This window comes from Clavelina lepadiformis, chromosome 6, assembly GCF_947623445.1.
Source record: "Clavelina lepadiformis chromosome 6, kaClaLepa1.1, whole genome shotgun sequence".
In the NCBI taxonomy this organism is placed as follows: domain Eukaryota; kingdom Metazoa; phylum Chordata; class Ascidiacea; order Aplousobranchia; family Clavelinidae; genus Clavelina; species Clavelina lepadiformis.
The window spans coordinates 5,622,923-5,726,065 of NC_135245.1; the positions used below are offsets into that span (position 1 = coordinate 5,622,923).

At 35.0% G+C, this 103,143-nt stretch overlaps 17 protein-coding genes across 23 annotated transcripts; 10 read left to right on the plus strand and 7 right to left on the minus strand.

Annotated features, from left to right (window-relative positions):
* Positions 1-682: 682 nt before the first annotated feature.
* Positions 683-10,153, minus strand: LOC143462229 (uncharacterized). Of its 2 annotated transcripts, XM_076960301.1 has the most exons (9): positions 9,972-10,153; positions 6,962-7,312; positions 3,312-3,702; positions 3,039-3,214; positions 2,685-2,801; positions 2,049-2,160; positions 1,826-1,933; positions 1,452-1,670; positions 683-1,241 (listed from the first exon to the last, which is right to left on the minus strand). In XM_076960301.1, exons 1-8 carry the CDS (start codon positions 10,068-10,070, stop codon positions 1,456-1,458), a joined length of 1,569 nt encoding a protein of 522 aa, XP_076816416.1. In that variant the 5' UTR covers positions 10,071-10,153; the 3' UTR covers positions 683-1,241; positions 1,452-1,455. The 2 variants fall into 2 exon arrangements, with proteins under 2 accessions (XP_076816416.1, XP_076816415.1); XM_076960300.1 differs by having other exon boundaries at positions 683-1,670.
* A 3,220-nt stretch (positions 10,154-13,373) lies between these two features.
* On the plus strand, positions 13,374-15,064 carry LOC143462487 (uncharacterized). Its single transcript, XM_076960679.1, has one exon. It carries the CDS (start codon positions 13,674-13,676, stop codon positions 14,232-14,234), a length of 561 nt encoding a protein of 186 aa, XP_076816794.1. The 5' UTR covers positions 13,374-13,673; the 3' UTR covers positions 14,235-15,064.
* A 5-nt stretch (positions 15,065-15,069) lies between these two features.
* On the plus strand, positions 15,070-22,099 carry LOC143462486 (acyl-CoA dehydrogenase family member 11-like). 2 transcript variants are annotated; one of them, XR_013118171.1, is made up of 13 exons: positions 15,070-15,212; positions 15,367-15,494; positions 15,565-15,797; positions 15,911-16,063; positions 17,128-17,207; positions 17,434-17,560; positions 17,873-18,050; positions 18,478-18,665; positions 18,828-18,981; positions 19,163-19,333; positions 19,409-19,466; positions 20,062-20,204; positions 21,465-22,099. XR_013118171.1 is itself a non-coding variant. In XM_076960678.1 (13 exons), the coding sequence occupies exons 1-13, from the start codon at positions 15,113-15,115 to the stop codon at positions 21,574-21,576; spliced, it is 1,899 nt and encodes a 632-aa protein (XP_076816793.1). In that variant the 5' UTR covers positions 15,070-15,112; the 3' UTR covers positions 21,577-22,099. The 2 variants fall into 2 exon arrangements, 1 of the variants encoding a protein (XP_076816793.1); XM_076960678.1 differs by having other exon boundaries at positions 19,409-19,540.
* Positions 22,057-22,986, minus strand: LOC143462488 (uncharacterized). The gene is made up of 3 exons (XM_076960680.1): positions 22,659-22,986; positions 22,281-22,425; positions 22,057-22,196 (listed from the first exon to the last, which is right to left on the minus strand). Exons 1-3 carry the CDS (start codon positions 22,680-22,682, stop codon positions 22,057-22,059), a joined length of 309 nt encoding a protein of 102 aa, XP_076816795.1. The 5' UTR covers positions 22,683-22,986.
* A 937-nt stretch (positions 22,987-23,923) lies between these two features.
* On the minus strand, positions 23,924-40,333 carry LOC143462144 (uncharacterized). Its single transcript, XM_076960188.1, has 19 exons — positions 40,132-40,333; positions 38,527-38,676; positions 38,140-38,376; positions 37,650-37,838; positions 37,219-37,397; positions 34,497-34,613; positions 34,164-34,263; positions 33,924-34,076; positions 28,052-28,210; positions 27,861-27,939; positions 27,429-27,584; positions 26,952-27,063; positions 26,540-26,755; positions 26,163-26,411; positions 25,977-26,066; positions 25,787-25,896; positions 25,241-25,508; positions 24,977-25,065; positions 23,924-24,850 (listed from the first exon to the last, which is right to left on the minus strand). The coding sequence occupies exons 1-19, from the start codon at positions 40,232-40,234 to the stop codon at positions 24,697-24,699; spliced, it is 2,910 nt and encodes a 969-aa protein (XP_076816303.1). The 5' UTR covers positions 40,235-40,333; the 3' UTR covers positions 23,924-24,696.
* LOC143462145 (choline transporter-like protein 1) lies at positions 29,418-33,350 on the plus strand. The gene is made up of 2 exons (XM_076960189.1): positions 29,418-30,014; positions 31,051-33,350. Exons 1-2 carry the CDS (start codon positions 29,469-29,471, stop codon positions 33,298-33,300), a joined length of 2,796 nt encoding a protein of 931 aa, XP_076816304.1. The 5' UTR covers positions 29,418-29,468; the 3' UTR covers positions 33,301-33,350.
* Positions 40,334-42,475: 2,142 nt separating the features above from the next.
* LOC143461967 (small ribosomal subunit protein mS29-like) lies at positions 42,476-46,507 on the plus strand. The gene has a single exon (XM_076959934.1). The coding sequence runs from the start codon at positions 44,642-44,644 to the stop codon at positions 45,926-45,928; it is 1,287 nt and encodes a 428-aa protein (XP_076816049.1). The 5' UTR covers positions 42,476-44,641; the 3' UTR covers positions 45,929-46,507.
* Positions 45,981-49,829, plus strand: LOC143461969 (zinc finger FYVE domain-containing protein 21-like). The gene is made up of 7 exons (XM_076959936.1): positions 45,981-46,677; positions 46,811-46,861; positions 47,682-47,850; positions 48,368-48,443; positions 48,572-48,684; positions 48,930-49,057; positions 49,206-49,829. The coding sequence occupies exons 1-7, from the start codon at positions 46,558-46,560 to the stop codon at positions 49,239-49,241; spliced, it is 693 nt and encodes a 230-aa protein (XP_076816051.1). The 5' UTR covers positions 45,981-46,557; the 3' UTR covers positions 49,242-49,829.
* LOC143461968 (uncharacterized) lies at positions 49,587-52,447 on the minus strand. The gene is made up of 4 exons (XM_076959935.1): positions 52,100-52,447; positions 51,823-51,945; positions 50,373-50,489; positions 49,587-50,295 (listed from the first exon to the last, which is right to left on the minus strand). The coding sequence occupies exons 1-4, from the start codon at positions 52,312-52,314 to the stop codon at positions 49,587-49,589; spliced, it is 1,164 nt and encodes a 387-aa protein (XP_076816050.1). The 5' UTR covers positions 52,315-52,447.
* A 501-nt stretch (positions 52,448-52,948) lies between these two features.
* Positions 52,949-65,055, plus strand: LOC143462225 (coiled-coil domain-containing protein 85C-like). 2 transcript variants are annotated; one of them, XM_076960292.1, is made up of 7 exons: positions 52,949-54,432; positions 55,536-56,028; positions 59,299-59,384; positions 59,471-59,638; positions 62,487-62,573; positions 62,694-62,810; positions 63,627-65,055. In XM_076960292.1, exons 1-7 carry the CDS (start codon positions 54,208-54,210, stop codon positions 63,717-63,719), a joined length of 1,269 nt encoding a protein of 422 aa, XP_076816407.1. In that variant the 5' UTR covers positions 52,949-54,207; the 3' UTR covers positions 63,720-65,055. The 2 variants fall into 2 exon arrangements, with proteins under 2 accessions (XP_076816407.1, XP_076816408.1); XM_076960293.1 differs by having other exon boundaries at positions 62,694-62,792.
* Positions 65,056-66,236: 1,181 nt separating this feature from the next.
* LOC143463174 (galactose mutarotase-like) lies at positions 66,237-71,037 on the minus strand. Of its 2 annotated transcripts, none has more exons than XM_076961576.1 (8): positions 69,731-71,037; positions 69,427-69,581; positions 69,265-69,308; positions 68,883-69,045; positions 67,858-67,945; positions 67,168-67,309; positions 66,774-66,945; positions 66,237-66,627 (listed from the first exon to the last, which is right to left on the minus strand). In XM_076961576.1, the coding sequence occupies exons 1-8, from the start codon at positions 69,921-69,923 to the stop codon at positions 66,535-66,537; spliced, it is 1,050 nt and encodes a 349-aa protein (XP_076817691.1). In that variant the 5' UTR covers positions 69,924-71,037; the 3' UTR covers positions 66,237-66,534. The 2 variants fall into 2 exon arrangements, with proteins under 2 accessions (XP_076817691.1, XP_076817692.1); XM_076961577.1 differs by having other exon boundaries at positions 66,237-66,615; positions 69,731-69,974.
* A 312-nt stretch (positions 71,038-71,349) lies between these two features.
* LOC143462619 (condensin-2 complex subunit G2-like) lies at positions 71,350-81,307 on the plus strand. Of its 2 annotated transcripts, XM_076960844.1 has the most exons (27): positions 71,350-71,696; positions 72,015-72,128; positions 72,423-72,549; positions 72,770-72,937; positions 73,110-73,225; positions 73,354-73,452; positions 73,574-73,740; positions 74,453-74,603; positions 74,690-74,858; positions 74,946-75,085; positions 75,324-75,476; positions 75,704-75,826; positions 76,118-76,217; positions 76,354-76,439; positions 76,509-76,629; positions 76,719-76,896; positions 77,181-77,352; positions 77,519-77,746; positions 78,437-78,560; positions 78,716-78,846; positions 78,995-79,193; positions 79,267-79,397; positions 79,665-79,751; positions 79,820-79,965; positions 80,088-80,293; positions 80,374-80,423; positions 80,562-81,307. In XM_076960844.1, exons 1-27 carry the CDS (start codon positions 71,529-71,531, stop codon positions 80,616-80,618), a joined length of 3,711 nt encoding a protein of 1,236 aa, XP_076816959.1. In that variant the 5' UTR covers positions 71,350-71,528; the 3' UTR covers positions 80,619-81,307. The 2 variants fall into 2 exon arrangements, with proteins under 2 accessions (XP_076816959.1, XP_076816960.1); XM_076960845.1 differs by lacking the exons at positions 75,324-75,476; positions 75,704-75,826.
* LOC143462620 (kelch-like protein 30) lies at positions 80,885-83,977 on the minus strand. Its single transcript, XM_076960846.1, has 9 exons — positions 83,667-83,977; positions 83,279-83,398; positions 83,105-83,206; positions 82,822-82,950; positions 82,156-82,702; positions 81,986-82,091; positions 81,788-81,919; positions 81,443-81,659; positions 80,885-81,140 (listed from the first exon to the last, which is right to left on the minus strand). Exons 1-9 carry the CDS (start codon positions 83,889-83,891, stop codon positions 80,895-80,897), a joined length of 1,824 nt encoding a protein of 607 aa, XP_076816961.1. The 5' UTR covers positions 83,892-83,977; the 3' UTR covers positions 80,885-80,894.
* Positions 83,978-84,868: 891 nt separating this feature from the next.
* Positions 84,869-88,592, plus strand: LOC143462336 (ZP domain-containing protein-like). Its single transcript, XM_076960464.1, has 10 exons — positions 84,869-85,121; positions 85,376-85,496; positions 85,588-85,750; positions 85,826-85,992; positions 86,194-86,374; positions 86,506-86,576; positions 86,647-86,824; positions 86,965-87,075; positions 87,154-87,259; positions 87,412-88,592. The coding sequence occupies exons 1-10, from the start codon at positions 85,064-85,066 to the stop codon at positions 87,639-87,641; spliced, it is 1,386 nt and encodes a 461-aa protein (XP_076816579.1). The 5' UTR covers positions 84,869-85,063; the 3' UTR covers positions 87,642-88,592.
* Positions 88,593-91,687: 3,095 nt separating this feature from the next.
* LOC143463084 (methionyl-tRNA formyltransferase, mitochondrial-like) lies at positions 91,688-93,512 on the plus strand. Its single transcript, XM_076961454.1, has 4 exons — positions 91,688-91,846; positions 92,058-92,379; positions 92,561-92,836; positions 92,934-93,512. Exons 2-4 carry the CDS (start codon positions 92,188-92,190, stop codon positions 93,510-93,512), a joined length of 1,047 nt encoding a protein of 348 aa, XP_076817569.1. The 5' UTR covers positions 91,688-91,846; positions 92,058-92,187.
* Positions 93,342-95,795, minus strand: LOC143463083 (dynein regulatory complex subunit 5-like). The gene is made up of 5 exons (XM_076961453.1): positions 95,512-95,795; positions 94,650-95,367; positions 94,434-94,556; positions 94,082-94,259; positions 93,342-93,965 (listed from the first exon to the last, which is right to left on the minus strand). The coding sequence occupies exons 1-5, from the start codon at positions 95,684-95,686 to the stop codon at positions 93,801-93,803; spliced, it is 1,359 nt and encodes a 452-aa protein (XP_076817568.1). The 5' UTR covers positions 95,687-95,795; the 3' UTR covers positions 93,342-93,800.
* A 3,319-nt stretch (positions 95,796-99,114) lies between these two features.
* LOC143463304 (uncharacterized) lies at positions 99,115-102,233 on the plus strand. Of its 2 annotated transcripts, XM_076961764.1 has the most exons (6): positions 99,115-99,249; positions 100,021-100,216; positions 100,810-100,881; positions 100,960-101,134; positions 101,290-101,382; positions 101,625-102,233. In XM_076961764.1, the coding sequence occupies exons 1-5, from the start codon at positions 99,235-99,237 to the stop codon at positions 101,342-101,344; spliced, it is 513 nt and encodes a 170-aa protein (XP_076817879.1). In that variant the 5' UTR covers positions 99,115-99,234; the 3' UTR covers positions 101,345-101,382; positions 101,625-102,233. The 2 variants fall into 2 exon arrangements, with proteins under 2 accessions (XP_076817879.1, XP_076817878.1); XM_076961763.1 differs by having other exon boundaries at positions 101,290-102,233.
* The last annotated feature ends 910 nt before the right edge of the window (positions 102,234-103,143 follow it).

Sequence of the window (103,143 nt, forward strand, 5' to 3'; positions counted from 1 at the left end):
GTATACGCGGTGTGACCCCTGAAGTTCGTTACGCGACCCTTTGCGGGGTCGCGACCCCCAGTTTGGGAAGCCCTGGTGTAGATGACTTTGGTGTTAGATATAACCAAATAAGGGCATTACAGCGACTGTGGAAACGCCTGTTGTCAGCTTAACTCACGTTACGGGCGTTGATTCGTTGAAACTACATGATAATAACTTTTAAAAACATACATCTCAATCATATATCCTATATTTCAGTGATACAACTTGCATGTCGAAATTAGCTAAACTCTAGTAATTGGAACTATATCGTCGCTCTAGATGGAATTTTGTTTTACGGAAACTAGACCGATCAAAATGTTTCACGCCGAGGCACAAACAAGAGATTAAAAAAGAAAGGATTGATCGATGATAGCCTACTCCTTGTTTCATGACGATGTAGTCAGTTATCACATTCTATAATCGGCTGTGATAGCATTTTCTTATAGCCGGTATACTTTTTGGATAAACTTAAGTTTATTCGGTGTTTAGTTTGTGTTCCTCATCTTAACAGTTGTTTAAATGTAACGTGAGGAATGTAACCGCAGCTTAAACTGCAGTAATTTGAGCTACAGAATTATCAAGGTTTCAAAGAATATAATGTTTAAGCGTCTAAAGTTTAGATGCTCACTCCGACTTTTTATAAAGAACATGAAGGCACACGTCCAATCGCTATGCTTGTTTATTAAAGTCTAAATTACAAGACTATTTATAAAATGTTTTCAATGATCAAAATACGATTGCTAACTGAAGAACATGTTCACAGAGAAAAATTGAAAAGCAGTTATCTACATACACACAAACCCCGTCACCAGAAACAGCGTTGAGAAGAACATTAAACTCACAAATTTTGTTCACTTGATTAATGGTGAAAATAAAAATTTTAGTAACTCGTTTTCTGAAACTTTCTTGAAGTGAAAACGAACACCAAACAATAAACCTCGGTTACAAGTACAATTTTTGTAACCGGTTCACGGGAATCGGCTAAGTTCTACCACTGCGCTTATATTTTGATATAAACTAACCAGTTCAAAATGCGATAGCAAAAATTCACCAACACACATTCAAGTTTTTGATGCTGTGCAGTGCACCGACAAAAATAAACATTCATGCATACGTAATGGATGTAAAGTAGTCCTGGTTAGTGGGGTTTAGAGTGGATCTATCTCTCAAGGTGAGCATTCAACTGATGAGCAGACCGACTGCTTTATAATTAAAACTGGCTGTAATAGTTTCCAAAATAAGATATTAAAATGTAAAGTGATAAAATCCATGTTTTAGTAATAACCATAAATGTTACAATATATAAAAAATCCGTCAAAAATTCATCTTAAACAAAAAGATATGAAAGTAATATGAACTTCGACATTAATTGTGAAGAGATGATTCTAACCACCAATTGCTTTCTGGTTCAAAAAAATGATTGAACTTGCCCAGTTAGTTCGGCTTTCTTTTATCAGAATGTTTGCCATATCGGGAATGACCGTCCATTTTAAACTGATTTCCTTTCTGCTGACCATATCTTCTGCTTTCTCTGGATTCCTGCCCCTTGCCTTCCTGCTTTCTTGGCACTGATTCGGACAATTTAGTTCGACTGGTTTGGTCATCATCATCTTTGAAGTCGGCTGGGACTTCAAAAGGCAACTTTTGCCCTATAAAAATGTGTATTTTCATGAAAACTACCGGTATATGAACTTTTAACGCATTAAGTAGAAAAACGCTACTGAATGTGAAGTAAAGTTAAATTTCAGTTTTACTGTCAACTTATACAACCAAACGTTGAATTCTCTGAGTGCAAAATACTCACATGGAAAAACGTTCATAACCATATCAAAAAATTTTGGATGAATTCTTCCTTTTTTATCACCTTCACATAAAATGACCTTGTTGCTGGATATGAAGAATTTTAAACCGGCTGTAAAACAGTGTTTAATTTAAATAATAATAAATTTATTAAAAAGCAGTTTTCTATGAAATGGAAACACCGCTTCTTTGTTGGAACAATGACAAGCATTTTTTTAAAAACAAACCTTTCATGGCTTTTTCCATGTCCAGTTTAATCACGATTTCACAACTGTTGCGCATTCCACTGATCACTTCATTTTGTCCAGGCAAACCAATTGAAAAATGAATATGGTTTCTCTAAAATAAATGAACCAATTGAAATTATCAATTTTATTTCGTGTGGTATGAGGAAGTGGTGCTCAGCGTGGGCAGAAATTATATAGCCTACTTCATCAGCTGGCTCAAAAGGTTGTGCATTTGAGATAAATATTAATCCCGTTTTCTAATTGTTATGAAATGTTCATTCTAAGCAGTAAGCATGAGTGGCTGTGTCGGCACTACAATGTTGTGCACAATGCACATCTCTAGATGTTGCTACTTTGTTGAACTAACGTAATAAAGTCAAACTGCATTATCATCAATATTTTTTTTATTGCATTATTGTTTGAAAACTATGTTCCATATATTTTGTTCAGCTGTTTTCAGTCTAACTCATAAGATTAAACTAAACATTTTTGATGGTTTTAAACATAGATGAAAAAGGACATTTAACCCTCAATAATATGATAAGACAAGAAAAGTTACACATGGCCAAAATAAAATCCATAAGCATAAAATTGAGCACTGGCTATGACATACACACCACTTTGAATAAAACAAACCTTCATTCGATTTAAGCCTGTTGTTTTTATTTTCTCCCAGGCTTCAAAATACGTTCCATGGTAAACATCTGTATATTGCTTGGGATTGGTGATTGGTTGTAAATCAAGATTTTGTACCTGTACATCAAAATTTTATTTTTACAAAGTAACAATCAAGCAAAGGCTTGTCTACTAAACTTTGCGACAAACTTCTAAGTTAACGTGTGTATGATAAGTATAACGTGCTATAATGAATCTTAAAATTTAACACTTTACAAAAAAATCATTCATTAATACAGCTAAATTGTTACAACTTTCATCAATATATATCAAAAACGTAGCAATGGAATTTATATCATAATTATTTTTTCTCACCTTCACAGTATGTCCTTGAGTGGCTTTAATTTTCCATTCTCCATTGATTTCTTTTAACTCAAACCGTTTTTTATCATTTGAATCTACAATATTCCTGACTTCTTCAAATGACCTTTTACCACATTGCTCAATAAATTTCCTATCTTCCAAAATTTGTCTTACACTGATATACCCCTCTAAAATTTAAAAGTATTATTTTTCCAATCACTGTTTGCAACTTTTCATTGGTTTTAGGTTTCTTTTAGGTTTTCAAGATATCAAGTGTAAAATTACCTTCATCAAGTCGAAGAAACTTGTACTTTCCATGTCGCAAGACTCTAACCAACTCCTTGGAAAACTCCATATCACCTGGGTACCAGTCATCATAAGGTTCAAGATCGTCACGGTAATCATGTGAACGGTTATACCCATCATGAGATCCTTCCAAGTTTCTGTTATACTCGTAGTTTCCTTTATTCATATGGGGATGTTGTTGGCCTTGGTTTTGGTGATAATGCCCACCATGGTGCTGAAAATCTCTTCCACGATTTCTGTTTTGCTGATCATGCTGACCTCTCCAAGACCCCTGCACCCGATTGTGTTGCTGCTGTGATGAATAGAACTGATGAGACGTTCCTGCATACCCGTCATGATTAGCTCCAACATGCTGCTTGGATGGTGGGCCCTTAAAACAACATCAGTTTTTCTAGGACCATATCACATTACGAAAAGCTAAAAATGTTTAATTGCAATAAGGCATTAGTAGCCTATATAATACATCTCTGATAATAATTAATAGACACTGTCATGTATAAGTACTTAAGTCAATATGATTACTCTGGGGTTATTTTCCAAGCACCAATAAGACTTTATTAAATACTTGGAATGGGCAATTTTAATTGACCTTGATCCTTTACCTACTAGAGTACTTGTTAAAAAAACTTTCTATGAATGATTTGTTCAGTATGATTTTTGTTTCTAAAAGTGAAAAATTCTATGGTGTCATACGTATGACATTATTGATTTCATAATCACAAAATTTTCATGTTTTTGACAGTTTTTAGCTCAATAAATATTGAAAAATAGGCAGTTTATCACAACTACAGCAGTAAACAGGGATGCAATAAAAATTCATAATAATTTAAAATAAATAAGAATTTTTAATTTAATTTTGGCAATTGCTGGGGATGAGCTGATTCCACCACTGATACAAACCCAAATATATTTGCCGAATATCGCTTGAGTGAAAGATTCGGGCAAAAACAAATACAACGTTACCTTTATTTTCTCATAATTAGTGACAACAATAATCTATTTCAATGGTTTAGTTAAGTTGGTAAAATCTCTTTACAATGATGATATTTACCAAATTACATTAGATTTTAATTGCCACTTCTTCAAATCTTTTGTAAAAAGATTTTTCGTATTAATGCATCATATTAATTCATAATTGCATCATATTATAAGCTTAATTGGACAACATTTTTGTAAACTTTTATCATCAGGTACTGATATGAAAAGATTCAGGATTCATAGTGTTTTAAGGTGTTTTGGAGACTAAAACAGTCACTTAAATTTTTCCGACGATCTCTCAAATCTTATTCTTCCGCATTTACAGCAGAAATTTAGCAGTTAGTCTTTAAAAATAGCGGTGTCTTAAAATTTCTCAGCCGTCACCAAAATTACACCTTGAATTGACCAAAATTAACCTAACAGATTTTTGTTTTCACAAAAACCTAAATAATTTTTCTGAAGGCACATCCCTGGGAATTGTGGAAACATGGATGTATAAACAGTGCTGTACTGCATAGGCCATGGCAAGTTTTGTGTTGTTGGTAATAAATAGGATCTATGTAGGATAATGAGGAATGTGAAAATAAAGAAAAGTGTGATCTTTTGCTGGTAATCCAGTAGTTAGTGACAACAGACTACACAACCCCAGGCAGCCGGCACCAAAACTTACAGGATTACCATATTCATAAGTGATCAAATGGGCTAGCCTAGAAAAAATATTTGTTAGTCAGCCAGTGAAACAGTAAAATCTGGACTAAGAAGATCTCCGTGATCATCATTCAAAGCTTCAATCAACCAAGATCATTCATTTTCACTATTATCCTCATCTGAACTTGAGATACCTTAGTTTTGGTAAGCAGCTGCTAAAGTTCTTCTTGCAGTTTTAAGGCGGAATTAACCAAAGTAACCTATTCCTTTTGCAACCATATTTCTTGGCAAGTTCATGTTACCAAAAGTAGAAGTTATCCTTAAACATAGTTAGACAAAATAACAATAACCTGTATTCTTCACTTTTTCAATTTTCATCCTGTCTCTGCTTCGTTAATAATAATCCACTAGACCATACGTGTCAAACTCCCGGCCCGCCGGCCACATCCGGCCCACTTTACAATAAAACTTGGTCCACAATGTTATTTTATACATTGAACTATTTTGGGCCCGCGAGATCATTGTACAGTATAACTTACTTTTTCCAAGCAAGGAACAAGATTATAACAAATCGCACAATACAGCAGCACAGCAGTTGCCCCACCATACGACAGAATAAATAGATTTATTCTAACACTTGTAATCTGGGCTGCTTTTTTCTTTATTGTTTGTTAATTGTTTAAATGCTTTTGCAAGGAGATGAATGAAACATAATGATGTAAGAGAAGAATATAATCAAAAATAGACCAGTCAAAAATCGTTAAAAACATCAAAAATTTGGTGTTGTTTCGCTGCCTGTTCCAAGTCATGTTTTGTGTCACGAAACGTTCAATCAAGTATTATCCTTTCGGCCCGCGGCGTTAAATTAGTTTTGAGTTTTGGCTCCTGGTGCGATTGAGTTTGACACCCCTGCACTAGACCCTAATCAACATCACTAAGTGTGCAACATGATAAAACACAAATTTGTATAACAATCGTTTTCTGGTTTGAAACAAAACAGCTAAACCAAAGCTGGCAAACAAATATAATTAAGTTAATTTTCAAGGAAAAAGAAGTTGGGGATAAACCTTGAATTAGTTTCACAAAAACTACAAAACTACATATGTTCAGAATAAAGACTGAATGTAGATACTTTACATGAAAACAAGACAACTCATTATTTGCATAATAGCAGAAAATCACTTTTCTGTCAGACGCAGTCTACTGAGCCCACGTCATCTCAAAATATCTCATCGTATGCACCGTTATCCTTTGTACTCATTGAATCACTGTTATCATATCTCATCCGTAATCACTACGTACAACTGTTAAGAAAGATCACAACTTAAAACTGCATCATAAGTAAAATTGCACACCTAGGTTAGCATGACACACAAACCTAAAACTAAAAAAAGTTTGAAATATAGGCCTAGTAACCACCAACCCACCAGCGCATAGCACCCGATACAACAGCACCCGCCCAATGCTTTAAAGAATAAAAATACTAGAGATATCTGGCAAAATAAAATTATTCAGATTCCATACAGGTGCGAACATAAAGTATTTTGCCATAAATAAATTACTTTAATTTGTTTGCAAAATAAAATATTCTTAATATGTTGATTCATTTGAGTTGCTGCATAACAAGTTGTGTTCTTTATGAAAGCAAAGTTGATCAACTCTTGAAAACATGAGCTTGTTGGGTAAATGACTTTCAATAGAGGATGTTTTGACCCTCCTAATTCTTCTACCCCTTACTTAAACTGGACACCACTCTCACCAAACTTGACATTACAGGTAAATCTGCACTCAAGTTTACAAATTCATAATTTATGTTTGCCCGAATCTTTCAATAAGTTTGTTATCTGGCGAAGCTATTCAACTTTGAGTTCGGCTTCCATAAGCAAGATGCTAGTACTTTGAGATAGAAACTGTAGTAGGCTATTGCATAGTGCATAATGCCAAAATATGTTTAAAATATTGACACATAGTATAATTTACATATCTGATAATGCTTTCCTTACTGAATGAGTTGCATCTTTATCACTAGCAGCATCCATAGCTTCAGGGGCGTTACCAGCAACTTCAGTGCTTTCCTTAGCAAGATCACTCTCCAAATTTCTTTTATTTTCAGATGATACAACTTCAATTTTTGCCACATTATTGTCAATTTTGGCATCATCCACAGCCTTATTTGTTGGAACTTGTGGTTCAACCGGACGACTTTCCGGCTTTCGATCGCTTATTTTAAGGTCTTGCAGAGGTGGGGGCCCATTTATATTTTCTGCTGCTGGAGATAGCTCTTTTTGATCGGAACTTGCCGATACTTTTTCAGCTGGTGGGTTGGCAATTACATCATTTGCCTGAGCTTTAGCCTTGACACAAAGTAAAGGAATCAGAATAACTTTAAAAACTGGTTAGATTATTTAAAATCAAGTTTGGTTGGATATCAAACTTGATACCTAGTAGTGCAAAGTGAATTAATATTGGGCCAACAGATACAAACAAAATTTTGATATGAGATAGGCAGCAAAATCATCAACCTCGACGAGTACCGGTATGTACAACTAGGGCAAAAACTCACCAGTGATATATGCAATATTAAAAAAGGTAAAATAAAACACATCTATATAGTATGATATGATAATTATAATCTTTATCCTCGAACAGAGCAGAGTCTTTGCATGACTTAAACCTGATGATGATTCCTCATTGTTTGAGCCCCAGTTACTGAGCAAGCTAGCTTTTGTGCAAGTTCCAATTGTCACACATTTTTCATTTTTTTGGAGTTTTTGTATGGTACTGCCCAAATTTATAACTGTCCACTAGGTCCACTGCACTGGAGAAAGTGTTGTTAACGCCTTGCTTAAAGGCATAACAACAGTATAGCAACACTGGGTATCGAACACGGAGCACGCAACACATTTATTGTGAGGCCAACGCTTTAACTACTCGGCTACCAAGGTGAAAAATATAAATTTTAACAGATAATTTCAATGATATTTTTGAAAAAAGGCATCGTTTGTGTTGTTGTTATGATAACAATAACTTGTCCATTCTTCCCACAAAAGTAGTTGTTATGAAATCCAAAAGAATTTAACAGTGCAACTTGGATATATGCCTTTGTTTTAGGCTTGTGAGAAATGTACTGATTCATGCAGATAGTAACATGTAAAGAATGACAGTGAGTAGTGTCTACTTGCAAAAACATAATAATAGATCAAATTTTTCAAATTTATTTAGTGTGACATCCGTTAAAAAATATGATGAAAGTTTTAGTAAAAACACACTTAGTGACATACACATGATTCACGTCCAATGTTGGGCTTCTTTGTGCATTGTTTTATCAATTTATGCAATAATACAGCATTGTTTAAGCAAAACATTGCCTACAGTAATTTCTAACTTCATTTTTACTAGTATTACTTGCTTATATTACAAGGTGGAGAGAGATGAGCTTGCTTGATATTAAATACCACGATTGGCTCAGACCACTGCAGTTAAGAACAAATTCTATTTTCATTGCTTAAACTGTAGTTTCAAATCATCAACAAACCACCTTTATCAATGTATGCTTCAAGGTAAATGAGAACAATATTGCAAACAAAGAGCTGCCTTTTTTGAAAAGTACAGTTTAAAACGCCAGGAAAATGTATGCATAATGGAAAATTGCAACTGTTGTATGAAGATAAAGATATAACCTAATGAAAGAAAAATATCAAAAGCAATCAACAAAGTGCAATGGGAAATTACAACTCACTGTATGAAGTTTAGAGATCAAAAGAGCATAAGTAATGCAGACATGCCCTGAAAATATGTTAATTGAAAATCTTTAAAAGGCAAAAGACAAACCGATCTCAAACGTCTGTTTTTTAAGGGATGAGGTAGTTTGAAATTTTGGCCTTGTGATCTGTTGCCAATTTTTTGTCATAGTATGAATAGTTATGGGACAATAAAAATTACTATCGATTCTGATACTAATAAAATTACAATATAATTCTGATGCAAATTCAGACTCTTGAAATTTAAGATTCATACAACATTCTGTTTAAGCATAAGTATGACGCATTCATCTTGCATTTCATTTTTATCCAAAAATATTTCCAGTCTGTGACTAAGAAACTTGTGTTCAACTGCAAAGTTGTGTATGTATGAATTTGCATTTGACTGAGGCAATAAAACAAGATCGTTGCCTAATATTTGTGCATTTTAGTACGAATAAATGATATCAAAATTTTTCAGACACAAAAAGTAATTTCAGTATTTTATCATAGGAACAGAGTTGTTCATTGGTTTATTGAAATTCTTTGACTTTATACTAGTTACGAAATATATAATATGTGCATCTATAAACCGCAGATGAGCTATAAACTGTTCCAAATGAGTGCTGTTTAGGAATGTTAGAAAGTGTGGTTAACGAGTCTAGTACCTTGAACAAACAGACTTTGAAGAAAGTGCAGATCTGTTTTTTGTTATGTCCTAAAATTAATATATAAAAATATGTCTTAGGCAAAAGCTATGTTAATACTTTGGTGCTGAAATTGTTGATATTTTAATCGGCACTTAAGTTAATATGATAACTTTTGTAACAAATGTTAATGTTTTTCCACAAACAAAATCTGATTGCTGAGAGATTATTTAGCACCACAAGTGTGTGTCGGCTCTTTATAGTGGAAAAGTTTAGTTGAATTTAGAATGGCACTTATTTCATTATTTTCATATAAATATAGTTAATGCTGAGGACTTGTCATCTAAAATCATTCTTACAGTATTATTTTTAACAGCTGCAAAATGAACAATAAAAATGGTTTTTGTCTCAGACAAGCTGCTGAACATAGATTCTAAATGCAATATTGTGTATGCCAATTATTTTTACAAAATTTGCATATCTTTCAAGAATTGTGTATATATATATCGCAAAATTATAATTACTGGTATAGAAAGATTTATCACATTAGTAATTATTTCAATTACAGTACAATGAATAAAGTCTATGTTAACCTTGCTAATCACAATAACTATATTATAATGTACCTCTTCCTCTCTTTTTCGCCTTTTTCTATCCCGCTTCTTTTGATTTTTGCTACTTTTGCCTACTGTTATATCCGTTAAACCAGGTATGTGTGACATCATAAAGATATAAACAGTTATGAACACAGATTTATGATGTACGATAACACCTTTTAACTCTTTACTCTGTAACGATAAGCACAGTATACTAAATGAGCTACAATACATAAATTAAAGCAAAGCTTGAAATAAAAGAGTTAGTCAAATACCGTAGTGGATAGTGTGGCACCTACACGTGCGAGATTCATCAACGTGCATGCCAAAAATTTTTTCTTTAAATGGAGTTATATTAAACAAACAAATAAAAGCTGGTTGTTTAAACACTCATTTATAATAAATAAACAACAAAGTAAGGCTTCAGTGCACGCCAGACTGCTAGGCTTGGCGTTTTTTCAACGAGATCTCAGAGGCGCAGGACAAGCAAAATCGAGGTGACAGGATGCAGGACAACCATATGAGAAAGTTCGCTGTTTTTGGATGAGCAATCCCCAGTGCAACAAGATGAAACAATAGCTTTTATAGACGAAATTAATTTTTATAACCACGGACTTAACAAACTTTATAATCTGGCAGGATGGTTAAAATCTGTGAAATAAGTGTACTGGGTACATTTTGCAGTCTGATAGGAAAAATGCAGAGCTTCTGGGCATCGTTTTCTGCAATTGCATCTTTACACCCACAATTTCTCATCAAAAAGGGGCGTACGTTCCACTGCTATAACATGTACGCTCTGCCATGCTACAGTATTGTTTGATTTTCTCAATTAACTGCGCAGATCGGAAGTTACGATGTTAACCGTTGTTATTATAACATAATAAAACACTTGCTCATGAACACTTAACAAGCAGGAGAAAAGTGGCAAAGCCCATTGGCTTAAAACATGCAAGATAGCAAAAAATAAAATCGAGCTCTAAAATGGTAGGTTAGCAGGGCGACCAAACCCACAAAATAGTTTTTAAGCTTAACAAATTTATACCAAATACTAAAAACAAATAGACAAGTAGAGTATTGGGAAATGTAGAAGATATGTTTTTATTAAAAACACCGATATGATAAGAGTTGAAATAAAATGAAGTAACTTGGTTTGATTGCAGTGATAATCAACAATTTAAGTGCACATGATTATAGGCTAGGCCTACTGTTTCACAAAAAATGCGCTAAGGCTATTACCATGGTTTTTTTTAACTTAAGATATATGTTATAAGATAATGACTTAAACCTAAACTAAATATAACTTCTATTCTTATCAAATCGACTTTGAAATAAATCTTAACTAGTTTTAATCCACTTTTTGCAAAGTGATACCCATATTTACCATTCTCGTAATCTAATCGCCTATCTTTAACAACGGGCTGCGAGACCTATTCACAGTGAAATAGACAATTTGAAACATTTATCGTTTAAAATATGCTTCCGGAAGTCAGGTTTCAAATTACAGTACTATAGTGTGCTGACTCCCAAACTTAAGTCATCATTTATCAGAAAGGTCCAAATTTCTACCTTAAGCTTTTTTCCAGATCTAAGCTAGTTAGAAACCTTTCTTGCGCTGTTGGGGAATACCCTATATCGGTTCAGCGATTTCACACGTCAGGCGTGGGAAGAGTTATTGAAAAAACCAAAGAAATTGAAAGAAAAATATTTTTGAATTTGAGGCTAGTTTGTTTTCGAGAACGCAAATTTTCGAACACATTATCTAAATGATCATCATTAAAAGTTAAAATACTGCATCAATTAAATATATCATTTAAAGGTTGTTTGAAGCACAGAATATAAAAACTTCTTCTGTTGTTTTTTAGCTTATTTAGCCTAACCTACTATTGTTTAATTTTCGCCATTGGGCATCAACTGTAGAGCAAAAAGTGCGGTCCTAACTTTGTTATAACGTAATATGTGAGAAATATGCTCGAAAACAATACAAAATCATAAAAATGCGGCAATTGTTTTGGGATTTAAAACATGCATGGTGTTAACCAACGATGTAAAAAGTACGATTATCGTTCTTAAAATCGTTGATGTTAACTATACCCAGATTCCAGAGATGTCAATACCAAAGATTACCAAGAATCTAAGAGTACCGTTAGCAACATACTGTAGTTACTTTATTGTAATATAAAAACTACAAAACAATTTTCTAATTCCCTCTAATTTTAAAACATAATAGGCAAATATAACTTTCAATAAATCAATCGCTCTCTTAACAACTTGCTCTCTTAAGACAGGCATTTTTAATTTTTTATTGGAAACACCTTTTGCCTTACGGGCGCTATGATTCTGCCAGAATTATGGTTGTGTTTACAGGCCTAGATTTATAAACTTATAATAAACCCTATTCGAGTTACGGATGCCATATTTCTTGGGTGACAAGATTTTTATGATCGCCTATAGAATCAAAAGAAAAAGAATCAAAGTGAGTCAACATTTTCCATTCTTAAATATAAGCGAACAAAAAAGATAGTAACTCGGAAAAAGGGTCTATTAAAAAAGATTAGTAGAGAGACTGTGCAGTAATAAATAAAATAGAGACTGTGCAGTAATAAATTAACTATAAAAGTTGATAAACAAATACTAATTAAAGTATTTCAAAAACAGTCAAGTAAATCCCAGTACTGGAAAATTAGTACACCATTAGCGTACTTCGAGGTATCACAAAAATGGTACTTACCAAGTATGTTAGTGATTACAAACTTAAGCTACAAATTACAAACTTCAAGTCCAACTCCACTGACACTTTTTGTAGCTAACCCATATTGGAAAGTGTGACACCTTACGCTTGCATGCACGAGATTCTTTAACGTGCACAACAAACTTGGACATTTTACATACAAGACATCGCTGCGATCTATCGGTCATGCGGAAAATCAGCCAGTAGGATGTTTAAACAGAAATATAACTTATATTTCGACTAAAGTGGCATCATTAGTTTCCGGGTAAAATCAATATCTTGGTTTAATAGTTAAAGGTGAAATGGGCAAACCAAATAAAAATGAATATTAAACAGGGGTAAAAAATAAACTAATTTTATGGAATAGTCACAAAGTAATCACTGAAATTAAAAATATTCTATAAAGTCACCGTGAACTCGACTGTCACTGAGAAGAGTTAGTGGGAAAGTAAAAAGTGTGATATAAACAGAGCATCTGTAAAGGAAAAGCTGTAACCAAACAAATAATCGTTATTTTATCATAGGTAGTGTGATGGCCTGTATATATTTATGTCTGCTTCCATGTGATAGACCGAGGTAGATTATGCAATGAAAGAATTACGTCTCTGTCGTTTCTGTAAAAGTATTACCGGTACCTGGTAACATTGAGCTATATCCGTTTTTCTGGGAATAAAGCTGGTGTGGTTTTTCATGCAGTGCATTTATAGGGCAGCTTTCAAATTTAAATGTATGCACAACTTTTGTATTCTTTACCCCTTGTATTAAAAATTATGCTGACTAAGATTTTAACCCTTGAACTGAAGTACAGTGCACATTGGAAATGTGTAGAAGTTTATCTTGAACAGGGTTAACTCAACATGAGCACCAGACTGGGTTGAGAAGAATGCAATCTTACAAATACTGTTGATAAAGACTTTGTAAATTTTTTTATTTGTGCTGAGTAGGAAGTAAGCTATTACCACTGTTTGTAAGCTCTGCTGTACGCGACACTCAAAAGTGAGGAGATGAGCACCAACAGAAATATCATTGCTCAAGCTAATGATGATCGAACCACAACTACTAGTCAAATGGATCAAACGCCACATCGTGTATTATGTTCCCCAGATGGTGATATGAGCTATACCACGTCTACCCAGTCAAACGATCACACACGTGAAGTACATCAATCTTATGAACAATTTGGTGAACCAATTCCAAACAGAGCTGGTGCTTTTTATGGCTCACAGGATTTTGTTGACACTTCACGACCTAGTGGTCCATACGTTGAAGATTTGAGTGAAGGTAGACCTCTTGATGACTTGCATATTAGCAAAATAAGTTCACAGGCCACAAAGGCACTTAACAGAGATCTGATGGCTGCAATTGGTCTAACGGAAGAACATAGACGGCATGTTGCACGTTATGTAGAAAGAAGGCGTGCGTGTGTTGAAATATTAAACATTTGGCGCCTCCAGGGTGGCAATTCAACTGTTCGTGATGTAAAAAATCTTTTAATTCGAGCTGGAGATAACCAACCAAATAAATACAGTGAAATGATAAACGATATTGTTAATTCTCCTCCTTAAAAAATACTCTAGTAATTCTAGTTTACTTTCTTTCATTGAACTCTATTTCTTGCAAATTTGTGCAGTTGGTCCAAGTTTGATTTTAAAGCAGGATTGAGAGAAGAACATATCAGCATATTAAACATATTAAACATATTCTATTGATGCATGTATGCTGTTTGTTTTAACATTAGTTGTCCAGTTTTTATCAGTGCTTAATTTGAAATCAGTCAGTTATAAATTTTTGTCATGATAAAATTTGCTTACCGGTGCATTAAATTATGTTTAAATATTGATGATTACTTTGTAATTCTGTAATTTCATCATTTTATACATACTTCATAAATTAGGAAACCCTAAACACACACGTGGAACCCATAGTATTTAAAGGATTGTGAATTGTAAAAACAAAAAGTGTATATTGAGCATTTTGGAAGGAAATTTAAATATTGAAAAATTTTCATTAAATTTTGTTTTTAAAAGTTTTCTTTTGTTTTATTAATATCTTAGTTGTTTTAACTGTTACGCTTGCTTGCAATCCCTATCATGACCAATAACTGACCACTTTTAAGTAAAGAAAGTAAAACATAAGGTGAAACAGACTAAGAAATTTAATTGCGGTATAAGATAAACAACTCAGAAATGCTTTAAGATAGTATATCTGCATGTGAAATAATTTTTTTTGTGTTTATATTTTACAGTTAAATTGTGAACCATATACATTTGAATATGATGTACTGAACAATATTTCTGTGCAGTTACATACCTTGTTATATGTAGTGCACTGATAGTGAGTTCCAGCAGTATCTGCAAGTGTTGAACTGTGTAAATATATTTTTCACTCTTTTAAGGTAGCAATAAATTGTTTTGTGGAAATTATCATGTGATATTGTCAAATCATGTATAGGCTGTTTCTTAAAAAACCTCAAGTGTCATCGCAGTTACAACGTCTAAGATTTTCTGCAACAGTTCAAGACCAAGCTTCCGAGGCTTATTCAGGTTTTCCTTCTGTTTTGAAATCATATTTCACTTGAAATGTCAAAATAATTCTGATTTCTGTATTTGCAAGCATTTGATGTCTTGCTCTTTAAAAAAAAAAGGGAGATTATTCTTTTTCCACTGATAATCGTGCATCTATCAATCAACTTTGCAGAGAACAGTAACAGTCATTATCAGCATGCACATACTGGTGATTTTGCCCAAGAAAAGCCTATTCTTTTTAATCCGTATACAAATGATGGAATGCTAAAAAGCTATCTACAACGCAATATACCCCAAGAGGTGAATATTTTTCTTTGAACAAACTTACACAAACGCCATTGAATCTCTTAACATTTATGACATCTTTTAGTATTTTCAAGCCATAGATGAGGATTTACATCGGTTTGGGGATGCAATTGTTTCTGAAATTGATGCACTTGGCGATCAGTGTGAATTGCTTCCGCCAACATTAACACATTATGATGCATGGGGCAAACGCATTGATAAGGTGAACACATGTGCAGCCTGGAATACTATGAAAAGAATTGCTGCAAAAGAAGGTTTAATAGCTCATGGATATAAAAGAAAATATGGACAATGGAGGTAAGCCTTAACACAAAGAAGCTTTAAGATAATTCTGAAGTTCCAGTAATGATTTTCACAGCTTATACGCCCTGATACACTTACCCGAAGTTCATATCATTTTTATCTTACAGCCGAATGTATCAGATGGCGAAATTATATCTCTTTGGTCCATCTTCTGGTTTATATTCTTGCCCTCTTGCAATGGCTGATGGTGCAGCTAAAGTTTTGGAAAGTGCTCTTAAAGATACCAGTTTTGAAAACCAGTTTTTACGAAATCCTTTTGAGTTAGTAAAATAAATCTAATAGTAAGAAATATATATAGCAATATATATATCTATTATCTAATCTATATGTAGTTTTAAAAAACAGTTTTTACGAAATTCCTTTTATTTGGTAAAATAAATTTAATTGTAAAATATATATATATATATATGTATATAAATATCTAATAGATATTTTTTAATATGAACAAATCGAAATTTAGTTTCTAAATACAAAATATAGAATAGCTTGGTTGATGTCAGGCCGACTTATCCTCTGGCATCATTTAGGAATTCTAGTCGGTCTGTATGAAAACCTACATTATTACAATATTGTAAAAATGTGTGTAAGTAAGTGTTAAACTTAATGTGAAAAACAGATTTAGAAAACTCATAAAAAAAGCATTTAAATTTACAACAACGAATGCAAGCTGACCATTTTTTTCACCAACTTTTATTTATCAGTATTGATTTGAGGCAAATATTAGGCTATCTGGCATTTGTTAGTACATGTTTAGAAGTTTTAATTGACAACAAAGATATAAAAATCCACATGACTTTTTAAACTTGAATGTGTGCATTCAAAAACTTCTTACAACTTTAAAGGCTTTCCTGGCGCCACTTAGTGACTGAAAATTGTCAAACTTTCATGCTATCTTAAGAGAAGTTGTTGGACTATCAGAGAAACAACTTTTAACAATCTTCAAGTCATCGTAATAGGCAATATGAGGCCTTAAATATGACAAAAACATCCCAAAATTGATATTTATGAATAATTTTAACGATCCATAAAAATCTTATAAGTCACAATTACGAATTTAAAGTTTAATATTTTGAAACTGCAAAAACTTCTGAGATATAGCTGGTCAAACATGAAGCAGATATATGGTATACCCCTCCCTAATAGCCACTATGTCTTGTTCAGAGACAGATGTCTCAAAAACCACAAAATGACCTCAGAATATTGCAAAAATGACCTCTTTTTCACATTTTTAAGAATTTGCTAAAATATTGTCAAAATATGGCGTGTGACCAAATTTTCTTGGTTTAAATGGCATGAAACCTTACATAAATTTTCATTTTTGTAGGAGGTTAGTAAGCATGGATCCAGATGTATTCTGGACTTCTGGTCAGTGGATGACTGAAAAGGGAGGTGGTTCTGATGTAGGTGTGTAGGTGAATGTTTTAGTTGTTCTAAATTTTAGCTTTGAACTGATTCAACACTGATGCTTTCAAGTTCTACTGGCCTGCTTCCAGTGTGGATATAGTTATTTGAATTGTTGTTTTTGCTTGTTGGTATCATTGATACATTTGTTATGTTTTGTACCAATCAATAACAGTAGCTATCTTATATATGTAATAATTTTTTTAACTATGTCATATTTTTATTATAGCAAGTGCAACAGACACTTTAGCTTATGAACAGACTGATGGTACATACAAACTATACGGATACAAATGGTTCACATCCGCAACTGATGCAGACATGACTTTAACTTTGGCAAGAATCACTGACCAAAGGTATTGGAATTTTTTTTTGTTGGTATTGTTAATAATTTTGGGGTAACTGTGTTAAATGTAATTGCTTATGTTCATGTTATTTGTAGGTTGCATTCAAAATGTGTTCAATTTTTGGAGTAGTATTAACTTTCCTCTCATAAGTTTTTGATTTTATTTCCTTGTTGACCTTTTTCTTTTGATAAAATTAATGTGGGTGCTTATTTCCTGTCTATTTTAAATGAATCATACAATGAACTTGAACTTCAACTGCCATGTTTTTGTTATGGCTGAATTACCTTTAATCTGCCATATTTATTGTATAATTTTTTACAGTGGAAACTTTATCCCAGGGTCCAAAGGCTTGTCATTGTTTTATCTGGAAACCCACAGTTTGGATCCAGAGGGAAAGTCAAGTCTCAACCAAATTCAAATAACCAGACTTAAAGATAAGCTGGGCACAAGGCAGTTGCCAACCGGGGAGTTAATACTGGATGGCACTGTTGCAAGGCTGGTAAGTTTTTACAGGTAGAGTAGATAATTGTTGTGAGTAGTAGAAACAGATCAGGTCCAAATGAGCATCTCTTCATTACTCTGAATGTGTGTCGTCAGCGTAATTTTTTTTAGTCATTTCTAAACAATTGTCAGAAAGTTATGCAAGCAGAACCATTTTTAAATAAACTTTTGACGTCATCATTTAGTTTTGCTTGAAGGTCAAACATGGTACATTGAAACAAATCAAATTTTACGTGCAGTGGTGGATGCTAATTAACCAAATTTTGATTATATTAAAATTTGGAATAACTCAAAATAATTTCCGGTCTCTGCAAAATGCCTTTACAGTTATATGAATTTCAACGTTTTAAATTAATCAGTGTGATTCAATGAGACCTTAAGGCTTCAGATTAACGACATACCAATGTGTTTTGATTGCTGTGCAGGTAGGGGCTCCATCATCTGGGGTGCGGTCCATCTCTGGGATGCTGACATTGACTAGAATTCACAACTCACTCATGTCTGTTGGAGGAATGAGACACTTGCTTTTACTATCAAAGGATTATTTGAATAAAAGGAAAGTCTTTGGTTCCTTACTTCAAGACAACTCTTTACATATGCAAACTATGGCGCGGTAAGCCACATATTGAATGCAAAATAGTTTACTGGTACAAATTGATTGGACAAATAATAAACTAGCAACATCTATGAAACATAAAACTATATCCTATAGACTTAAGTCTGGTCTGTTAAGAAATTTATTTATCTATGACGTTCTTGCAAATTTTTCATGCAGTATGGAACTGGAGTGTAGGGCCGGATTTTTATTCGCATTTGAGGTCATAAGGTTACTAGGGTTGGATGAATCGAAGGAAGGCGGACCAACTGAAGATGAAAAGAACCTTTTAAGACTATTAACACCTGTGTGCAAGCTCTACACTGCTAAACAGGTTAAGTTGTTTATCTTGTATAGGAAAATTTCATGCCATTTATTCACAGAAGTCAACTGATGCTTCTTTCTAATATCGTAAATTTTCTACTTATGACAATCAGCCACAATTGATATTCCGCTAGTTTATTTTTTTGGTTCATTACTGTATTTGTACACTGTTTGTTCTAAAATTTGTTCAGGCCGTCAGTGTGTCATCTGAAGGCTTAGAAAGCTTTGGCGGTGCTGGTTATCTAGAAGACACAGGTTTACCACGTCATTTACGGGATGCGCAGGTCCTTAGTATATGGGAAGGAACTACCAATGTTTTATCGATGGATACATTACGTGCAATTGCAAAATCAAGGGGACAGGTATAATTTATTGATTATTATCATTTCAGAAATGGCCCATGAGTGTTAGTAAAAGGAAACTGCAAATATTTTTAGGTTCTCAATTCCTACTTCATAAGTATAAATGACAGACTTTCAAAAGTTAGTGATAAAGGTAAGAAAGGTTTAAGAAGCTCAGTAGCAAAGGTTCATATTGCAGCAGGAGATCTTCGTGCATTTATAAGTCAGGTAATTTTTATGATGTGCATTTGGTATATACTAGGGATTTGCCGCGAGGAATATTCGTGCGAATCCGAATGTCATAAAGGTTGACACGAACGAATCCCGAATCTATTCGTATTAGAACCAAACAATAAAATTTCCTCCAAAAGTTGTGTCAAGTCTTGCTTCTAAAATGACGTAACCGATAAACGAAATAGTGTTTAAAAAACGATTGAAAAAGCAAAATCGTTAGGAAAACGACCTTCATTGTAAGTACTGCCGACTCTAGTTTAGCATTGTCGGGAAACTAGATCATCATGTTTTACAAAAGTCAGTAAATTTATAAGTAATATTGTATTCGGGTTCGCCATTGTTGGTATTCGTGTTTGCCCGAATCTTCCATAAAGGCGATATTCGGCGAATCTATTCGGGTTTGGGTTCGTATCGGCTCATCCCTAGTATATACTGTATTATTGAGCTTGACTATGTAGTTAATCAATCTTCCATAAGCTGCACTTAAACTTCCATGTGATTTCTTTCCTACACAGTCTTCCACAATGGGATCTGATACGATGTTTTTGGCTGCACGTGACTTTTCATATAGCCTGGCAAGAATATACATGGCAATGTTGTTGTTGGAACATGCTGCTTGGCATGGTGCTACTGAAGCAGACGTTCACGCTGCTACACTGTAAGTTTTAAGGCTTTGGTATAAAATAAAATGGTACAATAGATTAGAAAGCTCGAATAAAGGCATCTACTTTTTAATGTTGCTATTGGAGCTGGATAATGAGTACTATATAAGTATAGGGTTCAGAATTTCATACAAACAAAACGAAATTGTAGAAAAAATTTCCAAAATATATTCTTGTACTACATTTGCAGCAAAATCATACATTGGGAAGACTATACACCAGGGGTGGGCAACCTTTTTGAACCCGAGAGCCACTTTGGTTGTTAAATTTTTACTGACGAGCCAAGTCATAAGAAATTATGACGTCATAAATAGTTTATGTCGTTTAATTGTTCCATATCTGCATTCCTCAATCGAAAAATATCATTAAATTTGGATAATTAACAACTTGTCATCAATGCTGGCCTAAATAAGGAAAAGAAAAAGAGAGAAACGTTCATAAACGGTACTCTTGGTAGCCTTTACAATTTTTTTGAAATTTTACGATTCGACTAGAAGAGCCACAAAAAACATGCCGGCGAGCCGCAGTTTGCCCACGTCTGCTATACACCATAACGCAGAACTATGCAACATAATGACATGTGGAAATATTATATGTCATCTGCATATACTTCAATATTTAGGCAATATTTTGCAAAAAAAATCTTCGAGCTAAATTTTTTATGAACTGTGAAAAATGCGTATATGCACTCCCAAAATTTTGTGATATTTGCTAAACACTTTTGACACTTACATATAAATTTTGTTTCTGCAATTGTTTTAAGTCACTCGTGGCATTGTTGATAACATTCCCTACAAGATAGCGCAAGGGATGAAGATGTCAAACATCATATTTATTTAACGGGAATATGAAATTCTGAAAACTTATGGGTTGTAAAATTCTTCTTAGGAATTTTACAATATGTGTAATTGGGTATGCTGTATATACATAATTGTTTGTTTACCCCTCGAAAATTTTATAACCCATCAATTTGGCCTTTTTGCATTGAACTTTTCACCACTCCAGTAAACCATGGGTTCTTAAACATTTTGAAGATACTGATTCCCGTAAGTTTTATGCATGCATTGTAATTGCGGAACCCTTTGTTAAAATTCATAATCATACACATATTAATCACACAATTATTCTAATCTCTGCTACATCTCTATACCTAGGTTATAGGTCCTGTGTGGATGTGACATAGGGAGTATTTAAATACGCGACAAACCAATACCTGCTTACCTATCTCGATATTTATCAGTTCTGGTTTATTTCAGATGGTGTGCTCAAGACTTGTGTCCAGTTACAAGTGGCCTTCGATCTGGTTTCTATTCAGAAAATTCTAGTCTATTAGACAGAGCTCTGGTTTTTGATTCTTTCAAGAAGTGACATGTTGTTTTAATGTAATTTGTCATGTTGAAATGGCAATGCTATGTTTTCAGTACTTGGTTATTTATTTTTTGTTATTGCGATTGACTTGATTAGCGAATTGAATTTTCAGCTTTCGATCAAATGTATTTTTGTACACTACATACAGTATGTTCCCAGTTGCCTAAAAATTTAAATGGCACATTTTTCCTCCACCAATTCTTAATAACGTACAACACTGCACTGAAAAACAAAGATCCAGTGATAAACAGTTCTCTGTGCATTCTGACCATCATAGGATGGTTTGCATAGTGATCAACAAACAAATTTCCTTTGATATTTTCGTGGGGAAATGCAGTTTCTGGAATATCTTTATTTAAGAACTGACAGAGGGGATCCCAGCCATCGTTTATGTTGCAGATCAGGAGCTGCTCCCTTGGTGCATTCTAAAATTTTACAAAATGGGAAGAACTTTGTTACCTGTGGATTTTCTCTGTATGGTTATGACAGGCAAGTCAGGTAATAAAGTTTTACCATTATGACATCAGAATTGTGCTGCCTATACTTGGTCCGTGTGATGGTTTCAATAAGACGTAAATTTCCCCAAGTGGAAGATACATATGCTCCATGTATAACTTCAGCTAATCAGTAAATAGGATACTAATGGGCCAAACTTCACACTTAGGTGCATTAAAAGGAAAAAAGTAGGACCACAAACTACTTACTAAATCTTCTGAGAAAGTAAAAATATGACCTCCCAGTTGGGGTAAATGTCTGCATGCATTTTAGAAAAATGTTTCCATTAACCATAGCAGTCTGATTGATCCAACTTTTATACCAGGAGTCTTCATCTCTCACTGTTAAAATTACCTATCAATAACTGAACTTATCAGTGTATGAATGTGCAAGGCAAATCAGTGAACGCATTTCCGCAAAATTTATTCACGATTGTCTTGGTTTTTACTGCTTGGGCATATCAGTTTTCTTTTATCATGCAAGTCTACAAGACAATCGTAAAGCTTTGCGTATGGATCATGTCAAGTAGGCCTATATGTAGTATTATGGTTAACATATTTATACAGTTATCATTTTCTAAGATTTACCTTTGCATCTGGAAATTCATCCATTATGTTTTTCCAAAAAACATAGCATGGAGCATCGACGACTGCATCAATATTTTTATACACTCTTTCAAAATCAACAGAGCTTCCACCTGCTGTTAGTAGCCTTTTCCATTCCTCTCCGTGGTACTAGAAATTTCAAAGTAATCATAGACATTGTACCCAAGGCATCTCAAAGCTACAGCAATAGATTTTGTCCCTGTCCTAGGGTATCCTCATTCCTGCTACTATCACCTGCATGATCGCTTTCCAATATTTAGCTTTCTTGGGCAAACAAAGCGCTTCAATTTGGATCGTAAATAACTTTCAAGCCAGGTTAGGCTATAACTTTACGTGCATGAATTTTTCAGCGATAACTCTGCGCTGTTACATTGCAGATTTTTTGTTGTGTTTGGATTGTTTTGAATGGTACGTCTCTCACCGCTTCGTTTCGCACAAGCGAAAGCTACACTTAATCTGCGCGAAGGTTAATTATTATTACATTAATTACAACAATTTCTGTGGAAGTTAGCGCCGTGTCGCACATGAAATGCGGCACAGCATCTAATATTTTCATTTTAATGTGCGCCTTTGTGCTGTTTGGCGTCGCACAATTGTTGAAATCTTGGTTGGAGGTTGGTGAGGGCGCATCTCATGTCGTATTCCATCTTCAGTTATACATATAAGCAGCCATATTGATGTGCGATACGACTGCGTGGAACGCACCTCAGAGAATTTCGGGCGCACGTGTGGTCTCAGCGTTATTACACACTTTGAATTTTGAGTATGTTATACTTACTTAGGAGGCCTTTCACGTATCGTATAGATATAGAAATATCCACTTTCAGTGTCCTAGCCAGTACCCAGTTGCGACCCAGGGGTTAAGAACCACTGCTCTAGGCCCTAGGGTGTAACCTAATTGGAAAAATAGAAAAAATGGCTCGCGTATGGATTTGCATATGATTGTAGGCTACGGCAGGCCTCAATATTTCGGTTCATCCTGATATATAAAATATTTGGCCTTACAGCCACTAAATGACTTACGTGGTGGTATAGCAAGAATTTTCCCATATGCAATATTGATGTGTTCGGTTTTAATTCTGTTTACATCTTGACAAATGACGTAACGTTTTCACTGTAAGCCTATTCGTAAGAAGGCCAGGTATTACGTAAATTGTAACAAATTTTAGGCATACTGCCACTCGCGTTATGAAGAAGGAAATGGGTTTGATTATCCAGTAAGTTACACAATTAAAGGTAATAGAGTATTTTCAAAAAAATCGACATCGTTTATTGATTGGACGAACGTCGGTAAATGCAAGGCAAGTGTGCGAACATAGGCTATAAGCCAAACTCACATAAAGTGCAAATAAAGGATTATTATTATTAGCTCAAAACTATAGCCTATAGCCCTATACCTTCAACAAGAATATATCGAGTAAATCACATAATACTGCTAATACTAATGTGGCACATTCTGTTCATGGTTACGTAAACGCTAGAATAATCAGAATCTAAAAGTTAAATGTGATAAAATAAATGACGTACACAATAAGTGAAAATTATAATAGAAAATTGAATCCGTACAAACAATGAACGAAAAAGCACTTTCAACGTGCATGTAAGTTGGCGATACAAAAGTTAAACCGCACGATTCCTTGAAAAAATGCAGCAATATATATCATTCACAAGTTTCCACGACTGGCTATGGCTGTGTTTATAACTCGTTGAAAATACACATTCCGATTAAAGCTGCAAACTCAAAGCACAGGAATAATAACAAACTCCAACTTAATTTCGAAACCTAGTAAAGTGAGACCGTAAAGAAAGCTGACGAAGACAATTCATAACTATCACAAAGACTACCTTATAACGGCACAAAACCTCTTTGACTGATACCATATTCAAATAATCTACATATGCAGCCTGAATGTGTAGTGTACACGGTGGGATCCATAAAAATGCGTAATTTGCAGAATTTGGATGTTTACTGCGCAAAGAACCATAAAATTGGCAAATGAAAGTACGGTAATGCAAGACTTCACAAAACTGAAGTTCTGGAAGAACTGGCGTGTCCCTCATGAGATACGGATCTACCGTATGTCGGTCGTTGTGAATAGGAACGTCCTACAACGGTGCTGGAATTCGTAAAACGACGTGTATTGCTGGCACTGCTATACGACCGTTGACAAGTTCTGCATAAAGATACGAGGAAACAGTTGTTATACTAAAACTGGAATTTTACAAAAATGTGAAACAAATGCTATGTTTCTGAGTGTGTTTTTCATTGCTTTTTTGTGTCAGGCTAAATCGATATTCACCGTTCAGGCTGTGCAACTTCCGCAACGGAATTACTTCTGCTGAACAGCAAAGGTACTCGACTGCGTTTTCTCTGGCTAAAAGACGAACCCTGGAAACACAACCAGTTCAGAAAGTCTGTAGCAAATGCTTAGATGTAAGCATTCCATGGAACAACGCTAAGAAATTGATGATTAGAGCCATGTAATAAGAGTAGCCTATGTATTAGAAAGTTCAAAAGTCTATAAACAAGCTTACTCGAATAAGTATAATAACACGACGCATACCAAGCTTCCCGCTGAGCGTCTTCTCCTGGCTGCCAACTCGTATGCACCTCGAACTTCTGCGTTCCAGACGCAATAAAACAAGAATATGCAGATGCCTTGAATCCCAACAAATATCACCTGCAGGTAGGCGCCCATGGTTCCAACAGCAATACCAACATTTGGTAAGACCTCGCCAGTTTGATTTTCATTGTAGAAGCTATATAATATTCCTACCACTGCAGGAACTCCCAGTATTGGCAAGAGTATAAGAGCCCCTCGAGAAGCTCGCCTGGTTTAAAAAGTTTGTTTAAGAATTTTACTTGAAGGTATGGAAATGATGAATTTTATATTTACAGTAGAAGAATTAGTTGTAACGGTAACAGTCAGATCAAGTAAGTTAATGTAATGGTATAATAAATTGAGTATAATTATATAATTGAATAATTTTATTTAGTATAGCATATTTTTACATCAAGTAGCAACATTTACTGTTTTAACAACACCATATATTTTGGGTTAATTTTTCCCCCTGGGAAAGAACAATATCCAACAAAAATTTCTACTTACTTGAGTGATTCGTTAACACGGGTCGACTTGTCCGCTGATGCAAGTCTTGATGACGTACATGATGACTTAAAAATGACGTACATGACTTTGATCAAGATCAGCAAATTAATCTAAACAAAGTTGAAATTACATTATAATGATAACGAATTTCATGCGAGAGTTTGGCTTTAAAACGTAATTCTGCACCTACCCCAATAATACCAAGAACTGGGCCAACGTAAGTCCATATAACGCTACTGTCATATCGCAGAAAGCAAGATGAAGGGCTGGCGTATGCGTCCTTCATAAAGATAAGGGTTATAGTAACATGCACAAATACTTTTGCAGTGCTTTATATTAAAAGCGAATTCTGTATATAAACGACTTTATTTTTTACCTCAGTGGCATTTTCTGGTCCAAATGGAAAAGAATATCTGGTCAGTACGAAAGTTGTCGTTACGATAGAAAAAGGCACAAACCATCCAACAATCGGAGCGTAAGTTGGAAGAAATTCGGCCCATTTTCTTTCAAACACCATCACTATCTTGTAGAATAAATACAAGCCTTCAACCAGAGCCCAGAAAAATACACTCAGAAAGAAAAAATGCGTCACAACGGCGAATGCGATGCATGAAACTGAAGCGACCTGAAAGTATTGAAATGTATTGTAATTCCATAAAACACAAATGCAAATAAAAAGCACAATGTCTAGTGAACTAAGCTATACAAGCATTAAGCGTCATGAGAATTTGTAACACAGTCACAATAACGAACCTCAGCGTCAGGTGAAGTGAAAATGGAACTAGTCAAAAGCGAAATATAACCTCCCAAAAGAGCGATTATCAAGTGAAAATGAAGCAGCATGCGATCCTTCAGCAAAGTTCTTCGGTAATGTATAAACACCAAGACAGTGACACAGAGACAAGCGATTGATACAGAGCCAAGGATCATGGATATTATTTCAAGGGCTTTGTCGTGTTCTGGTGGTAACTGCCATATAAATATTCATTCTTGTTTTATCTGGCATTCTCGCTACACTTTTAAAGTTAACTGCAAGCATTAAAAGAAAACCGGCTTCCATTGTGTTATTAAAGCAAAAAAGATGCGTTTTGGTTAAGTTAGAGCACATAGAAGGAAATGTGCTATATGTGCTGGTAGTACTGTAAAGCTACTGAATATTTCCAACCTCAGTTCCTGAAGTTTTCATTAGCACAGCAAAATGGGTGGTGTGGTTGCAGCTGCAAGATGTTCCATTATCAGAGTTAAACGTTTGGCATCCAAATTCATCCCACAATTCTCTACATTCATTAAAGGTAATTCATGAAATAATTGTTAGGGAAGCGTGAAATAGTATTTGGAGTAATTTTGCTAACATAATTGCAGCAAACGTTTCGTTTTTCTTTTGAAACTCTCTTGAAGACAGAAACGTAACACAAAGGGTACAAATATTGCGTATTACTAAAACCATATTAATCCAAATAATATATTGATGAATATCAATACAGCACTAATATAGGCTACTCTTAGTATTACATTAATTACATACTTATTAATAAGTTATGTTAATCTTAATATTACTAATACAAGTGGCTTCAGAGTTATATACTGTACTTATGTTCCCCGACAACTTGAAAAAATTCAAATCAAAAATTTTAACACTTACTCGCTTATATTGGATACAAGGTAAGCGCAGTATTTGGTGACGTCATTACTGACGTTACTGGCTGTGGAGTGCAGAGTGAAGTTTACTGGAACAGAGAGAGACACAGGACGACCTTCAATGAACTTCCTCGCATTCACTGACACGTAATTACTTATCCTGTCAGTGGAATATTACGTCAGTTCACTGTGATTGTTATTTCACACATTAGTTGTTTTTTCCGTATTACAACGCCAAACAAAATGCCTTAAACAAAATGTTTTAATCACATTTAAAAAGCTGAATAATTTTATTCACGTTCATGTTCACTGTGCGTTTAAATGAAGCTAACCAAACGTAAAATATATTTATTTCGGAAATCGGCCATTAAATAGTCTTTTAAAAGCTGTAAAAATTTGCAGCGATAATTATTAATAACAATATTGCATAGGCTACCTTCGTGGTAAAACACCATATTCCGGGGTTGGGTATTTATAAAACACAGACAATACTGCGACGCTGTCGGCGTTCGAATCTGAAAGAAATATTTTCTTTGTTAAATGAATCAATCAAAATTATATAGTTAATGCCACGGTTTTTTTTAGCAGAAATCATTTAATGTAAAAATTCCTGCCAACATCACCAACTTGTTTTTTGATGTGGAAAGCCAATGACAGAAACTTGATCATTATTGAAGAAGGCTGATGAAGTTATATGAGTTTTATCAAAGACGCTTTCTATGTTTTTGGAGTTGGTGACCACTAACTGCAAGTCGACGTTGCTATTCACTTCTTCAATAAGTACGTCTGCAAATAATTTCAGTATGCATTTTAATACGGATATTTTGAACTTCTAATACCGATAACACTTCCAATATTAGCAAAAAGAATTGCTCGAAATCAGTGTTATGAGTGAGAAATAATATATGTTAAAATTAGACTACACAAAAATTTGAGGTGTTATCTACATTAAATGAATGGTTGCCACTATTTCACTGGAGAAAATCGTGTGTTCGAAGTTGTTTTTCACAGTTTCTTGCTAACCTACCTTAAATGTTATAACATAGTAACCTAAATCTACCTTCTAGTCTAAATCTAATTCCAATAAAACCTTGTATAGCTAAAATCAACTTTTTGCATACTCATTCTCCTAACCTAACCACCTATCTTTAACAACAGGTTGGGTGACCTACTGTACATGTGGTGAAATAGTCACTTCATAAATGAATTTGTTCAAATGTGCTTTTAACAGCAAAACTGACACCATCCTAATGACCGAAGAAAGAATATATCCACACAATACATTTATAACATGCATTGCTATTTGATAGGTTAAATTCGTCGCCAATATGATTTCATGCTATAGGTTTCGTTCTATTCCTTCAACAGTTACTCTAACGTTGACAAATATTTAAATAACTTCTACGTTCATCAATGCACCGTTTATTTTCTGGTGGATGCACAACAAACATTACGATGTACTTTTGTGATATCACCTCAAACCCTTGCAATGTGTTACATATTCTTCAAAAATATTTAATAGTTTTCATTTATGCGTTTGCTGGTAATGTACATTTTTGTTTCTCAGTTGATTAAAATAATTAATTGTTTTTCATTCTACTCTGCAATAGGCCTATATGTTGAAAGTTGCTACACAATTATTACCGATTATGATATCACAGAAAGCAATAAATTGTGTTGCTCAAAAAAACCAAATTAAAAAGCACACATAAAACACTAACAATAACATAACATAAATGACCATTGACAGTTCAAGAAAAATTGGCAGGTTTGTAGCAAAAGCATACAATAATTCCAAATAAATTTTTTCCTGCCAACGCAGTTTTCGTGTAACGGATTTTATCTTCTGCCAGTTACTTTCCACTCAGAGTTTTTCCATGACAAAATTGAGTCAAACATATGATCTGATGTAATAATTGTTTGCTTTTTACGTAACAATTCTTAATGATAGCTAAACAAATTCTTACACTTTGTACTTACTTTACATACTGCTTTGAGAATGGTGCAGTTTATTTAAGAGTCGAAAAACGTAACTCCTTCCATTATGGGTTGTGGTTCCAGTTCGGTTTCCACAACCGAAGTTGAAGCTATGCCTGATGAAGACACTCCAACAACTCCTGTTCGCGCGAAGAAAGTGCGGGATGTGTTTTTCCTGCTTTTATTCTTGGCCGCCTTGGGCGGTATGGGATATCTAGCTCGCTACAGCATGGATAATGGCGATCCTGGACGTTATATTAAAGGAATAGATTCATGGGGAAACGTTTGCGGACGAAACAACACGAAAACGATTCCTGGAGCTGAATACTCTGGAATGGATCACACCAACAACACGTTTGAATTTCACACGGCGCTGAGTGACCTCAAACTTGCCTTGAATCCCCTGACCTATTTGACCATGGATAGCCCACCTGCCGTTATTTGTGTCAGCGAATGTCCAACAACCATGATGACTTGCAAGCAGCTACTGACCAGCAATGGTTACAACCTGAATGACACGCTTGTTGACAGGCGTGTTTGCACGATGCCATATGGCTTCATTCTGCCTCACTCATCCCTAATTAATCGCTGTATTCCATCTCTAATCGCCAAGGTATGCTAGTGTTTAATAAAGTGTTCATATTTTGTTGCTATATAGACACGTTTATAAGCAAAACAGGCCCTTGACTAGTGTTGCACTTAACACATTTACGTAATTTAAGCCTACGCTACTAAATTTTGCTGCTACAGCGCTTTTTTTTCTGATAGTACCATGGTGCCAGTGTTGTTTTTTGGCAAAGCGGTACAAGTGGGTAATATGCGGTATGAACTAAGAGCGTAAATTTTACATTGTTCATGGACGATAGTTACTGGAACTTTACAAGAAAAAATTTTCCATTCCAATGCAGCAACTTTCCACTTAAACTCTTACCGCATCTTTGTTTTACTGTATACATGTTATATAAAGGATAGTTACTATAACTGATATTAATCAGACTTATTTTCTGACAAGCATTTCACCCAAACTAAATTGTGTATCTTCCACGATGTAACGTGTGATTTACCTTTGCTTGAAGTAAACGACAATTCTCGTAAGTTTTTTTGCAATATGATATAAGTTATCACTTATCAGTGTTATTATCACTTTAAAGATATCACCGCCATAAAATCCACAATCCATTTATGGTAGGGAAATTCATTGTGAAAACTAACAAGAACCTGTAGGTTACTTATAAGTGTGACTGCGTCGTAACATTTATCACCATAAAATGACCAAATGTAATCACAGTTGATTGAATAATTATTATTATAATTATCAAAGTCTATTCGATCGAGCAATGTGTTTTTATGAAAGGATGGTCATCATGTCGCATCGCCAACGTTATTTCTGCTTTTACCCAGTTTCGAAAACCGGCAATCTCGCGCAAGGCCGAGCGCACATTTTGTGTGCATTTCAATTGCATTTACATCATGAGAGCAGACAGGTTAAGAAGCCAGTAAGCGATATTTTGTGTAGATACAATACAGCACTCCCAAGATGTTGGTTACGTGGCTAATAGGCAAAGTGCAACATTACTTTTGACTAAGGTTATATAATAATATATAGCTTTCTTGATTCCGTTATCCTAAAAGCTAAATGATATTTTTAGATTGGCGGCGCAATTGGAGACGCTGCTGCCCAAGCTTCAACAGGGAGTCAACTCAATTCATCTCAACTCATCAACTCAACTCAACAGCTCAACTTAACTCAACAACTCAATTCAACAACTGGTTCTGACGCATCAGCAGACACTGGAACGGCAAGTGCTCTTTCTGCTTTGGCAACATCGATTGCTAAGATGGTCATCGAATCGGTGGTGAATCGATGGAAAGACACAATTTACTTGATCTTGATTGCGCTCGCCATATCTTTTCTGATGATCCTTTTCCTCCAGCTGTTTACACGTGTGGTACTGATCGCTATCGTTGTTACTGCTGGTGTAGGGTCTGTTGCTCTTACTGGCTTTCTCTGGTACAACTACGCTGAGGCCAAGGGTCTCATTGATATTGCTAAGGTTGAAGCTGCCATTGATTCTGTTGTGTCAGTTACTGATGTTGTTGCTGAACAACTTAATGTGACCGTTGTCAATTCGGGAAACATTTTGGATTCATTGAGCTTTTCTACAGTGCAAGAGTCTTCTTACCTGTTGCCCTGTGCTGTGATAGTAACCGTTGTTACGATCATATTGCTTCTTATTTTAATTTGGTCTCGTAAGAGCCTCTCCCTCGTGGTCAAGTTATTTGATGAAGCAAGCTTAGCCGTTTTTAACATGCCGTTAATGCTACTTCAACCTTTTGTGACTCTTATAGTGATGATCGCAATCATCGGTTATTTTGTCTTTTGCACTATCTTCATCGTTACAGTGAAGGTTCCTCAAGTCGATGATGATGGGTTGGTGACATTTGTTGAGATGGAGTCTTTGCCTATACTCCACCTTTTTATCCCTCATCTAATTGGATGTCTGTGGATGTTGGCATTTGTTTCTGCGTGCCAAGAAATGATATTGGCTGGTTCTGTTTGTAACTGGTTTTTTAGCCGCGGCTCAGGAGACAAACAAAAGACGTGTAACTGCAAGATTTGCCCAACGGCTAAACCTATCCTTCACCTTATTCTTTATAATCTGGGAACAGTTGCGATCGGATCACTGATAGTTGCAATCGTGCAAACTATACGCATCATCTTGGGCTATATACAGAGCAAATTGAAAGGGCAAGAGAACAAGTTCGCCCGTTACATATTGAAAGCGCTTTCCTGCTGCATGGCTTGCTTTGAGAAGATATTAAAGTACATTAACCGAAATGCCTACATCTGTGCTGCCATGTATGGAGAAGGATTTTGTGCAAGCGGAAAGCGCGCCTTCAACCTTTTGCTAAATAATATTCGACATATGATGGTAATAAACTGCATGGGTGGATTTTGCATTCTGATGGGAAGAATTGCTGTTACAATCCTCACTGGATTTGCGGGTATTGCTTATTTTAAGGTTTTGTTTGGCACTGAAGTATCCTCTACAGAATATGTTATTCCATCAGCCTTGGCCTGTTTAGCATCATATGTTATTGCATCTTGCTTCTTTAATGTCTACGGTATGGCGGTTGACACAATATTCCTTTGTTTCTGTGATGACCAACAACGCAACAATGGAGATGACCGCCCATACTACAGTAGCAAGAAACTACAAAAGTACATGACTAAGGGTTATACAGGCCGAAAGAAGAATAAAAAGAAACCAAAGGAATCTGCCAGGTCTAATAGTGACCATGTCTTTACTGTGGATGTCGAAAAAGTTACTCAATTACAGAAGATTCCTCGTCCCAAAGCAGCAAAAAGAAACCGCACTGATGCCGATGGCAATAAGGAAGTGCTCCCTCAGTCTCCATTTGACATCGATCAAATAAGTACAGCCAGTGCAGACACTCTTCTTGTGGATAAGTTCGACTCTCTCGTTGACAAAATGATGGCTAGACACCGTATGTCTCCATTAAGCAAAAGATTTAGAGCCTTGGACCAAGCAGACCAAGAGAATCAGCGTTCACCGACACCATTTCCTCCAATTAATAGCAGACCTCAAAAGTTAAAATCGGCCTCGACGTTGTATCAAGCTTACACGCCACTGCCTGGGCAAGTACCACACATGGTGAATGAACGTGAGTCGCATGGAATTAGCATGGAGCCTATGCAGCGGGACATCGTCTACCCTGCTAGGGCAACACGACGCCAATCACTTATAGGTGTGAATGAGACCGGTGACAACCCCAACAATGGCTTGAGAAGTGAAAATGATCGCTTACCACCAAGTTCACAATTACCTGTACTAGAAGAGTCATCCGACATATCAATTGTGAACTTGGAAAAATGATTTATGTTTAAAGATGTAATGTGTGATTCAAGACAACAAATACTGACTGATTTTGTGCTTTTTCTGTACTTTATATAGATTCAAGCTGTCATATTGTTTTTGTACAGTTTTTTTAAATTACATTAAACAGCTTTCTTTTAAAATGACTTCTTCAGCATAAGAGTTTATCGTAAAGCAGAAAATATTGCTACGCTTCAGTGCTCATCGAATGGCCAGTTTTGAAGATTCTGTATAAGTAACTGATGCAGGAGCTTAAGCTCAGATAAGATTCACAGATTCTGTAGTATACAGAAAAATACACTGCACTATTGAAATTTAAAAGGGTAGCCTGTGTCACAATAAATTCATACCGATGATGTTGGATTGACAATGCCCTACTAATCAGTATTTAAAATTCAGTGGTAGGTTATACAGTTGAAGAACTTAGACAGCTATACACTTGATGTATTCGGAATATATAGGCCTACTGTATTTATAAAGTACTACACTTTTTGGAACAAAAAATATCTGTGAAATATTAGCGAGAAACCAAACTTTATAGTTTGAAACCAAAACCATTTCTGTACATATATTTCTTATAACAAAAATCCTATCAACAGTAGCCACAATAATTGGTACCTTACCAGTTTCATTGGAAGAGGGCTTCACATGTAAAGCAACAGTAGTTGACATTGACTCCAGGGTTCGAAACAAATCCTGCTTTAATTCAAACTCTTTTTGTTTTATGTTTTTGTATTCTTCATGCTCTACATATCGAGGTTTAGTAGTCTCTAAACCTGAAGTATTAATGCAAAGAAACTTGTAATGTTTCCAGTTTTATTTTATTTAAAGATTATTTAAATATTAATAAGTGCGTATATTACCGACTGTCGTTGATCTTGATGCTGCTATTACGTAATCCTGATCGACTTCACTTTCTCGTGAAACAGTCTGAATAATATTACTCACCACTGATGTTGTTTTCTGCCGCAAAATACATTACTTTAATACATAAAAACGCTAAATGTATACATGTACATTGTACCTATAAGCACCACCCAAAAACATGAAATTACTTTAAAAAAAATAATGAATTGATTGAAATTAGAAAGTCCTTTAAAAGTTTCAAAAGAAAGTTTAGACATTTTACCCCAATTAATTACCACAAGTGTTCACTATATTTCGTGAGATGTGCCTGGATAGATTAATACTGGTACCTTTATTATTTGCTTGGCTGATTTTTTTTCAATTCCTTCATAAAATGGATAGTCTGCTATTTTCTGTGTGCTTTCTATAAACACTCCGGCGTCAAACAGTGAAATATTATGACGGTCCTACAATAAAAAAATATAACTTGCAAAAAACATAAATCACAGTTAAAACACCGACTTAACTCAATATCGATATTTTGTCTTGCCAGCCTTGTTGTGTACGTTGTGGTTCGGTTGTCACAAAGCTTCACTGTATAGATTGCAATGATTGTGGTGCCCACAGTTATTGGAATGATAAAAACCGATTGGCTAAGCAACGTAGTGTTGACCACTTTTCTTTAGACACCACCATAATTTCATACAGGGAATATAAGCGTATCATTATCACCATCCATGCCCAAAGTACGGTCGTTTTTAACATAAAATCGAACATGCAAAAAGACAAATTTTAGCGGGAATACGTGCATTAAAGTCCTCTTTGAGACTCCTTCACATTTGCACCCAAGCTAAAAAATATTGCGGAATTGTTACTCTATAACCCTTTTGTGTTACCTCATATATTCTTTCGACCCACCGTACTCAGACAGTGGACGTATGCCATACTCAGATAGTATGCCATATACTGAACGCATGAGACTTATCAACATGAATGCCAAACTTTTAAACGTTCATGCCGATTTAAAATAAACAAAGAAAGAATTGAGGTTCGGTGCATACTGTCACTCCAAAATTTGTATCTTTGGACGCACGACATCTCGACGAAATCTGACAAACTTTGCGTTCAACTTCGTTCGAGCTTTCAAATGGGAGTGCCTAAGTAATAAGTTCTTAGTTATCTATATTACAAATAGGCTTTTTTTTGTTTTTTGTTGTGAAACCCAACACATATAACAAAACTTAAATTTTTCAAAAAAAATTCAAAAATCAAAGAAAACGGATGCAGTTTAACGTTTTACCCAGCACTTGCCGCTTTTTCCGATATGGTATCCATGCCTGTATTAGCAAAAATTCTAGTCATGTCAGTTTATGGCCAGTCGTTCAATCAATCATTTTATTTTTTGTCAAAAGCTCGATAAGGACGAAAAAATAAATCCAGTTTTTGTTAGCATTGGTTAATGAAAGAACAAAAAGTGACAAAACCGAAAAGGCTCAAAACGTGCACGAAAAATTAATTAAGGTAATAACTGCTGGCAAAAGCTAGGCTTAGCACGACCACTAGCCTAAGCCGCCTATCAGCGTGGCAGTACGGTACCTCGCCTATACGCCCTACGGTAAGGTAACTAACTGTTGTAAAGTTTGCCAAGAGTGCTAAACTACTTAGTCTCGACAATTAATTAACATTATCTCTTCACACAGCGGAAAAAATTAAATCGTGTGAGGCTATATCGCTATAAATACGATAACCATCAGACGTCGACAGCATACGACAACGATATTGAAACCCTCTTCCTTCCCCTGTCAGTTCGAAAACTTTGGTCAGCCAATCACAATGGCTTTTGCAGAGAGCATTTTAAAGAAATTTAATGATAACATTTTACTGCTATTGTAGGTTTATACGCATTTTTTCTTGTTAATAAGTTTTGAAGTGATTGTGCAAATCTAGTCGAAAATGCAATAATTTTGCATTTTAAACGGACAAAGCTACTGCAATAATTGCCATTGAGCTAGTCTAGGTAGGTTTTGATTTATTGATTCATGTTCAAGTCATACTCGCCATTTTTATTTATTTTTTTTTAGTACCGGTATATACATTAATGAAAACAAAATTACAAATTAACTAAAACGGTTGTAGTTTAACATCTTACCCAGAACGTCTTTTTTCGTGTTTAGCTACCAGTCTACTAAAGGGAGTCTGTATAGTGACAACAAGCAGTAGGTTAAACTGATACTGTGCATTGTGCAGGCAGAAAGAAGAAATTGTACAATAGCTATGTATAGAATATTGTATAGGCTTGCATGCTTCATTTTGTGCCAATTAACAGAATTTTTGTAGTAATTGCACTTAACAGTAGGCCTATTGGTTCAATAAGTTGGATTTAAATGGTTCAGTGTTTTTACAACCTTAGCGTGGAAATTGAAAACGTCAGTTAAGTGCTGACCGAGCTAACTCGCGAGAATTATCACTTTCTAAAAATACTTTTGTTTTGAATAACCAAGGTTTTTTGCTTCGTAAGGCGTACAGCGATCCGCGCTTGGGATGCCATTGTCTCAAAGGTTGAGTAGGTTAGGCTGATTTTGTTTATTGTTTAATGCAACTATGTTTATGTGAAATGCTTTAGAGGCAAAAAAAATCTGACTTGTTAATGACGGTGGCTCTATAAAGAAATTATTTCACATGATCAAGTTTAAAACAAATTTCAATCGAAAAAAGAATCAATACTGTAATTCAAAGAAATTTTTAGATTGCGTAAGACTTGAGAATAAACAGATTTTTTTGATCGCTTTCCACCAATAAAAATTTTTTCCTTAACTTTTGCTGTTTACCAATACAGTATGAGAATTAGGCTTATGTACAGTCGTCATTACTATAGACATATAACGAAAACCTTAAACTGAGTCGCACAAATTCATTCAACTACACCCGGGGATTAGGTTACTTCGTTTGTCTATTCATTCGACGGCTGCCTTCCTTTTGGTAAGGCCTCTATTAAACTATCAAATGAAGCCTATCAGCATATCAGAGGAAGCTAATTTTACATGTACCAGTTTCATAAACAAATTTAGATACCTCATGGTGTGTAAGGTTGTCGAGGGCGTCTAACATCACATTGGCTTCGTTGTGGTTTAGAACAGACACCTTCTCTTTCCACGATGCTCGAACTATAACTCCAAGTACCTGGGTGCAGGTTGAATGATGTTCTTTTTCTTTTATGTAGTTCTTGACACGATTTGCGACGGGTAAGTCCTCTGGTATATAAGACAATTCGTTGGATTTGAAATTATAGATCATACAAAAGTATTCTTAAAGCAAAACTCTTGATGTTGTTTCGTGTGGTAGTCAAATTACCAGTTGTTTACATGTTTATAAGAAACAATTCAATGCACTAATGTAGCCTAAAGTATTATGAGGTTCCTGCATAAAAGTCATAGGATATATATCGTATTCATAGCATATTGAACAGGTCTTGAGATCCACTGAACTAGGTGGTTGATGCTTACCATCATCCGCTTGCAACCACGCATCCACTTTACACGCACACTTTCGTGCTGTGTGTGGACCAGAGTAAGGAAATTCATAAAGATAATTATTCTTTTTGATGATACACGACTTATTAAAATACATCTTTCCCTGGGGCTCTAGATTGTGTTCTACTCCATCATCTGACACTTTAAAAACTGAACAGGTACCTTGAATGATAAGAAGGTATGGAATATTATTGAACTATACAGTATAGAACTATATTTATAAGCTAATAATATGAGAGCTTTGGAAATGCTATGCTGAGCGGTTGCTACATATTTCCCAGAAAAGTTTGCTATACACTGTTTAAAAAACATGCTTTGTTTTAAGGTCACCATAAATATTTAATATACAAAAACTATACAAATACTAACTTCTAATTTCGTACCATAATTTCGTCGTTAATAGCAAAGCTTACACAGAAACTTGTTCTTTAAAACACGGGTTAAACGAGGTTTAATTGCGTACCGTCTTCCCGTTTTATCACTTTAACGTTCCACCATTTTGAGCAGTTGTCAAATGTTATCGGAAAGCCAACGTCGGTCTTGTAACGGAACAACTCTTTGGCTGCACCATCAATCACCAAACTGTTAATATGACAGTGACTTCCATTCGGAGAATAGCCGGTGTAAATACCAATTGCACTGGTTGAATGTCGCGCCGTCGCAAAGCACTTCTCAAGACGAAGATCAACGTAGCATTTCACTGCACAAAAAACATGTAATGCTGTCATCTACAACGTGCCTACGTAATTGGCGCATTGTATTCAGTTCACTTTATGGGAAGACATATCGTGGTCAGTCGTTTATCACAGAGTCCTAGTAAATAAAAGAAATAAACCATACACGCCGCAACCTGGTTTTTTGAAGCAGAAATTTTTTTCCTCGTCCCAACAACAGTTATTATTCTGCAAACATGAGTCTTCTGTCCATGCTTTGTTCTTTAGTTCGTCGCATGCTGGTAGTTCATTCACATGATCTCTGAGGCTACAAGCATCCCGTAAATCTATCAGACAACAAGAGGGTTTGTTTTGTTTTGATTTCTTGGGCTTACATCTATATAGCTTATATGAATACGTATAATACCGGTACCTCAAAGCTTGTGAGAGCCATAGTCTACAGCTGGTAAAACAAACCAGCAGTCTTGCAAGGGACCTAAATGTTTTTATGAATTTAAACCTATACGAACTTTCACCGTGAACAAACTCAACACTCGCTGATTATTTGATTATATTTTGACCATTCAAAAATAGTTTTGGAAATTGTGTTTTTCGTCTCCAAATACTTTCGAGTTTTTAAAAACACGCCAAGCAAAAATATACTGGCGCGATTAATTTAGTTAGTCCATACAGAAACAAACGAATCTTTCATTTTGAATATGCATATACTTTGGATTTAAACCCGAACCTTCAGTTACACATAAAGTTCCTATGTAATGATAGTTATGTTGATATATGGGCCACCGTAAGAACTAAATTAAAACAGATCTGCCATAACTTTGTCTTTATGGCTCGGTATTAATACGATACATGTATTTCAAAAAAATGTACACCTTCAACATTTTAGGAAAGCATTTTCATTCACTTCCTATTCGTGACTGCAAGCGTGTAATGATAAATGTCTTGTTTTTCCTGATGTTTGCAATTCTATTTGTATTTCAATGAAAACGTGCTGTTTAGAGTGGATTACACAAATCTTTGTCATGTGAGAGCGATACAAAATATAGCAACACTTGGTGTTACCGCATCAGCAATGAACCGATTAATATAAGTAAAAGACCTATAATTACGTAATGCTACGCCCCCAGGATTTTGTGGCAAGTATAGAAAGAAGTTTAGAATTACTTCAGAGAAATAGCACGTCATTAACGTGTGGGCAGTGCTTGTGATAGGCGAAAGATCTATCTCGTTATCACACAAACTGCAACGACTACATTTAGAAAATCCTGTAGTTTATTTGCAAGACTTTTATAGGCAAGGCGATCTATGAGTATAACAACCACTGCCTTCAGATTACGACACGTGGTTAAGCCGACGCTTTTCCTTTCACCATCAGTTCTTTTCTTAAATGAACACTTAAATGACACTATTAGAAGAAAAGTTAGTCAAGAAAGTTATTCAAAAGTTATTAGAAGAAAAGTTTGATTCCGAAATTTATCATCCGTGCTAAAGCGTTTTATGTCTAATTCAAACCATCAACGTTGTCCATAAGTCCACAATCTCAATTTCTTGATTTAAATGTTGTTTTCTCACATTACGGCTTATGTTTGTACTGTATTAGGTTGACCAGTCTCTAGTTATAATGCCAATAACTGTGGAGACCTTGTAAATAATTTAAAATGTGTTCGAGTAGGTTATAATGGGGTCATGTCATTAATTCATGTGCTACTCTCACTCTCACACTGGAGCCATAGTTAGTAATTGCTGATAGACAACCATCATGCACGCTAACAAAAACTTACCAGTCACAGTAACTGCGCTGCATATGTCTGCACTTCCACTGCTTCTTGCCAACGAAAATTCCAGGATAAAGTATACAAGCAACAAAAGCAGTTTAAAAGTCATCTTGCTCAAGATTCCACATTATATTTTACCAAATCTATTAGGTTGTAAGAACAAACAAGTGACCTGTACCAAATATTGGCCGCTACTTCTATTCCATTTTGGAAGCATTAAGTGCGCCTTCATAACTTAGTTTTCATTTTTCCTGCCGTAAACATTTTGCTTCACCAATACCGTATACCCTGAAGTTACCGTGCTGCTAATCTTGTCAATTTGTAGTTATGTACCTATCTTTGAAGTCTCGTTTGGTGATAAGACAATTTTTCCAAACTTACAACTCGTATAAGCTGCCAATTTGTCAATGCGGTAATTTTTCACCATCATTTCATGCCTATTCTAATCGAGAGCGCCTTAACCAAGTTAACGCTGTGCCTTTAAAATGTACAGACCTTGCAAAAAACGGTAGGCCATTGCAGTTACAATAAATTCGATGCAGAAATTAAGGACATGCTGTAGGAATAAAGCTAAAGTCTTGAATATTTGAGAAAATTTGGTAAAAATTTCAATCTATTCCAGAAACTTGCTTTAATTCTAGCTGGACGCGATAATTTCCATATCGACTTTGATGATATAAATTCTAAACATGTAATTATACAGTACTCAAATGTTTATCATTAGAACTGTGCACAGTAGCTAACAGCACTAAAGAAAAGCCATCGCAGTGTGTATATATACCTGCATACGCTACCAACCCAAATCAGAGAATGTGCGCTACGTCATGCGGTATATCTTACGTTACTAAAAGGAAATGAATCGTTTCCTCTTTTTTGAATACATCCCTGTTATGACAGATGTATGGCTTGTAATGGAAACTGGCTTACTTGACATGCAGGTCTTTAGAAACTTAAAAAAAAGGCAATTTTCTTTAACTTATTTGATAGAATTAGGGATGTTGTTATCCAAATATTATAGTATTGTACATCAAATTAATCTGTTTCGAATGCAGAATTTCAAATAAGCTTGATTACTAAGCAATCCTTTATAAATCAAGCGCCACCGAAAATATTACGCGTGATTACGAGGTACGTTTGTCACGTTACCAAATCAAGTGCTACGTGACCTTAGTAAATGTTCTAACAAAACGTGAAGTTGCAAAAAAAGCAGAGAGTATTTGAAAACTTATTACCAATTCACATCAAGGATAAAAGACCTTGTAATCAATCTCGTTTACTTTGAAATTTGGAAATAACGAGATCTTTTATGTAACTTATAGTCTACTACGACATTTTTAAAAGCAATGCAATTGCATTGGTATAGATACCTGACAACTAACAAGAACATTTAACTTAAAAAGTGCTTAATGAAAAAATTATAGCTGATTTATATTAAGTCCATTTAGATATCCTTATTCTTTTTCGAATTTATTTGATATTCTGTAAAAATAAACATAATTATATCTCATAATACTCATAATTAAATAGACATAATCTGATAATTAGAAAAATTTGTGCGTAAAATAGGCCATTAATTACTTAATTGACTAATCACGAGCTTTTACAGTCTATATAAACAATGTGGAAGACTTAATTATTGTAAGGAAATAATAATCGTATTTAATTCACAGCCAGGATATGATGAATGTAGGATTGTAGGCTATAGTCGTGCGCTTAGTAAAAACTACATGATAATAGAAACATGCAAACTCTATTTAACATCAGGTATAAATTTAGTCCTGAAATGTGTCATTGTCGGGATAATCTACTACGCATAAAAAATGTGCTCATATGCGAGAGCGCACTCAAGTGCAGTTATAATTATATTTAGTAGCACACTTCAAGTGCGTTAATGAGCACAGTTATGTGCCCTTACCTGTTTTTTATATGCATTTAATCAATTTTAGATACAGTGTTTTATACATTTTTACATGATTCATAACAATTTTTTTGGCAGACAGGCCTGCAGAGGCTTGTTAAAGTGCACTTTTAGATTTTTTGCGCCTGTATGAAAAGCTTGCATTTCTGCACATCTGGGACATTTAAGCTACGCCAAAAACATTAGGGTCTATGTTTTCCACGACGGCCACGCCAATGTTAAAACTCTAATCATATTTTCCGCCGCAACTAGGCCAATTGGCCTTGTCTAATTCTTAGTTTAATAAATTCACTTGCAATTTTTGTATGCTTGTTTCTGTGGCACGATTGTGTGACGCCAAGTTGGAAGCTGATATTTGCGCCAGTGGCGTAACGATGTTTACTCCTTCGCGATGTAGATCTCCAGTATATCGTACAAACTTTGCATACAAGCTTTTGCCCTGCCAAGATTTTGTCGAAAAATTTGGTATTTTCTATAGCCTTCCAAAGAAATGCAGTCTGGTGGTATAGTCTAGTTACTCTAGTACTCTAGTAGCTTAAGCGGGTTGACGTTACGTCATGATTCACAAATCTTTCTTAACGATCCCATTCATAAACGTTTTTTAAAAATCCCTTCCTTGGGAAATAATTAAAGTATTTAGAATAAATTCATCTGATTTTACGAGACTTTTCTTCCATTTTTTGACCGGGTATACTGTACTAATTACCATTACCACCCCAAGTTTAATTTTTTGCAGGAAATGTGACTTGCGCATGAGCTTTTGCAGTATAATGTTGTAATTGGTTGTCGGCTCAGTGTTTGGGCGGTTTAAGCGGTAAATAGGCCATGTGACCTAGGTTTGACTCCCATCAGTCGTGCTATTGTTGTAATACCCATGAGCAAGATATGGTCAATGCTTGCTTGTGTTCAGTGAACCAGATGAACAGTTTCAATTTCAGGCAATATAAAACAAATCAAAAAATACAAATAAAATAAGGTCACACTAAATGCTCAAAAGGCTGAAGGGCTGAAATTGAAACCAGTATTTCTCAACTAGTCCTATTTTCTTCGTTTCAGCCCTTTCGCTTTCAGGATTTTAGTGAGATCCATAAAATACGCGTCTAAATCGAAAAGTGCACAAAAGACAAGCTCGGTGATCAGGGCTTGAGCGGTGAAGAATCATCACTGAGTTTAAGACTTAATTCTGAGGATAAAGATTGAGATAGCGTTATTGGCATATCACGAAGCACCAATGAGGAAGTAGAAGAGACCTTGTCTGTCAGATTAATTTTCAGAGTAACTATAATTAATCATATAGATATGTGTAAATAGGGCAATATGTTGATTGCTCCTTTAATTATACTTAACGCTACTAATTACTGTAAACTATAACCAGTGCTGTATGACATAGCTTCACTTGAGTCAAATGTCCTAAATTGACTCGACTTTGTTCGAGTCGGAAAAAATAACTTGGTTGCAACTATAACCTTGTCATCTGGTCATAATGTTAATTATATCTTAGCGTAAGGTTTATAGGCATTATGCTGAAGGTGTGGGTAAATTGCATATTTTGCACGATAATACTGGTTGATGATCTACAATACGGTTTTTCTAACTTTGTTCGAATGGATTAACTTTAACATCTTATATCAATTTGAAATCGACTGCTAACAAAGTCATTCTACATATTTTCAAATTCCAAGTTTGCAACCTGTCTCTGGTAACAATATCGCAAAAGAAAGCAATATGTTTGTTTGTGAAATTGAGAACCCCGAGTAGTCTACTGTCCCAGATCGCATTTTTTGTCGATATTGGAGAATAAATTCGCAACACAAAGTGCTTGGATTTCAGCCGCAGCCGTGCAAAACCAAGGTGAAATCTCAGCCGCCTTGCTTCTGTTTATTTTTTTCTGATGCTACTCAACTGGAACTTAAGGAAATACGGCAAAAAAGTTGGCCTGCATAAAAATATACTGGAAGTAGGCTAAGTCGTGTCTGCTCAATTTTTTCCCGAAACTGATAAGGAAATTGGTCAACTGCGCATTACAAAAATACGAAATGTATGTCAGCCGTGCAGTATGCCAAGAATGCTGTTCGTCTACTATCCACACTTCTAGGTCACTTATTTCAACGACAGTGCACTTACTGCTTATTCGAACGAGAAACAGGATATTATTTTTCTTTTATCTCTTACCTTGTATTGTTCAATTAATACAAAATTGTTGACCAATCATCAATGACAATATCCATAGCATGAAACAAGTGGCATTTTTTAGTAGGAAATCAAATTTAAACCAAAACGTTTATGACTTTAGTTCAATACTGATGTCTTATAGCTTTCTATTTCTCAGTGAAATCTTCTCTCCTTGTTGTGAAGAATTTATTCCTATTAGTATGTATCAATGAAATACCTAGATTGAAGTTTAGCTAACCATGCAATAGGTTAAAGTGAAAAATTCGTGGATGTTGAATGTTATTTACGTACTGGTGGCCTTTACTGTGTAATACTTCTTATGGGTACCCTACATTGTAGTTGCCACATTGAGTTTGTAACTAATATTTTTTTGGAAGGAATTTTGTTCCACTTTTACAGCATTGACTTAATTATAAAACTAAAATAATGCACTTACAAAAGAGAAGCAAACTGTTGTCTGATTGTTTTCGTTGCATGTCATTGATGGAGAAGGGCATGAGTTTGAGGTTTAAATCAAGGTACATTTGTTTAACAAACAGATCCATGTCCGATTTTACAAAGCATAGATATGAAAATGTCGCAGATCTTGGTCATGCCAGCTATATTGAAAATATACGTTGTGATGAGAGTGATCCAACCAACCACAGTATGGATGATGTGTCTTTAATGTACACTATTCCTGTTGAGCATTATAAGAGAATGTCACCAGCTAAATGGAATAACAAGGCTTTCAGTCATCGGTTTCAAAGGATGTGCAGTGCTTTTGGTGAATCCTGTTTGATGATTAGAAAACCTGGTCTGGAATTGGTCAACTATTTAAAACATACAAACCCTGAAAAGGCAGTAAATCGCTACATCATTCATGGTAAGACAGGTTGTGGAAAAAGCATGACTTTGCAGTACGCATTGCACTATTGTATGAGTAATAATTGGTTAATTTTACCTGCTTATCACTTTTGGGATAATGTAAAGTTCAATTACCACACCAAACTAAAGAGAAAAGGGGAACTTACAGTGTCCCAATTTAACAAGGACCGGTTAGATCAACCTGTATACAGCTTAAAGTGGCTTGAAACATTTGGATGGTTAAATCAAAAGCTGCTGGGTGAAATAAAAACAACTACCAAATACATTTGGTCAAAGCATGAATCATCAGAGGAAGGCACATCACTTTCTGCATTAGTCGATTTGGGAAAGGCCAGGCCTCGTCATTCGACAGATGTAATTGGTTGTATAATGAAAGAGATTCGGCTGCAAGATCATACAACAATGCCTTCTGTGTTGGTAGCAGTTGATTGTATTAATGCTGCATTTGGAAAAACGTTAATGAAATATGATGGCAAACCAGTAACAACTGATCAACTTTCATTTATGTGTAATTTCAAGAAAATTTTGTCTAATGACTGGAAAAATGGTGCAGTTGTTGGTGCTTTGGACACATTAGGTCTTCGACAATCAGAAACTACGGATTTAGTTGAAGGAGAACACCCATATGACCTCCTGGGTCGGGAAGGTTTTGATTTGCTTGACCCTCACATTCTTATTCACGTACAACCCTACACAGACCAGGAAGTGCTTGCCCAGCTTGCTTATTACAAGGATTGCAAGTGGCTTATTGACCGAAGTTTAACTGCAGCAGGAGAGGCTGAGATCATACAGCTTTGCGGAAACAATCCTGCTGACATTACTAATTATTGTGCTGGTTTGTATTAAGTTGCATGAGTGTTGTCCAGGCAGATTGCATAGTTTTGATTGACTGGTATTTACGATTATAGCACATAGGCCTTTTTGAGCGACTTTAAGTTTTAACCTTGTTTTTGAAGTGTGGCTTGTGACTTGCTTCTTCCATATTTTAATGCTTTAGTTCAAAAATATAATGGGTTTATTTCAGTTTTGTGATTTGGTCTGCTGCAAACAGTATCCAATCATGATATCATATTGTGAAACGATGATATTTAATTTTCCAATATTTCCTATTCTATTGGTAACAACATTGGTTGACATTTACTATGAATCACTGTCTGTTAATGACCCGTGACTAATTCAATAACATTTGTTTGATGTAGCTTTATGCCCTTTTTTCAATTTAGTTAATATTATGACTTGTTTAAAAACAAAATTTTCACAGCAGTTCAACACTGACTCATTAATGAACAGTTGCTAAACTGGAGTAAAACCAATAAAACTTTTCAGGAATCTGTTAAATTTATAAATAAGCTGCTCTGAAACACTTTTGATGAATTGTTGTTGATTAATTATAAATATGTTGCAACTGCAACTTCTCATAGATAAGTTTAGCTGGTGCGCGTAGGAAGTGAGAGTTGACATAACATATAAATAATATGAAAATGGAAGGGCGAAAACTATCAAAATCAGCAAGTGGACTTCGTGTGATTCCTGTATCCGATGCTTATGCAAGTCCATTTGCTTTGGCTGAACCTGCTTGGGTTCCGGATAACGAGGTAAAAAGCTATTATTAAATCAACTGAGTTCAGTCTATTTTTAATGTGGATGCTATTATTGGCATATATACACTTAGTGTACAAATAAAAAGTATGCTATGTTTGGTAATGTACGCTATTTAATCTTTCACAGGTTACTACATGTTGCTCATGTAACAAGCCATTTGGCTTCTTCAACAGAAAGGTGAGTGATTAAAACTTAGATGTCAGAATTGCTGTTAGAAAAATCTTACTGTCTGTTAATATTTATTATTTTGTAGGTCTTGTAGTTGCTAGCGTTTAGATAATCTCGTATCCGCAGGCAATATAACTATATATCTCATGAGTTCTACTACAGGGTTGTGACAGCCTCAACTCAAGTTTCTAAATGTTATACTGTAGTCCATGTGAAAGCTTTTTTTAAGCTGAAGATGCATTATATTATACATAGAATGCAAAATTAATGTCTGATGACTCTAACCTATAACACCCTATTATCATAATGAAGCAAATCATTATGGTGCTTTCATTAGAATGAGTGATTTTTTGACAAATTTTGTGATATTGTGGCTAGTTATGCCTGAGGCAGAAATAAACACTTAAAATAGTCAGAAATTTCAAATTAAAGAGCTTGACAGTATTGTTTGTTGTTTAGATATGTACAAAATAGGCAATTTACTAGCACCAGTGATGTTGCTTTGATTTAAGTTTTAAATTAAGCAAAGAAGAATTACAAACTTTCGTTGTTGTCGCATGTTAATCTGGTACCGCCAAAATTGATATCATACCCCAACTGGGAAAACATTATTCATTATTTTCAGGAAAATAACTTCTTTTTAACCAAATACTTGTACAAGATTATACAGTATATCTGTTTTGAAACTTTTTTGAGTGCTGGTAGTCCGTACATAATTAATTTGGTGATGTAGTTCAAAAAAGTTGACTTCAGTTTTGTTATAAATTTTGATTATGTATTCTATTAGTATTTTATATCAGTATTACCTACATTACTCTGGTTTTTACAGCATCATTGTAGAAGATGTGGTCAGTGTTTTTGTGATCAATGCTGTCATCATGTGATTTCTTTAAAAAGGATGTATTTTGTTGACCCAGTACGTCACTGCTATGATTGTGCAGTAACTTCCAAAGCTGAAGAGGAGTTTTATAACAAAACCATGAAATTATTAGTTGCAGGTATGAAAAAAGTACAACCCCTAGGAATTAGGATAATAATATCTTGATCGTGTTTACAGTAAACGCTGCTTAATAGAGGACCTTTGTCCCTGGGAATGGCAAAACCTGCTCTAATAAGCAGTTTCTCTTTAAAGCAATGAGGACTGTTTTCATCAAAAAAGTGTCTTAATGAAAGGGAAGTCAGACAAGTTTCGATATCGGGGCATTTTAATCTCGTTCGCTGTACATTCCTGCCCCTATAATCCTATACTGTGTCAGAAAAAAGATTTGGTCGATTTTTGACAGTTTGACTTCGCTTTTGGTTGTGTGGTGCTCAGCCGAATCGTGCATCTACAGCATGGGCCATTCTTTGTGCAAAACGCTTTACGCTACGTGTGAAGTTTTTCTAATCAGTGTTGAATTGAGGAAAATCATTGTTGATTATGTTATATTGAAAAATGCTTTAAATAAGTGATTTTCTCTATTAAGCAGGGTACCGGTTTTCGACTGTAATCATATTTTTTGTACAATTTTTCAGGATCAGATTTTGCAGTACATGACAAGTCTGATGAATTGATAGGACAATATAAATGCCATCTTACTACGGACCACAGGTCAATTTATCTTTATGACTGTGTGAAAAGATATTAATTTTGTTGTGGCTGAGAGAAACTGTAGGTTGGACTACAATGCTACACCAGTGTATTATTCCTCTCAGCAGAAATTGCTTTTCTTATAATAGATATATTCAGTTTCATGAGTTTAAAGTGGCTAACACCTCCTCAGAATTAAAACCACCTCGAGTTCCACTGGTTAAAATTACAGAAGTGAAATTTGCGACCTGTGAAGTAGAAGGTACATAATACTAATAAGTAATAAATTTGTAGTTTGGATTTTGTTCTGACATTGGAAAAATATGTGAAATATAAAAGGCAACTACATGGTCAGTATCTAAAATCCACTTTACCTCTTACCAAACCATGCTTGCCGTACAATACATGAATACATGTACAAATCAAATTCATGTTCAGCATACATAAATAACTAAAATGTTTGACTTTAATGAAACATTTGTGGTGTTTGATTAGTCAATTTTGCAGATGAAAAAATTCCCTGCGGATTTACAGTTAAATTTAAAGATGAGGAGGACAGCGCTATCATTCATGAGCTCAAGTTTTCTTCCATTGACAAAAAAGCCTCTGTGCATTGGCTTGCATGCATACAAAAGGTAAGCCAAAGCATAACATTGCTGCTCACTTAAGTGTAATGTGACCTTATCATTGTGCAGTTGTGGTTGGGTTAGGTACATATTTTAGTATTGTTTTACTACTTTTGTTCTAAAGAATTATAAATTATTATTATTGAAAACTGTTTAGGCATTCAAGTTACTGTATGAAACGAGGGAAAAGTAGTACTGCATCGTTCCATAATTTGTCATCAAGCTTTCATGTCATTGTCACTGTCAGTATTAATTGCAGCTGAGTCTCCACACAAAATACTTGCCTTGTTTTTTACTATAATATAATAATATAATGCTTGATGTTGTTGTATGCTCATTATCATATTGTTGCAGTTTCTTTTTCATGCATTGTGCATATTACATTACACTTTTTTTATTTTCAGCTGCTAGTTTGTAAATGATATATATCTATAAATAAATTCAACTAAAAAGTTGCCAAGCATCATAAATAACATGACTGCACACAAGAACCTAGAAACAATGCATTTACTGCCACAGTAATTTTGCAGTATAGTTCTCACCAATTACAAGTCACTTTTCGGCAGCGAAATAAAAACGAATAATGATATGGTTTCAGTTTTAAAGGTCTATTACAAGTGTTACCATTCTTTCTCTTATGTTTCTTTGCAAAAATATCATCGATTTTTGATGGTACAATTGCAGTTCTTTTTACCCTGTATGACAACTTTTTAGTAGTTAGGGTTTCTTGTTGCATTCTTTGCTTGTCTGCATTTTGTGAAAATACAGCATTTGACATTAATATTGATCCCTTTTCTATAGTATGAGATCTGTCAGATGACAATGCATGTGAAGTTTGCATCTTAGAGTTTGACGTAACCCCGTTGTTTACGCCATCTTCATTAGATGTACCATAAGGTAGTTCTTGCACTTCAGTTCGCTTCACGGCCACCCCAATGTCATGTTCTTCTGTCACAGCATCCAAACTTCCTAACTGCATTTGACTGTTGGTAGAAGGTTCTAATGGAGATGAGAAATCTGAAGCAGTCTCATTTGACTTACAAGATGACATGTTGATGCTGTTCCCCCCCAACATTTTATGTAAAGTTGAAGATGCTTTAAACTCTTGAGGCTTTGATGAACCAGATGTTAATGCGTGAATATTTAAACTGTTTGACTGCTGTGTCACAAGTAATGGTTCTTCAGCAATCTTTAAATCCGGAACTTTTATACCAACTCTGTGGCCAACACAAGAAAATTGTTTGTACCTGTGGAAGTAATATTAATCAATAATCATCTAGCAAGCTGTACTACCACATCAACAAACAACTGCCATGTAGCTTACCAGTCTGCAAAGTTCGTGGATAAGTTGTCAACTAAAATAGATATTTTACTACATATTGAAGTAAGAAGAGTGTGAAGAGGGATGAAATGGTGAATGTTAAGTTGTAGCAGACACTGTCTAAATAAAGGAAATAAACCATCAGCAAACAACGTTTTTATACTAGAGTACACTATTCAGGGATTTTATCAAATAATGGTCTGTCACTGAATATAAAACATGTAAAAACTATACTCATTACAAAATATGACAATGGGCTTAATTCAAACTATTAAAATGATATACTGTGTAGGGGTGTACCGAATCGTGTTTTTTGGATTCGGTCTGAACCAAAATTTTTGGAAAAAGGAATTGAATTATTTCGATTGAATCATATAATCTAGTATTGCAGTATATTAAGTTAATTTTGTAAGTATTCACATCCTAAAGTGAGTTTAAACTAATGTATATTTACTTGTAACTAATTCTAAATTTGGCTAACATACTGCATACATACAAAGAATACTTAAAAAGATTGTGGTCAGTAGAACGTGAGAAACGATATATCATTTGACAGGAGTATTTATCCTTATCCTTGGACTAAGGAGAGCCTTAGCTAGGCTTGGCAATGTTTCACTCAGTTACTGAGCTTGTCTAATTTTTTTTATTTGATTGTGCCCGACTTTGGTAATATTCACGACAGCCACTGCATACAAAAAATTGGCTTTAACATATTATCCAAAACAAGCAGCATAGCATAGTACTCCTGAGTGTTAAACCAGATTCACATACTAGGCCAATGATATGCATGTGCACAAAGGCTTAAAGGACATGTTTACATGACCATGACAAGACCGAATACCATTTGCACATATGGCCAAAAATACTCACAGTTCTTACTTTCTGATACAGATTTAGAGGACTGGTATATACTGTAGGCAGTGACCTGACTGAAAAGCATGGCCGTTTTTGATGAGAACTCGTGTGTGTGAATACGCAAATTTTGGCATGCACTGAAGCCTCAATTCGTTGTTTATTTAATTATAATTTGGTGTTCAAACAACTAGTTTGTCTTTGTTTATTTTAAATTGGCGTGAATATAAAAAAATTTGGTGTGTACATTGAAAAACCTCGTGCATGCACGTTCAACACTTTCCACTATGAATCAATAAGCTATGATATGAAAATATGTAGGCAACACTGATTTGTGCAATGTTGGAAAATGGGGAATTACGAAATACTTTACTTCAACCTTTGCAATCATTGAAATATGCATACAAATGGTGAATTTTTTCAAAAATGAGAAATTCACTACGCTGGCAAAGTTCAACATTTTAGGCTGTGAAAAGTTTTACCAATTCTAGGAAAAATTGTTTAACTTTGACATTTTAAAAAAATTTTCACTTTTCGACATTCCATAAACTAGTGTTGCCCAAACACAGGATTAAGTCATACTGCAAAGAGTTTTACTTACTTAACGATTTCCAAACATCTTTGCTTTGCTTCACAAAGTAGAGCATATGCTATTCTTATTAGCTCAGTGTTTCTGGTAATAAACTGTGCAAATGGGGTTTCCTGAGCATTCTCGGGAAATAAACTAGAGCAAACATAAACTACATTATGCAGGCTGTTTTGTCTTCAGTATTGATATTGATAGCCTATGTATAGTATCATCGTACCGTTTATTTTCATTACAACCATTGGAGAGTGAAAATGTTTGTATACAAGTTACAAATCATGTTAAAACCTACCTCATTTCCTTTTTTAAAGTGACGATCAAATTTAGTTGTGTGAACTCTCGCATACATCTTTCAATTTTCTTCAAAGATTGAAAAAACTTGTGACGTCTTTGAGCACTGTTATGTTTATAAGCAATCTGGGAGAGCATTCCAAGCTCAAAAGACAATTCGGTTTGCTTGCCAAGAGTTTTTAAAGCATTATTAAAAACTGGGACCAAAGTATCCATAACACCTGTTGCACGTACATTCGCCAAGATTCTTTTCAGTAATGATCTATACGCAAAAACGTTGGTATAAAGTAGGGTCAAGTAGAAGTAATGAGTATCCTAAGCTATTTGATTTGAAAGTTAGCATGGCACAGGATCACGTTAATACAAGGGAAATCCCGTTTATGATGCTATATTTATATATTTGTAGGTTTTTAATAATATTGACTTTAATAGATACAAAATAATTGAAAAGTACTGATTAAATAAAAATTGGGAAAGTATTTTCAAAATATTTACTTTATAATATCACTATAGATAGTTTTTAATAGATAATATTATGATAATAGTATCATGTTTCAGAAACAACTGTCTTGTTCTTCTGGACAACCAGAAGGTAATAAGAAAGAATTTGTGGGCATCGTAAGCTACTAAAGTTATTACAGTTACGGGATATCTCATAATGTATATTAATATGATATTAGATTAATTATTAAATTGATATAACATGTAGTGTTGCCAATGTACGGCGCATCTATATTTGGTCAATCATGTAGAGTTTTCGTTAGATTTCTATGATACCACTTACCCACTGTCACTTCCCTATATAAACACTTTGCTAGCAATGGCCTTTTAAATCGATTTTGTAGTAGACTACTTCAGGTAGTTGAAGGAGGTAAGGCTTCATCCTCACCGCCGCATAGTAAATAAGTATAATTCCTGTTTTAACGTAGCTGATGTGTGAGGGATGCAAAATGATAGTGGTAGTTCGTTGATTGTCTGCGACTGTGAGCATATTTTCGTATTGTATTGTTATAACAAACTTAGCACCTTTTTATGCTCCACACAGTCAATGGCGAAAAATAAAATAAATAAATAAGTACATCTTTAGCTTGGATTATTTAAAGTGTATAAACCCTAGGTTATTTACGGTTTTGTCGTAGGATAGGTCACTACTGCCAGTATGGAAAGTGAATTTTTTGTGCACTAGACAGCGTTTTTTCAAAGACTGCTGTGCACCGGTATAGGCAAGACCTTATTAGCATTGACCTTAATAGTTATTGCCTTTTTGTCTACTTTCTTATTATAGAAAGATTACTCAAGGTATTTATGGTTGCCGCACATCTTTTGACCTCATTATTTTTGTATTGCATGATTGAGATGGCCTAGTCCAAATGCGTACCGTAGATTCTGGTTGGCAATCCTGGTAAGTAGGCTACAGCAGTTTTTGGGGAGAAATCATGCATAACAAATGCACAATTTTGGAGTGAAGGCATGCACTGAAGGCTCAAATCTTTGTTTATTTATTATATATTGGCATTCAACCAACCAGTTTTTCTTTGTTTGTTGTTGCCTAAATCAGCATGAAAATAAAAAAGTTCGCAGTGTACGTTGGTGAATCCCGCATGTACAGGCAGACAGGTGCCACACTTTTTAATGTGGCCATAGATTTGGAAAATTTCTGCTCACCTGTTTTCTTGGACTTAGTTTCGCTATGGTTAAATTACCATACCATTATATTGTGATTATATATTTCACAGTTTGTTATCAAACTTTCACAGTTTAAAAAGGATAAAGCATGACCCAAAATTCTATGTCTGGCTTTTAACATTTCTAGGAAGATTTATTGTTGTGTTGTTTTAAAGGGAAAATCAACAACTTGCATGTATTAATTACCATAATTAAACATTTTTAGGCAAATTAAAGGAATTTCTGACGAAACGTTTTTTTTAAATGTTACAAGGTAACAAACGTTTTTAAAAGAGTTTCTTAAAAGCGATATCAAAAACCAAAGATATTTGAAAGAAGTTTTCTTTTGTTTGACAATGCGGAGTATACCTTAAAAACAACTTGGAACAAGGAACAACTATAAATAAAAACTTATTTAGAAGTTTACAGTTTTCTTATCAAAAAATGGATTACATACAACCATCTTCACCTTCTTCAAGTTCTTCAACAGCATCTTCTAATTCTTCTCCTTCGCGTGAAGCTGGATCACTCAGACTTCCAAACGATGATGATTTAAGAAAGGAAGGAGTTGATCGAGTAATTCAGAGACTCCGTTACGCAGAAAACGAACACAAGAAGTTACTCTTGGACCGTAGCAGATCCATGAAGGATGTTAATAGAAAACTACAGGTATGCTTCATGGGGTTTGCTTTGATCTTCTTGAAATTTTCTGGACGTAGAAACTTAATATACTTACTTACTTAAAAACAAATTGTACTTTTTGAATTATGTAATAACAGTTGTATGATATTATTGTTTGTGTTTAGAGGCAACCCCAGAATTTTAACTGCTTTATTTTCATAGACTGCGGCCAGGAAATATTATATTGTAATAATACTTATATATTGTTGCAAAACAATTTGGCATCGAAACCGAAAACAATTTTGCTAAATTTCAATAACCTATGTTTGTTCTACATGAATGACAAACCAAAATTAATCAATTTTTTGGTTCTATTATTGAGTATTGACAAAGTTCTTTCATTATTACCCAGGAAATTATAATATGCTACATAGAATCTTACAGAATTGACTTAGCTGTGTATAACTCATGTTATGTTGAATCCAAAATTTTTCATGAGTGTGTTTCCAAATGCTGACACTAATAATAAACATGATGACCATACTGGTACTTAATTATTTTTGTGGCACTTTGCCAAGAATTTGCCAAAGGAAAAATATTTAGGTTCTTGCAATACAAATCCCATATCCTAGTAGTTGGTAGGTCAACACGACTGAACCTCGAATCCAACGAATTCATATCAGCATAATGATTGAAGAATAAAATTTTACCAATATGTTGCCCAATTAGGCTTTATAGTATGACACAATTACTGACCAATTTGCTTTGTTTCTAAACGTATATCCATAGTAAAAAATTTTGATATCCTGCCTATCAATATCACTGCCATATTTGTTTCATTCTACGCAATCATTTTCAATCTGCATGAATTTAAAATTAAAAAAGGGTTGGTTATTATTACTATTCAGCATAGTTGAATCAGACACAAAAGTAGGCACACTTGCCAGAGCAGTTGAAATAACTAACACAAATAAGCTTAAAGAATTTTTAGGACAATTGATGTTGTTCACACTAAGTCTAACGCCTCAAATCTTAGAAATAGCGAGTTGTCTGACAACCCCCCTGTTGGAATGATAGGCATGAATCAAATTTTACTATTCTATGTTTTTATTGTTTAAAATATGCTGAAGGGCTTAATATTCATATTGCAGGTGCATTTACTAGAAGTACGAGGGGTTCGTGAAGTGAACCAAAGACTTGTGCAGGAAAAAGAATTACTGCTCAAAGAAAAGGATGAGCTTGCCGGAATTTGCTGTTTTCTCGATGATGACCGTGAAAAGGCAAAGAAAGTAGCCCGTGAATGGCAAATGTTCGGAAGATATGCTACCGGTGTTCTTCAGAAAGAGTTGGCTGTGTGCCATCAAAAGATACGCGAACTTGAGCAAAGACAGTCTGCATTAATACAAGAAAATAGAAACTTGAAAGAATTATGCCTAATGCTTGATCAAGAACAAGCGGGCAGCAGAAACTCTGTGGACAGTCAAGGCAGTTTGTCTTGTCCATCTGGAAGTTTATTAACTGTAGCTGGTACAAGGGACTCAGGTGATGGTAGTAGCAATGGTTCAACAACAAGCAACTGCAGTCCGGACCATAGACAAACCACAGTCCCACCACTAAAAGAAGCAATGTATTCAACTGCAACTAGTAAGTGAAAATTTTTAATTTCATGATTTATATCTATTTAGTTAAACTGTATGTATAATATATAATTATATATCATATGTATTTTTGCTAAATAATGCAGTTATGTCCTTTTTCATTGTTGTATTGAGAAGTGGTAATCTTAAAAGACAAAAAGTTCCGTTACATTATATATATTATATCCAGGTCAAGTTGATTTGCTAGATTTGACATGACTTCAGGCAAAGCAATGATAGCAGTTTTCATCTTGTCGTTTTATAAGGCTAAAGCTTAGTGATTTAGTGGGTTGCCCAAGTTGTATAGAATGAGGCGCTGTTAAGTTGTCTTTTGTCATTTCAACAAGGTACAGTTGACCTTTTCTCGTTCAAGTTCTCCTTTTAATGTAACAGTATTAGCTTTGAAGTTTCTGTTCTCTCTTGCTGCACAATTCTTGTTGCTCTAGTACCTTGAGGGCCAAATTGAGCAAACCGGGTTTATTTTCTTTTGACATGTGATCAGAAGGAGAAAATCTCTTCAGACAAATTTTTGTCTGCCTTCAGTGTAATTTTTTGGGCAAGACTCTTTTTTCCTCACGTTCTTTCAGTAGATATCCAATATCTCAATAAACGTCTAGCTAGGGTATAACATGTTCATTTTTGTCTCATGTTTAAAGACTATTTTGATTTGAATGCTGAGTTATTTGTGAAGTGAGAATGTTAGATTTTTGCATGGTCAAGTGGAAGCCAACTATATTTTTATTTGACTTTATTATTTCAGCATGTATATTGCAAAGTCAAACACTTAATTTCAAATAGAGAAAATTCTAACTTTGATGATTTGACAATTACAAAACGTTTGATACTGACCTTTGCCCCACTGTTTCAGATACTGTTTGTACATGAAATACATGGTCTTCAAAAATCTTCACGGTTTAATGCAAGAAAGAAATGTGTTTGGTGATTCATGCTTTAGATATTCTTAACCTTTGGTATATATGTAGTATTCACAAACTTCAAAAGCGATTGACTTTTAAGCCGCTTTTATGCTAACTATGAAAAGAACTGCACATCACATCTACATGGGATACCAAAACTTAAGGTTGCTTGTCAACTACACAATTTTATATTTTCTATAAGTGGTGGGGTGTTTCGTGTAGGAGGGAAACATCAACATGCGATATAGTAGTTGATAAGTAGTCAGCCTACAGGATGAATGGAATGTGAAAAACAAACAAAATGCGGTAGTCGTGTTTCCAGATAACTCATAACAGCTAACTACAGTAAATCCGTGCAGCTAATTCTTTGCGCTCCAAGACGCACATGTTTGTTAAAAGGGAGCTATTATTTGACCACTCGCGTAGTCGGCTCCACTTGCCAATAATTCTATTAAATAGTTGTATGCAACCTTTTTAGTTAAGGAAACGAAAGTAAAACTCTCTTGGAAAAGTTTCGTTTTATCCATCAGAAATTGAACTACCACCAACTGTCAAAATTTAGGCTTTTTTTATGAATTTAGACAAACGTGCGTTGGAGTATTGGCCAACCAACGTTCGTTTGGATACTGACAGGCATTCCAACATTTTTTCGTATTCCCACAGTGGACCTACATACAAATAGTGGCAATTTCCGCTATATTTGGTAAAGCGGAACAGTCCATAGCTCAATCGTTTTATTATGCCGTGCGAACATAAGATGGAACGGAAGAAGCTTTAAGGATTTGTCACACCAATTGCCTCGCTTTCAGCAAACGGCTTTCCACTAAAGCTCTGCCCTTAATCTAGCGGTTCGAAACGTCACGGTCTGCATAAAATGTCATCGCGTTATGGGTTTTAAATTTCAGTATTTTCTGCTTCACTAAATCACGTCTGTTTTTAGTTATAGGTACGTGTCGCATAGTAACGCAAAAAAATCATGGTGTAGTTTTAAGAATTATCTAGTCTGCAATGGTTGCAAATTAAACGAAATCCGCCGATAAAAATTCTGGTATCTGGTCACCTTACCAGTTTTATTTTCTACGTGTGACCTACATAGTTGCGGCAGTGATTCGTTTTTAAACTGGATTACTCCTTTCACATAACTAACTTGCTTCACATTAACCCTAGATGCAACTAAATAAAACAATCCAAAGCCCTCTATTTTCGTTGTTATTGAGTTGAAAACATAGAGAAAACCACAATTAGATAATCCGCATTAACCTAATTCTTGGTATGCATTCCCGTCAATCTCGCTGTTATACGCATATTTTGACTTAATTTTACAATTTAGTCCCGCCGAGTTGCGTGAAGTCGGCACAGTTTTTCATGCGATAATACCTCGTGCTCACTAGAAATTGCTCAGAAAGCGCAGATGCGATTAATGTTTTTATTTTCGATTAAGAGAACTAGTTATTAGTGAACGCAGTGTAGTAAATCTTGGTCGGCTCCAGGCTATTATTACTGAAGCTGCAAATTTTCGTTCGTGAGCGACTTTGGTAATATTGGAAGCTTATGTGCATCACTGGATCGTATGTGTTTTTTCTTGCATCCTTCTAACGAGCAATAATTGCAAGTCGCTCATTGATGGCATTTGCAGATGATGCAGTGTCTCCCATCGCCATTAACTATTATCAGTAAAGTCCCATAAAAAAGATTCAGCAATAAATAAAAAGAATCGTTTCATATTGCGATTACTTTAAAATTATTGTTTGGTCTCTTAATTATCATCTGCAGTTGTGCATTATTTTTGGCAAAAAGGGATTTTATCAAATGCATCCAAGCGTTGTCAAAGTCTTAAACCGCCATGTTTGTTCACTTCTTGACCGGTTAAGGCTTTATGCGCTTGAGTAATTTTTGTCTAAATTTTCTTTTTCTTTTTCAGCTGGTGCGTGTAATTGTCCTTTGAGTAAGGTGTTTTTACTTACTACCCGCTGTATTTCTTTCATCTTGCCGTACATCTACTTAAAAGTGCAGTTGTTTTAAGGCTGTTGTACAACCAATGTTTTGCTCATACGCCAATTTTTACGTTCCTTAGTCATATCACAGACAACGCGGCAAAGCCATTACTTCCGCAAAGTTCCAATGATGAAATAACTGTGCTGGTTTTTTTACCTTGGGAAACTGCTTTTGCGGGGCACCATCTAATGAGGTTATTATCGTTGGTGGCCAATCTTGTACTAAGACGCAGATATGATAAACGAACTGTCAGCATGTCAGTTATCACAGCTTATCTGGATTAAGATGGACAACATGCGGCTAGTAGCACCAGAGCGACTGGAAGTTGTTTTTGCCATGTTTGGTAACATTATCATCTCTTGCAGATCCTCATCATGGAGATGGTTACATCCGTTTTCTCGAGCACAAAGTGCGGCATCTGGAAGATGAGGCAAAATCGAGAGTCAAAAGAGTAATGATGTTATTTAAGATTGTCTTATATTTTTTAGCCTAGCATTGCTTGGAATTTACAGTCTTTTTACACTGTTGTTCCTCCAGATAAACGTTCCACCTCCCGTCTCCCATCCACAGCAACCTCCACCACCCCATCCTGCGTTTGGATCTCCTGGAAAATTAGAAAGAAAATTCGTATCGTCTTCAGTTTTACCGACCACATCCCAGTCAAGTGACAATAGCTCTGGAATGTATAGGCGCGCTCCGCCAATGGTAAGTTTCAACGCGGCTACATGTGATTTAATTTATTTGTTATGTATGGTTCATTTATTAAATTAACGGCCGTTTTAAATGCAACACTGGACTTGTTTCTCTCTCATACTTTGTGGCTCAATTGTGCGATCAATTAAACGCTTCCAGTACCCTTGTTGAACTTTATCATCCACGCTGGATGGAGTACGGTTGATAGCGAAATATTGATTATGGCAGAAATCGATTTTCACTGCCGCAAACGTCTCTTAATGGAAACGAGCTTTGCTAAAGTTCACATATGAACAATTTTTTTACTGCGAAACAATTTTGTAAAATGCCAGCCAATTTTTCAATAAAGTGTTCGGACCCTTTTGTTAGTAGCAATAATTTTAAAGCTGCCAGATACAAGTGGAAATTAATAAAAAATTCGCTTTTAATTGAACGTTGTTGCAACAGCGGGCACACGCGTTGCAGCGCATATAATCTCATTCTGCATATCGATCGCTGCAATTTTCAGTAGTGTTTGTATTTTCTATTGAACCAGAAGTGCATTTCATGTTTTGTACGCAAGGCTTCCACTCCTTCTGTGGTTTCATATGTATTTTGCCGTTGCCATAGCCATTTAATGTGATGAAAAACTTTTAAGGTACTTTCCACAACTACTGTTAGCACCGCGTTGAACTATGTCAACCAAAAATCGATCGTCTTAAGTCTTCTCGTGGATCTTTAAGCGCGGTGGATTAAAGAAATTTAACAATCAACCTCAACTCTGTATGGGTGCGAGGTGGTAGCAGTTGTCGAGTTTTGTGTTTGAAACTAAGACTTACGTTTATTTGATTTGATATTTTGGTTCGGTTTGCATTCGGTGTGATATTTACTACGTTTCATAATTCTGGGTTGTCTTTCTGGTTATATGATGTCTGTATGCTTTTGTAGTCTCTTCTACTTCTTATCTGACATTAATACCATAGTGGTGGAAAGTCAGTCTAGCGTTTCCATATACAGTATACTCATGTATTGTTATGCCGTTTTCTGATTTGCGTGATAACGATAAAAACATGGGCTTGTGCTTATCTCAACTGTTGCTGGGTGTTATAACACTAATGATGCGGTTTGTATTTGCGTTTATTACCACTGAATTATTGCGTTGATGACACGAGAGCGCAGGGTCATAAATCTAAGTATAAACTAGCAGCCCAAGCGCTATACAGTTGACGTAGAAATTTACCGTTTGTTAGGCATTATACAGCAATAACCTTCAAAAACCTACCAAGTCACAAGATCGCCTCCCTGCGAAAACATGCTTTTCTTACTCGAGCGTTGGAGGGATATGTAAAGTGCCAAAGTATCAATGATATTGTCTTAAGATGATGTTTCATTGTCGTCTTTAACCCATTGAAGAGATTCTAGAGAGGGCAACAAGAGGCGACAAGTCCCTCCAATGAGCAATCTCGACGTAATATTTCCCTTTCAATAACCGGATAATTAACCACTGTGGTGCAATCAGCTCTAAAATAACAATAATAGTAAAATACCATAAAATAGAGTATGAACTCAGTTAAACGTCTTCAATTGCTTTATAACCGTTTTAATCGTTCAACGTCAAGTCAAAGTGGAGATAAAGTGACTTGTTAATGAACGTGCGATTTGACAGTGTAAAAAGCGCAAGCATAAGCAACTAGCATAGCACAGACAGGGTGAAAAACGTGTATCAAGTCTCCAGAAAACCACTTAGACCTCAAGTACGTTTGTGCGCTGAAAATATTGATGCTGTCGTTACCGACCGCAAGTTTAAGTATCAAGGCCGCAGTGTGCGTGTGTTTTGACGTTTGTCGTCCACAATATGTGGCGCAGCTCATGTCATATCGGTTACTCACGCCACCACATTAGTCTGCATTCCTTGCATGTAAATTGTGTTGTCGAAGATTAAGTAGTAGAATTTTAACGCATACAGTATACATTATTTGAATTTAAACATGTTAAAGCGCAGCTTCTACCGCTAATACCTACTCGTAACATTGATGGATTTGCGATATGTTTGGCTCAAGCGGTATAATTACCATGTTTGGAAGACCATTCAACCGCTTACTTTACACACATACGTCTTTCAACAAGTAATGATTCTGTTCACTAATTAGTGTCTGATTACTATTAGGTGTATCAGTTACATGTTGAAAATAACCTGTTAGTAGACCACCACGATCCCTTAACTAGATCCGTTTGAGTTAATCGTGTGTGTGAACCAAAGAGTTTCCAATAAATCACCTCGGCGATAAGGCTTTGCAATGCGAGCTATCGGACGATTGTTTGTCTTGGAAAACTATTCAAACTGGACCATGTTTGCTTTAGAATGACTGTTTCTTTCCGGTAATAAGGCAGGCAAAGACCGTGGAAAAATGAACCGCTTTGGTTCTTTGTTTGCCGGCTGTTTTGGTCTTACTCGTAACGAGTTATAATGAACACAAAGACCCGGCACTTAGCGATTGTATTAACGGTTATCCTTTGAAGACCTTTTGTGCTTTATCGCTACATTGTTCACTAATTTGAAATATCTTTTACGTTTGGGATATCGCACAACATTGATCCTCTGGCTTGCCACTGAAGTGCGTGCACCAAAGGATCGGCGATGGAATTTGAAATAAACTTTTTTACAAATCTATCGTGTTTTGGTCAAAAATTAACAGTGTTTTTTCAAAAAATCTGCCCTTGAAGTTTCTCCAACGCAGACATACTTACGTTTGTTTGAATAAGAAATGCACTGTATTAGAACTGGTTCATTCTTCTGACTCGTTTTGGCACCGTACGACCGCAATGATTACGAGGCCCGCGTAATGTTTTTATACGAAACTTAAACGTATTTTCATAACAGAGTCATCTGTCTGGAAGCGAAAATAATGTTTCCATTCCCAATTCGTCATCACCACAAAAGCCAGAAGCTATAGTATACGCCATGAAGGTATTTTGCACAATTTCACAAAAACTTTTTTTACTATGATCATGCAATAAAGAAATTTTAAGCACAGTTGAACTTTTCACAATCATACAATTATGTATTAATTTGGATCTTGTCTTCTAGGTGTTAGAATTGCACGATCAACTAGAAGAGAATGCTGTTAGACCTGATTACAGAACATCGCCAGATACAACGATTCTGGATGACAAGGAAAAGGCCATGGTTCGTGAAATGTGCAACGTAAGATAATAGTTTTAATACGTTTCATAATATACTGGCAGATCCTTCTCACAAGTTTGCATGGTCATTAATATACTTTATATGTTTTTCTTAATGCCTGCTTAGCAACCAGGAGACTCTTATGTATGACAAGTAAGTCGACATTTCCATTGCAAAATAATAGTGCTCACTCAAACACAACACTCAAAGAGAATAAACCTTGAAAAAGGGTTTTATACAGTGCTCTGCAACCGAACAGTGTGTCTGACAGACACGCAGTGGAACTGTGTATGCTTTACTTTTTTCGATTAGACCTTTTAACACCCTCGGACCTCGGTGCAAAACATTGACAAAGTGGAACACAACACATCTTGCAAAATTTGTGTCATTACTCAAACAAATTTTCTGGCACAGACTGCATTTCCCTCGTGGGTAAAGCTTTCTCTTATAGAATAAACCAAAGCAGGCCCACCCAAAATGGTCACAAGCAATAACTTTGCGTTGTTCTTTTGATCGTTCAGTTCAACAGAAACAAATATCTCGTCGAAATAAATCATAATGTGTGTTTTGTATTCCCTATAATTTTATATATTTATTTTGGTTGAGGCACTGAATTTTCAAAGTTGATACAGTATGTGCATCGCAAGGGAAAGAAGGCGGCAGAGCACTGGTTTAATAAAGTATTTCGTGACTTGCTAAATAAAGAAAGCTTTGGTCCCTTGGGTATACAATCCTGCGAAACGGCAAGACTTGGCCTTGAATTTTGAATGCTTGTATTGCTGAAGTGTTTTCTTTAATTCGATATAACCTTACTCATGCATGATGACATCTGTGCAGGTGGTGTGGAGAAAGTTGGGTGACAAAAGCAAGGAGAAGTCTATCAGTGGAAAGCCATCAGTGCCAAGGACAGCAAGTGTGAGCAATCTCTAACACTAACATTGCTGGCTGAGTGACAATGGGAAAAGTGCCGTTTCTGAAGCTGCTCGTGGAATGATAGTCAGGATGTGTGTGCTCTGGATACAGATGTCGGTGAGGCGACGGCGTTGTGGCCAAGTCTGGTGATGATGGTCAAAGCTGCACCTGTAACAACACTTGTTCATATGTAGCACCTTCCAGTAGAACAACTTAAGTATGTTAAAAGTGCGCAACATATGGTTAGAAGGTTCAACTTCATGAGCAATTAGTTGTCATTGTGCTAGTTACTATCTGCTGTATTTGATGCTATTTTTTAAGTTTTCCGTTGTAAATGAAATTACTGTCAAGCTGTGCAGATTTGAAGTTTATTGCTGTTTCTAAAATCTGATTGGTTGCAATTTTTTTAAATCTACCCATACGTCATAACCTAAGCGCTTGTGAGTGTATTTGAAGTACCCAGTCTTGCACAATAGAGCTGTAATATCGCAGTACACTCTTCAAATCAAAGAGATAGTGTTGTCACCATAAATACGGCTTACTTGAAGTACTTATTTTTGAAACACTTTTCAAGAGGGCTTGATGGCTACAATAGTAGGTTTACCACCGACTCTCTTGTTTGAAAAGTTTAAATGGGCAACTTAGCTTTTTGATACCTTCCTTTGCGTCAACATATTTATGTATGTGTAGCTTGTTGTCACAAATATTTTTATTTTGGTTTTACACAAGGCTCTGTGGTTAGAAACGCAATACATTTGCATTTGGCAAGACTCAAACACAGTTTCATTCGCTGCTGTTACTGTTTTCCTTACGATTTTATTACACACTTTGCAAATGTTATGCTACCATTGTGCGCTCATAGTTTAATATTTTAAAAACCCTTTTCAATCAAATTTATTATGTTGTATTGTAATAACTAATAAGTAATGGTTCAAATATGAAATATCTGGTGCTTGTGTAATATTTCAATCTCCTCTTGCATAACTGTGCTCATAGCCTGCTAAGGACCCGTTTTATGTTTATTGTTGATGAAAGGTGTAGTACCTTGGCATTTAAATCATCTGCTATATTCCTGTACAGTTATGCATTCTAATGAAGTATGTTTTGAAATTTTCCAAATGAACTGTTGTGCTGATAGTAGCCAGCTACCATTCGACCAATATTGCGGGGAATTTTCAGCATAACCCTATTATGCTTCGTTATGACACCAAAGCTTTCAACTTCATTTTTGCTCAAATTGAAGCATTAGTATTTTGCATACGTCTAGTACAGTCATTCCACTGCCATTGTGTTTGAACCTTACAGTATTATACTTTGCTTTTGTGTGCTTAAAATAAAACATTGATGAACTTCATTGCTCATAGTTTAATGACTGGCCCAAAATTTGATACTGCAGATAGATAACATACTACTGTACATGCTATTTTTAATTTTACTTGGTTGTTGAAAATTAACATTCAGATTGACCTTTAAGACAATTGTTTTCCCAAAAAATGGCATAAATTTCAAGTTTCTGAGCTGTGCAGAAAACCCGAACTAAAATTTTTATAATGCTATACTATAGACATGTCCACTTCAAAATGTAAATTAAATCATGTATTTACTTATTCAAAACAAAATATTTATTTACTAATTATTCAATATCGAAACGTCTTAGCGTTGCTAAAGTCAAACTTGGCTATACATAGCAGCCTCATGTTGGTTGTGGCGGTGTTTGATATGTATAGGTTTGTTTGATGATCACCCGTATGCATATTTGAAATATCAGATTCCATAAACTCTATTGGAAACTAATTATTCTATGATTGTATGGTGTTAGGGCATTTATCCCCAAACGGAAACTTTGCATTAATTTCTTACCATCCCAGCCTTAGTAAGGAAACTTGTCTATTTCCATTTTCTTTTAAATGCCTTTGTTGTTGTTTAAGTTTTTTGAGCCTTTCTCCAAATTTGAAACCGTTCATAAATTGAAATATCAAAGCATTTAGATACAAACTTCCCTAGTTGCATATATAAAACAGTATCATATCACATAAATTAGCAAGCGTAGAAAAATTTACAGTATCTTCTATCAATGAAAATTAACTGATATAAAATAAGTAAAAAGATCCTGGGATTGGTAATTTTTATTAAATATCACCAATCTTTGAATGATTGAGAACTGGATTATGATAATCAGTTTCACAAACTTTAGTTTAAACGATTGAACCTTTATTGCTAAGAATGATGTAACGATTGACAATGTTTTAGATTTGTTGTCAACTAGTGTGCAATAGATACAATATAAATTAAAAAAGATTGAGATTGATGAACACAAATACTGGTACTAGTTAAATAACCATTAACCACTGTATGAAAACTGTTTGTGTGTAAGACTCCAATTGAACTACTAAGTAAAGGTGGGCATGGGTATAAGTAAAAAATGTTTCACCTTGATTTTCTTGAAACCATGCTTGGTTTTAATGAATATTTTCCAGTATTTTGGAGTTTTGTACCCCTAACTTAATATATGTCATTAGTCACTACGCCAATTGCTTCATATCCTGATTGCAATTTATTTTTAAATACACACAGTCAATTACTAAAACTAAATGATATAATATGATAAAGTGATTGTTGGAACACCATTTTAAAACAGTTTTGCAGGCATCGCTTAAATCTTTCATGTTTATAAAAACTAAAATGTTGAAACACCAGACAGAAACAGCACCTGCTTGCAATATCACAAACACCAATAAAAAACGGATAGCAGTGATCATTAGGGGATTAAATAATCTCATAATTGAAAAATACAACATAATTTGAGATAATCTTCGGGTGGACTGGTAGTAAGTTACGCAGTGTCAAATGTCCACCAAGTTGAATGACTATACTCTTTGTTAGGTAGCAGTACACTATCTGGGAAGGATCCAGGCTGAAAAAAGCTCTGTTATGGCAAGTTGTAATCAGTATTTAAAGGCCTAAATATTGCCAAACTTTAACAGCTTAGTTTCTGTTTCTACGTTAAAATTTTCAATCTTATGGCTTTATAAGAACTAGATAGTCTCATAACCTTATTTACGTCTTACTTACATTGTTGATAGCATCAGGCCAGTTTTGGCTTTCCAAGCAAAAGGCTGAGTGCTTTGTGTATGAAGCACCATGCTTCCCTGATATTCCACTGAGGAAATTTCCAGTGTACAGCTGGCACCCAGGTTGTGTTGATTCAACAATGAGAATTCTTCCACTTGGCATATGTTTCACTCTTTTAAAGTAAAAGATTTTAAACTACTGTGAAGCTTGTGAAACTATACATCTGGTAAAATGTGTCCTTGAACACAGTGGATGCGCTTTAATTTAAAGATTTTTCTACGGAGGTATTTTAATAAAATCATTTACTGTGTTTGATCTGTATGAAAATCTAGTTAAGCAGAATAGACTTAATTAGCTTCCACAGTAATTAGTACATGTGGCTCTAAGTTCATACTTCGCATGAAGATTCCGCTTGTTATTTCTTTGCAAACAAAAGTTATGATCGAAGCCTACACCAGTTTTACTCAATAAATCTTCAGTCAGAGTCACTGGATTCCTCAAATCAAAAACTGTACCATCAACTGGCCTTACCTCCCCTGCAAAGTATACGCAAAGATAAGTCCACCATGGATGCCGCAATGATAATGACACAAATAATCATATGCTCTCTAATCACTTTATGGCCCTAAACACCATTTAGCTTCCATAAACCTTCTGTAAGTTAGAGTTGTATGATACAGTATTGAAACTGTTATCTTTAGCCAAACAAAGCTTTTGCACAACTGAGAGTTGATGAAAAATCCGACCTGCTCAGGCCCCAGTTACCAAGTTTATCTACAATTCTACATGTATCGTATCTTTCCGATGCATTTTGGTGACATTGTTTGATTTATAGTTTTGTACCTTTCCCAAATTTGGCACTGTGCAACAAAACCACTTAAACAGAAATTATAATTAACACTTAGCCCAGGCATATTACTACAATGAGGTTCAAACAAGGACATTCACCTTTGCAAAAGCTTCCAAGCCTGGTGCTTCAACTGCTAAATTACCTAGCATACATGAGCTTTTAAAGCCTAGATAACATGGAAGCTATACTCTTGTGTCCTGTGAGTAATCTTTATATAGACATGTAAAACTGTACCTGTCACAAGACAGTCGTTATCAGCTGGCAAATAGCTATCGGCAGGAATTGAAATTTCATGGTTTGATAAGTCAGTATCCCACGTTTTCTAAATGCATACAAAAGCAAAATAAGAGAACAGTGTTACAGTGACAATATGTTATACCAGTGCTTCTCAACCTTTTTTTGCGACGACCCAAATATTAAACGTAAATTAATAGCGATGCTTGAGGCAACCCATTTTTTTACCCAAAAATTGGGTATTTACAAATATTTAGCCTAGACTCGCACGTAGCTAATCTAAAGTCTCACAGCAAATAATCATCACCATGCTTCTTCAATTGTGTTTACGCAACAATGCACTATGACGTCAACAAACAGTCAATATACAATGAATAGAATAAGTTACTCAGTTATCGAACGGCTTTGTGAACTAGTTTGGCAGACGGCGACCCAAACCAACCAAATGGCGACCCACTTTTAGGTCGCGACCCAGGGGTTGAGAAGCACTGTGTTATACAATAGAATCTGCTTCATATGATCACGGATATTACGACCACTCGCTTTGTATGATCATTTTGATACAGTCCCAAATTTTGCCATATAAAATTCTCCGATTACTGAGACCAGTCCTTGGATATTATGACCACTTTTTCAGATTTTTTTCTAGATTTTTTTGTGTCAATTAAACAACATAACAGTGATTGGCGGCTTGTATTTTTTAATCAGATCAACAGACGATCGGATCTATGGCAGAAGCGTGAGCATGTGTGTGAGCGACTTTCAATAGAGTAATACTTTAGCATCATTCGTTACAGCTTCTATTCAAAGACAGCTTTTAATCAAGAAAATACAGTATTTGCAATTCACTTACAGATGTGCACTTTAATGTTAGTAAAATAAATGATAAATTGGGTGTTTTATATAACTTTGTTTGTAATTACATCGATTTTCGTGTGTTTTGTGACCATTCGGATATTATGATCAAAAAGATCTGGTCCCAAACTGGTCGTAATAAGTGGAATCTACAGTACTTAAAAACTTACATGTCCTCCTAGATTGAAAAAGGAATGATTGGTAAGGTTAATTGGAGTATGCTTGGTTGTTGTGGCATGATACTTTATGGACAAAATATTTTCCTGCAAAGTGTAGCTGACTGACACACTCATTTCTCCGGGATGTCCTTCATCTCCATCAGGGCTAGTTAAACTATGAAATGAAACAATGTTATATGAACTTACTGGCATTGCAAAGAATTGTCACGATATCATTCTCAGCACAGACCTTGCAAATTCAAAACAGGATGCTTAAATTTAAAAGTGTCATGATGATATTTTGTATTGATTATGTTTGGAGTGTTGAGTGCCAACAATCATAATGGAAAACCATTAACATATTTTAAGGCTTTCAAAGTTCAATATTTTTAACCTGAATATCACAGATTCTCCGCTAGTTTCAGCTTCCCAAATTTTCTAGAATGAAGATATTACAGATAAATTACCAAAGTCATATACTGGTATGTTCACTATTAACATAAAAAAAATACTTTTTGATAAAAACTATATGCACATTTGGGCTATATATGGCCACCTTGTCAAAACCTTCTAAGCCTCCATGGAGAGTATTCGGTCCATTATTTATGGGAAGTGCATATGATTTTCCATCAATCGTATACTTTCCTTTGGCAATTCTATTGGCAACCCTCCCAACAATACAGCCAAAATATGTTCTTTTGTCACAGTAATCTGCGGAAAACAAATTCATAAATTGTATTTGTGATGACATAAATAACTTATGCTAAGCTGTTGTAACGCAGATAAAAATCAAGTCAGAGAAAATAACAACTGATCCATAAACAAAAAAAACATGCTGATATGAATATCTAAAAACCAACCTTCCAATGTGTCAAAGCCAGTAACAATGTCGTCCTTGCATCCATCTTTATCAGGAACATTAAGGAAACTTATTGCAGCACCATAACTAATTATGCCCACTTCCACATGATTTGAGGATAAAGTATAAAGTTTAACTTCATATCCATCTTTTGTTGCACCAAATTTTCTAATATCAACCTTAGTTTGAGACATTTTAAGAGAATGAGTTCAAGCAGCTATGACCTGCCATAATAAAGTAAAACTTTGGCATGAGAACAACTATATGACATAAAACAAATTGTAAAACATGAGGATGAAATAAAACACACATATATCCTGTCAAAACATGAGGGAAATGGAATCTAGATGTTGAACACTGTGGTCTTCAACTTGAACAAAAACAAATAGTTAGATTTATTATATTCTTGTCGGCATAAATGTATTCACATTAACTACATTTTGCAATTATGCTTAGTAATTATTAGTTACATAACTTCACAAAATTATAAGATAAAGTATATCAGACCACATTATACACACAAGGAAAAAGTAAAGCTTGACAAAACAACCTAATATATAAATGATACAGCATGGCTGCCTAGACTGAATGTTTGCATAATAAACTCTCAAATATTGCATAGCAGGCGTAGTAAATTTAAACATTAAGAAAAAACTGACAATAACAACCTATTGTGACATCACAATAACCTGGACTGGAGAGTATCGTGGTTTTCGATAACCAGATTTTATGCAAATTTAAATATCAATTGAAAAGCTTAACACGCATAAAAGAATCAGCAGACACTTCATGACTCCACTATGGTCCTATGGATAATAACTCGCACAGCATTAAACACATACAGACAACAGACACCTATAACAGTAAACATACCATATCATATTGAACACTCGTACCGTAGCAAACTAAATAGCTTCGATCGCTAATACGTAAACCTTCAATGCATGGTGCCATACCAACGAGACTAAGGTTTATTGTGAGACATTCAAGATCAATGATCCAGCATTACAGCAGGTTCTGCAACTGTATGGCTATTAAAGGGCCTAGTATACAAGTGCGCAGCCGGATGACGTCACAATTTAAGTAGCTGGGTTCAAGCATACAAAGGCATCCTGCGCGGTTGTGGACCCTATTTTACTTAGCCTCTAACTTAAGTTCATCACTTGTTCCTTCTGGATACTTTCACACCACGGAATACAACGATACAATGCAGAAAACAGGAGCAGGGTGAACTTCCACATTACAGTATGTAAACAAAATGGCTTCAATTTGTCATACCATGCGATTTCTGCATTTCCGCAACTGCTGGAGTTAGCAAGTGCAAGCTTTTGCAAACTTGGCAAACTGTGAAGATGTTTAACTAAAGGGAAATACCCGAACAAACAACAAAGCTAATAAAATAAAGAAAGGAAATGCCATACATATGGTTTAGTTTTAAATTAAATACAAACAATAATATTATTTAGTTTTACTTGCTACCTTTACAAGTTTATTTAAAATCATGAATTAGTTTTTAAACCTGTTAATCCAATCTATTCGGAACTGTTGTTGCAAACGTGTTCATTTTAGATTTCTTCTGTTTTCAAGTGAATCCAAGTGGCGCCAATTTTTTCATAACAAGCAAGCAGCCCTGTAGGACTGTAGGAGCAGATCGTTGGAACTGCTTGGTGCATGATTCAGGTGACTGTAAAATTGTCTATGAACACAGATCTGAAGCCTACCATGTTTTGCCCATCAAGCTTTCGTGCGTAGAAGATTCGTGATTTGCATTTTTTATTGTGTTTAACGATTTACTGAAAATGCGACCTCGAGAGAGCTTGCTTCACGCTGCCGAGAATGGTTGTGAATCCATGAAACAGTTTTTCACTTTACTGAAGATTGACTTTGATGAATCAATCGTAGTTACCCAAGGAAAAAAGAAAGTTAAAATAAACAAGTTGACGACTTGTCTCTCTGAATGCCTTCAGGTATGTGTATATAGGCTCACCTAGTAAATATGTTTCACATTGACTTTGGTCAACTTCAAGGAGAAATCGTGCGCACAACGACAAAAAGTTTTGCTTGCCCAAATGAGCAAATTTTTTTAAGTATGAACACTAATTTCTAATAAGAAAATATAAAAAATTAGATTTCAGAGCATGCTATCAATCGTTTTGCCAAATTTACTGTTCTTGCATAGCCTACCTGAGTTTTCATTGAAAACTACCATGATAACCAGTCTGGCCCATACCTATTATGATTTGTGTTTTTGGTATATTTCGTTATGTGTATGATGTTCTTATTAGGAAATCAATTTACAAGAGCACGAGCAGCTATGGGAAAATGTTCAAAACATCTGTGTTGACTGTTTGCAAGAATTTGCCAACTGTGTTTCTGATGAAGATGGCAATAAACTGCAGGCAAACAAAAAACTTTTGTTTATTTGCTTGAATCTTGTTTAAGGTTTAAAATGTGTAATAAACGAGACCACTCTGGTTTGTTTTTATAGTGTTTTATTTTAAAATAATTTGCATGTTATATTTTGTAGAAACTATAAAAGGAGTACAATGCCATATAATACGGCTAAGTTATCATCAATCACAAATACCTTTAACCATCCAATTTTTTATATTTTTATGCATGTCTGCATTGATTTATTGTTGTTTGGCATTTTATAAATTCTATCTTTCTATTTCACAATTTCTTTCTAACAGAAAAATGAAACGTTTTCAGCTGTGATTGCATTTTTTGAAAATATTTCTTTCTTGGCACTTGCTGCACTCAGATGTGAGATTTCAACGGTCCCTGTTGGTTTATTGAGTGTTGTACTCATATTACATGGTTTGTATGTTTTCAATAAAATATTTAAAAATATATTTATACATATATATATTTGTATGTCTTAGAAAATAAATTGTGTATTCATATATGTATAAAAAGTATGTTTAAAACAAAGAATGGAGCAACAATTCTGTCTTTGCCAGTAGGTAAAGTATAAAAATTTGAATATAATGAAATGGATATAGGCAAATCTTGATTGATATTTACTTCTTACAATCAGGCTCAATCTTGGATTTTGGTAATCATTCTTCAAGACTGGCAAAAAATATTTGCACGGTATGTATTGAATGGTGGGAAAGAAATCTGATAAACAAGGAAGAAGTAGTTCTCAATGTTCTCATTTATCTGTTGAATGATGTTTTGGGTGCTGGTCTATCAGCCAAGGCATGTATTGTTTGGCAATCTTTGAACTGGTTTCGACTATTTTACTTTGTGTATACTGTAAGAACAATTAGAACCTGAGTATAATCTAAAAAATTGTTAATATAACAGAATGTGTATATATGTATACCCTATGGCTTATACATAATAGAGCGGGATACTTTATATTTGACAGGGAGTTTCAACATCCTCCACTAAGCTAAATGAAATATTCAAAATACAAAAAGCACTCACACAATTTGACTTTTCGGATGGAATTGCCATAAATGCTAATCAGGACATTGAATATGTTCAGGTTTTTAAGCTTTCAAAAAAATATTTAAAAAAGTGTCAAGCTAGAAGTCATATACCAATTTTAATTTGTCGGACCTTATAATTCCCAGACAGTTAGTGTCAGTAAAATATTTACGCTTTATTTGCCAGGAACTAAAGCAGCTATTAGTAGCAAGTTTTGTGCATCCTGCTTTCTTGAAGGCAATGAATGGAAGAAAGTTTTTGGCTCATGTCATGCTGCTTCATGAGGTAAATGTTAACATGCTTTGTTAATCACAGATAGTTTATTATAATCCATCTTACAGATTGCTCTGGCTGTCATTTTGTGATCTATCTGCAGTTATATTTATATAGTTTTATGCTTGAGCAGGATCTGATGAAAGCTGTCCACAGAAATATCGTTTGCAATGTAACCAGCCCATCTAAAAGCAAGCATTTTGAAGCATATGGTAATATTTATTACCTTGCGTGGAATCTTGCTGAAGAAGAGTTTAAGGATAAAGTTGAAGACTTTTGTATTCAAGACGTCATGTTCAAGTAAGAATCACATGATTTACAGCTATAGACTTAATAGTTATTGTTGATATGAAAGATGTGCATCGAGGAAAATCATTTACCTTTATACAAACATAAACATCTTGTAGTTGGAATCCCGAATGTATGCATATCGGCAACAGACAAAAAGATTTCATCCAAAAGTTGCTGAATTTCTATTATATAATATGATGCAATCGCTAAACAATTTACTTTGTTTCAAAAAAATGATTTTTAAATGATGATGGCGGCAACTTGTTTTGTAAGTTGCCTTTATTGTAAGGAGTGTTGTCCCCATTTAAGCCTTCCCACCAAACTGAGTCACCATTTCTCACCAAAGTGGATAAATTTATAGGTAATGTTGTATAAGGTTCGCCCATATTGGTGCTTGCATAAATCTTTCACCTGAGCGATATTTGTCGAATATGTTCGGGTTTGTATCATTCCATTTCTAATTGATGCATTTTGGAAATGCCTGTTCAGATATTAACACATTTTATACTATATAAGCTATATATACATATATCTAAGCTTTTATACAAACAATGAAACCAAAGGTTTTCATTTTGAGGCACATAATCTTGTTTTAGATCTTTTGAGTGCACTTGACTATAGTTATGCTTAACCGATTTAATAGGCCTTAAGATTCTGTTTAGTCTTAGTTTGACTTCAACGAATTCAATTCATCCTTTCAACTTCGTGAATTGAATTTTAGGGCGATCCATGCCCATCATGAAGGAGAATCTGCTACTATCTTTGTGGCTTATCGCTCCATGCTGAATGCCATTGTCTGTCACAAGGGTGTTTTACAAGTTTCTCATATGGTGACTAGGTTGTATGCTCCAATCATTTGGAGATCATTAAAGGTATTAAAATAGCCACACAGTATTTCTTTCTCATATTGAACCAGTAAATGCCTTTCTTAGTGAATACAATTTGCATGTATATGTAGGCAGTAAATGCAATGGTTCGGTCAAATGCTGCAAATCTTCTATTTGATGCATTTCCACTTCGAGAACCATCTGATGCTCTTGGACAGGATAGAGATGAATTGCTGCAGCGTCAGTTTTCAACATTTGAAGAACTGCTTATGGATACCCATCCACAAATTAGGACCATTGGTATATACATATTTGCTATAGTTATTAATGCTAACTGATTAAACTAGCTATTCGTCTTGTTTGTTAATTTTATGCTTTCTGATACAGCCGTTTTTGGGATTTGTAAAGTGTTGAACTTGTATTGGGATGTTATTCCTGCACAAGTCATTGCAGTACTGGCTCGAAATCTTTACACAAATCTTGCGTTTGATTGTTCTTCCATACATGTCCGAGTTGCTGTTTGTAAGGTGAGATATAATTATAAGATAGACTGCAATTGCTGTAATTCTTTTTCGAACAAGCTTCATAATTATATCCCCTCACAGACTATTCAAAGTGAACGTCATCAGTAATGAAAGTGCTTGTACTTGTTAAGTAATCATGGTTTTTGTATGATAAAAACCTAGTTTAACAAACGTTGTTTTTTTCAACTTTTGCATTCATTCAACATTCTTTAAAATTTTTGAACAAATGCACGGGTTTTAGGGCACCGTTATTTTACTCGGCAACCCATGCAGCCACCCACTACTTCAAAGGTTACTTCCTGTTATTGGTCCATGTCTTCATGACACAAGTGAAAAAGTCAGAGTAGAAATGGCGAATGTATTAATTGCCATAAAGCAAACTACTACCATACTGGTGCGTATGATAGCGATTGTATGTTTCATGAATATTCAAGCGAACCATTTAGGCTGTTACATGCATCATATCTAAATTTGTAAACTTACATGACCTTTGCTACGCATTTTTGAACAATCGATTCTGATATAGTTGATTATAAGACACACGTTGGAATATTTATAATTGTACACTATACTATCATAGTTTCAGGTTGAACTGTTCTAGTGCTATTATATTTTTACCAGTTCTGGGATGTTTGTCCCATCAAAAATATCTTGGCACAACTGGAGGTGGAAAACAAGACTGGGACAAGTAAACTTGTCAGCATACTGTCAAGTTCCTATTTACCATCTAACCAGCCTGTCCAGGTTATTTTCAATGCTCTACTAGCATTTCTCTGTGTAATTAGAACTATTGTTATGGCTGGAATAATGCATTACGCCATTCAAACCTCAAAATCCGACTCCATAACAGTGACACAATAACCTGCAACCCCAAATAAGAATAAGTGAATGCTGCGTAAATGTTGTTATTCTTATAACTGTTCCTGCCTATTAGTGGAACATATTTGTGATTCGTTAGTAAAATCCTGGCTATTCAAGCTGCAATCCATGGTTTGAGAAATGCTGCATTACGCTCATATAATGGTATGCTTTTAGAACTGGGTCGAGCGTTGTGTTAAGTTTTATGCTGAAAACCCAACAGCAGCACGAAAGTTTTACTTGCATGCACAAAACCAGTTAACTGCGATGGAAGCAGGTAAAAATACTTAAATTCAGTATATGAAATTGAATTTATATTAAAAAACGTTAATAAAATTTTGTTGTTTCTTTATAATTCTGTTGTGTTTTAAATGCTGTAGAAGACATGCAACTAAAAGCCAATAAATTTACAGGAGAATTCATCTTCATGATTAGCATGTTTGTTTTCAACCACGTTGCAAAAAGTCTGCAAGAAAATGTGGAAGAAACTGATGAAGAGGTAAGACCTAGCGTTTTTGGAATCAGTGTCAAAACGTTTACTGACTGATGATTTACTAAATTGTTACAGTCAACTGGAAATGCAGAGACAGCTACCATAACAGATAACCTGGAAGCTATTGCCGGTTTGTTAGAGACCATTTGTATATTATGGATGGCATTTAGCAAGAAAGTGAAATCTGTTTCACAGAGTGAGTTTGTTTTATTCTCAGAAAGTTGCTTGTTATGTTGGATTTCCATCTGTATGAAATTTATTATAAACTAACTAATTTTAATGAAGGGCAATCCGGAAAGCAGGATAAGTCAACTGACAACTCAAGGGAACTTACCAAACGTGTTCTGATTAATTTACCGCGCATGATACATATCTGCTTTAAAAAGTTCAACGATGAAAGAAACTTAAATGCTCTCATGCAATTGTCTTCCTGCTTGGAACCTGGAAGTATGCCAATATTTAGGTAAGCGCAAAGTATGACTATTTGCAACGTCTTTGGATGGTGTTTTAACATCATATTCCTGGTACGTTGTTATAACCATATTGGAAACCCAATAACTAAACTTTGCTTACCTGAACACTTTCTATTATGAAAAAGTAACTTTGAGGTCCATACAAAATGCTTGTATCAGTTATACCGACTTTGGATAACTCAAAGAAGCTTGATGTTTTTCTTCAGCTTCAAGTTAACAAGCTTTACAGTAGAACTTTTACAAAATACTGTTTAGACACTTTTTTTTGCAATAGCAACAAGGTTTTACCAAAGCTGGAATCACTGCCAGATGGTTCCTCTTCAGCATATTATTCCATGTTAATTCGATGCTTGATTAAATGGAGATGGCCTCAACAAATACTTGATCTTATTTACAACTGGTTATTGCCCGCTACTCAACAAGACAAAGGCAACAAGGAAAATGAGGTTCAGTCTGCATGTGACATTTGACTTTGATGAAATCTGCTACTGTGTGTTACCTACCGTAATAAATATACTATCACATGAAATGTTTGTAGATATTTTCCTGAACATTATACGCAAAATCAATATTCAGTAGAAATTCTGCTTTTTAAACCTCTTTATTTTCCAGGCCAAGTCAAACAAAAACACCCGAAGGGTCAGCACTAGAGTTGAAAAGAAAAAGGAGAAATCAAAGAGTGTGAAGTTCACAGTGGTAGAGAAAGAACCAAGACCACATCAAGCATTGCGATATCTTGCCACATTACTTGATGACGACGAGATAATGTTGACCCTTCTGGCCAACAATGGCTACAATAAAACATTTAATAATATTTCAGCTTGTTTGCAGAACTATGTGGTAATTTATTTTCTCTGTTTAATACTCTTGTGGTTGGTTATTATGTCCATCAATAATGTTACAATGTTGGCCCTACTTATGAGGGTCTACTACAACATGCTGGTGTGCTATGTGCACTATGATTACCTCATTGAATATTATTTTTTGTCATTATTTTGTAATTCTACTAAAATTACATTATCACGGTTAAGTATGCAAAAATTTCTTACAATATCTAGATTCAACTTTTTCAGAAGTATGTTGGTAATTACTAATTATGGTAAACCTCAGTAAACATTACATCCTGTCATGCATAACATCAATCAGTGTCATCAAAAACATGTCAACTTGTCACCAAGTAAAAGTTAAACAATTTGTTTTACTAAAGTTCACAATTTATTAAACATGTCATGAATGGTCAGCTGATGAATATTTTGCGCAAATTATTTACAAATTTGCTACTATTATATTTAGAAAAGAGTTACACTAACTTCATTTAAGGCATCCCTCAGTCTTGCGAAGCTCGCACAAACTGATATAAGTTGCAAACTTAACTGGCATGTTTCAGTATTGTATAACCCGCTTGGGGTACAAATTGCTTGCATGGTTATATTTTAGTCAAGCTGTTGGTTACAGCTCTACAACAATCATTTTGTACAGCTATCTACCAACAGTAATTGAATAAACTGAATGTGATCTTTTTTCCTGCAGTTGGAATTGATGTCTTGTATTGAAGGGAAAAAATGTACTCTTCAAAATTGTGACAACTCAATGTTATACCAGGCATTTGATTTGCAGTTTAAGTTATTGATTCACATCTACTATGCTGCTACCAGTGTGTAATTGTTTATTTCTTTATGAATACTGTATTATAAAATGTAGATTTGTAAATATCTTTTTCTAGGCATATATCTATAAACAAAAAATTGTCCACCAGTTCTAAGTTGTAGTCATGTGTCATCAACTACCCATTCTCTACATGTTTTACAGGAGATGACCACAACTCAACTTGCGAAACTGCTTTTGAAGCAAGTTATGCTTTGCAAAAGCTTAAAAGTTTAATTGAAATGCTGCAGGTTGACTTGATTGGTCAGTTGAAACTATCAGCTCAATTCATGGAGGTTAGCTCAGCAAAGTTCTGCAGTAGATTTCCCATAAACTACCATGATTAATTTTTATTGCCTGTAGTACAAATACAACATCAGTAAAGCAAGACTGCTTGTACAAAACCTATGTCCCTTCGCTCTTAGTCTGCTTTTCGGTTTTTAGAATCACAATGCATCATCTCTGTCTGTTACTTTAAACTCAAGTATTGTTGCAAGCCAGAATCGTTCTGATATTTTAAGTCAATTGACTTCGATAAAGGAATGTCTTAACGTTGGTATTCCGGCAATGATCAACTTGGTTAAAAGTGGCATTCCTGTCGCAGAAAACATTCTCTCATTTCTCACTGCCTTCACTGAAACAGGTGAGTTGCAACAAATAATTTTTTTCGCTTTGAATGCAAATTACATAGGTATGTTTTATCTATACTACTGTAGGTATCAAAACGGTGGATTATGCTGGCCATATAGGTGAACTCTTACATCAGTTATTCGAGTGGTTCATACTCTATGTCTGGTCGAATAATGAAAAAGCCCAACATGAAAGTAAAAGCTTTAATAAAAATGAGGTACAATGTTGGTACTACATGCATTTTGCTGTAATAAAACCGTTAGTCTAATTGATTCCACTTCTTTCGATGTTTGTATTGGGCGAGCATGTGGTTATTTTGTTGTGCCCAAAACGCCACCAATTTAGACCTTAACGGATTTCAATACAAAAATGTTGAAAAATGAAACAGGAATCAGTCATATTTCCTGTTTATTGTTTATTGGGACCACATTGTTATCAATTTTATTTTACCGCTTGAACAATTGTTTTGATATTTTTATTACAGAACGAGGACACGCTTTTACAAATATTTGATGACGTTATGATTGCGTTGATGATGTACAGTCGAAAAAATCCCGACGGTTTCCATGAGGTAAGCAATTTCTCAGCGATTTGGGAATTGGAAAATCTGTAACAGACGAAATTTTGTCCTTGTTGCAGTTATTTAAGTCTCAAGTCAGAAGCCATCTTCGTGCTTGTGTGCAAATCCTGTTTCAATTTTGCGAAAATCTCACCAAGCAAGTTTATGATGCCATAGCTACGAAATTTATTTCAGCCATATTGGCCGATATTGGACATCATGCAAGGTACGTTGGTAACGTTGCAACATCGGAAAACACCCGCATACGACAATCGAAATGCTTAAACATTTAATTCGAAACTATGTTACATGTCATACTGTACAAAATGTATCTGTTTTACTGTGTAGCGCGTCAGAGTTCCGAGTATGTGACAAAATTAATGATCTTCCGCAATTTGGAGCTTGCTTCTTGCCGGTCATTTGCGGGACCTCACCTCAGTGCGCTAAAGTGTGCAGAACTATAATTCCGAGTCTTTTTGAGCAAGACGCCGATGCCGAAACCAAACAGATTGCCCACAAACCAACTATTATACTCTTACATGCGCTTGTGAAAGGTACTACCGGCAAATTGAAGTGTTTTGTCAAAGTGACGATACTTTAACTCATAATGTCTGGTAAATATGTTGATTTGTAGATGGGAAAAATCAAAATGCCGCTAGGAAATGTTTGGCAGAAATTCAGGAAGTGAGTGAGGTTTTTTGTACTATAAAAAATATATCAAATTTTTACGGAAAGCTTTGCTTTGGAAAGACCATCATTTTCCATGCAAGTTAACTCAAGTTTAAATTAGACGTTTTACAAACGCGTTTGAACTTTTTTCAGAACCATGAAGAAATGGCGAAAGCTGCAGAAAGCTTAAGCCTGGCCATGCTCGCGTGATATCGTATACCAGTTTTGTCTACCCTTGAACACTTGTTCACACATCGTTTTTGTGTGCCAGAGTACCAGTAGATATGTTCCGTGTTTTTGTTCTCTTGAACTGTAATATACATAAGAATAGAACAACAGAACAGAACGCTTAAAAAGCTGCGTTCTCAAGTTAGTTCCATTGACCACATTGCTGTAACGACATCGAGACGAGTTCTATAATATAGTTGTTGGCTTTCCTTTATCCCGATATTTAATCACTTCATTGAGCGCATCCGAGGATTCCACTCACTCGTTGATGAAAATCGCCGCGCATCCGTGATAGAGCCAAAGATGGGGAAAAGCTCCTCTTGGATTCCAAGTGTTTTGCGCAATGTCGTAGCTTTCCATCTCATCCCAGTAGCCATCCTCCTCCCAATGTCCTCCGGTGTGGAAGAGTTCATTTCCTAGCAGAACCAAGTTCCCATTCGAGTGCAAATTGTTCATATCAGCAGCTCTGCTCCAACTGTTCTTGTTTGGATCGAATGCATACAACTGAAACGTAATTGCAGTTTTCAGGACGTTGTTATGTTTCTGTGCGAAGTCACATAACACATACGGCTTTGGTCATTTGCCCCAGCATTTGTATAGTATTTTTTACGCCATTAAGTGTGTGAAATATGATGTTAACCGTAATAGCCCAATAAACTAAGCTCATGAGAGTTAATAAACTAGAAAAAGTGATCGACAAGTAACAGAGTTGCGTTAAACCGTTATGGATTAATCTTTTATTATGATCGAGCGCATGGTATCATTTGCTTGTTAGATTAAAAGATGAATGCGTAAGAGTTTTTTACCTTTTTGGTGTTGTCTCCACTCACAAAAATTTTACTCTCATCGGCTAAAGTAGCGGACACTGGCGCTGACAAGTGTCTCGGAACATTGGGAGAACGCACAACTGTCCACTGGTCAATTGCAGGATTGTAACATTGTAGGAAAACACTCGATGACTGCCCACTTCCTATCAGGATTAGTTTAGAATTGCAGCCGCTTGTCGTGAAATTGTACATCATCCTTTAGACAGAAGACTATTGAAATAATGACTTAGTTTTGCTGCACCAACTTGTCACTCGGCAGTTATTTAGAAGCTACTGTAATAGTAAAAGTTTCGTAATAAATATTATAAGGAAGCAGTTACAAACCGTGGTACGTTCTTTTTCAACCATGTCCAACCAGATTTATGTGGATCGTAAAATTCCACGCACAAAATACTTCCAGTTGCGCCACCAACTGCATAAAACTGGCTGTTTACCTGGCAGCCGCTATGAAATGCTCTAAAAATTTGCAATAAGACGTTGGTTTCCATTGTTCATTAAACATTATAAGACCGGTTGGTTCACCTCGGTTTCACCATGTCAGGTAACTGACGCCACTGTGCTATGGCCACTTCGTAAATCCAAGCTCGCCTTAAAATGACATGTTTGTTGACTGTGGTTGAACATCCACCTGAGAATCAAACAACTGGTAATTTTTTTAAGCACAAGTGTTCCTAATCCAGCGAGAAGCCTACCTGATACTATAACGTCGTTGTTGAACTTTGACACTGAAAATCCACGCAAACCCCGTTCTGGCCATGCAGCACATCGCTTCCAGAATCTTTCTACTGGGTGATAACACATCACATTGGGTTGAGAAGTGTCACCTCTTTCCGCCTCCCCAAGACTTAACCCACCAACTAAGAGTAGAGCTTGGTGTGGGACCTTCTGCGGTCGATGATTTCGGTACGATGGTGAAGATGATGTTTGATTTTCAAGGGATTGGTTACTTTGGACGCTGGCTTCCGCTGCGGTTAAAGTAACCATGACGTTGCCATTATGAGGTGGTTTTAATTTGATAGAATTTCTCTTGCCATCGTCATAGGATTTACGGACGTGATCAAGGACGTGATTTTTAACGTCAACATCAGCCTCCAGAAGAGGATGACGCAAGAGAACTTTGAGAAGAAAAGGAGCAGGAAGACGCTTCCACTGCACGTATCTTAGTAAATCTTTTGCGTAAGCCTTTCTATATTTAAGATCCTTTTTAAGCCAAGTCAAAATACTTAACACAACTTCCTCCTGTAAAAAAAACCTATGGTCAAAATTCTATTAAACGAATTACTCATTTCAATTTCAACACCCACAAACTCGATAAAAACGTTTTGAACTGAGGTGGTGAAAATATCATTGATGCTCACCTCGCCCTGTTGATGAGCCTCCGCGTCTTGTAGCAACTCTTCTACCTCGCGAAGCTCAATACTGGTCTCCGCCGGTTCGTATTCAAAAACCAAGCACAGATGATTTAACAAGTACTGGCGTGCCGATACCTTCGTTAAGTTTGCAGTGATTATTTCTCTCTTTTATTTTCAAATATTGATTTCTTGTTTTCTAAAAACTATATCAGAAACATAGATACCAAAAATATGCAAAAAGTGGGTTGTCATGTATATTGCACTTTAATTGGCAGCTCCGTTTGTTTACCTCTAGGGCATTGTAGTTCTCTTGCTTCGCCAGTTTAAGTATTTCCAAGCAATTTGTTTGATCAATTTGTTGACGTATATAATCGATGCATAGTTCTATAACCTAAAAGAAAATACAAAACTTCTGTAATTCATCCAGACTTTGAACTGGATAAAGTTGCGTGGAAAGACTTACCTTTGCAAATCCCAATCGTGTAGCAACTGATAGCAAACTCTCCACGCAAGAGTGATCCAAACAGATCTTGCCTGTGTAAAGGTATTCAAGAATCGATTCTATTGCATCGCATGGTACGTCCTGATCTCAACATAAAAGCAATTGAAAATATTTTTGATTGAGTTGTGCTTCGGTATCATCCAAGGTTATTTATTCGTCTGATTTGATTTCTATTGTATAGGCAGACTCGTTAGTTAGAGAAAATCTGCAGAGAGCATTTTGCTCTGTTTGCTCCCAGTGGGACATTTATATTACCAAGGCGGCTGTCACTTCTGAATTTAAGTCTGACTGCGTTAATGTATATTCATTTAAATGTCGAATCGTCTACATTCTACAACACAAAACTCACTTGAATATTAGCTAAGTGTTCATCATTTTCTTTAAAATCTCCTTCAATAGTTGCTTTAAAGAAGGAACTAAACAAACAAAGAACAGATCTATGACAGGGATACTTCTTCTTTCCGATACTAATGGCGAAGTCACATAATTTGGGACTGGTTTTACGCTGATTATTTAAACCGTTTAATACAAGCGATGCGTGTTCAACCGGCTCCGAATATTCGAATAAATCCATGATGTAGCTACTTCGTCTGGACAGTTACAGCAAAAGGTTCATGATCTATGCCTGCTGATTAACTACGCAATTTATAACATGAACAAATAGTCGATTTGTAAGTAAATAAAAGCTATCTGTAATGCTTCTGTAAAGTTTAACTTTGCCTGACCAGTGATTTAGTTTAGCCTCAAAATGCTATCACAAGTGTAGTAACCTTTATGGTTATGAGCAGCAGTTTGTAACAATCTAGAATACTTCATGGTATGTCAGTACAAAATGACAGCAGCGTGCTCAGTAAAATATGACCTTCCTGGTTGCTTAACGATGACGTAGTAGAATCTCATAGGTATCATCGCCTTTTAACACACGTCTATTTATGAAACGCCGTCGAACATCTGCAGTTCGTCTGCTTATACATTCTTTCTTATGATGTGTTTGAAGTCCACTAGAATGACTAGAGCGATCGTTTTCCCTGCATGGCGTCCTTCATGCAATGCATTTCGTTGATAGGAAATTCCGCACGAGACTTGACTCCACTCCAGTTCTTCACTGTTAATTTTTATTAATTTTTCAAGAAAGTTCAAACAACTTTTAAAAGCATGTCTAATTGAATTGAAAATGTTGCTGCGGTTTCCGTTTGTGACCGACAAACAGCAAACTTTTACTTAAAGTTCGAAGCGAAGCGTATCGTTTCAAAATTGTTTTGTTTGCAATAAATATCCTGGGATATGTGTTATGTTTGGTGTAGGTTTTATTTAGCGTCGACGGTTTGTTTATAGTCAATGCTTTGTGAACAATTTGTTTAGTCAACAATTTGTGAAAACAATGACTAACATTTAGCACAGTTTTGCTAAAGGAAGGCCTAAAAGTTCCGGTACAGTAAAAAAGGAAAACGTCTAATCATCCTTTTCCGTTAAAAAAAATCATAGCTCTTTGCGCTGATGTTTAAGTGATATTTTCACTGTATTGTCAAAGATAGCACCTGCTGTGTAAATGTTCTATCCGAGACAGAGCAAAACAACTTAAATGTTTCGTTAATCGGTTTGTAGTTGCAAAAAAAACGTTAATATTTTTGGGCTACTACAGGTACTAGCTTCAAGTTTTGATAGGACATTGAGTCGGTGTGCAAACGCTTAACGAACTTAACTTGTAATAATTGTGGATGAGGCTTTTTCTAAAAGTATAGCGTAATGAACAGCGAAGGTCGAATATTTTGTCTCACTGTTTTGGCAATCTTTTTTTGTCCAAGTAAGGCTGATGTATTTAATATGAGTTTAACTTTAAGGTTGAAATATTCCATATGCATAAATTATGTCGTCTGGATAACTATATCAATCTGTAGGTCATATGAATTACTCGTGCATTTTAGAGTAGAGTTCGGTGTTACAAAAGTAATTTACATCATAAATGTATTTTTTATGTATGTTCTGTATGCAAATATATACTTGAAATTAATATTGTGAATCGAATATTACCTGTAGGCTACATAGCTTTCTTTCCAGTTTTAGGAGCTGGATATTGCACCAATACAGCATCGCCACCCAGCGACCTGACAAATCAAACTGCAGTTTTGGCCTATGTAGATCTTCAAATAGAATGCAAAGATACCGGGATATTCATCACGTAGTGTTGCATACTATATAGTATATAGTCTAGTAACGTTCATTCACTCTACTGTGAAACCTTTATCACCAATTGTTTATTCGTATCATAGTTTGGATAGCTGTGCCTTATTAAGTATGGGCTACACAAACAACTTAACCTTCTTTAACTCGTCGGGATACCCGCATACACAGTCTTTATGTCAAAATGAACAGCACGGCACCGAATTATCCTTCAATTTATCTAATTTCAGCCACTGTGCAGCTGACTTTACTGTGAGTAATTTATTCAAGCAAAATTGTTAAATAATAAAAAAGCTATAGCCTACACTAAGCACTGATTTCTTTCAGACGACAGACGAAGCCATTTCCTACAATTTCGATCTTCGAAATACAGAATCAATTCCATACATTGATTCCATTATAAGTCGAGTTCCGTTTCTCCGTTTCACATTTACTTGTCAGTATAGCCTCCAGTATAACTTGTCACTTTCCGGAAGAATAAACAGCGAAGAAAAGTAAAATAAAATATTCTACCTGGCTAACACAATTTTCAGAAATTGTAAAAGCGCAATTACTAATTTTCTCCGAAATTCACCATTTTATTAACTCAGAGGCAACTTCTAAAACCTGTCCCTAGGATTGAATAAAGTGCTTTTTGGGATTAAGTCGTCTATTATTGCAACAACTAACAAGGTATATGCTTTTTGTTTTTGCAGTACAATCAATATAACAGCTGGCACAATCAGTACAACATTTAGCACTAATTTCCAACTGTACAACGACTCAACTTTTTCACATCCTTATTCCAGCAATGAAACCAGTTCGTTAACGATTTTTGTTCCTCAGTACATATACTTTGAGATTAGTTCGACGGCAAGCTCGCAGTTTGTTTTACAGGTATCTTCAACATTTTATTAAAGGTTAATTAACTGCCGACAAAAACAAAACTTTATTAAAATCTTGCTATTAGCCGCTATATGGGCAACTCCAAACGTTTTGAGAAACAATTCCCAGTGTCCTATTTTCAGGGTATCAATTGCTGGGCAACACCCTCCAGCAGTTCATCACATTCCACCAATTACTATATGATTTCAAACAGGTGAACAATGTGTGCAGTATGCATGCAGTATCCAAGCTTCCTATTAACTTAATTTCGTACATTTTTATAGCTGTCCCGCCACTGATTCCTTCTATGCTGACGCCACTTTGGTGTTCAGGAATTACAACTCTACCAAACTTCAAGTTGCTTTCAGATCATTTATCTGGAGCAGTGGAAAAAATAGTCTTTATTTGCATTGTCAGGTTGAACTTTGCGACTCGTCAAGTGACTCCACCTGTTATGACAATGTAAGTCCCTATAGTCTCGTGAAAAAGTCTGTAATGAGCAAAGGTATATCTTAAAACAGTTAATAATAAAATTTATCTTCTATAATTTGTCTATGGTAAAGGGAATGACATTAGGTGCAGTGATTTTTCATTCATTTTAGCCTTGCTCTTCAAAAAGACGTAAGCGTCGGACAAGTACACCGCGAAAGCATCACATTGTCGCTTCTTTTGGTCCAATTGAAGTCACGAAAAGAGAAACCATTTGTGACAAGGTTTGATAAAGCCTGCAATGTCAATATCAATAGTTTTTCAAATAACCTACAAAATTTTGCATGCTCTTTGTGCTGTAGTACGTGGGATATTGTTCTCATTTTTGCATCACATTGCCGGACGAAGAAATTGGTTGTGCATGCCCAGCCAATTACGTTCTTAAACCGGATGGACGGACATGCACAAGTAAGATATAGGCTACTAAATAGTGTAGATAACCTAAAAGTGAAATGCGCAAAAAAAAACTGAAAATGCAGTAGAACTTCACTTCTATTTAGTTTAAAATTCTTCATGTTATTCATTTGTCTTGATTATGTTCTACTTTTTGTCATATGTAGAACGAGAACCACTTCTCAGCCAGGATGACGAAAAAGCAGCCGCACAGAACGAATCTGACATGGACTTTAATACAGAGGCCCAACTGTTACTGTACGCGCACGAAATCGACATCATTAGCTTCTATGGATTTCTACTGGTCATTGCTCTATGCTTATTAGGCATAATTCTGTTGCTTGAACAACGCGCCCGATACGCCCGCTGCAAGGCAAAAAACGCTTTTGAGTTTTAAATGCTAAAAGAGTAAAATTTTTATATTCTTAAAGAGTAAGCGATTTATTTGTAACAGAAATCGGTATTTTAGATCTTATGAGCACAAATTAGACATGTTATTCTTGTTGCCACACGTTAAAAACCTACTTATCTTTATTTTCTGTCCAAATATATCTAAATGACCACAACGATAAGTTTTCGTGAGTACTGCTTTGACGTTACTTAAAATAACATGAACGAGAAATCTCCAATAGCCAAGGATCGGATGAATGAACGTATTCGTATTCTAGAGAAAACTAGATATTTTACGTTTACTCCCATTCGTTATTATTTTTTTACACAAAGGGGATGTTTTTGATTTTAATTGTTTTTCTAACCGACTAAGTCTGGATCATTATAATTATGCACTTATTAAGTTAGACAAGACAATATTTTTTTTTTTTTTGCGTGTTGCTTTAAAGTATACTATCGGTATCTGTATATCATTGCTATATTCGGTATTGTTATATACAATGCTATCTATACAAGTTGTGTGTGAGTCAGGGTTGTAACCAAGTATTTTTTTGTAACTCGAGTAAAGTCAAGCTGTGTTGCATTAAACTGATCACAATTACGTCATAACTGTCTACAAATTAGTCTGGTTGAAACTTCTTACGGAGAGTTGTAATTGTTTTGTAAAATATCCGTTTTGATTTCCTAAAGTTGTCATTTTTGCCGTCACAATCGTCATTACGAGACTCGAGTCATTTTCGACTTTGACTCGAGTGAAGTAAAGTCATTTAGAACCATTGACTTAAGTCAAGTCGAGCCATCAAAAAACGTGACTCCAGTCGACTCGAGTCATTATATCACTTGTGTGAGCATGTCATTGTTTCAGTATGACGTAACATAGTTAGCATAATTTTTTCGATACTCAGATACCGATTACACTTCTTGTGTTCTTTATTGTACTGATGAAGATGACGACAACGTGAGTTCGATATGTCACAACGGTGTTATGTTAACTAACCGTTACTAAACCATTATCAGAAGGTTGCGATTTATGATTAAACAAGACATACAGATGGATTGCCGTATTAACGTCTGAGTCTAGTAAAGATTACTAGTTAATAACTAGGGCAACCAAAAGTCAATATGGTCAATTTTTTTTAACCTGCTCAGAATGTTATCAAACAAGCACAAAACAAGTTTCAGCTTTGTACGACGTGTGGTATAGAAGTTATTAGGTCAAATAAAGTCAAAATGTTACGTTAGGTCAAAATACGGTCAAATTGTTTCTTTAGGTCTTTTTTTTAGGTTAAAATCTATTAAACTTGTAATTTTGTAACCATTTTGTAATATTATTCTTCCGTTTTTCTCTTTTCTTGTACCGCAAACAATTCCAGTGCCGCAAATTTTACTTAGCACCAAAGCCACAAAGAGAGGGAAGGCTTTTCAGCGCGTTTGGTGACGTCACGATGTGACGGCATTGCATTTGAAACTGCAAGTTGTCAATCTTAATACGCAGAAACGAAAAAAAGTCAACACTAGAAAAGCATTTTGTCATTTTTAAATGCAGCTTTAGATTAGAAAGTTGCTGTAGTGTAGACAGTGTAGAGACTATCAGTATAGCGTTTTTCAAAATGAGGTCAAAATTTAAACGTTTTAGGTCGGTCAAAATAAGGTCAAAACTTAAACTTTTTAGGTCAAAATAAGGTCAAAATTTGCAAATTTTAAGGTCAAAATTTAAACTTTTTAGGTCAAAAAACTGGTTGCCCTATTAATAACATACCACATCAATAGTATCGTAGTAACATATCATATTCAATATATTATACATTTAAAATGGCACACGACACGACTGAATTTCATTGAATGACTCACACCAAATATCGTTACACTTTAGCATTGAAGTAAACATGCATAAGGCATCGAAATTCGAAAAAAAAGAAGAACATCTCCAAAATTACTAATTTATACTAAGTGAGTTATTACGTAATTAAATTAGCCTTTTTCTCTAAATTGATTCTAAAATATTTCGTGCTAGTTGTGTGCTTAAATTGAACTAATGGTTGGTTAATAATTACAGTCAACACAACATAGCATATTGAAATATAGCTAAATAATGACACTGCAAAGAACACAGAGCAGGACTACACCACAAAACATAGTTAACTATTTGGTGTTGATAAACACAATTAAGATTGTATTCTTCACTCGGCATATCAGCACTCGCCACACAAAAAGCTCATACGACACGCGAAGTAAGTTGGACAGAGGTAAGAAGAATTACTGTAGTGAGTAGACGTTTGCAATAAAGATTGCATATCACAATATACAATATCACAAATACGCAATACACAATATCACAAAGAGCCAGTTACCAAATATCAATCATCAGTTCAAGTTTTTATCAAAAAACATATTCATAACTTTTTTTTCACAATTTAGAAAATATTTTGCAAGAAATGATATCATTAGGTAATGCCACCAAATTTGCTGCATTCTTCTCCCTCTACAGAAAGAAAAATTTTACACATTACGTGTCCTAGTTTTCGATCCAAAATTACAGTGAACTTTTTAGAGTAGTTGCATCTTCAATTAACTGAATTAGAAAACTAAATTATATGTCTCAATAAAATAACTTATAGTGCATATCGGAAAAGGGGAATACCTAGCGTGACAAAGCGTGAAGGGCTTGAGGATATAAATTGAAAACAACGGTTCTATTGACTCTGTTGAAGGTGAACAGTCAAAGTGTGATGTTGAAGTTTTAGTAGAAATAATCAAAGCTAGTTGTCAATTTGAGATTGTCAGGAGTCCAGAACGTGCCGATAAGACAAGAAGTTCGGGAGAAATCGCGGGCTTAAGTAGGCTGTTTTTGCTAGTGTATGGTATAAGGTTTAAGGTGTTGATAGCGTTGTTAAGTTTATTCTGAAATTGTACGGTATGGTACATACCGGTAGGCTAGATAGTTTTACGAGAGAAACTGTTTCACCGAAAGTACTTTAGGTCACACAGCCCGTTAACTGTTGTTAAAGTTGGCGGTTCGGTTGAAAAAATAGGTATGCAAAAAGTTGCTTTTAGCTAGGCCTATAAGGTTTGGTTAAAGTTAAATTTAGATCAGAAAGTATATTTGTGTCAGATTTCTAAGTTTGAGTTACATCGTTACAACATTTAGGTTATGTTAAATGAAATTGTGAAAAATTGTTTTGATTTTTTTGGCTAAATAATGATAGCCTAGATCACTGACAGCTTAGTTTTATACTATTCTGCAATAAAAGTGGCATAGTCTAGCCTATAGCTAAGGCCTCGAAATGGTACTCACAGCAAGCTAACAGTAATGGTTGCTGATTTTTGAGAATACGAAGGTTGTAGTGTGCATAATGTGGAACAGTCTGGATAATATAAGGTTTATAATTTTTGTAATTTTGACAGTGATACGACATCGATTTTGTTCATGAAATCTAAAGAATTTTTTGGATGGAAGCTGATATGAAGGGAATCTGAAAAGGTGGTATGTTCTTCTCAGTCTCTCAGTAACATGACGAGCAGACCGGTGTGACCAACAGAGTTCCAGCAGGAGTTAAGAGTTAATTAAATCTATTGTTAAACAGATAGAGTAGACTAAGGCTTAATGAAATGAGCAGAGGAAATAAAAACATCCCATAGTGCTCGTATTTAACTTAGCCTATATAGGGCTAGGCTTGGTGTAATACAAAGTATGTATCGACCCATTCCGAGTTTATTATATTTTTTATTATAAATATTTGCAAATTGTGAAAAATTTTGGTCTTAAAGTTTTGATAAAGGTTATGCAAGCATGTGCTACACTTTCCACTGTGAACTGTGTGGTACTAGTTGCTTGCTTACAAATAGAGTGTCGAATTGGCTTGTATTTCTATGTGATTACAAGTTGGCTTAATGCTGATGAAAGATTCACTTTTTAAGAAAAAATTAATCCTAGCCGATATTTTGTATTTTTTTAAATCATATTCTTCAATTTGATAGGATGTATTGTGTATCCAGTGTAATTTTCTTGAATAGCATAGCCCCAATAAAATTATAATAATTAATTCTGAAGTATATTACAGTATTTTATTTACATTTTAAAATTTTTTTAGTAACTTGAATAGAACTTTTAATGTGATGTCTACTGCTGCTAAATTTACTCTAGCTGGATCCATTGTTTTTGCTACATCCATGATAGCATTTGTTCACTGGGATCAAAATAGAAGAAAAAAGGTAAGTTATATTATTCCATTGACTTCCATTAAATCTCCATATTCTTAACTTCAAAGATCATTTAAAGCTCTAATCCCAATTGTTGTGTCCTTCTGGGTTGAGCTGATATGGCACTGACATTTAAAACTTTCTGCATGATTTTTCAAAAAATTATGTATAACAAAACATTCTATGACAAACTTTTCACAAACTATATCTTGATATACCACAGGAAAGAAGAGAAATTGTTGAACAAGATTTTGAAAGGCAGGGGGAAAAGACAAGAAGAAAAGAAGAGAATTTAAGATTATTGAAAGAAGAGCAGCGTCTGACTGCAGCTTTATTGGAGCAAAGAGAGCGAAATGCTAAAATTTAAGCATTTATGCCAGGTTTTGAAGTGGAAGCAATTTCATCACAATTATCGAACTTATACATACAAACCATATAATGTGCTATTTTTTGGAACTGATGATTATGCACTGCATTGTTTAAAAAGACTGAAAAGTGATTTTGAGAAAGTCCCCGGAACACATAAAGCTGTGAAGAAATTAGAGGTAAACTTATGCGGTTTTACATGCATAACGTTTCCCACTTTCTTTTTATTCTCTTTCAAAATATTTTATGAAAAAGATTTGTGGAAGCTTAGCAACCAAAACCTGTTTAATTTTTTGTATATATCTCAGTAACAATAAATGTAAACATTTAGAACTGTTTATTGTTATGTTTTATACTCAGGTGGTATGCCTTTCTCAGGCCAATGTGCCAGTGAAAAAATTTGCTCTATCCAACAATTTACCATTGCATACATGGCCCTACATGCCCAAAAACCACACATTTGATGTTGCAGTTGTTGTGTCATTTGGAAAGTTGATTCCAGAAAGAATTATCAAAACATTTCCTTTGGGGATGATCAACATACATGCCAGTTTCCTACCTGCTTTGAGGGGGGCAGCTCCTATCGCACGAGCAGTTGAAAAAGGGTTAAAGGAAACCGGGGTTACTATTATGCAGGTAAATTATATCGATTTGTTCTGGACTGTTGTTTATTAAGTTGTAGGTTAACTTGCAACAGTTCTGCAAATTACTGTTTTCCTTCTTAAATTACCAGATAAAGCCAAATAACTATGACCATGGATTAATACTGGACCAGAGTGAAACTGTCAAAATAAAAGATTCCACAACTTCTGCTGATTTACGAAATGACTTGGGAAGTATCGGATCAAAATTGTGTTTAGAAGTTCTTCGTGAATTACCTCTAAAACTTAAATCAGCAAAGCAGCAAAATGAAAGTTGTGCAACTGCTGCACCAAAGCTGACTTTGCACGATACATATGTTAACTGGTATTCAATGGACTCGGATCATATTTGGAAAAAGTATAGGGCTTATGGTTTTGACAAGACGTTTCATCTCAGATGTTTGTACAATGGAACCTTAGTGAGACTTGTTCACTTGTCACTGTGCACTGAGGATCAGCAAAAACATGCTGCTAAGGTTTTATCGCCAGGATGTGTGATGTATCATAAAAAGTCGAAACGTTTATTAATCGCTTGCAAAACGGGACACATTGCTTGTGAAAAACTGATTGTAGATAAACATAAATCTATGAGTGCAGAAAGTTTTAACAATGGGTATTTGCAAAAACAAACTAAGCTGAATAAAAAAATTGTTTTTTTAAGCATACTTTAGATCATTTAAAATGTAAAATGGAATATATTAACATTGTTAGTATATTGTGAATATTATTTTTAATAAGTAAATTGTAATATGTAATATGTTTGTAATTTGTAACAATGTTTGCAATAAAGCCATACCCTCATTTATAGATTTGATGAAAGTTTTAACCTGCATTCCTACACAAGATAGTGTTTAATTAATGCCAGAAACACTTCACAAGGATTTGTACAACAATAATTCAAACACATTAATTCAAAGAAATGCATAATTTCAAGTAAAAATTTGACAGCAGGGAGATTTCTATTTTGTGTGAGATTCCTGAATTTCCCTGGCATGTTCTTGGTTATCGCGTAGTACTTGGTTGATGCAGTATTCACTCTCTTGGCCTGCTTCAGTCAGCCGTAGATCAAGCTCAACAACTGTTTTATTTGACTCGATACCTTCCTGTAGTTGCTTTCCGCCATCCTATTTTGTCATAAAATGTTCCTCATAATTAACCTTTCACTACACAGTATATACTTACAGACATTAAACTTTAAAAAAATGTATTCATGCCCACAAAGAAATGATTCATTACTTACGATCCCAATTCTGTTTCCAGACAGGTTGACTGAGGTTAGGCCAGTGTTAGTTTGAAGAACTTGAGATAAAACTGCAGCAGTTGGTTCTGTCATATCATTAGATGCAAGGTTGATGCTCTTTAACGTATTGTTCTTCAATAAGACTTTGCATATCGCTTGACCACCTTCATCTCCCATCCTATTTATTATCCAAATGAATACAAGCAAATAATGTTTTTTTTTTCAAAGACTATATTCAAGAAAAAGAAAATCCAAATACCTGGCTACTTGGACAATATTAGAAAGATAGCAGTATGAAACAAAATCACAAGCAAATATTTTCAAACAAAAAGGTATAGCAATCAGCCCATACCTGTTCAATCGAAGATTGAGTTCCTGTAACTTAGTGTTCTTGGTCAATGCAAAAGCAATTGCTTTTGCTCCCTCTCCTCTGATAACATTGTCACAGAGATTGACTTTTCGCAGGTTTGGACATCTACAAGTAGAAAAAGTTAGAAAAAGCTCTATACTAGAAAGGAAAACAATTTACATGTTTTTGTAAGAATGAGAAAACAGTTAGTTTTCATACTTGTTGTTTATTAGTTTTGCCATAGCTCTTGCTCCTCTGTCTCCAATGCAGTTGTGTGAAAAATCAACTTCCGTGAGTGATGGGTGATCTAAAAAGTGGCTCACAAGAACACGCACTTTTGAATCATCAACTTTGCTTTTGTGGATACAGATGCACTTCAGTTGTTTACAGCTTTTTATGCTTTTAGCAAGCAAAAGACAATCACGTTGTGTGAATTGGAAAAGTGACCATTCGAAGTTCATACCACAGTCACGTACACCATATGTGATCCGAAATTCTTCAAGATGTGGAAGCTTTTCCATGACAGTTCCAAATTCAAAATGGTCCATTGAAGGAGCTTCTGATCCAGCATCACTTCCCAGATCGCTGATGGTGTCTTCTTTTGCAGCATCCTTCACTGGAGGAAGGAGCTGTTTTATGTTTAACCTTTTTACATATCTGGCACAGAGAGGAATAGCTTCTTCAATTGTCGCCTCGTTTGTTTGTTCGGGAATAAAATTTTCTAGGAGAGTTTCAAGATGTCGTTCGAAAAACATTCTTTTCCAACTTCCACCATACGTGGAAACATCACAGATTTGCCATTTGCTTTTGCAACATCGCTTCCAGTAACTCTCATCGTCAACTAAGTGCGAGGTTACACAGAGTGGTATCTGTGTGTCAATCTTCTCCAGCACGTTTAATTTATCTTTAGGAGGTAAGCCTTTTAAGATAGGATTATCTAAAAAACAATAATACTACTATGTATTGATACTAAAACATGTTTATCAGCAGTATACTGTAAACCAATAGGCTAGTATATTAAAACTACGTTACTTGATGTACACTTCTTACTTTCTAATATTGGTGTTAGTATGTTACATACTTTCAAAGTTTTGTACTATATGGTTGGTTGATAAGTCTTTCAGCAATGGCACAGTAGCCAGTGACCAGTCAGGATCTTCAGCGATGATCCTTCTCATAGCTTTGGGATCAGTTGAAGTAGGTTGTGGTACTTGGGATGCTTTCAAAATATTTGACCTCAGGTCGGTGACAACCATGATGAACAATTTTAATGTTACTGTGATATTTAAGGCTTAGACGTATCTGCAATGAGAAATTCTTCTAAGAAACACTTTATTACAATGAAAAATGCACAGTATTAGCATTACGCAGATAATACTGTAATATGTGAAATTGGCAGCAAAATGGTTTGAGCGGTGTTTTATTTACACATTGCATATGGCCTGAATGAGGAGTTGTAAGGTTTTACAAAAAATTTTATGATCTAAAAATTCCCTTGATCTTGATATGGGGGTACATGGGAAGTGAAGACCCTCACATGCTGCCATTGAACTTGACTTAAAGTTCATTATAAGTTGTTCTAAAAACCTGTTACTTCTGTGGTGGTAATTCTTCTTATGGTGCCATGCGGGCGGTCTCCGATACATCAATGCAAATTTCCAAATGTTAATATTAGTGACTTGCTGGAGTAATGATTTAATGGATCAGCTTGATATTTTACTGCTTTGAATGACAAACTTGCAACTATGTGAACTGAATGAACTAAGTTTTATGCTCAGACGTAAAAGGTCATTGCTGAAAAGATTTTATATGTCATCTTCTATGACGAGTGTTATGTTGAGTCCAGACTGTAGAGAATGGCAGTTTTCAGCAAGATCTTGTGTGCTTCAAGCAACCAAAATGACAGGTGCGAGTGCACAAAAATGTTCGGTGCGTTTTCAAGTGGGCAATTATGTAGTAATGTACACAGTTTGACTAATTCAATCTCTAACACAATTGCAATTTGAGTGTGCAGAAGTATGTCTACTGTTCAAGTCATTAAGTGGAAAATTACACACCTAAAGTGCACCACTGATTTCAATATTTCCGAGTTTAAACCGTGTTACCGGTATTGTATTATACGTTTTAACATTTCGTAAACTGGAAACATTAACCTATGTAGAATATTTTCTAACCATTTAAAGAACAATAAAACATAACTGTCTATTTGATAAATGGGCAAAAATCCTGCTCAATTACACATGAAAATCTTCTGGCGCCTAAGAGAGTCAGAATATAAAAACCAAAAGCTCAAATACACCCCAGAAACAGCACTCATTTCTATGACAACATACCAACGGTGGCGTTAGAGAACAACTTTTTGTAGACATCCTATATCTTCCACAAGCCCAGTATTCTATTGCTTAAACTTTCGGTTTTATCTTTAAAATGTTATTTTTTTATTTAATAACTTTTACAATTTATGTTAGTTTCTGCATTTAAAATTTCTTATTTTGTTGTTATCTTAGTTTTTTTCCATCTTGATAATTCGAATTAATAGATTTGTCAATATTTAATGCTTTCTTAAGCATCAGCACGACCTAGTCACTAGGTCCTAGTGGAAAAGAACAAAACACTAGATTACAGTTATCAAATTGCATTAATCGTTAGTTTATCTCAAATAGTAAACATACAACTTTTATTTTTCTGTTTTCCTAGTTTCAGAAAAAACGCTTTTGCTGAAGTTTTGTTTTTCTTTTGCGACAATCGCTCAAATGGGAAGAATAATTAATTTAATAGAAAGCCGTGACAATGTTTGCTTTAATTACATTACGATGCCCGGACGTATTATATTATAGAATATAGATGGAAATTTCATTCGTTTCGTATATAAGTTTAACATTTACCCACCGGACAAATTATGCTCAAAACTTGTCGTTACCAAGTCTTTTTGCTAAAAATCGCCGTGTCATCGATGTATTTGAAAGGAGTGTATCTCTGTCTCAAATAAACCTATCTTTGTAAAACAGTCAGCTAGAGTAATCGCATTGACCACATTTATATGTCTAGCCTATGGCTCCGACGGTCGAACCAATACAAGCAATTGAAAAATTAATATATGTTTATCTAACCATATGCAAGTCATTCCTAGGACAATAACTAATCAGCAATAATCACGCCTTGAGATGAGATTCGTTAGTATCGAGGAATAGCCGTAAACTTCATTATACTTCACCATTCATCTCGCTCAGTGACCGGAGTGACAGAAGCTGCAACGCCGGCATGTGACAGACGGATGTTACTGTAATTATAGCCTATTGCTAAAAATACGGTGCAAAACGTATATTGGTCGATCGGCCACCAAACCGACTTGTTATAAAGTGAAAAATATTGCAAGCAAACTTTTTTCTAGTTTAAGATAATTTGTTTTTTGAACGACAAGTTGTTTTATTAGCGATTTATTCAGCAGCATTAAAAAAACTTTGCGAAATATTTGTGTTTTGTTGAAAATAGACTGGCAAAATGAATTTGTAATGTATCCGATGAGATTTGATGTGTGAAAAGCCGTATCTTGCATGTATCGTTAATTACTCAGATAATAGTCTTACTCCTTGGACCATACCCAATGCTCCAGTCTCACAGGCTGCTAAAAAGTTGAACAAACGTGATATCAGAAATATATCAAAACTCAAATAGGTAACAATGTACGAGTACGCCACACGCATACATCACTTTCTCGCTAGTTGAAAGCTCAGGAGAGGAAATGCAAAACCAAGCATGATATCGCTAAATAAAGTCATAAAAAACGGCGACTGAGGACTGACAATGACTGAAGCATTACGAGCATCAAAACACTACACTTATGCATACAAAAAACTGCGTAAAGCTTTTATCCCTATAAAAGAAAAATAGCACGGTGTGCTAAAACAAGTTTTAACATAAAAGTCAGAAGCTCCATGTGTTGATAGGGCATCGGGTATGGGTTACCTTTTTCTGAGGAGTGCTTTCTTGACTGTAAAATAGGTGGTGGTATCGGTACAAGCTTGTGGAGTCGCAATGACTCGGGTCACTTTTTCCAAAGACTTAAAAGGTTTGAATTAAAAAAGACATAAATGGCTTGAGTAGAGTCAATATTTTAAATAACTCGACTTTACTCGAGTCGGTTGTTTTCAATTATGTTTCGGCATTAAGGTAAAACGAATCTCTGTTCACATTAAAGTGTAACTTAAAATGCATTTATTTGTCTACGTACACGTATGATGCAACCAAATGAAGCAAATTTTGTAATAAACCTAAATGTTTCTGGTAGACAAAAATGATATTTTTATTTTCAGTTTTGCTTAAATGATTTCGGATACCAAATGATTCAATTTGACTCCAGTTTTATTTACCAAATGAATCGACCAAAAAATATAATCTAGGCTAGGGCAATAATCAAGCATTTCGCTCAAAATGTTTTCCCGAGTGCAAAATCCAAAATTAGTGCAAATCCAAACTTTCCAATCGTGTGCACTCTTAAGCTGCCAGGTGTTCTTGTTGATGCTTTAGCAGGCCCGTGTCTGCAAGTTATAGAAATAACAGCAATTTTTTAATCGTACAAATGTTTGTTAGAAGTCTGCATCATAAATTATGCTGTTTTTACCTATTGGCTTTGTTTGATGAACAACCTTCGCACTTACAAGTTGCCAGTACTTACTACTAACAATTTATAATTGACCTGCAGGATAGCAGTTAATTGTGACATATATGTACTTTATTTCTACACACATGTGATGTGTTGATTTTAACATTGTAAAGTTACCCAATATTGGTACATAAAATTGTCATGGCTCCAAAATTGGTAAGTTGTGCATTTGAATACTGCAAAAAAACTTTTTCTGGTATTTAATATGTGTCAAAACAAGATATATATTTTTAGCCATACCCTTACATTTGTGTTGTGGCTCACTTTTTCCCCAGCACAACTGGGCAGTTTATGGCAATTTAGACAAACCATTGTATGTACTGTATTTATCATTTTTCAAGCACAAGGATAAAACAGTTTTGAATAGTATTGTTTTATTTTACTTTACTGTCAAGCAGAGTACTTTTATGTTAACCTACCGCAGCCAAACATGGTTCTTTGATTCGGATCATTATTATATATATTGATTTGTTATAATAAATTATTCACATAATAGTATACACTCATTTAAAGCACTTGATAAACACTACTTTGGCAAATCCAAACAATAAATTTATTTGGATTGTCTCTCATTGAGAGTGAAAGTAGAATAACAAAGTTATTTGGTATGATATATTATCACAATCTTTATCCTTGGAATGAAGAAAGTCTTTGCATGACTTAACTTTCCTCGATTAGGTACCGAGCTTGTTTTTTATGCAAGTTCCAATTGATGCACACATTTTATATATTTTTTTTTAATTTGTTTACAAGTTCAGGGTTGTTAAAAATGTTTATGAGCTATGGAGAAGGGAAATTTTACAATCGCTCTAAAATGGCAGAATCACTATCGAAGTAACTTTTGTTTAATTGTGTGAAATTGATATGCTCTACGAAAAACATTTTATTTAGTTCCTGATAATGACATAATTGTTCTCTGGTCCACAGAATATTATCCGTCGACTAAAGGCAAAATACACTGTTAAGACTAAAGGAAGACGAAAAAGAAGTGTTTCTTTGTTTTGCAAAACCTTTGCCCCAGCTTTATCTGCCTCCAATGATAGCCTTTCATTACCCTTAAATACTTCTGAATTAAATCGCAGTTCAGCATCTTACAGTGGATATAATGATTCTTCGACCATTGGTAGGTGATATTGTTTGTAATTTTTTGCTAAAAATGCAACTAACTGTAATTGTTGTGAACAATGCACGCTATTGGATTCATTTCTAGAATTTTCAGCAAAGAAAAACCTGGCATGTAGAGTTTATACTTAATTCCTTAATATGGAGTTAACTGTATTTAGTTACTTTTGTAAATGTATTTTTATTTATTTCCTTAGGAAAGCAGTATTATCGGGCAGTAATAATAAATTTAAATAAACTCATTATGTCAACAACATGATTTGACATTTTGATTTAAAATTAAAGCTTAAAAATGAAAGGTCACTGTTCAGGAACTGAGATATTTGCTGCACTAAAAATTGATCGTGTCTGCAGAAATAATTTGAAAAAATGAAAGACTTTTAGAAATTGCTTGCTTAACTATGGCAGTTATTGACAGTTTCAGGCTGTTTTTAGTCTCATTTATAGTACAGTATATATTAAAAGCATATTTAATGTTTCAACTGTGAAGTGAACTATTGAATTTCTGGAGCATTTTTATCAGGCAGGTTTTACATAGCTGCGATTGCTGTGTTGTCATAAATAATTGTGTTCAATTTTTTTCCGATATTTTAGACAAATCATCCACTTCTACAGGTTTAAAAATCCTAAAAAAAGAAGTCAGAGCAATATTTAATGAGAAATATTGTAAGTTTTTTCCTTTGTATTGTTTTAGTTTTACAGTTATTATGAAATGGTTATGTTGTTATTTATTAAATTCTCTAGCAGAAGCTGTGAAAAAAAACAACCAGCGGCTGCCATATTCCAAAGTTGATGAACTTGGCATAAGCATGCTTGGCCTGCCATTAGGAGTTTTTTTAAAAAACCCAGCAGGGTATGGTGCACGCAAATGCAAAGGTATTATCAGTTGTAGGAACCAGCTTAAAGTAGTTATCAACAGGTATGGTTTCGACTTTGCTGTATGTTATATTTGTCTGTTTTTATTTCTTTGTCATAGATACAGTATGTCTTAAGCTGATGCAGTGGTAGTGTATCTTGTTTTTATGGGATACTAATATTATATTCGGTATTATACTATTCTTTTATAATTGGTAGGTCTGCACCGAAGAGTGAAAAAGATAAGCTTGAAGTGGTAGTGTTAGAAGGTTAAACTGTAACAATTCATACAATGATGTTTCATTGCCAGAGGTGGGTAGTCGGTACTTTGAAAGAACATAGCGATTATTATTAACTCGGCTATTACAGTGCAATACTAAGGGTTGCAAGCAACAACATGTGATATACGTACAAACCTAGGAACCAGTGTTAGCAAACCGGACATGTTAAAAGTCGTGTTTCAAAAGAGTAGTTTGGCACTCTGTATCGGTACTTTTTGTATAGAGGATCCTGTTGCAAATTCAATAATTGCCTCTATTAATGCTCCTCCACAGATTACTCCAGTTCAAAACATATGTGACGTCACTCAGAACAAAGAACAGTTGAGAGCGCTAAAATGGGTATTAAGGTTTGATCAACATGATTTTTTTAAATGCTACACAAAACCTTGAAATAATTACTTTAAGTGTATCGGAACCGAATAAAGTATTTTTAAAATAAACCGAAAACGTATTGCGGTACTGTACTTCGATGCTATAGATCCGCCGTACTGCCCACCTCTGGTGTTTGCTTTGTTAGAATATATCAGGCGCTTCGCATTTCTCATTTTTTGTATTTTTTATTCATTTTTTGCTTTACTTTCTTTAATTGTATTATTCACTGTCTACCAGTTGCATGGAATACAGTAGCGAACTTTGCTGATGAATTAATGATGTCCGTTTTGCCTCATGTTGTTGCAATATTTTGCTGTTAATGTGCGTTTAATGTTTTTTGTTGCTACACGTCTTCATTTCTTTTGTTATAGTGCCTTTGCTTTAATTTGTTGCCAGTTTCGCAGTTGTATTTTGCGTAGGCCGTTTGAAAAATTCGTTATCGCAGCTTTGTTTCTTGTACTTTCAACGTTCGCTGTCTAGTTCCTTCCAAATAAACAAAATACTGTGGTGTTTTTGGTGTATGTTGCTGACGAATTGGTATCTTCTTAAAAATATTTTTGTAAAACTGGTGACTCGAAACAACTGTAATACTCTAACTGTATACTTTGTAGAAGAAATAGAGCAGTGGTGGGAAAGTTGGTCAAATACCACATTGCAGTTATCTGGGAATCAGTTATGCTGTGACTATTTAAAAAACCATAACCTCTCCAGTAACTATTCCATGATTAGTGATTAGTAACTGATTACGTATTTATCATGACGTCACGCGCTGTGCGTCGTATTGCATATGTTGGAATTTCCACCAAGTTATGCTTGCTGTGTAGGCAACGACATCGTCATAAGTATGTCATTTTACGACACATCATATAGTAACACGTGAATGTAAGCTTGCAGCAGCTAAACCATATTTGCCCCGATCAATGCAGGTAATTTTTCGTGTTTTTAAGCGTCACGATGCAACGTTTCAATTTCTTCATACCTCTTTGAGAAATCGATTTTGGTGTTACAGGAATCAGCCATGAAATGACAAATTGAAACTTAACTTAACGTTTCTGCCTAAACTTGACAGCTTTGTTTTGTCTCTTAACCTAGAAAGCTTCGACGCTCGTCGTTTGATCACTTTAGGCCATAGATTTTAGTTGACGTTTGGACATTTTGTCTGCGCGAACAAGGAGTAGACAGCGATCTCCAGATTTAAGTCTGGTTCTCGTAGCAGCTTTTCCCTCAAGAGTAGGGGTAGTCCTGCATGTTATTCTGTCTATTACGATGCCATCGCACAGTGTGCTAAACCCGCAAGAACGTGCTAAGAGCATTAGGTCTGTAGCGTACTCATCCACAGATTCGTAGGGTTTCTTGTGGAAAATTTGTGCCTTTCCACGGTGATGTTGCGTTTCGGGCTACAATACTATTCAAGCTTACC

Excerpts from the sequence above, each read along its gene's own strand:
- LOC143462229 (XM_076960301.1), bottom strand. The coding sequence starts at position 10,070 with ATGATGTCACACATACCTGGTTTAACGGATATAACAGTAGGCAAAAGT. Across the intron at positions 2,161-2,684 it reads CAGGCTTAAATCGAATGAAG|AGAAACCATATTCATTTTTC; the intron begins GTTTGTTTTATT and ends CATTTATTTTAG. Across the intron at positions 1,934-2,048 it reads CATGGAAAAAGCCATGAAAG|CCGGTTTAAAATTCTTCATA; the intron begins GTTTGTTTTTAA and ends ACTGTTTTACAG.
- LOC143462487 (XM_076960679.1), top strand. The coding sequence starts at position 13,674 with ATGAGCACCAACAGAAATATCATTGCTCAAGCTAATGATGATCGAACC.
- LOC143462486 (XM_076960678.1), top strand. The coding sequence starts at position 15,113 with ATGTATAGGCTGTTTCTTAAAAAACCTCAAGTGTCATCGCAGTTACAA. Across the intron at positions 15,495-15,564 it reads AACGCAATATACCCCAAGAG|TATTTTCAAGCCATAGATGA; the intron begins GTGAATATTTTT and ends GACATCTTTTAG. Across the intron at positions 18,666-18,827 it reads CATATGCAAACTATGGCGCG|TATGGAACTGGAGTGTAGGG; the intron begins GTAAGCCACATA and ends TTTTTCATGCAG.
- LOC143462488 (XM_076960680.1), bottom strand. The coding sequence starts at position 22,682 with ATGGATGAATTTCCAGATGCAAAG. Across the intron at positions 22,426-22,658 it reads ATGAATTTCCAGATGCAAAG|GTAATTTTAACAGTGAGAGA; the intron begins GTAAATCTTAGA and ends AGTTATTGATAG. Across the intron at positions 22,197-22,280 it reads TTACTTTCTCAGAAGATTTA|CTGAAGTTATACATGGAGCA; the intron begins GTAAGTAGTTTG and ends TTTACTGATTAG.
- LOC143462145 (XM_076960189.1), top strand. The coding sequence starts at position 29,469 with ATGGGTTGTGGTTCCAGTTCGGTTTCCACAACCGAAGTTGAAGCTATG. Across the intron at positions 30,015-31,050 it reads TTCCATCTCTAATCGCCAAG|ATTGGCGGCGCAATTGGAGA; the intron begins GTATGCTAGTGT and ends TGATATTTTTAG.
- LOC143462144 (XM_076960188.1), bottom strand. The coding sequence starts at position 40,234 with ATGACTTTTAAACTGCTTTTGTTGCTTGTATACTTTATCCTGGAATTT. Across the intron at positions 28,211-33,923 it reads GCCCTCTTCCAATGAAACTG|ACGTACTTATTGAAGAAGTG; the intron begins GTAAGGTACCAA and ends AATTATTTGCAG. Across the intron at positions 24,851-24,976 it reads GAAGTTGCACAGCCTGAACG|AACTTGTCAACGGTCGTATA; the intron begins GTGAATATCGAT and ends ATCTTTATGCAG.
- LOC143461967 (XM_076959934.1), top strand. The coding sequence starts at position 44,642 with ATGCACTTACAAAAGAGAAGCAAACTGTTGTCTGATTGTTTTCGTTGC.
- LOC143461969 (XM_076959936.1), top strand. The coding sequence starts at position 46,558 with ATGAAAATGGAAGGGCGAAAACTATCAAAATCAGCAAGTGGACTTCGT. Across the intron at positions 46,678-46,810 it reads CTTGGGTTCCGGATAACGAG|GTTACTACATGTTGCTCATG; the intron begins GTAAAAAGCTAT and ends AATCTTTCACAG. Across the intron at positions 47,851-48,367 it reads CATGAAATTATTAGTTGCAG|GATCAGATTTTGCAGTACAT; the intron begins GTATGAAAAAAG and ends ACAATTTTTCAG.
- LOC143461968 (XM_076959935.1), bottom strand. The coding sequence starts at position 52,314 with ATGGATACTTTGGTCCCAGTTTTTAATAATGCTTTAAAAACTCTTGGC. Across the intron at positions 51,946-52,099 it reads ACTTTAAAAAAGGAAATGAG|TTTATTTCCCGAGAATGCTC; the intron begins GTAGGTTTTAAC and ends TGTTTGCTCTAG. Across the intron at positions 50,490-51,822 it reads AGATGTTTGGAAATCGTTAA|ACAGTGTCTGCTACAACTTA; the intron begins GTAAGTAAAACT and ends TCCTTTATTTAG.
- LOC143462225 (XM_076960292.1), top strand. The coding sequence starts at position 54,208 with ATGGATTACATACAACCATCTTCACCTTCTTCAAGTTCTTCAACAGCA. Across the intron at positions 59,385-59,470 it reads CAAAATCGAGAGTCAAAAGA|ATAAACGTTCCACCTCCCGT; the intron begins GTAATGATGTTA and ends TTGTTCCTCCAG. Across the intron at positions 59,639-62,486 it reads ATAGGCGCGCTCCGCCAATG|AGTCATCTGTCTGGAAGCGA; the intron begins GTAAGTTTCAAC and ends TTTTCATAACAG.
- LOC143463174 (XM_076961576.1), bottom strand. The coding sequence starts at position 69,923 with ATGTCTCAAACTAAGGTTGATATTAGAAAATTTGGTGCAACAAAAGAT. Across the intron at positions 69,309-69,426 it reads GCTTAGAAGGTTTTGACAAG|AAAATTTGGGAAGCTGAAAC; the intron begins GTGGCCATATAT and ends TCTTCATTCTAG. Across the intron at positions 66,628-66,773 it reads GGCCTGATGCTATCAACAAT|AGCTTTTTTCAGCCTGGATC; the intron begins GTAAGTAAGACG and ends TTGCCATAACAG.
- LOC143462619 (XM_076960844.1), top strand. The coding sequence starts at position 71,529 with ATGCGACCTCGAGAGAGCTTGCTTCACGCTGCCGAGAATGGTTGTGAA. Across the intron at positions 72,938-73,109 it reads TGGTCTATCAGCCAAGGCAT|TTTCAACATCCTCCACTAAG; the intron begins GTATTGTTTGGC and ends TTTGACAGGGAG. Across the intron at positions 78,847-78,994 it reads TATCAGCTCAATTCATGGAG|AATCACAATGCATCATCTCT; the intron begins GTTAGCTCAGCA and ends TTCGGTTTTTAG.
- LOC143462620 (XM_076960846.1), bottom strand. The coding sequence starts at position 83,891 with ATGGATTTATTCGAATATTCGGAGCCGGTTGAACACGCATCGCTTGTA. Across the intron at positions 82,092-82,155 it reads CAACGACGTTATAGTATCAG|GTGGATGTTCAACCACAGTC; the intron begins GTAGGCTTCTCG and ends TTTGATTCTCAG. Across the intron at positions 81,920-81,985 it reads CCTGACATGGTGAAACCGAG|AGCATTTCATAGCGGCTGCC; the intron begins GTGAACCAACCG and ends GCAAATTTTTAG.
- LOC143462336 (XM_076960464.1), top strand. The coding sequence starts at position 85,064 with ATGAACAGCGAAGGTCGAATATTTTGTCTCACTGTTTTGGCAATCTTT. Across the intron at positions 85,993-86,193 it reads AGAATAAACAGCGAAGAAAA|TACAATCAATATAACAGCTG; the intron begins GTAAAATAAAAT and ends TTGTTTTTGCAG. Across the intron at positions 86,375-86,505 it reads GCTCGCAGTTTGTTTTACAG|GGTATCAATTGCTGGGCAAC; the intron begins GTATCTTCAACA and ends TCCTATTTTCAG.
- LOC143463084 (XM_076961454.1), top strand. The coding sequence starts at position 92,188 with ATGCTAAAATTTAAGCATTTATGCCAGGTTTTGAAGTGGAAGCAATTT. Across the intron at positions 92,380-92,560 it reads AAGCTGTGAAGAAATTAGAG|GTGGTATGCCTTTCTCAGGC; the intron begins GTAAACTTATGC and ends TTTTATACTCAG. Across the intron at positions 92,837-92,933 it reads CCGGGGTTACTATTATGCAG|ATAAAGCCAAATAACTATGA; the intron begins GTAAATTATATC and ends TTAAATTACCAG.
- LOC143463083 (XM_076961453.1), bottom strand. The coding sequence starts at position 95,686 with ATGGTTGTCACCGACCTGAGGTCAAATATTTTGAAAGCATCCCAAGTA. Across the intron at positions 95,368-95,511 it reads TATAGTACAAAACTTTGAAA|ATAATCCTATCTTAAAAGGC; the intron begins GTATGTAACATA and ends ATTGTTTTTTAG. Across the intron at positions 94,260-94,433 it reads CTCAATCTTCGATTGAACAG|GATGGGAGATGAAGGTGGTC; the intron begins GTATGGGCTGAT and ends GATAATAAATAG.
- LOC143463304 (XM_076961763.1), top strand. Across the intron at positions 100,217-100,809 it reads TAATGATTCTTCGACCATTG|ACAAATCATCCACTTCTACA; the intron begins GTAGGTGATATT and ends CCGATATTTTAG. Across the intron at positions 101,135-101,289 it reads CTTAAAGTAGTTATCAACAG|GTCTGCACCGAAGAGTGAAA; the intron begins GTATGGTTTCGA and ends TATAATTGGTAG.